Here is a 144,179-nt window from a genome sequence, read left to right on the forward strand (position 1 = left end):
CTCGATTGCAAAACACATTGTCAGGCTCGGCACTTCGTTACTGATGAACTGAACAAAGCCGTTCACTGGCTGACCACCGGCAGAGCCTATGCACTGCGTGTCCACGGCGACGGCTGCGCGTCGCCGGCGCTCTGCCTAGCGCGGCCAAGGTAGGTAGACGCGCGCCTTCAACACACCAGCACCCGCCCACTCCTATCCGCGCCCTCATTTCGCATTTCCTGGCCTCCTTCTTCGCCCACAGCGCAGCCGCCGAGCTCCCACAGCGCCGAGTAGCTCCACCGTCATCGTAGCCAGCACCAGCCCGCCCTCATCCCTTCTCCACCACCGCAACCTCTCCACCCTCGTCTCAGCAACTCACCACGCCCACACAAGCTCACTAAGAGCACTTGGTAAGCAGCAGCACCGTGCGCTAGCTTGCCGGAGCATCCCTGCCACGCCCGTCACCGTGGCTAGGGCACCTCCCTCCACCGTAGACCATGCAACCATGTGCGTTAGGTTCGCCTGAGCCTAGGGAAGCTCGTCCGTGCCCTTTTGTGCTTCGTCGTGGCCTCCACCGGCATACCGCCATGGTCCCACCTTGCTAATCTGCCATGGCCGCCGCTGTCATCACTGGCGTCAACGATAGGGCCGACCAAGTGGTTCAATAGATGCGCTAGGTCGAGTAGGTCACGCCGTGAAGATGTTACCGCCGACAAGTTCGCCGTCGGCGAGCTCTGGCTGTGTCCGTAGAATAGCGCCACTGGCTCTATTTTTGTCTCAATGACAGGTGGGGTCAACTGACCAGTGGGTCCCGCGTGTCAGCGACTCCATGTTGTAAGGCCAGTTCAGTTTGAATGCAGATTTCACATGTTTTTGTAATTTTTGTATCTTTAGTTTGCTGGCTCCAAAAATTGTGAAATAAATTTGTTAGTGTTCCTTAGGAAGTGTAGTATTTAGGAAAAATATGTTCTTGACTTTTATAGTAGAAATTTTTGGATATTTAAATAGGGATTTGAAATGTGCTTTTGAATGTATTCAAATTTGTTTATTTTATATCTAGAGTTCCTGTGCTCCAAAAATTATGAAATTTTTGTGGTAAGCTAGTATTAGCATATATGAACTCTGGTAAAAATTTGAGGACTAGTGCATGTGTAGATTTATAGTTATAGATTTTTCTTTTATGAATAGTTAATCCTTGCATGAATTTTTATAAATTATTTATGAGTCCAAAATTCATGAAATTTGTTGGAAGTAATTCTAGTAGTATATGGATGCTAAGAAAAATAGGAAATCTATTGCTTGACACTTTTCAATAGGGTTTTCCATTTATGCTATTTCAAGCCTTGCTTCCTTGTCATTTTTGTATAGGATGTTCTACTTGGTAAAATGACATGAAACTTTTACAGTAGTCCTTTGATAGCATTAGTAAGGCACTGTAAATTTTTAAGAATTTTTGAAACACATCTGGTATATGTTTATTATTTAACCTAGATATCTAAATAAAATAATAAAGGCATTTAAATAAATAGTTTGGGCTTCACCATTATATTATCTTAAATGTATTTGGTATGCTTAAACTATTGGTAGATTCTATGTTGTCAAATTTTGAATGATTACATGAAGTAGAAGTATTGTTACTTTGTATTGCATATTGAATAGTTTCCGGACAGGTTCTAGAGTTTGATGAGTTGCATGTTGAATACTTTGTATTGCATATTGAATTGTATTTCATATTGAATACTTTGTATTGCACTTAGTATGACAGTGCGACCGCTTGCGGGCTACCATTATACTTGTATTCTTATAAATTAATCGGTTCTACGACATTTGAATCTAATTATCAATGAGCTCCATTCAATAGGATTAACAAAGCTAGATGATGTGGACATCGTAAGGAAGATCATCACCATGCTACCACAAAGGAAATATACAAGCATCATCACCATCCTTCACAACATGGAGGACTTGAGCACCATGACTCCGGCCATAGTCATTGGCAAGATAGTGGCATTTGAAATGTCACGCAAGATGGGTCAAGAAGAAGCCTCTTCATCAAGCAAAGGCAAAGCTCTCGCATGTAGCAAGAAAAAAAAGATGAAGGGCAAACAAGTTGAGATAAGCTCAAGTTCAAGCTCCTCAAGTGAAGATGAAGAAGAAGATGAGGATGATGATGATGAATCAAGTGATGATGATCAATCTTCCTCCTCCACCTCCGACATTGATGAAGAATCAATCAAACTTATCAACAAGGTGGAGACGATGATCCAAAGGCTCAATGTCAAGGGTGTGCCCATCCAAATTCAAGATATCATCTTCACCAATCAAAGAAATGAGCAAAGAAAGAGAGGATGCTATGGATGCGGTGAATTGGGGCACTTTGTGGAAGTTTGTCCAAACAAGCCCACACCCAAGATAAAGAAGAAGACGTGCAAGAACCAAGCCCTCATATCAATAAGGTCATGGGATAATTCTTCAAGTGAAGAAGAACACAACCACAAGAGGCACGGGCACAAGCACTCATCATCAAGCTCTTCTCGTATGTGCCTTATGGCACGAGGTAATGAAAGCTCATCCTCCAGTGAGAGTGATAGTGATGATAAAATGCCTTCTTATGATGAAATTATGCAACAAAATCTTAATTATGCTAAAGTTTGCACTATTCAACAAAAGAAGCTTGAAAATTAAAAGAAAAGCTAGATAGTTTACAAGAAGCATATAAAACTTTGCTTAAACAATATGAGACATTTGCTAATCTCAATATTGAACTATCTACCAAAATTAAGCAACTTGAGGCTAGTGCAACAACAAATGCATGCACAATCAACGATGAGCAACTTGTAAAGAAAAATGAAAAATTAAAAGAAAATTTAGCTAACTCACAAGAGGCTTATAAAAGTTTGCTTGCTAAAATGGAAACCATGTGCAAACATTATGATGAGCTAACTAATAAAGTTACTAAACTTGAAGCTATCGGTATAACCCCCACCAAGGCATCTAAAAATAAAAGTTCTATCTTTAACATGCCTAAAAAGAATGCTTCTACTTCTTGTAATGATTTATGTTTAGACTCACTCTTGTGCAACTAAGTTTGTGTTGAGAAAGTTGTTGTAGATACATGCACACAAGAGGTTGCAAAGGAGAATGAGCAACTCAAGCAAGAAGTGGCTTGCCTCACCAAGGACTTGACTCAAGTGAAAGGCAAGGTGAAGCAAGCCTAACTTCATCAAGATAACACCGTCAAGGGAGTGAAAAAGCCTGATGAAGGACAAACCATGGTTTGCAACATGTGCCATAAGGAAGGCCACAAGTCCTATTAGTGCAAGGTGAAGAATGGGGGAGGAGCAAAGAAGAAAGGGAAAAAACAAACAAGCAAGCTCTCTAACACCTACACCAACAAGGTGGATAAAAAGGCCTCAACACCTGATCTCTTGAAGAAGAAGAAAAATGACAAGGTGGTGGCCATCAAGGTGAACAAACAAGCCAACAATGGGGTTAAACACTTTTGGGTGCCAAAGGAAATCATCTAAAAAATGAAGAGCACCAAGAAGGTTTGGATCTCGAAAGGAAAGTGAGAAGTTCAATGGACTTTGGGGAATTTGGAGACTTGGTAAAGTATGGGTGCATTTCATGGGATGCATCATTATGAACAAAGTCATTGCCAAGTGGGTTAGTGAATACTATGGACCCAAATTCCCCTTCCCATGTTAGGTAACTAGATGTAATTTCATTCAATTTGTATTTCCTACAAGTGGTATTACTTAAAATTGGTATCTTTTAGCATCTAGTTACTTTTCATGTCTAGGTTTGCATTTGCATGTTTAATCTCTTGTCATGCATACACTAGGTAAAACATATGGTAGGCTTGCTTGGTTTTACTCTTGATCCTTGGAGCAAACCTATATGGTTTAAATTGTTTAGGAGCATGGCACATAGCTTGTTTTATAATTATTCATCTAATATGCGCCAAAGTCCAAATTGTAGATAATTTCTCCCGAATATCACCTATGAAAATAATTCTCACATTCATGTGATGTCATATTTCAAGTGGTATGGTTGAATCTAAAATCAGTGTGCATGTCACCTACAAGTATTCCATACTTGTGTGCACAAATTTAGGGGGAGGTTACTCTACAAGTTGGATGCTTTGAGACTAACACCTTTTTAAGCTTATCATGTGTGTAGTAGTCTCATTGTAAGAAAAATGGAGTCCACGGAGTTAAGCATCATACTACAAATATCCACCACCTATTGCAAGTGGTAGAAATAAAATTGGTTTCCACATGAGGTATTTCTAAACCAATATCATCATGTTGATTTCACTTTGGTATTTATATGCTTTCTCCAAGCATTATATAGATTAAACTCCCTTGGGCATTAATTTGTCAATTATACATAAACTACATTCTCCATCATATGTATGCATATATTTAGGGGAAGCTTAGTCTATGTAATGTGAGAGTCAAACCTTGTGACCTATTCCACTCCACATATAAAGGATCACAAAGTTTGACCCTGTCTTATGCCACTAATGCCTTCCTTTTCGGTGTTTGATTCCAAAAGGGGAGAATTTAGAGGACCAAAAGCAAGCATTAATTTATAGGACCAAAAGCAAGATCATAATAATTTACAAGAGGTAATGGTCTACAAGTGGTAATGGTCCAAGAAAGGGAGGATAGTGGATTATGGATTAGTCTATGTAATAGGGAGAATTTGTAGGACCAAAAAGCAAGGCTTAAATCTATAATACCACATGGGGACATTTGCAAGGGCAAGATAAGTTTTCAAGTGGTATCTTTTAGTCTTACAAGTAGTATTTTTTAGTATCATATAACCTTGCCCTTTGCATTGCATCCTAGCAAGTAAATAGTTTTTTTAAATTCCAAAACTTTTATTATTTGCTTGTTTTGGTCGTGTTGTCATCAATCACCAAAAAGGAGGAGATTATAAGAAAAATGGACCCTAGGCCAATTTACTTTGGATTTTGGTGTTTGATGACCAACACAACCAAATTGTACTAATGAATTTATAAGTGATTGTTTTATAGTTCAAATAGGGTGCAAGATGTGACTTGGAAAAAGGCGACATGATGATCCGATGATCAACACCATAAGGAAGACCCTAGAAGCATAAGAGAAGACCCAAGATATCAAGGAAAGTCCAAGCACGAAGATATGAACCAAGCCAGACGCAAGATCACAAAGAAAAGAGCTCATAAAGGTAACCGGACGCTGGTAGCACAGTGATCGGACGCTCCGATCAAGAGGCTCAGCAACAGCAGGCATTAGCAGCAGTGACTGAACACTGAACAGTAAAGTGACTAGATGCACCGATGGTACTGTTTATCATCACCGGCAACACATTCAGTACTGACCGGACACTGGTAGCAAATCAATCGGACACATGACTGCAGCGTCCGATCGACTACAGAGAGGTTTCAGAGTGGCAAAATTGTGATTGGAGGCGTCCAGTGACATGTGACCGGACACTGTCAGCGTCCAATCAGTTGATCGTGGCTCTAACTGTAACAGAACCGACTAAATCATAAGAACGTAAGTACAAAAACAATCACCAAAGTGATCAAATTCCTGTACTTAAGCTCCCATAATCCCGGTAGTCCAGAAATCATGAAGGATTTCAACCAACTCTCAACATACAAACCAAGACTGTAGTGATTCAACACAACACATCATTCGTTACAACATTTCACAAGTAGCATTCGGATTACATCCATCAGAGTTCAAATGAAATATTACAAACCAAGTTCAAATTTGCGGAAGCAACATAGTTTAGTACATAACTTCATAGTTTCAAATACATTGCCAGATCTTAGTCATGTCCCACAAAAGCATCTTTAGGTACGAGAATTAGGAGAGACCACACCCAACGGTCTAGTCTTCATCCCCAGCCAGGAGAAGGCAATACTTGCAGCAACCAAAATAGAACTGGTCATCTACAACAGGTGGGAGATAAACCCTGAGTACGAGAAGATACTCAGCTAGACTTACCCGCCAAAACCAGAAATAAAAGACACCAAGGGTCATGTAAGGCTTATGAAGTGGGCTAGCTAGACATAGTTGCATAAAAGAGCTTATGAATATAGTAACCAATTTAAACTTCGCATCAAGTTTATCATCATTTACCAGTCCACTAGATTTGCACCTATACTAGAGCACTCACTTATTAGGAGCAAACAATATTAACCATAGCAGGTACAATAAGGCTGTCATCATCATATCATCTTTCAGAACTATTATGTTATTTAGTGTATCTACTTTGGAGATAAGCCCGTCAAGTTCTCACTAACCGGGAGAGACAGCGACTCGAATCGAATTACAACTTAGCTGAGGGGGTACTCCTAACTCTCACCCTGGCATACTTTGTAGGGGTAGCCGTGGGTCACCTTCGGGACAACTCAAGAACCAAATTCGTGGGTTTGATCAGCGCCAGCGCTCTTAGGGATTACCCTTCTGCCAGGACGATCAGGACTTTTAAATCACCTGCCCTTGGACTCACGCCTACAGCTCCCTTCTGAGGCGTACTTTATACTTATCGACTCCCGGCCTGAGGTGAGCTACTTGGCTTCGTGGTCGGTCTCCAGACCTAGCCAACTAAGAGAGAGGCATGCGTTCAACACGAATAGGAAAGGCTCCAAGATTCAGTCCTTAAGTGACACAGACGGAGTCACTGCAAACCGGCAAGCCTCCGCCCGGTCTTCAATTCAAATTAAGACAGGTTCTTTTCCACGATAGCAAATATAGCCAACCGTGCCATATGTATGTCCCTATATCTCGTAGGTGACAGGAAATCACCCGACTTCTACCGCGTTTAAGCAGGGCTAAGCACTACACGAACCTAAGCTACATAGGATTCAGGGTATCAATATCTGGACAAGGATTGGATAACCAATGCAGCAAATGTTTGCATCCAACACCTAAACTTAATGCAACAATATATATATGTAACAATAATACTTTAACAGCATTTTAGAAATTAGGAGGCTTAATATGCTCTGGGACTTGCCTTTCACAAAGTTGCACGGACGGTGATCCGGGCACTCAACAGCGACCTCGTCTGGCACTTTTCCTGAGGGCTGCACCTCCTGTACCTCCGGTGTTGGCTGCTGCTGCTCGCTCGGTTCCTCGAATTCCAGTAGTGTCACACCTTCCGGTACACCTATTGCATGCCGATGCACAAGATAAATATCATAGATGCATAAGGAATAACATGATGCTTATGATGAATGGATCACAGTAAGTGTTTAATGAAACATCACTGGACACTCATTTACCGATTAAGAATAGCTCTATTCAAATCACTTTAAAACATGTATCTAACTTAACTTGAAGAACAAGATCAACTTACCTAACTTGCATAACCTAAGATAAAGATGCTCATCTTTAGTTAAAGGCCTAACACCTAGGAACATTACCACAAGCTTAGGAAATAGTAAAGGCATACTTAAATCAACAGTTAAAGTTTCATATGCCAATGAGCAGTTTCTTAATTTAATCACAATAAGAGTTCTACAATTTCAAATGACTTGCAAGAGGACATTCTGGAAAGCTTATGAAATTCTCTACAAATCATTTGTAAACATCAAAGCATGATTCTTAAGTTAACCAAATCGAATTAAGGTAAACATAGAATCTGTCTAGAAATGACAGGTTTACTAAATTAATTATTTAGTGATGATGCAAAAGCATAATTGGACCAAACCAAGTTTACCAACTTGTTGCACATACCAGAGGAACATCAGAAAGTATAGTGCCAACTTCTAAATAAATTATTTAATGCCCTTTTCTAATTTATTTAGTTAATTAGGTGATTAAAGCAATATATAGTAAAACTATTTAGAAAAATCTACAAACATTACAGTAGCTATCTCATGCTTCACATAGACTACCATAAAAATTTTAAAGCCATTGGGCAAGCAGAACTTGCTGTATCCAAAATAACAGGTGGCATGTCTATTTCTAGCATAATTAGGAAATCCAAATGAAAAGTGTCAAGCAACAGATTTCACATTTTTCCTAGCATCATTCTAGTATAAGAATAGCACTCACCAAATTTTACCTTTACTGGATCTATAGAAAAATTATGAAAATTCACACAAGATCCATCCATGCAAACAAGAGAATTTCCTATCGCCTACATACAGTGTCCAAAATATATGAAAATTTAACTACAAGCTATTCATGATATGAGCATTACACCATAAAAATTTCATGCCATTTGGAGCTACATAGAAAAAGATATAATTACCCCTATTTCCTTCATGATTAAAAGAGATAATTAGCAACTCCATTTTTCATAATAGAACATGGCATAAATTATATTTTTAATATAAACTAGACATTATCATGAACTCAACAAAATTGGAACCACATCATTAGAATCTACCAACTAGGAGATACATATTTTGAAAATGTACACAAATCTGTGAAAAAGAATAAACAAAACAAAAATGAAAACCTAACCCTACTGCTGGGCCGGCCCGAAAGCACACGGCGGCCCACAACGCATGCGCCAGCAAATGCCAGCATGGCCCAGAAGCGGCGCGGCCCACGCCGGTTCCTGCCTGAGTACGACGACTGACGTGCGGGTCCCGCAAGACAGAGAGATAGGCAGGGGAGGAAGAAAGGACAGCGGCGTAGCTCGTCGCCGGTGACAGCTCTGGCGAGGCCATCGGCGCCAACAGGTTCGACTCACCCATGCGCACCTAGAGGTGCCATCAATTTCAGCTATTACCGTAGCTAGAGGAAATGGCGACGGCCATGGCAGCGCATGGCCATGGGTTGGCTGGCTCCGGCGAGGCCCAACCCCGTATGGGTGCGGCTAAGCTCGGTACGAGCTTCCAAAGTTCACTACCAAGCTAACCAAGCACAGAGGAGGGGATGGGAAGGCCGCGGTGGCAGTTGGCCATGTGGAGCGCCAACTCCGGTGAGGTCCCACCTTAGCGGTGGTGGAGGAAATGGCGAATACGCCCTTACCAAGCCCTAATCGACACAGCTGAAAGGTGGAGGAGGTGGAGAGGAACATGACGAAGCTACGAACGAGCTGGCCGATGCGTTTTTACGGTGGCATGCGAGCATGAGCTCATCGAAGTCATGATGGCTATTGCTGCGGAGCTATGGGCGAGCGGAGGAAGCCGACGAAATGAAATCAGAACTAATGAGCTGGTTGGCAGGCGCGCGGGGTGTTGCTCAAGTCGTGGCCGGCCATGCTAGGGCATCCGCGGCGTGTGGCAGCATGAGCAGGAGACCGGCGACAAGTGTCACCCATGCGGTGCTCATTGTTTGATGGCTGTCAGGTACTGTAGCTCGCATTCAGATGACTTGAACCGCCTGACAGCGCGACTTCAACGTGTTAATACGGCTAAACCGTTGATCCATTGCAAAAACCGGGTACATGAAAATTGTAGGCCTACCATCCATCTCCAACTTCTATTCAAGGATCATCGTCTAATTCTCCGTGGATCAGAAGTTACATCAAGCCAAAGTTGGCTTGATCCAACTGAAACTGGATTTATGACTTAGCAAATTTTCTAAGTGTGAATTCAACATGGAAATATGACTTGTGGGCCTTGTTTGAACATGTTTTAGCCATTTTCATGAGATGGTCATATTAAGACTTTAGTTCCTTAATAAATTGGCTACAACTTTAGTAAAGGGTGCACAGCTATGCAAGGACTCTAGGTTGGTCTTTTGAATCAGTCAAACAGTGGAACTTTAACAGTCATTCTAAGTCAAACCTCCACTAGAGGGCAATTTAGTCATTTTGGTCCACATGAACAATGTCCCATCAATTACCCTAAGTGTAGTTAAGGTGTATTAGACCATAATCAACCACTTTACACAAATGCTATACCAACTTCTAATGATCACATGTGATGAAGCAACAAAACAATCAATTTCACTCTAATGTTGCAATTCCATGTTTTACATGTTTCATGCCTTTGTTGCAATTTTAACTTGCCACATTCCAACCATGTTGCCATGTTTCAAGGTATGAGAAACTCATGTTACATTCATGTGTTGCACTACTACCATTCACAAGCAAATCAAGTATGAAACAAACAGAATTGCGAATGTTGCATATGTATGTTTCAGTGATAATGGCATGATGAGATAGATGATGCATATGTTTATGAAATGAAATGCACTTTTGTGGAAGCCAAACACCTAGGGTGTTACAACCCTCCCCTTAGAAAAAATCTCATCCCGAGATTTGGAAAGCGTACCATTTAGTATAGAAACTTGGATGATTTTTCTTTAAATAATCTTCCCGCTCCCATGTTGCATCCCGATCACTATGATTACTCCAAACTACCTTGTATAACTTAACTACTCACCTATGAGTCACCCTTTCTTGAGTATCCAGCACTCACACTGGCTTCTCCTCATAAGAAAGATCAGATTTCAAGTTGATTCTCCTTGTTGCTATTCTTTCCTCGGGAATACGGAGACACTTCTTCAGCTGAGACACATGGAATACCGGGAATATAGCTCCCATTTCACGTGGTAGATCGAGTTTATAGGCTACTCTTTCACTTTTCTCAATAATGCGGTAAGGTCCAACATATCGAGGCTCAAGCTTCCTTTTGATTCCAAAATGTTTTACTCCTTTCATAGGGGATACCTTCAGATAAACATGGTCACCTACTTCAAACTCAATAGGTTTCCTTCTCTTATCAGCGTAGCTCTTTTGTCTAGCCTAAGCAGCAGTCATATTCTTCTGTATAGTTTGGACTTGCTCTTTGGCTTCTTTTACAAAATCAATACCATAGAATCTTCTTTCTCTGGGTTCCACCCAGTTCAAAGGAGTCCTACACTTACGGCCATAAAAAGCTTCAAAAGGAGCCATTTTGATACTCTTTTGATAACTGTTGTTATAAGAGAATTCAGCGAGAGGCAACCATTCCTCCTAAGAGCCTTTGCAAGAGATAAGACAAGCTCAAAGCATGTCTTCAAGAATTTGATTAACACGCTCAGTCTGTCCTAATGTTTGTGGATGATAGGCAGAATGGTGGATTAGATGAGTGCCAAGATTCTGATGTAAGCACTCCCAAAAGCGAGCCGTGAATTGCGGTCCTCTATCTAAAACAATGGATTTAGGTACACCATGGAGACGTACCACTTGTTGAAAATAAATCTCAGCATAATTGTGAGGGTGATAGGTAGACTTGACCAGAATAATGTGAGCAGATTTAGTTAGACGGTCTATGATAACCCAGATGGAATCACAACCCTTTTTGGTAGTGGGTAATCCAACAATGAAATCCATGACAATTTCTTCCCACTTCCAACTAGGAATAGAGAGTGGCTGCAATAATCCGGGCCTCATGTGAATAGCCTTGACTCTGCAATAGTTATATCACCTTGCCACGTAGGCTGCGATTTCTTTCTTCATCTTGGTCCACCAATAATACAGCTTGAGATCTTGATACATTTTACTGCTACCAGGATGGATGGACAGTCTAGAAGAATGGGCTTTAGCCATAATTTGATTTCTAAGTTCTTTGTCTTTGGGTACTACAAGCCTATCATTAAACTAGAGAATTCCTTTATCATCGACCCTAAAGTGCTTGGTCTCTTGCTCTTTCATCTTCCGCTTGATGTGAAACACACCCACATCCATCTTCTGGAGTTTGATAATTCGACTTCTAAGAGAGCAATCCACAGTGATATTGTGGAGTACTATAGGATGAAGGAGGTGTGCCAGATGAAAGTCTTCACTAACTAAGGAATTGCAATGGGCCTTTCTGCTTAAGGCATCAGCAACCACATTGGCCTTGCTAGGATGGTAGTGCACTTGAAGGTTGTAGTCTTTGATCAATTCTAACCATCGTCGTTGACGCATGTTCAACTCGGGTTGAGTAAAGATGTACTTGAGACTTTTATGGTCAGTATAGATGTTGCACACATTACCTAGCAAGTAATGTCTCTAGATCTTTAGGGCATGAACAACCATGGCTAGCTCTAAGTCATGGGTAGGATAATTGATTTCATGCTTTCGAAGCTGGCGCGAAGCATAAGCAATGACTCGGCCCTCCTGCATAAGAACACACCCCAAACCGGTGCCACATGCATCACAGTAGACATCAAAAGGTTTCTCGATGTCAGGTTGTGCCAATACGGGAGCAGAGGTTAGTAAGGTCCACAAAGTGTGGAAAGCTTCTTCACACTTCGGAGTCCACACAAACTTCTCATCCTTTTGAAGTAGTCGAGTCATGGGCTTGGCATTTTTTGAGAAATTCAGGATGAAGCAACGATAGTATCCAGCCAAACCTAAGAAACTTTGGACTTCTATGACTGCAGTAGGTGCCTTCCACTCTAGGACTTCTTGCACCTTAGTAGGGTCAACTGAAATTTCATCTCTAGATAACACATGACCTAGAAAAGGTATCTTGTTCATCTAGAATTCGCACTTGCTGAACTTAGCATAAAGCTGGTTGTCACGTAATCGAGTTAACACAATTCTCAGATGTTCAGCATGCTCTTCTACATTCTGAGAATATACAAGGATATCATCAATGAACACGACGACGAACTTGTCCAATTCGGGCATGAATACCGAATTCATCAGGTACATAAAGTGTGCCGGAGCATTTGTCAACCCAAAGGACATGACAAGGTATTCAAACAAGCTATAACGAGTAGAGAAAGCTGTCTTAGGTATTAATATCTGGACAAGGATTGGATAACCAATGCAGCAAATGTTTGCATCCAACAAATAAACTTAATGCAACAATATATATATATAACAATAATACTTTAATAGCATTTCAAAAATTAGGAGGCTTAATATGCTCTGGGACTTGCCTTTCACAAAGTTGCACGGATGGTGATCCGGGCACTCAACAGCGACCTCGTCTGCCACTTTTCTTGAGGGCTGCACCTCCTGGACCTCCGGTATTGGCTGCTGCTGCTCGCTCGGTTCCTTGAATTCCAGTAGTGTCACACCTTCCGGTACACCTATTGCATGCCGATGCACAAGATAAATATCATAGATGCATAAGGAATAACATGATGCTTATGATGAATGGATCACAGTAAGTGTTTAACGAAACATCACTGGACACTCGTTTACCGATTAAGAATAGCTCTATTCAAATCACTTTAAAACATGTATCTAACTTAACTTGAAGAACAAGATCAACTTACCTAACTTGCATAACCTAAGATAAAGATGCTCATCTTCAGTTAAAGGCCTAACACCTAGGAACATTACCACAAGCTTAGGAAATAGTAAAGGCATACTTAAATCAACAGTTAAAGTTTCATATGCCAACGAGCAGTTCCTTAATTTAATCACAATAAGAGTTCTACAATTTCAAATGACTTGCAAGAGGACATTCTGGAAAGTTTATGAAATTCTCTACAAATCATTTGTAAACATCAAAGCATGATTCTTAAGTTAACCAAATCGAATTAAGGTAAACATAGAATCTATCCAGAAATGACAGGTTTACTAAATTAATTATTTAGTGATGATGCAAAGCATAATTGGACCAAACCAAGTTTACCAACTTGTTGCACATACTAGAGGAACATCAGAAAGTATAGTGCCAACTTCTAAATAAATTATTTAATGCCCTTTTCTAATTTATTTAGTTAATTAGGTGATTAAAGCAATATATAGTAAAACTGTTTAGAAAAATCTACAAACATTACAGTAGCTATCTCATGCTTCACATAGACTACCATAAAAATTTTAAAGCCATTGGGCAAGCAGAACTTGCTGTATCCAAAATAACAGGTGGCATGTCTATTTCTAGCATAATTAGGAAATCCAAATAAAAAGTGTCAAGCAATAGATTTCACATTTTTCCTAGCATCATTCTAGTATAAGAATAGCACTCACCAAATTTTACCTTTACTGGATCTATAGAAAAATTATGAAAATTCACACAAGATCCATCCATGCAAACAAGAGAATTTCCTATCTCCTACATACAGTGTCCAAAATATATGAAAATTTAACTACAAGCTATTCATGATATGACCATTACACCATAAAAATTTCATGCCATTTGGAGCTACATAGAAAAAGATATAATTACCCCTATTTCCTTCATGATTAAAAGAGATAATTAGCAACTCCATTTTTCATAATAGAACATGGCATAAATTATATTTTTAATATAAACTAGACATTATCATGAACTCAACAAAATTGGAACCACATTATTAGAATCTACCAACTAGGAGATACATATTTTTGAAAATGTACACAAATCTGTGAAAAAGAATAAACAAAACAAAAATGAAAACCTAACCCTACTGCTGGGCCGGCCCGAAAGCACACGGCGGCCCACAACGCATGCGCCAGCAAATGCCAGCATGGCCCAGAAGCGGCGCGGCCCACGCCGGTTCCTACCTGAGTACGACGACTGACGTGCGGGTCCCGCAAGACAGAGAGACAGGCAGGGGAGGAAGAAAGGACAGCGGCGTAGCTCGTCGCCGGTGACAGCTCTAGCGAGGCCATCGGCACCAATAGGTTCGACTCACCCGTGCGCACCTAGAGGTGCCATCAATTTTAGCTATTACCGTAGCTAGAGGAAATGGCGACGGCCATGGCAGCGCACGGCCACGGGTTGGCTGGCTCCGGCGAGGCCCAACACCGTATGGGTGCGGCTAAGCTCGGTACGAGCTTCCAAAGTTCACTACCAAGCTAACTAAGCACAGAGGAGGGGATGGGAAGGCCGCGGTGGCAGTTGGCCATGTGGAGCGCCAACTCCGGTGAGGTCCCGCCTTAGCGGTGGTGGAGGAAATGGCGAATACGCCCTTACCAAGCCCTAATCGACACAGCTGAAAGGTGGAGGAGGTGGAGAGGAACATGACGAAGCTACGAACGAGCTGGCCGACGCGTTTTTACGGTGGCATGCGAGCATGAGCTCATCGGAGTCATGACGGCTATTGCTGCGGAGCTATGGGCGAGCGGAGGAAGCCGAGGAAATGAAAGCAGAACTAACGAGCTGGTTGGCAGGCGCGCGGGGTGTTGCTCAAGTCGTGGCCGGCCATGCTAGGGCATCCGCGGCGCGTGGCAGCATGAGCAGGAGACCGGCGACAAGTGTCACCCATGCGGCACTCATTGTCTGATGGCTATCAGGTACTGTAGCTCGCATTCAGATGACTTGAACCGCCTGACAGCGTGACTTCAACGTGTTAATACGGCTAAACCGTTGATCCATTGCAAAAACCGGGTACATGAAAATTGTAGGCCTACCATCCATCTCCAACTTCTATTCAAGGATCATCGTCTAATTCTCCGTGGATCAGAAGTTACATCAAGCCAAAGTTGGCTTGATCCAACTGAAACTGGATTTATGACTTAGCAAATTTTCTAAGTGTGAATTCAACATGGAAATATGACTTGTGGGCCTTGTTTGAACATGTTTTAGCCATTTTCATGAGATGGTCATATTGAGACTTTTGTTCCTTAATAAATTGGCTACAACTTTAGTAAAGGGTGCACAGCTATGCAAGGTCTCTAGGTTGGTCTTTTGAATCAGTCAAACAGTGGCACTTTAACTGTCATTCTAAGTCAAACCTCCACTAGAGGGCAATTTAGTCATTTTGGTCCACATGAACAATGTCCCATCAATTACCCTAAGTGTAGTTAAGGTGTATGAGACCATAATCAACCACTTTACACAAATGCTATACCAACTTCTAATGATCACATGTGATGAAGCAACAAAACAATCAATTTCACTCTAATGTTGCAATTCCATGTTTTACATGTTTCATGCCTTTGTTGCAATTTTAACTTGCCACATTCCAACCATGTTGCCATGTTTCAAGGTATGAGAAACTCATGTTACATTCATGTGTTGCACTACTACCATTCACAAGCAAATCAAGTATGAAACAAACAGAATTGCGAATGTTGCATATGTATGTTTCAGTGACAATGACATGATGAGATAGATGATGCATATGTTTATGAAATGAAATGCACTTTTGTGGAAGCCAAACACCTAGGATGTTACAACCCTCCCCTTAGAAAAAATCTCATCCCGAGATTTGGAAAGCGTACCATTTAGTATAGAAACTTGGATGATTTTTCTTTAAATAATCTTCCCGCTCCCATGTTGCATCCCAATCACTATGATTACTCCAAACTACCGTGTATAACTTAACTACTCACCTATGAGTCACCCTTTCTTGAGTATCCAGCACTCACACTGGCTTCTCCTCATAAGAAAGATCAGATTTCAAGTTGATTCTCCTTGTTGCTATTCTTTCCTCGGGAATACGGAGACACTTCTTCAGCTGAGACACATGGAATACCAGGAATATAGCTCCCATTTCATGTGGTAGATCGAGTTTATAGGCTACTCTTTCACTTTTCTCAATAATGCGGTAAGGTCCAACATATCGAGGCTCAAGCTTCCTTTTGATTCCAAAATGTTTTACTCCTTTCATAGGGGATACCTTCAGATAAACATGGTCACCTACTTCAAACTCAATAGGTTTTCTTCTCTTATCAGCGTAGCTCTTTTGTCTAGCCTAAGCAGCAGTCATATTCTTCTGTATAGTTTGGACTTGCTCTTTGGCTTCTTTTACAAAATCAATACCATAGAATCTTCTTTCTCCGGGTTCCACCCAGTTCAAAGGAGTCCTACACTTGCGGCCATAAAAAGCTTCAAAAGGAGCCATTTTGATACTCTTTTGATAACTGTTGTTATAAGAGAATTCAGCGAGAGGCAACCATTCCTCCTAAGAGCCTTTGCAAGAGATAAGACAAGCTCAAAGCATGTCTTCAAGAATTTGATTAACACGCTCAGTCTGTCCTGATGTTTGTGGATGATAGGCAGAATGGTGGATTAGATGAGTGCCAAGATTCTGATGTAAGCACTCCCAAAAGCGAGCCGTGAATTGCGGTCCTCTATCTAAAACAATGGATTTAGGTACACCATGGAGACATACCACTTGTTGAAAATAAATCTCAGCATAATTGTGAGGGTGATAGGTAGACTTGACCAGAATAATGTGAGCAGATTTAGTTAGACGATCTATGATAACCCAGATGGAATCACAACCCTTTTTGGTAGTGGGTAATCCAACAATGAAATCCATGACAATTTCTTCCCACTTCCAACCAGGAATAGAGAGTGGCTGCAATAATCCAGGCCTCATGTGAATAGCCTTGACTCTGCAACAGTTATATCACCTTGCCACGTAGGCTGCGATTTCTTTCTTCATCTTGGTCCACCAATAATACAGCTTGAGATCTTGATACATTTTACTGCTACCAGGATGGATGGATAGTCTAGAAGAATGGGCTTCAGCCATAATTTGATTTCTAAGTTCTTTGTCTTTGGGTACTATAAGCCTATCATTAAACCAGAGAATTCCTTTATCATCGACCCTAAAGTGCTTGGTCTCTTGCTCTTTCATCTTCCGCTTGATGTGAAACACACCCACATCCATCTTCTGGAGTTCGATAATTCGACTTCTAAGAGAGCAATCCACAGTGATATTGTGGAGTACTACAGGATGAAGGAGGTGTGCCAGATGAAAGTCTTCACTAACTAAGGAATTGCAATGGGCCTTTCTGCTTAAGGCATCAGCAACCACATTGGCCTTGCCAGGATGGTAGTGCACTTGAAGGTTGTAGTCTTTGATCAATTCTAACCATCGTCGTTGACGCATGTTCAACTCGGATTGAGTAAAGATGTACTTGAGACTTTTATGGTCAGTATAGATGTTGCACACATTACCTAGCAAGTAATGTCTCTAGATCTTTAGGGCATGACCAACCGCGGCTAGCTCTAAGTCATGGGTAGGATAATTGATTTCATGCTTTCGAAGCTGGCGCGAAGCATAAGCAATGACTCGGCCCTCCTGCATAAGAACACACCCCAAACCGGTGCCACATGCATCACAGTAGACATCAAAAGGTTTCTCGATGTCAGGTTGTACCAATACGGGAGCAGAGGTTAGTAAGGTCCACAAAGTGTGGAAAGCTTCTTCACACTTCGGAGTCCACACAAACTTCTCATCCTTTTGAAGTAGTCGAGTCATGGGCTTGGCATTTTTTGAGAAATTCGGGATGAAGCAATGATAGTATCCAGCCAAACCCAAGAAACTTTGGACTTCTATGACCGCAGTAGGTGCCTTCCACTCTAGGACTTCTTGCACCTTAGTAGGGTCAACTGAAATTCTATCTCTAGATAACACATGACCTAGAAAAGGTATCTTGTTCATCTAGAATTCGCACTTGCTGAACTTAGCATAAAGCTGGTTGTCACGTAATCGAGTTAACACAATTCTCAGATGTTCAGCATGCTCTTCTACATTCTGAGAATATACAAGGATATCATCAATGAACACGACGACGAACTTGTCCAATTCGGGCATGAATACCAAATTCATCAGGTACATAAAGTGTGCCGGAGCATTTGTCAACCCAAAGGACATGACAAGGTATTCGAACAAGCTATAACGAGTAGAGAAAGCTGTCTTAGGTATCAATATCTGGACAAGGATTGGATAACCAATGCAGCAAATGTTTGCATCCAACAAATAAACTTAATGCAACAATATATATATGTAACAATAATACTTTAACAGCATTTCAAAAATTAGGAGGCTTAATATGCTCTGGGACTTGCCTTTCACAAAGTTGCACGGATGGTGATCCGGGCACTCAACAGCGACCTCGTCTGCCACTTTTCCTGAGGGCTGCACCTCCTGGACCTCCGGTATTGGCTGCTGCTGCTTGCTCGGTTCCTCGAATTCTAGTAGTGTCACACCTTCCGGTACACCTATTGCATGCCGATGCACAAGATAAATATCATAGATGCATAAGGAATAACATGATGCTTATGATGAATGGATCACAGTAAGTGTTTAACAAAACATCACTGGACACTCGTTTACCGATTAAGAATAGCTCTATTCAAATCACTTTAAAACATGTATCTAACTTAACTTGAAGAACAAGATCAACTTACCTAACTTGCATAACCTAAGATAAAGATGCTCATCTTCAATTAAAGGCCTAACACCTAGGAACATTACCACAAGCTTAGGAAATAGTAAAGGCATACTTAAATCAACAGTTAAAGTTTCATATGCCAACGAGCAGTTCCTTAATTTAATCACAATAAGAGTTCTACAATTTCAAATGACTTGCAAGAGGACATTCTAGAAAGCTTATGAAATTCTCTACAAATCATTTGTAAACATCAAAGCATGATTCTTAAGTTAACCAAATCGAATTAAGGTAAACATAGAATCTGTCCAGAAATGACAGGTTTACTAAATTAATTATTTAGTGATGATGCAAAAGCATAATTGGACCAAACCAAGTTTACCAACTTGTTGCACATACTAGAGGAACATCAGAAAGTATAGTGCCAACTTCTAAATAAATTATTTAATGCCCTTTTCTAATTTATTTAGTTAATTAGGTGATTAAAGCAATATATAGTAAAACTGTTTAGAAAAATCTACAAACATTATAGTAGCTATCTCATGCTTCACATAGACTACCATAAAAATTTTAAAGCCATTGGGCAAGCAGAACTTACTGTATCCAAAATAACATGTGGCATGTCTATTTCTAGCATAATTAGGAAATCCAAATGAAAAGTGTCAAGCAACAGATTTCACATTTTTCCTAGCATCATTCTAGTATAAGAATAGCACTCACCAAATTTTACCTTTACTGGATCTATAGAAAAATTATGAAAATTCACACGAGATCCATCCATGCAAACAAGAGAATTTCCTATCTCCTACATATAGTGTCCAAAATATATGAAAATTTAACTACAAGCTATTCATGATATGACCATTACACCATAAAAATTTCATGCCATTTGGAGCTACATAGAAAAAGATATAATTACCCCTATTTCCTTCATGATTAAAAGAGATAATTAGCAACTCCATTTTTCATAATAGAACATGGCATAAATTATATTTTTAATATAAACTAGACATTATCATGAACTCAACAAAATTTGAACCACATCATTAGAATCTACCAACTAGGAGATACATATTTTTGAAAATGTACACAAATCTGTGAAAAAGAATAAACAAAACAAAAATGAAAACCTAACCCTACTGCTGGGCCGGCCCGAAAGCACACGGCGGCCCACAACGCATGCGCCAGCAAACGCCAGCATGGCCCAGAAGTGGCGCGGCCCATGCCGGTTCCTGCCTGAGTACGACGACTGACGTGCGGGTCCCGCAAGACAGAGAGACAGGCAAGGGAGGAAGAAAGGACAGCGGCGTAGCTCGTCGCCGGTGACAGCTCTGGCGAGGCCATCAGCGCCAATAGGTTCGACTCACCCGTGCGCACCTAGAGGTGCCATCAATTTCAGCTATTACCGCAGCTAGAGGAAATGGCGACGGCCATGGCAGCGCACAGCCACGGGTTGGCTGGCTCCGGCGAGGCCCAACCCCGTATGGGTGCGGCTAAGCTCGGTACGAGCTTCTAGAGTTCACTACCAAGCTAACCAAGCACAGAGGAGGGGATGGGAAGGCCGCGGTGGCAGTTGGCCATGTGGAGCGCCAACTCCGGTGAGGTCCCGCCTTAGCGGTGGTGGAGGAAATGGCGAATACACCCTTACCAAGCCCTAATCGACATAGCTGAAAGGTGGAGGAGGTGGAGAGGAACACGGCGAAGCTACGAATGAGCTGGCCGATGCGTTTTTGTGGTGGCGTGCGAGCACGAGCTCATCGGAGTCACGGCGGCTATTGCTGTGGAGCTATGGGCGAGCGGAGGAAGCCGAGGAAATGAAATCAGAAGTGACGAGCTGGTTGGCAGGCGCGCGGGGTGTTGCTCAAGTCGTGGCCGGCCATGCCAGGGCATCCGCAGCGCGTGGCAGCGTGAGCAGGAGACCAGCGACAAGTGTCACCCATGCGGCGCTCATTGTCTGATGGCTGTCAGGTACTGTAGCTCGCATTCAGATGACTTGAACCGCCTGACAGCGCGACTTCAACGTGTTAATACAGCTAAACCGTTGATCCATTGCAAAAACCAGGTACATGAAAATTGTAGGCCTACCATCCATCTCCAACTTCTATTCAAGGATCATCGTCTAATTCTCCATGGATCAGAAGTTACATCAAGCCAAAGTTGGCTTGATCCAACTGAAACTGGATTTATGACTTAGCAAATTTTCTAAGTGTGAATTCAGCATGGAAATATGACTTGTGGGCCTTGTTTGAACATGTTCTAGCCATTTTCATGAGATGGTCATATTGAGACTTTTGTTCCTTGATAAATTGGCTACAACTTTGGTAAAGGGTGCACAGCCATGCAAGGTCTCTAGGTTAGTCTTTTGAATTAGTCAAACAGTGGCACTTTAACGATCATTCTAAGTCAAACCTCCACTAGAGGGCAATTTAGTCATTTTGGTCCACATGAACAATGTCCCATCAATTACCCTAAGTGTAGTTAAGGTGTATTAGACCATAATCAACCACTTTACACAAATGCTATACCAACTTCTAATGATCACATGTGATGAAGCAACAAAACAATCAATTTCACTCTAATGTTGCAATTCCATGTTTCACATGTTTCATGCCTTTGTTGCAATTTTAACTTGCCACATTCCTACCATGTTGCCATGTTTCAAGGTATGAGAAACTCATGTTGCATTCACATGTTGCACTACTACCATTCACAAGCAAATCAAGTATGAAACAAACAGAATTGCAAATGTTGCATATATATGTTTCAGTGACAATGGCATGATGAGATAGATGATGCATATGTGTATGAAATGAAATGCACTTTTGTGGAAGCCAAACACCTAGGATGTTACACTAATGGTCGGGACGACCTGAGCATCCGATCAGCAGTAGAAAAATAGGATTTTGTCCCCACTTTCTCAATGGGGCTTATAAATAGACTCCGCAACCAACCATTTGAGGTGTGTGGAGCTGAGAAAACATATCTAGGGTGTTGATATACCTTTTTAGTGATCTCCACTTGCATAGTGCTTAGTGATTCATTAGGTGATTAGCGTAGCTGCTTTGTGAAATGCTTAGGTTGATTAGACCACCGCTTATGCGCTTGCTCTAGGTTTAGGCCTAGTATTTAGTGAGGTTTGCATACCTCTTACCACTCGATGCTTGCACGCACCATTGTTGTACATCGGAGGGGCTTGTAGTCCTATGAGATTACACCAACCGTGTCTGTGGTGTGGCCGCCACCGTGTATCGGAGGGAACAAGGCCTGCGGTGTTTCGGCCGGAAGCTTGATAGTGAAGACGGTGGGGAGCATTCGGGAGAGGCTTGCCCGAAGGCACGTCGAAGACCCACTTGCACGTGGAGAAGGTCTGAGGCTATCCACGGAGTTACCCGACCGGGAGCTTCTCGATACCTCGGTAAAAATACCGAAGTCGTCGATGAGAGTTTGCATATCTCTACTTTGCTCTTTAGCTTCCGCATTTACATTATTTGTATTACTTCTTTTGCGGTAGAGATAGCAACTCAATAGCAAAACCGTAGTTGCACATTTTGATAATTTATCTTTTACATAGGTTTGCTAAGGTTAGAAAAAGATGTCATAGTTTAGAAGTTGAATTTTAAGTTGCCTAATTCACCCCCCATCTTAGACATCGTGGTCCTCTACAGGCACAATGTTATTTCTTTTATGGATGGCAATGCAGGATATAATTAAAATTTTATGGCTGAGAAAGACATAGCAAAAACAGTTTTTAGGTGCCCTGGTGCAATTGGCTTATTTGAATGGGTTGTGATGATTTTTTGTTTGAAGAATGCTGGTGCAACTTATCAGAGGACAATGAATTATATTTTTCATAAGTTGATTGACAGGATTATTGAAATCTATATTGATGATGTGGTGGTGAAATTCAAAGGGTACAAAGAACATCTAGCTGATTTGCGGGAGACTTTGGAGTGCACGAGAAAACATGGTTTAAAGATGAATCATAATAAGTGTGCCTTTGGAGTATCAGCTGGATAATTTTTGGGTTTTATGGTCCACGAGAGAGGAATTAAAATTGGTCAAAAAAGTATGAAAGCAATTTATGGGGCAGTATCCCCGACTACTAAAATAGAATTACAATCTTTACTTGGTAAGATTAATTTTATCATAAGGTTTATTTTAAATTTGTCAGAAAGGGTTCTGCCATTTTCTTCTTTGTTGAAGTTGAAAAATTATGAAGAATTTAAATGAAGTGACGTACAACAAAAGACGTTTGAGGAGATAAAAGAATATATGAAGTGTCCACCTGTGCTGGCCCCTCCTCAGCAAGGTAAACCTTTTAAGTTGTACGTGTCGTCCGATAGCCAAACAATTGGATCGGCCTTAATGCAAGAGTTAGAAGAAAAAGAACGAGTTATTTTCTATTTAAGTAGAAGACTTTTGGATCCAGAAATAAGATATTCTCCTATTAAAAAGTTATGCTTATGCTTATATTTCTCTTACACTAAATTGCGACATTACTTGTTATCGGCTGAGTGTACGGTTGTGTCTAAGGCTAATGTGATCAAGCACATGTTATCAATGCCAATATTAAATGGGAGAATGAAAAAGTAGATTATTACATTATCATAATTTGACTTGAGGAACGAATCGGCTAAAGCAGTCAAGGTAGAAGTAATAGCCGATTTTATTAATCAGCGTCAATGCGGTCGCTCGCATCCACTTATTGCCAAGATCAAAGGAACATGCAGGATTCAATGGTAACTTGCAGTTGCATCCGCCTAAAATTAAACGGAAAAAACCACTGATGGCCGCGTGCAGTGCTTGCCGGAGCCGCTGGACCCGCACTACGGCGGCAGCATCCACCGCAACGACGACTTCAGTGCGGGCCTTCGGGGCTGTCCACCTTTGGCTACGACAGCATCGCAGAGAGCACGTCGACGACGGGCAACGGGCATCGGAGGAAGGGACAGGGGAAAGGGAGGGGAAAAAAGGCCCACATTTATTGCACGAAGACCCTGCATTGTGTCAGATAGTTTTTATGGCCCATCAAAAAAAAATTGGATTTTGGTTTACTGTAGCATTTCGTTTGTATTTATAATTAGTGTCTAATTATGGACTAATTAGGTTCAAAAGTTTTATCTCATGATTTCTCGACTAACTATGTAATTAGTTTTTTTTTCGTCTACATTTAGTACTCTATACATGTGCCGCAAGATTCGATATGATAGATACTATGCAAAAAATTTTGCTGACATGGTCACTTTAGAAACCACGCGATGGGACTGTCCTGCAATATCATTGGGAGTACCATGAGTTTAGTCCTGGTTTAGATCGTAAATTTTTACTGGATACTGTAGCACGTTTCGTTTATATTTAATAAACTTTGTCCGATCTTGGACTAACTACGCTCAAAAGATCCGTCTCGTGATTTACAACCAAACTATACAATTAGTTATTTTTTTACCTACATTTAATGCTCCATGTATACGTTCAAAAATTAATGTGATGAAGAGATAGTGAAAAAACTTGAAATTTTGAGGCAATCTAAACCGGCCCTAAGTAAAATTGTAGTGAACTTCCTCGCATAGAAAAAAGGTAAAAATTGTGGAGTGGTGTGGAATGCACTTTGGTGGGGAAGTTAATGCTGCTTGCGTGGAACGTGGAGCTCTGATCACGACTATTCCGCTTTGATAGTGCGTGGACAGGGGCCAGCAACCTGCTGGAGGGTCCTGCACGTCGAGGATCTAAGGCGCTGTTTGCTGAAAGTTAGTGTATGCTTCTACCTATGCTGATTTATTATAATAAAAAATACTATTTATTTGCTAAGAAATACTGTTAAAGTAGTGTTGAAGAACATTGCGTGGGCGTGTGGGAAGGGCCGATTCTGAGATTTTGGTGGCTTAGGGCAGTCCCAATAAAAGAAACTAGTAGTTTTTATAATATAGGATACCGCACCAAAAAAATACTCCTTTCCAACCCATGGTTTCTATGAGTAATAACTATTTTCTCTTTCTCTCTCCTAACTCTATCTTTTCCTCCAATGGGAGTGCGACACGAGCTCTCTAGAAACTGGTGGTTTCTCCCCAATGGCGATTTCATGGTTTCTTAGTGCATTGGGTCAAGAGTAGACCTGGTTTCTTCATGAAGAAACCATTTCTATGATTTTTGCTCTCTTTCTTCATTAATTACGTTGCCACATCAGCGTTTTGCCTACGTGGCAAGTCATTTAATGAGGATAGAAACCATCATCAATGCACTATTGGGACTGCCCTTAGGCCAGTTTCAGTGGAGGTTTCATCTCCTAGTTTTCAACACATCCATATTTTGAAAACAGTGCAGAAGAGTTTTATCTCCATAAAACTCTCTCTACTCTCATGAAACTTTTATCTTCTCTCTCTTTATCAAGACAGTGCCATGTCAGCATATTTAATGTCCATAAAACTCTATAAAATCTCCATTGAGACTGGCCTTGGGACGAAACATTTTAATGCCACAGGGAACTCAAATCAACTCGTGACCATGCACGCACTCATTACAACGAAGCCGGCTCACTCTGCCACACGCATTCCTCCCATGATCCGGCCAATCACCCGAATCTCACCTGCTCCCACCGGCTTGGGTGTAACTCCAACCTCAATTCCAAATTATAATTCCTTTTACTTTTTATTTTAAGTTTGATCACTTATCTTATTTAAAAATTTAAAAAAAATATCACTTTTTTTTTTATTGTGGCTTGCTTTATTAATAATAAGTTCTTCAAAAATAACTTAAATTTGACTATGTTTATGTAATTTTTTTCGAGTAAAATGAGTGGTCAAATTTGAGGTAAAAAAAAGTCAAATGGATTATAATTTGGTACTACTACTGTACATGGCAGTAGTCATGCGCACTGGCGAGAGGAGCGCAGGCTATCGCTTGGTGAGCACGCCAGGCCAGGCCACGCGTTCCGTGGCTGGGGTTGTGAAGCGGAGTGGATCAGCCGTGCAGCCATGGCGTGTCTTGAGGGGCTGCGTTTCCATGCACGCCGTTGGGCTGCAGTGCATCGGCGGACGGTACCGCCGCTAAGGCCCCGGCATCACGTAGTCGTCGTCGCTCGTCAATGGTCAACGCGGGATAGTGATGGTCCTGCGACCGTCCCGCCCGGCGGTTACTTCTGTCCTAGGCCTGCCGTGCCCAAGGTGATAGATATACCAGTACAACCCAGCCTACGCGCAAAGGCCATCCCATGGTACATGCATGCCAGGCAATTTCCGTCCGAGAGTTCAACTTGCCGTGCGTAATCATCTTGAAAGAGACGCCTCCCGATCGTATATGCTAGAGGCATGCAAGTTTTTTTCTCTCCTGTTGCAACGCATAGGCATACATAGTTGCTAGTTGTTGACATCAAAAATGTCCCGAGGTGAATTATAGGCATCTCTAAGTTGCATACATTCAGCTTGTTCGCTCGTTGGTTTCAGCCAGAGCTTATCAGCTGGCAAACAGCATTTTTTCTCTTACAATAAACTAGCATTAACCGGACTTATCACCAGCGAACAGACTGATCGTATACATGCTGGTGGCTAAGGTGCGTGGCGGAAAGGTTACGTATCGGCTGACCTTTCCCTTTCAGCTGATCGGGGCGTCTGCTTGAGTTTGCAGCTTGGTTAAGTCGATATCAGCTTCTAACCAGCCAATTAACCGACTTTTTCTTTTAAGGGATCCGCCCAAGCTTATATGAATTAGTTAAGCTGACTCCTCTTGTATTACGAACTGATTTGGTTTCCAAATTGGTTTTTGGCATGTTTTCAATGTGGGAAACTTGGAGAACAAGTTTTGAATTTGTTTTCTACTAGGATAAGACCACCCCCTCTCTATATATGAGAGGATCATGGTCGATTAAGTTCACATCTATCCAATCGTCAAACAAATCAATGTACCAACAATTTTACTCCTTTCCAACCCTTTCTGTTGTTCGGCACATCTCCTAGTGAGATTTGTCGGCATTCTAAGCGGCCTTGCTGATCCTAGAACACCCTCTGTGTGCTCCTCCCCGACGGAAGAAGTTCAGGAGTTTATCCGAGCAAGAACAAGCTTGACATCGGCTTAATCGTTCTTAGATCGGTTTTGCCGATCACACTACGTGCTTGTTGTGGTGCAGATTGATCGCAACCTCCTTAGGTGTACTAGCCCTATTGGTGTGTGATCCGGACATCCTGGTCATGTTGGTCGTAGCTGTGTTGAGCTTTCATCGGGCTATATATATACACACACACATGAAGATAACGCGCGTCAGAGGACAGCGCAAAAGCATTATGCAGTGGCTCTACTATAGCCAGGACAATTATTGAGGAACACAGCACCGTCCAGCCGTCCAGACAACAGTAAAGAAGAATAATTGAAGACATTGCCTTAAGCACGAAGGCCCCTCCAAAAGATAAGCACGAAGGACGCTCTAGAACGTTCTTCCTCCTCTATAAGAGGAGAAGTCGAGCACATGCATTCAACATGGAAAGAAGTAAGACCATGAAGAGAAACAACGACGATCAACACCTCGAGCAATACCTTCACTGAAGCCACCGCTCCACTTTCCCACATACACCATGAAGGCCACGACCTCAGAAGAGCTCTGAGTTCACCCACCACTAATAGTAATACTCCACTACTATGTTGTATTACTCCACCACCATTGTAAATTAGAGAATAAAGGAAGACCCCGTGATCTTCCTACACTTATAAGGTAATCCCTAAGGTTTGTGCTAAGTGCTTGGGGTTTCCCGAAAGAGAAATCCGTATGTAAGCTTGCTATGTAGAAATGAATTAAGCTTTCCCGTTTTAATCCCTGCCTTCCTTCAAGCTTATTCATATAGGGCGACGTCTCTATGCTAGGGGCCTAAGAGGAGAAATCTCTACGTGTGTTGTTCTCGTGTTAGCCCTGGTAGCGGCGTTTGTAGAGAACCCTGTGTGCGCGGAGAAGTGTTTCCTTCGGGTGAAACTGTCTAGGGAGACGATAGAGTCTGAGTCCTGTGTGTGCGTGGCTGGAGATAGCGAGGGAGAAGACCGGGTTAGCCTGGTTTTGAATGCATGCGCTCGACTTCTCCGCTTATAGAGAAGGAAGAGCCTTTTGAAGCGTCCTTCGTGCTTATCTTCTGGAGGAGCCTTCGTGCTTAAGGTAATGTCTTTAAGTATTCTTCTTTACTGTTGTCTGGACAACTGGACGGTGCTGCCTTTCTCAATAATTGTTCTAGCTACAGTAGAACCACTGTATAATGATTTTGCGCTGTCCTCTGACGATCGTTATCTTCACGTGTATTTTTGGATTTTCCTAGGTATGGTCTTCCACGCCCGATCCAAGAATTCTGGCACCTGGTATTATCTTTTCTCGGCCGAATTGTTGATAACACCTTATCAAATAGGGAGTATATTTCTTTTATAGAACATATATATTGATATTGAACTAAGTCTGTGTTGAGTCTTCTTATTACTTCTTAATATTTTCTTTGTTGTCCACTTCTTAATGTGTCGGATTTCATACCAGGACAACAATGCACGATATTCTTTTCGTAGTTGACATTATTTGCCATAACTAGGTTTTATTAGTCTTCCAACTTCTCTTTGTATTATACTATATCTTCCATAGTATTCTTGTAAGAATACTTTTTATTATTTTATTTTGGTACATCATATAATATTTAGGAGCAAATTTGGTATTTCCTTCTAATTATTTTGCTTCACTGAAAATTATCCAATTATCATGGTTCGTGTCTTTTACGAACATCTCTTCATATCATGGCATGCTGGTCTTATTGGTTGTGTAAATTTTGGTGGATTGGAACAAAACTTGATTTTGTATCTCCCTTGAATGCATGCTAATTTCTTACAAGCTTCTTTGATAGCTATTCTAAGTTCTGATTGGAAAATTTCTTCAAGTGTATCATATATATCATGGACTAACCCATGATCAATAATAGTTTGTAGAGAGATATCTTCTCCGGTGTTTCTTTGTATGCTTCTGAAATATTTTAAATTTATATCCGCCCTCGGCATTAAGAATTTTTTATGAGGCTTAACAATTAATTTATCATCAAGATGAAGTAAAGGAAAAATATTTGCATTCATAATTATTCCTAGATGCCTTTCTCTTCCTTGGTATAATTTCATAAAATAGTTTTATATATCATGAAAGGTTTTGTATTGTCTTTCAGCATATTTTTTTCTAAATTAAATCTATAATATCTTGAGTAAAGTATGACAAAATTTGTTGAGTCTTAAAACTTAATCTAGGAATGAGGAACTCTAGTGGAGTATTGTTTAAATATTTGTTCCATTTTTTCTCTAAAATTACTTCTTCTTTTGATTGTACTTTATTTTTCTCGTATATTATTTTAGCTTCTGACTTTTTTTATATCATTCTGCTATTTTAAACATGACATACATGCTTGTCTTAAACATAACCTACATTTTGCTCTTTTTCCTGGATCTTGATAATATATGCAAAATACACATTTTATATTAGAATCACCTTTTTTATGATCCCACTTGTGTTTGCAGTTTATTTGATCCATCATTTCTATCTTTAATCCTGCTAACTCATTAATTGAATCTATCTCTTCTTCACTTAATTCTTTATCTTCATCATATTCTATTTCATCTGTCTCTATAATTGAGTATATCAATTCATCATCCATTATATCATTATCACGGACTAAAATATTTTCATTCACACTATCTATTATTAGAACCTTTTCTTGTTCTTCTTGCTTATTAGAATACCTTTTCTTGTCTTTATTAGGACATATTTTGCTTAAGTGATCTGGTGAGTTACAAATAAAGCATCTACATGAACTATCATAATTTTTTCTAGGATTATATCTTCTTACATTTCTCTTGTGTAGGAAAGGAGCTCTATTGTCTAATCTTCTTAGAAAATAGCGTTTCTTTGTCCTTACATTTTCTTTCTTATAATTCTTAGGATATTTTTTGTTTCTAGATCTCTCTTCTCCATATGTCAATTGTATTTGAACCATTTTATTGTAGAAATTATAATCTAATTGTTTCATTGATCTTTGGGCTTATATGTTCGTGCATATTTTTCTTAACTGTTTGAAAACGAATGTTATAGCCTGAGAGATATTATATTCTTTACCGTTAGTTTCTTTTTTATATTCTTCAAATATCATAGAACCTAAAGGATCTGGTAATTTATTAAAATATCTTTCAACCATACCTTGGTTATAGCCTTGCTTGGTAGTCGTAGCATTATACAAATAGTGTTGAGAAATTTTTTTATTCCTTTCCAGCTCGTTAGTGACACTTTTTTTATTTCCTTTAATCTTTCATTCTGTAAAACAGTATATCCTAATTCAGGATCTTCACCTATTACAATGCTTGATATAATATTTATAAAATTATATGGGTTACTACCGGCCCTTTTTAATTGTTCATAATGATTTGGAAAAGCTTGTACCCATTGTTCCCATAAAACTTTGACTGATTCTCCTAAAAATGTCTCTAAATATGTAATCATATCTTCTACTCTATTTCCAATATTATGCTAATTTTGTATATACTTTTGGACTATCAATCCTTTCCATATGCTAATTATATTTGACCAATCTATAGGATCATGTGCTGCTAAATTTAATATAGCACCATCACTTCTATAATTCTAGAATTGTACCGTTTTTCAAATTCTCTTCTTTTTGAACCCATATGCTTATATTGTCCAGGTATATATCTATATGCAAGTTCTTTTTCTAGTGGCCAAGTTCTTGGTTTTCTAGATGGTCTCTCTTTTTCTCCTTCCATCTTTATTTTCGGACCTCGTCTTCCTTTTGATGAACTTGGATCTATTTCCATTGCTTCTATAGCATTATTTTTATGCAACTCTTTATTTTCTAACGAGTTTATAAGAGTTACTGAATTATTACTACGTATCTCAATTGTATCTTCATATTCTTCTTCATAGCTTTCTAGTAACAACTTATTATTAATCTCCCATTACTCTTCTTCGCTTATATCATTATCTTCTATGTCTTTTATCTTATATTTGCTATATTCTAATTCCTTTTGGACTTCCCTTACCTTATTTTCTATTTGCTTTGACACAGATTCATTTTTCTTTATTGTAACGCTGGATTTCTCATTATTTAACTCTCTATCTTTCTTGATGTTGTTAAGTGTATATAACTCTCGTCTAAAGTAAAGTTTTGTTTCTCTTATAGCAGACCATTGGCATATCATAGAGGTATTATATTCATCATGAATTTGGCTTAACTTATGCTCATAATATTTTATTTCATTATCTATATCTAATTTTTCCATAAATTCACATACGCTATGCCTTCTATTTTCTTCTAATTTTGACTCTAAGCTAGATGCTTCTAAATCATCTAAACTTCATTCTTTATAATCTATAAACCTAATACTAGTCATTCCTCTATTATTTTCATAGCTTATGTAATCTTTAGGTTATTTAAAAAAATTGGTTCTATTAACGAGCTTATATTCCATTCTTCTCCTGTCCTTTCTTCAGAACTTATTTTCAGAGGACTCATAAATTTTATTCCTTTAGACTGCATAATTTCTATAACATTGTTCATATTTACCTTATATTTGGTTCCACTTGTGTTGGTTAACCTTCCTATAAATTTTATGCTTACTAATAGATTTGTTCCTTTAAAGTCTTCATAGCCTTTAGTTTAAAACCCAAATGCCATTTTATCTATAAATTCTTTTACTGGCATTATTAAATCAGGGGCTATATATGTTATTAACATGTTTTCATTCATATCACCTTCTAAAAATCATAATGTTGCTTTGTTTATTGAATCCCATCTTTTATCTAATAAAGTTATTAAAACCTTGGTTCCTAATTTTTTCCTTGTTATTCCTTTAATTCCAATGATATATATTCCCTGATGTATATATTTATACCCTGAATATTTTAAAGCATTCTTAAATTGTTTACTAACAATTCTTAGCAGAATTGGTTCTGTCAATACACTTAAATCTACTTCTCTAGATATTCTATATAATCCATTTTTATTTTTAAACCAACCCATTTGATATATTTGTTGAGGCCTTATTTTTCTTAAAGTATCTTTCTAATATCTTTCTAGATTTCTTTCTACGTCTATCATTTCTTCTAAGTTTTCAATATCATCATATCCTCCCTTTAGTTTATCTATAAAACCTAAAGGTCTTATGTCTCTATTTACTAGCTGGAGTGACTTGTCTCTTTTAGAGAGGCTCTCAGATACTTTCATCTTTCTGAGTTTAAAGATCTAGTAAACTCTCCTATTCTTGCAGATGGTAACACAATTTCTTTGCTGTGCTCAACAATATTTATATTATCTAAATTCTTATACAGATAAGTTATCTCCTTTTAATATAATCACTATTTTGGCTGATTCTTCCTAGGGAAACTTTACTTTCTTCTAAAGTCTGTAATGCTAATTCTAATTTATTATTGGTAGTTGAATATATAGTAAGATTACCATTTAAAGAAATTATAGAAATAAGAGTACCTGTAAAAGTAAAATTAATGCCTAACATCTCCTATAAAATATTAGTGTTAGTAGACACCGGTTGTACAAAAAATATTATACATGATAAATATTTTGTAAAATACCTAGAAATAGTTCAAACAATAGATCAAGATAAAGCAGAAATGTCTACTGATATGTCTAGAATGAAAAAGGTTCATAATCAACTAGCTTATGATGTTGAAGTACAAATAAATAATACAAAATATATAATGGATGAAATTACAATAAGAGACCTATCTATGATACATGATATGATATTAGGGTTAAGATTTTACAATTCTCTTTACAAACCACAATTATGCATGAGTAAGGAATAATATTTATCCCTTATCAAGACAATATTCCATATATAATAGAAGTACGAAAGACTATAAATTCTAATCTAGGAGAGACCAGTCTAGAACTCTAAGGATCTGATGAAAAAGTCTCTGATAATTATATAGATGAAGAGCTACGTCAAAATATAGAAGAATTTTATATAGCAAACTCATATATAGAATGTATCAGTCTGCAATCATTAGCACCAAATTGATATAGAGATATAAAATCTAAAAAGGATATAGATAAAATTATAAGAAGATTGGAAGATATTCAGATAATTAGAGAAATACCAATGAAGTATTAGGATAAAAATAGTATAGTATGTAAGATTAACATAATAAATCATGACTATATAATCAAGACAAGTCCTATAGAAGTAACACCTAAAGACATAGAAGAATTTAAGATGCATATTGAAGAATTACTAAAATTAGGAGCTATAAGAGAAAGTTAAGTCCTCATAGATCAGCTTCATTTATAGTTAGAAATTATGCTGAAATAGCTATATAAAAGATTAAATAATAATACTATAGATGATGGATATAATATCCCAAATAAACAAGAATGGATAAATAGAATACAAGAAAGTAAATATTTTTCAAATTTTGATTTAAAGGCTGGGATTTGGCAAGTAAAAATGATAGAAGAATCAATAGAATGGACTACTTTCACATGTCCTCAAGGTCATTTTGAATGGCTAGTAATACCCTTAGGATTAAAAAATGCCCATGCTTTATTTCAAAGAAAAATGCAAAATATTTTTAACGAAAATTAAGAATTCATATTAGTTTATATTGACGACTTATTAGTTTTCTCAAAATCCTATAAAGAGCATATAGCTCATTTGGAAACATTCTTTAGAAAAGTAGAATAGCATTGGTTAATACTGTCTAAAAAGAAAATGGAGATATACAAGAAAAAGATAAAATTTTTAGGTCATGAAATAGGAGATGGAAAAAATTATTTACAAGATCACATTACAAAGAAAATCTTACAATTTCCAGGTGTCATGAATGATAAGAAAACCTGCAGCAATTCTTAGGAATAGTAAATTATGCTAGAAATTATATTGAAAATTTAGCTAAACTAGCTGGTCCATTGTATACAAAATTAAGAAAAAATAAGCAAAAACATTTTAACTCTGAAGATATAAAGTTAGTAAGGGCTATTAAAGAAAAGGTCAAAGATTTAAAATTCCTAGAATTACCTTTAGATGATAATTATTTTATTATAGAGACAGATGCATCTGAGCTAGGATGGGGAGCGATACTAAAACAGAAGCCACACAAGTATTCGCCAAAATCAGAAGAAAAAATATGTAGATACGCTTTAGGAAAATATAAGCTAAAATCAATAAACAATACGGACAGGGAAATTTTAGCTGTTATTAATGCAATAAATGCTTTTAGATTATATCTAGGATTTAAAGAGTTTATAGTAAGGACATACTGTGAAGCTATATGCAGATACTACAATAAAGTCAATAGTAAGAAAAGTTCAACTAAGCTATAGGTATTATTTGAAGATATTATTACTAGAAATGGTTATAAAGTAATTATTGAGCATATAAAGGGTAAAGATAATACCTTACCTGATATATTTTCATGATCATCTATTTTGTAGAAATGAAGAAAGAAGCAAGCCCTAGTGAGAGTGAATATTTCAGTTTTGGTACTGAAAATAAGTTAAGAATTTTTTCACCAAATACATATGAATTCAAGCCACGAGACCATATTATTCCGGATGAAATACAAGAATGTATTTTAGATAATTTTTTGTTTCAATATAATAATAGAAGAGAAGATAAAGGTTATATGTTAGCAATATTAAATAGTCTGGCTGAATATTTTTATATAATTAATGAGAAAATACAACCAATAGAACTATCTGGCAATATAGAGAAAAAATCCATATATGTTATATATAGGGGAAAACACCAGGAATCTATATATCATTTGAAGCAGTTATAGCTCAGCAGATAGAAAAAGAAAAAGATGGAGGAATGTCTTGGAAAAAATATTTAGATATTGATTAAATTCTTTCATATGCAAGAAGTATTCTGGGAGTAAATTATTTCTTAGAGGCAGCAACCAAAGACTATATCCAAAAATATAGAAAGGCCAAAGAAATAAAACCAAAATGGATAGGGCCCAATATAATAGAAGAAGGACCGTCCATACTTCATACATGTAAAGAAAGAGATACATCCATTGGATGAGGAATACATTAATATGAAGATAAAAGAAAAATTAGAGTCAATAACTCTTCAATGGAAGAAAGACATAAATGAAGAAATCTTACAAGAAATAAGAAGTGAAATAGATGAAAATTTTGAAAATATAACGAAAGACTATGAAGAAAATATGAAGAAAGATTATGAGGCAAAAATGAATATACAGATATCTAATGATGATAATGAAGATAATGATGACGAGATGTTGAATATCCGTGGTCATGGGCAATGACTAGAATATTAGATTTCAACATTATAAAAATTTAAAATAAATAAATATTCAATTATACAAGAAATATATTCCCTGTGTTGATAAGATGTTATCAACAATTCGGTCGAGGAAAGATAATACTAGGTGCCCGAATTATACTAGGTGCCAGAATTCTTGGATTGATGTTCATTCGGGTATGGAAGACCATACCCAGAAAAATACAAAAATACACATGAAGATAACGCGCGTCAGAGGACAGTGCAAAAGCATTATACAGTGGCTCTACTGTAGCTAGTACAATCATTGAGGAATGCAGCACCGTCCAACTGTCTAGGCAACAGTAAAGAAGAATAATTGAGGACATTACCTTAAGCACGAAGGCTCCACCAGAAGATAAGCATGAAGGACGCTTCTTAAGGCTCTTCCTCCTCTATAAGAGAAGTCGGGCGCATGCATTCAACATGGAAAGAAGCAAGACCACGAAGAGAAACAACGACGACCAACATCTCGAGCAATACCTCCACTGAAGCCACCACTCCACTTTCCCACATACACCATGAAGACCACGATCTTGGGAGCACTCTGAGTTCGTCCACCACTAATAATAATACTCCACTAATATCGTTGTATTACTCCACCACCGTTATAAATTAGAGAATAAAGGAAGTCCACATGATCTTCCTATGCTTGTAAGGTAATCCCTAAGGTTTATGCTAAGTGCTTGGGGTTTCCTAAAAGGAAAAGCCGTATGTAAGCTTGCTCTGTGAAAATAAATTAAGCTTTCTTGTTTTAATCCCTGTCTTTCTTTAAGCTTGTTTATATGGGCGATGTCTCTATGCTAGGGACCCTAGAGGAGAAACCTCTACGTGCATTGTTTTTATGTTAGCCCTGATAACAGCGTTTGTAGAGAACCCTGTATGCGCAGAGAAGTGTTCCCTTTGGGTGGAACTGCCTTGGAAGACGATAGAGCATGGGTCCTATGTGTACATGGATGGGGATAGCAAGGGAGAAGACCAGGTTAGCCTGGTTCTGAAATGAGCCAGTGATGCATATGGTGAGTACCGAGTAGGACTGACACAAGCATAGTCGCACGATCGGCTAAAGCTTTGGTCTCGCCAGTCTATAAAAGATCTTGAGAATTACACGCATACTCATAATCCGCATATACCTAATCACACACTTAATAATCACGCACGCATGCATCCTGCATCCACCACAATTAAATAGCGCTTGAATAGTGAGGAAGTTTTGGTGCCTGAGCCACTTCCGGGTGAGTACTCGTGCACTGTTCATATTCTAAATGGCAGGTCGATCACGCTAGAAAAAACTCGAACTCAAAATTCAAATTTAAATTTTTGAGTTACTATTCATACCACTATTCAAATTCAACGGTTACTATTTAAATTCGTGGCACTATTTAAAGTACTTGTTGCTATTTAAATTTGGAATATGAACCGTGCACGAGCACTCATCCGGGAGTGGCTCAGGCACCTAAACTTCCTCACTATTCAAACACTATTTAGGGCACTTGTGGTGGATGCAGGATGCGTGCGTGATTATTAAGTGTGTGATTAGGTATATGTGGATTATGGGTATACGTGTAATTCTTAGGATCTTTTGCAGGCTGGCGAGACTAAAGCTTCAGCCGGTCGTACGACTATGCTTGTGTCAGTCCTACTCGATATTCGCTGTATGCATCACTAGCTCGCTTCAGAACCAGGCTAACCCGGTCTTCTCCATCGCTATCCTCAGCCACGCACACACAGGACTCAGACTCTATCGTCTTTTCAGGCAGTTCCACCCGAAGGGAACATTTCTCTGCGCACACAGGGTTCTCTACAAACGCCGCTACCAGGGCTAACACGAGAACAACACAAACATAGGTTTCTCCTCTAGGGTCCCTAGCATAGATACATCGCCCCATATGAACGAGCTTAAAGGAAGGCAGGGATTAAAATGAGAAAGCTTAATTCGTTTCCACAGAGCAAGCTTACATACGGCTTTCTCTTTCAGAAAACCCCAAGCACTTAGCACAAACCTTAGGGGTTACCTTACAAACACAGGAAGATCACGGGGACTTTCTTTATTCTCTAATTTACAACGGTGGTGTAATACAACGGTAGTAGTGGAGTATTACTATTAGCGGTGGACGAACTCAGAGCTCTTCTGATGTCGTGGTCTTCATGGTGTATGTGAAAAAGTGGAGCGGTGGCTTCAGTGGAGGTATTGCTCGAGGTGTTGGTCGTCGTTGTTTCTCTTCGTGGTCTTACTTTTTTCTGTGTTGAAAGCATGCGCCCGACTTCTCTTATAAAGGAGGAATAGCCTTCTGGAGCGTCCTTCGTGCTTATCTTGTGGAGGAGCCTTCATGCTTAAGGCAATGTCCTCAATTATTCTTCTTTACTATTGTCTGGACAGCTGAATGGTGCTATGTTCCTCAATAATTGTCCTGGCTACAGTAGAGCCACTGTATAATGCTTTTGCGCTGTCCTCTGACGTGCGTTATCTTTACGTGTATTTTTTTTTCTGGATATGGTCTATATATATCTATATATATATAGACACACACACGGAGCAGCCAGCGAATAACAGAAACCAACATAGCTCGTCGTCTATCGGCTGAGCCATTCACCATTCCTATTGCCATGGCCACGGCTGCAAGCAGAAGCGCGCAGCTCATCCTCCTCGTTTCCACTTGCTGCTTTCTCCTACCCTTATCCTTGGATGCTCAGAAAACTAACAATGACACTGTAGCTTCACCACCACCTCCACAGATCACCTTCAGCTTCAACTTCTCCGACACCTCCAGTTACGATGATGTAAAAAGGGACTTGCGGCTCCAGGGCTACGCGTCGCGGAACGGCAATCTGATCGACCTCAACATCGACAACCGGCTCGGCAGTTCCACGGGGCGGATGTCGTACAACCACCCGGTGCCGTTCTATGACCTAGCGAGCTTCAGCACGCGCTTCACCTTTGAGATCGTGCCTGACCGTCATCCAGGGGACGGCATGGCGTTCTTCCTCTCCGGTTACCCATCAATCATGGGTTCTGGCGGGGGACTTCTCGGCCTCTTTAGCGACCCCGACGCCACTTTGTCGACCTCTGCAGCGCCGTTCATCGCCGTCGAGTTTGATACCTACAAAAACGAATGGGACCCCGACGCCAAACACATAGGCATCGACATCAAATCCATCAGCTCATCCAACACCACAAGCTTGCCCAATAACCTTACCCTGAATGGCACCATGACAGCCACAATCACTTTTGACAGCATCACCGGGATGCTGGTTGCCTCCCTTTTGTTTCATGACCGTCCCTCTATTGAACCCGTTGTGGTTAGTTTTGAGTTGCAAGATCCAAAGTCATTGCTGCCGCCGGAAGTGGCAGTGGGGTTTTCAGCGTCCACCGGCGTATACGTTGAGCGCCATCAGATACTCACATGGTCCTTCAACTCCACTTTTGCTGCTCCGACACCACCTAATAAAGGTATGGTAGTCGTCTATCAAGCCGTGCTTCGCACCGGCTAATAACTTTCATAGATATTAGATTAGAAATTAATGAAAAAATAGGGTCCATAGCTAATAATCAAAATTGCTCACCTTTCTCTCTCTCTCTTCCTCGTTTGTTAAATATTCTAGCACAATACGCATATATTATGTACACTTCTCTTATCTAGTTGTGTTAGACTTTAGTTTGCAATTACTCTGTACACCTTTTCATCCACAATAAATTTTGCATAATACCTTCATTCATATATGCTTCACATATGTTTGATTGAACCCTTAGTTTGAGCCTATGTGTTTAACATGGAAATTGATATTATCATCGCTTCCTGCATGCATATATATATACATGGTCCTACATCACTACGTGGTGACACACCTCATGTATGAATACCTTAGGTTAGTCTTTTTTATATTAATAATGACAGTAGTGGTGTAATTTAGGATATTCTTTAGTAATACATATGTAGAAGAATTAGATTTTACTTTCTATTATTTTTCATAATGACATATGTGGAATTTGGAGGTTACTTCAGATTATTTTTTATAATGAAGATTATGGGGTTACTTTAAGTTAGTTTTATAATGGTAGAGTGGGTAATTTAGATATAGAATTAGGGGTTACTTTAGATTATTTTATAATGACAGAGGTGGATAATTTGTTGGAATACATAATAGATCCAATGGCTAGATGATTAGAATCTACCAGATTGATGGCCGGATGTTTCTGATTCTTTTTACAATTTCTATGATTTTTTTTTTGCTAGTGCGTCTTGTGAGGATTAACATGAAGGCTCGAACAGGAGCCTCCAATTAGTGGTGTAGGTGGGTAACTAAGATGTACTTTAAGTTGGCTTATAGTGGTAGAGTGGGTAATTTAGATATAGAATTAGGGGGTTACTTTAGGACTATTTTCATAATGGCAAAGATGGATAATTTTTTTTGAAAACATAATAGATCAAATGGATAGATGATTAGATTCTACCAGATTGATGGCCAAATGTTTTCTTAAATTTTGTGAAAAATTCTAGTATTTTATCTTTTTTCTAGCGTGTCTCTTAAGGATTGCCACGGAGGCTCGAAAAAAGCCTCCAGCTAGTAATAGTAAGATAGTCACCAATCAACATTTATACAAAAAGGTTCGCCACTCCTAAATTGATTAAATTTTATTAGGAAAAAACACATGCTTGATCCAAAGGTCTATCATCGGTGGAAACATAATTTTAGGATTAGGCCATCAATATCCATACAAGCAAAAAAAAGTTAAATACAATAGTCCAGTGAAACTATTTTGGGTCAAACTTGTCAACTTTGGAAGTTTTTACCTACTAAACATCAAGTATTTTGCAAAATATTGAGTCTAGATTTGGACACCGATTTCCAAAGATAGATCGACCAATTTGTCATGTGATTTGCTCCTTATACTAGTTCTTGGGTCTAACATTAAAACTTTGGTCTAACTCTATTTGCAAGACAAATGGTCAAATTGTCTAATCAATTAACCAATTTTTTTGGTTAATTGTCGTGTTAGGGCACAAGAGCATAGTTCTTACCATCGCCATGACTGCATCTATACTTGCATTGTTTATCTGCGGCATTGTTTCCTTCAAATTCATCAAAAGGCACAGAAAAGGTCAGTAATCTACCAAAAATGCTATTAAAATACTTCTCTCTCAAGATATTGAGCTTCTGTTTTGTTTCAATGCTATAGCATCATCAACTTTAACTGAAACCATCACACCTAACACTAATTCTAGACAAAGGTTCAAAAGATATGGGTAAGATGAATGTGAAGGAAGAAGATGAAGCACTATTTCGGGTGATAGAAAGGAGTTCTCAATTCAAGGGTTTATGACTTTTTGCAAAGTATTGGAGGCTACAAATAACTTCTCACAAGAAAATAAACTTGGACAAGGAGGATTTGGTCCAGTGTATAAGGTAAGAGATAGAACAAAACATATGATATTGAGAACACAAAAAGAGACAAAAAAATAAACCAAGTAGAGGACTAGTCATAGGCCATGTTTGGGATGAAAGGGAAGCTTTCCCTAATACTTTCTCTTACAAACCTGCGAAAAGTTATGATTCCAAACAGTCCTTTAAACCATATGCAAGGAACTGTACTTTTCTCACTACCTTCGTGAGCAGGATAATCAATTGTCAGAAGACAACTGAACTCATTCACAAGACTCTTTTGAACTTCTCTCTAGGGCCGATTTCATGATGGATTGGAGATAGCCGTTAAGAGACTAGCTTCACATTCAGGGCAAGGGTTAGAGAGTTCAAAAATGAAATCGAACTCATAGCCAAGCTCCAGCACACAAATCTGGTTAGGCTCTTGGGATGTTGCTTTCAAGGAGATAGAGATTACTAATCTACGAGTATATGCCAAATAAAAGCTTGGACTTCTATATTTTTGGTAACACTTCTCAAACATATCATAGTACAAGCTTTGTTCAGTACTGACTGCTAATGGCTTTTATTTATATGTATATGATTAACTGATTTGTAGATGAAATACAAAGAGTTTTACTAGATTGGAATAAACGCCTAGTCATAATAGAAGGGATAGCGCAAGGAATTCTGTACCTACATAAGCACTCTCGGTTACAGTGTCATTCATAGAGATCTTAAAGCAAGCAACATACTTCTAGACCGTGAAATGAATCCTAAAATTTCAGATTTCGGGCTCGCAAAAATTTTTAGCTTAGATGATACTGAAGGAAACACAAAAAGGATAGTTGGGACATAGTAAGTTTCTTACAAATCACTCCATCCTAGCTTATAAAACCTAATGTGTACAAAAGCTTAACATCAGAGTTTTTTATATACTTTCTTTCAGTGGTTATATGGCTCCTGAGTATGCTTCCTGAAGGCCTCTTCTCAATCAAATCTGATGTATTTAGCTTCGGTGTGTTGACTCTTGAAATCATTAGTGGAAAAAAAACATCAAGTTTCCATCAATATGGGGAGTTCATCAATCTTCTTGGACATGTGAGTTTTTTCAATATTTGAATAACACATGTAAAGTATTGAAGCTAGTCTTGGTTTTAAACCACCATCTACTGATCTACACCAATATTATGCCCTTATTCTTATGTGTGTTGTTTTCCTTTATGTTGGTTACTGGTTGATGTTGATGGCAGAGATTTACTTCCATATCTAAAAAAATCTTCATGTATTTTAATCATTCTGTTGCAGGCATGGCAGTTGTGGAAAGACGAATTATGGCTTCAATTGGTAGACACTTCGTTAGGTGCTGAGTGCCATACACTACAGATGAGGAGATGTGTTAATATTGCATTGTTATGTGTGCAAGAGAATGCGGTGGATAGACCCACCATGTCACAAGTGGCAACGATGTTATCTAGTGACAGTATGGCCCTGCCTGAACCCTAAGCACCCAGCATATTTCCATGTAAGAGTGGGAACCGAAGAAGCGTCTGCTGTGGTTGAGCCATCTAGTGTTGATGTTACAATATCTACCCTATGTGGAAGGTAGTTTTCAAATTTCATTCAGATCATGTTGAGATAACTTTTTTTTGCTCCATTCAAGGGTTTCCTCCTAACTCTGAAATAATTATAAATTTGTAATGGTGAGACAATAATATAGAATGGCTTTTGTTATGCTAGGCTGTACCGAAGATTCTCGTAGCGTAACGATGTGTTGAACTCCGGGGATCAATGAAATCCCTGTTGCTGGTCTAGGTTCGAGTCTTGGTACCAGCTTCTTTAAGGATAAAATTCAGAGGGACGTCTTTGCCTCTGGTCTAGTTTTTCATACACTAGACTGCTGGGATTCAAAGATGGAATATATGAAACAACAGTGGTTGTTGCTTCAGGTCAGGAGCGTTTGATATCATGAAGCACCTGTTATAAAGGGTGTTCAATGGTCTGGTTCTCAATGATTTTCATAATTCATACATACACAATGTGTCTGATTTTGGATGATTATCGAATTGTCCGTAAAATACCAAAATTGGAGGTATCCATATGGCGTGGCAATGTTTCTATTTTCATCTGCTCATTTTTGGACATAAGGAAACCATATTCATTCAACGATTTAATTACGTTGTAAGCCAAAGAGCTAGCATATACTGGTAAAATAGGATAAGTAAAGCTTACCGCCTTATATTTATATATATAAGCTCAGTCTCATAAGAGCAATGATCATGTTAAAAATATTCAGAGTAACGACACCTTAAACACAACACACACCTGTTGAACTTCTGTAGTTCTATACTTCCATTGCCATCAATTCAGTGATAGTAGATTGGGCCCTCCGAGGAATAGACATCTGAAGATAAACTTTTAGCATGTTCGTTTGGTGGTTTTGAATAAAGCTTACAGTATTTTTCTCTTATAATAAATCAGCATCAGTGAAATTTATCAGCCTAAAAACGAGCGAACCGGCTGATTGACAGGATAAAAACCAATGCTACGGCTATAGAAGTACGGATGCATCTTACTCTTACACTGTTACCCTGTTCATTTTCGTCGTTTACCTCTCCTTTTCCCTCCGCGTAGCGCATGCCGGAAGTTTCCACAGCCCTCCCGACGTCCCCTATTTTTTTTTTTATCGGAAAGTCCCTTCCTTTTTCCATCCGTAATAGAGACCCACACGAAAAAAAAAAACGCTCCATCCTCCCCATCCCGGCGCTTGCTCTCTCGCTGCCTACGCACCAACGCCGCGGCAAACCCCCGCCGGTCCCCGGCGCTGCCTCTCCGCCGCTCGCATCCCCGCCGCAGCCTCCCTTCTCTCTCTCTCCCTCTCTCTCCCGACGTGGTGGCGCTGCGGGAGGCCCAGAGCGCGGCCACCTCCGCACGCTTCGCACGGCCGGCCCGGTGGCTCCCAGGCTGCGCGGCGCAGCCCCCGGTGGTGCCCCGCCGGTGTCTGCCTCCCGGCACAGACGCTCCCTCCCCGAGGTCTCCATGCCAGCCGCTGGTAGCCGTGAGGCCGCCGGCGCCGCGAGCCCGCCCCCACCCTCTCCGGCTTCATCTTGCGACGCACTCCGCTGCTCCGCGGCCAGGCCCTGCTGCCGGATCCGCTCCGCACGCCGACTCTTCCTCTCCCTTGGTGCCGAATCTGATCCGTGGCCGGCCTTGCCGGCACATGGACCAGACCACGACGGCGCATCGCCTCTTCCTCTCCCCGGTTGTGCCTGCGCCCGTTTCCCCTTCCTCTCCTTATCCCTCCCCCTCATAGAGCTTTTTTTGTGTTGATTTTCTCCTACGTCTACTGAATAGTACAATTGCCGTTCTTCCAATTTCAGTCACATTTTTTTATTTCAATACATTGCTCAGATTGGCACCTCCTATCCACAATAGGTTGCCTTATGATTTGTTTCACAGAAAATGGCCACCCGTAGATGTTTCCGTTATCAAATTTGTCAACTGTACCATTTTTACCCATTAGATTACAGCGTATATATTATATATAAAAAAATCCCTGTGTTTCTGCTATACTAGGTCAAGGAGGACCGCTTCATCCTAGAAGACTCTGTTGTAACGATTAGTTGAATGGCTCAGAGTCAAGAGTAATGGCCAGTGTTGAAAAACGGGAGCTTTTCTCTGTACCTAGGGAACTAACAAACTAACATGTTATCTTCCCAATTCAGGTAGGTAAATGCAGAACCAGAAGAGCAAGGAGAGGCTCAGAGAAATCTACCCAATCCTAGGCCATTCAGGCTTACGGAATGATGTGAGTTTTTACAGTCCCCAATTCTCACTGCGTCTCTAAAATATGTTAGCTGAATTGCTTTCATCATTATGGGTTTACCATGTACAACTCTGACCCTGAATATGTGCTCTATGATTACAATGAGAGGAAATCCAACACTGAATAGTTTAGTGACGCTTTTTCCCCTTTCAGGTAATAGTTGTAAGATGCTCCACATGATCTCTACCTGATGGATGATAACTGCGTGAATGATATAGTCATATATGCATTGGTGCTTTCCTCAAACTGATTTACCGTTACACATATTGGCAGTCAAGGTTTCCTCATATGCACCAGCAGCAAAATAGTTTTATTGGGTCACCAAGTTCTTCGGTTACCTCATTTTCGATTACTATAAAGTTAGCTGCCGAATTTAGGTATGCTATGCCTCCTCTTTTTATTTTGCATGTTTCTCCAGTCTCCAGTTTTGGGGATGCACTCCTTTGCTTCACAATGTATATATACTTTATACTTAACATGCTACTAATAATAAAAAATAAAATAGCAGGTACCCATATACTTTCATTGCCCAGTATTAATGATGTTGTTTTCCAACTATGTTTGTGAAACTTAATATTAAATATTTGATGGACCCCCCCCCCCCCCCCCCCCCCCCCCCCCCCCCCCCCCACACACACACAAACTATTGTTTAGTTACAGGGTGCCGGCACTTCTTCTCATGACATTAGGCTACATTAAAGTTCTCATAATTCTTTTGCCTATTAAAGTTAACAAATAAACATTTTTTTCTTCCCACCTGATGTTGGTGCTAATAGCATTAGTCAATTACCTGATGAAGATAGTTGTTTCCCATATTACCATTCTGCAGATCTTCCATGGACCTGACAATGATGTTCTCTGGCTTCCAAGGGATTTTCATATTTATGCTGCGAATATGTTTGGTGCTTCCAAGGTAAGTACTGGCAATAATATATACTTTTCACGCATTTCTCCTATTCTGCATAGATTCATGGTTTTTAACACATTCAATACCATTTGCTTGCTAGATCTTTTTTGTTGTAGCGTTTGTGTGCCATGCACTGCCTAAATTGAGACCCCATTTTCGCAAGGATCAATGCATTTGTAATTGCTCTATGAAACGAAAGGAATATGATTAACTGAAAACCAATATTATCATCTACAAAATATATAAAAACCTAACACTGTACCACTTCAAAATTGCATTATTTTAAGTGGGCACAAATAGTATGGCTATAATCTGATGACATTTCTTTATAGATGCTATGCTGAAGCAATATCTTTTACATGGCCTGCTTTCTAATAAATGAGGATCTGCAAAGAAATCTTTATTTGATGCTTCCATTTTCAAATAGGAAATCTGTACAATATTTATAAAAGTACATCTTATTGCTTATCTTCCACCATTTGTGTTTGTCAGTGCAGCCTGGAGCGCGAATGTTTATACCACTGCATATGCCAACAGAAGCACCAATTTAAGTGAACAATAAGCAATATGATGCCATTCTGCGTCGACGCCGTGCCCATGCCAAAGCAAAGAGGGAAAACAGGCTGCTCAAAGCCACAAAAGGTACTTTGCACATCTCAAACTGTTGGTTGAACACCTTAACTGTCAACTTTGACTGCTGCTACATCACCATTGCATGCAACAAATAGCATTTATGTCAGTCAGCTGTCTCCATGAGTCACGCTCTCAAATCTATAACTGTTAATTGAACTACATAATTGTCACCTGCTGACTGAATGACGCTATATCACCATGGCATGCATAATATCTTCTGTCGTCTTCTACCACTACATTCATGTTGCTACCTACGTGATGCAGCTGTGTCTCCATGAGTCACGCCATCAGCATTCGCGGTTGCCCACGAGACACTGACGGACGTTTCCTGAACACAACGAAAGAATCGAACGGGAAGGATGCTGGTGGAGTGCTGCAACATTCAGCAAGCCCCTTACGCGGCAGGCGACATCTCCAAGTTCAGAGATCCACAAGTCAGACCTGGCCTGACCCAAGCAGCGTCTCTAGCCTGTCGGGTTCAGAGTTGTCAAGTAGAAATGGAATTGTACTACCACAAGATGTACTCTTAAAAAGGTAGACCTACTAAATTGACGTGCCATGATCCTATGATGTAATGAAGCTCTTGTGATCCTAGAATCTTAATCAACAATTAAGATATTATAAGGCATGGAATAATATACAATTACCTACCATTGCTATTCTCACCCGCAGGCCAGCAACGCGCGGGGGCTGACTAGTTTCCAAGTTCACACCAGCACTGCCTCTTGCGGCTTTGGGTTCATCAAACGTGATCAGAAAATGGCACAAGTTTGTGAGAAGGCCTATTTTAGTGTATGTGTATCGTCCAATGCGTTAAAAAAATATTTACATAACATCTAGTAAAATGGTGTGTAACACATATAAACAAAGCTTAAAACGTGTAGGGACATCCTCTACTAGTCAATGAAATAGGGCTCAGGTTTAACAGAGATGAGAACTCTGTTCCAGCACAAAAGAAAAACTCATTCAAGTACACACCCATCTAGTGCATGGTCAAACAACACACCTAACTACCGAACCATGAAAAGACCAGAAAATTCAAATCATGGGAGTAGGATGCTAGTCATAATTACTTTAGATCATTGGGTCAACACAAAAACTTAATAAAATGAACTAGAATGACATTTCACGTAATTAATTTGGAATGAGAAATGAACCAGAGTGACATGCCATCATAACTAATCAGTTTTTTTTGCGAATTACACAATACAACACAGACACTTAGAACACACGCACACTCAGCCTCTACGAACACACGTACGCAAACACTACCTCTATGAGCATCTTCGAAGATTGGGCCGACAACATCCTCAGGCGCCTCGCTGTCGACAGGAACGTCGCCTATCGCTGAAAACACAATACCATTAAATTATGGAAAATTCGCTCCCACGGAGAGTCGAACTCAGGACCTGAGGTGCCACTGAAGCTCTTGTAGCCACTAGGCTACAGGCCCTTTTGCCATAACTAATCAACTGACCCAAAAAACATCATTTGGTACTCACATCCCTACATGGGAGGTGACACAGTCACCTTCACTGATATGCAAGCTGCCTCAAACTTAATCTGCCAATGTGCACATCCATGCTGATTAACATCAAAAGAGCAAAAGTACTAGGCTATCACCTTGAGAGCCATTTTTACAAGGCAACGTATCAGGTGCAAACCAACCAATCTATACAAACTTGAAAACTACCAATCAAGATCACTAGATGATGATCCAATAGGATGGGGTGAGAGGTGGGATTTTTTTGAGCTTAAGCCCCCCACCTGCCGACCTTTTTTGCCGCTTAAGCCCCCTCACCCCATCCATTGGATCAGCATCTAGTGGTTCTGATTGGTAGTTTCCAAGTTTACACAGGTTAGTTGGTTTGCACCTGATATGTTACCTTTTTACAAACCCTAAACCTCAAATGCATCATAGTATCCACACTGAGATGGCAACTACGAACCTTTTTTCCGCAAAACTCACCAACCACGTTGTTGGTGGCCAAAATTGGCACAGTGCCATTCTGGCTGGGGAAACCAGTTCGACTAGTTTCCAAAAGCGGTCAGACCTGGTTTGGTCCTGTAGCTGATCTAGCAACACCAACCGGTCAGCCCGGTTTGCCAAACCGGTCTGACCGGTTTAGTTCCAATCCGACTAGGATTGAGGAATCCTTGGAGATTACGATTTGTAAAAGGATTTCCTTGCGGGGTAAGACCCCCAATCCTATAAATATAAAGGGTCACGGCCAATTGAGGGTTAATCCAATCGATCAATCAAATATACCTTTACTTTTTATCTCTCTTAAACCCTAGCTTTTCCAACCCCTTTTGGTTGTTCGTGTCTCCATGGTGATTGACGGCATTCTGAGTGGCCTGTCGACCTCAGAGCAACCCTAGGTGAGCCAGCCCCGACGGATCTCTCCCGGGTAGGTCGACGCAACAAACCCTAAGAAACCGGTCAGGACCAGATTCCCAAACCAGAATGATTGGTTTGTGTGGGTGTGCTGCATGTGATCAATTCGTTGTGAATCCGTGCGATCTAGTGCAAGTTTTAGGTGTGTTGGCCACATAAGGCGTCAACACATTTTTGGCGACTCCGCTGGGGAACTTGGAGATCTTGGTTACCCTAACCGATCTACCCAACCCTAGCCAGATGGGTTCTTGTACGGATCCGGTGTTGACCAGAACAGGCGTCAACACGTGCCATGAAAAAATTAAATTTATGTATGCTCCTCTTCCTCTGCAAAGAGACAGAGGAACTGGGAGATAAATCAAAAGCGCTATGGACTTCAGATATGACCACTTATATTAAGGCCTCCATTCCTTGGTGCATACTCCCTCCATACTAAACAAAAATGAAGTCGTTTTGGACAGTGACACGGTCTCCAAAACATAACTTTGACTACTTATTTTTATAAAGATATTTATCAAAAAGTGATATATGTAAATTTTTGTGAAAGTATTTTTCAAGACAAATCTATACATATGGTTTTTACATTTCCAAACTCAACAACTTAAAAGTTATTCATGATTTATATTCTCAATGTTTGATCCAAGCTTTGTCCAAAACGACTTTATTTTTTAGTATGGAGGGAGTAAGTATTAAACACATGTCAACTGCGCACAACTTCCACTAAAACGAAGTGTGAATGGTCTACTCAACATGAGCATGCCTAAGTTTGTTAAGCCCATCGATCAGCTGGAGGTCATCATCCTCTTTCTCTCTTGTCGAACTCCAGGAAACCTCTGAAAGCATTAGAATGCCTCTCCTAGAAGCAGTCACCTCGATGAAAGAACCCTGTGGAATTATAAATTGTTCAGTAGCTGCGGATGAAAAATTGTTAAATATCTGGAACTACATACTATGATTACAAGACATTTGCCAATAGACCCAAAGTTTACATATATTCTAAATTCTCAAAAGGCAATCAGAAAATATTTGAGTTTTTCCTAACTGATGGTTCCATACTACTAGGTTATTTTTAAGGACAAGAATAGATTTTATATTGTGTTACATGGTGATTTATCGTCAAGAAGTTTAGGGCTCGTTTGGTTTACGGCCCATGTGTGCCACCAAAATATTGGTGCTTGACTTCATTGGCAAAATCTGTTCGGGACGACTAGCGCCCGGACGTCCGAACGCTGCTCCCACACCCGGGGCCAACGCACGCAACTCCCTTTGCCCTACGCCAAATCCTGCTCTGGAGGTAGCATCCGTCCAGATGGAGCTCCACGCTTGCACCCGACACCCGCATCGAGTGCCAGCGTCTGGAATGGCGCCCCCGCGCCGGCACATGAACCATAGCGTCGCCCTGGCAGCAGCACCAGGCTTGTCGCACCGCACGTGAACCACGGTGGCGCCCCAGTAGCAGCACCAGGCGGGCTGTAGCAGGCCACTGTCCGCCAGCCACCAACGTGCATTGCAACATGTGCAACACACGATCTACTTTTTGAAACATAAAGATAAAACATTTGCAACATTCTCTTGAAACATGTGTGTATAGCCATAAGAATATATGCAACATCTAGATCCGCTCTTGCAACATAAATTTGAAACATCTGAAACACATGAAACCAAACACTTGAAACATGTGTGTGCAGCCAAAGCAACATATGCAAACATCCAGATGAAAACAACATACGTCTCAAATAATCCAGATCCACTTTTGCAACATAAGTCTGAAACATCTGAAACACATGAAAACAAACACTTGAAACATGCATGTGCAGCCATAGCAACTTATGCAACATCCAGATGAAAACACTTGAACCATGCATCTGAGACAACTAAAACACTTTGCACATAGGCTTACAACATGTGTATTTTGTCATTGCAAACATCCCAGATATACCGTTACAACATCCAAATGAAACACCTGAAACAAAAAGCCTAAAATGCCTTAAACAATTGAGGCCACTGCCAACCTGGTGGGGGAACTGCGGTAGATCAGCGAGGAATACAGTGAGTGGATGGAGGCCACCCTCGGGGCGCTGGAGTGGCAACAGCGAGCTCCAGCCGAGCAGGGAGGCCATGGCAGGCCGCCGCCCAAAGGGGGCCCGCGAGGAAAGCCATCTCTCACCGCCGCCCAAACAGATTTCGATATTCTCTAACACGAGCGTCCGTGCGTCCGTCCTTATCTGGACGTCGCTCGCCCACACACCCACCTCGCTGTTGTTTTTCCCCATAGCTCGCTCCTACCCGCCGGCGACGCACGGCTCCCCGTTCCCGCGCTATGCTCCTTCCTGCGCCACGCCTCGCGCCGCATCTCCTCCCCCACCCCCACCCACCCACGCACCGCCGCGTTCGCTCCCCCATGTCGTCGCTGCTCGGCCAGCCAGCTTCGATGGGGTATGTGTTGTTGGCGATGGCAAAGGTGCTGGAGCAGCCCACGGTGCCGGGGGTGGCCCCATGTCTGCACTAGTTGGTTTCCACACCCGCATGATAGCGAGGTGAGGGCGGGCGAATGCTCCACCATTTTTATTTTATTTTTTTTTTTGCTCACCCTCAATTTGGCAGGGCAGATACAGGGGAAACCAAACGGCCCCTTGGTAAAAATTACAAATGGCCCTACTAACAAAACAAACCAAGGGCACATTTGTTTACGACATCTCCATCCTCTATCCCAATAACTATCCCAGCTTTTTTTATGATTTAAAAGGAGATTAAGTAGCTGTAGCCATGGCAAGTATCAAGTGTAGATTCCATCTCATCTCTACCATTGAGCACAATCTACAATGGTTGCAGATAAGCAATAGAGGTGCACCTGCTATACGGTGACAGGGATCACCCCTGCTACGGTTGGAAACATAATTAAGCCATCCATCCATACAATCTCGAGCCGCCAGGTACGTGCGGTAGAAACAATTAACCCTCCCATGTATCCGAGTCGTTCGCCCCTCCCTATCTTGGAGCTACTGTAGTTGCTAATGGAAGCTTTTGTTTCCGTTGGGGTGGCAATGACATGTGAAGTCCCTTATTCTGCTCCGCTCACCCCTGATGTTTACAGTGCTGGCACTTCACTTATAGACCTCACCTTATGAAGACGGAAAGCTCCTGTCCAACAAGCAAAGCTCCTGATGTAGCTCAGTTCAGATATCATAACATATCGCAGTTCACAACTAGGAAAGCTCCTGTACAACTGATTTAGCTCAGTTTCAGATATCAAACTGAATGAAAGCACTACACCACGCCACTATAGTCAGCATAAGAAAGATCCATGCAGGACTCAATTAAAAGAAGAAACTCTAGTCTTCCTCTGAGATGGAAAGAGGGCAAACACAAAACAGTTAATTCAAGAAAGAAAGAAAGAAACACAAGACAGGCATATAGGTCATAATAATTAAATGCAGGGACAGCTCATAACAAGGTTCCACAATCTTAACAAAGCACTCTATTCAGACCAAAAACCAAAAGCTCAGATGAGTTCTTGTTGGAAACACCAGTGCTTTCGCCATACTCCCTTCAATAGAAGAAACCTAGAACCTTGCCTCCAACATTCTTCCTACGGGCCTCCTCATGGTCCATAATGCCAGCAGACGTCGTCAGCACGATGTAGCCAAACTACACATCCAAGTAAAAGAAAAGCACAATTAGCACTTGAAGAGTCGAGCGTACAAACAACTACAAGCAGTTTGTGTGCAGGAAAATAATGCAACAGACTAACCTGACGTGATGGGAGCAGCCTGGCAGTCCATCCTTCGATCTCCTTTACGCCAACATCAAAGCGAGGGCTAATAACACCACATTTGTTTAGCCTTCCATTCAGTTCCACCACAATCTTCCCAGCACGGTGGTCATCCACGTATTCGAACTCACCAATGTAGCCTACATAATAGAACAGTAATCACCAGACATATCCACAGAATGAAGCAATTGAAATGGGGCATAAGATTCAGAACTAACCATGACGCTGCATGACAGTCAAGAACTTGATGATGACCTTCGATGACGGCCTGATCATGACTTGCCTTTTCCCCCTCTTCTCAGCATTGTACATGGACTTGAGCGCATCGTTGAGCACACTGACCCTCACCATGCTGACCTTAACTGAAGAAAAAGATACAATTGTAAGGGTCCCATGCCAGAGAGAATAGCATAGGAAACAGCCATTTACATCAATGAATCACGATCAAAAAGTAACAGCAGCACAAATAATTATGCCACAACATCAATGCAAAATGATGTACAGGTAGCATTCATCTAACAAAAGAACAAAAAAAAAATCCAGTGCTATATTGAAATAATGTAAAGAAATGAATTGCTATTGCTACAGGAGATAACAAGCTTAACCACATGATCCATACTGTTGAAAGTTGAAACTCATAAGATAACAAAATGATAGCTATAAAGCCAACCCAACATATAACAAGTTAAAAAGCATGTTACAATATCAGCAAATTAACCATGATATCGGCTCTAGTGGTTGTAAAATAACTACTCATCACATGTGCATTAGCTTGTTCCAACAATCAGATTGTACAGGATAAACCTATGGTTCATAAACAACAGACCATCAAATTAACACAAGTACTACTACACGCCGACATCATCTAATCTAATTACCAGAACTCAACTGATGACACAGCTGATGAGAAAGCACCAAAAAGTTACCCACTGCAGTTAATTTTTTTACCTTAAGATCACCCACAAAGTAAGGGATCTCTCAGCACCAATACCTGCTGCCTGATGTGCTTATTCGCTAACTACTTAAACAGCCTACCTGGGCCAGAACCAACACTACGTTGCATCACTCCAGCATACCAGAATAGAATTACAAACTAAACTTCACTGATCATGCACAAGCAAAAGACAGCAATAAGAGACGGACGCTTCACGGATCATGAAAAAACGGAACACCCGATAGGCCGATACCCAGTACAGTCATGGTCTAAATGGGAACGCACAAGAGCATCAGGAATCATGCGCATCAAAAGCAACTGCTAGTCCCAGGACTCCTGCGAAGATGAAGCTACCAGGCAGAGACACGATTGTGGGGAAAAAATGTGAAGCCTAGTTCCTGGTTCAGCGCACACGGCGCACCGATAAATCACGAGGCCGACAAGGCGCGCGCGCGCACACACACAACGCCACCGCCCTCCTCCGCAAGCCCGATCCGCAGCACCTGACCAGCTCTACCACCTCATCGCGAAACCAAGTCAAAGCTCGGGAGGACGAGGACGGAGGGAATGGGACGTGGAGACTAACCTCACCTCGACGGACGGCGTGGCCGAGAGAAGGGCGAAGCGGCGCGGTGGCGGCGGGCGCTGGAGAGGAGTGGCGGCTAGGGTTTGGCCCAGCGCATGGGAGTGCTGGCTATAAAGGCAGCTGAGGGAGTTTTCTCGCCGTCGGATCTTGTGTGCAGCCGCAGAGGCGGACGGCGTAGGTGGGCAGGGCGGTGCAAAGCAGGCCGTCGAAGGATGGGCCTCGTGCAAGCATAGACACATGATGGATCGTGGAGAAGCTGAGAGCGCGGTGGGCCGGTGGGCGATGGATCGTGGAGAAGCTGAAGAGCGCATGATTTTGGATAGGAAACTAATGGATTGTAATCTAATCCGATTTTTTATTATTTTCTATCTCGTTCCATATTCTTCTGCTAAAAAAAATCTGATTCCATATTCTTATTATTGTTTAGACGATTTCATATTCCTATTTGAGAAAACCATGGAATGCCCAATTGTTATCCATATCCACGAAAAATATGCGCAGGCTGAAACTATTTGAACGTTATTTTTATGATAACTAGGTGCAGTGGCGGAGTGGCCCATGAATTAGAGGGGGCTAAATTGCTCACTTCGTCATCAAAACATGGTGAGATATTAAACAAACATGTAGTTTAGTCTTGTAGGGATTTATATGGTCATTAAATTTTTGTCAAACAAGAGGTGCGGAGGCCCAGTTTGGCCTCCACTACCCTCCACCCCTAACTAGACGATACCCCGCGCGCTTTTGCAGGAATTTTATAGACATTTTGTAGTAGGAGAATTCATGGAGTAAGAAATATAGGGCTTTGTGTAGAAAATCATGTTATAGATATGGTTGTGCCATCTTGCTAAACTTGTAGAACAACAAAAAAAAATGATTATTTAAAGAACTTTTGTGGACAAAAACTACCTCAAAAAGTATCGTCCGTGCACACACCATGGTTGTACTTATGCCTCAAAACTACTAATTAGTAGGTTACATCAAAAGATGTTAAACGAAGTTATTTGGTATGACACTATGAAATGAAAAATTAGAAATAAGGAAATCCACGTCAAGGTATCCGGTGAATGGATCAAAGATCTTTAGAGTCGCTGTGCAATTACGTAAAAATGTTGAGAGATTCACGTCTTGTTTAGTTTCACCTTAAATTTCCAAAAGTGCTATAGTCATGTCACATACATCGAATGTTTGCGAGCATTAAATGTAGACGAAAAAAACTAATTGCACAGTTTGGTGGGAAATTACGAGACGAACGTTTTGAGCCTAATTAGTCCATGATTGAACACTAATTGTCAAATAAAAACGAAAGTGCTACAGTAACCCAAAACTCTAACTTTCTGAAACTAAACACGCGCTAAATCGATAATAAAGTTGTCCAGCTCCACACAACTAAAGATGGACCTTCATAGAAGCAAAAGGAGTAGTAGGGTACAGAACCTGCGCTGCCACACCCACACAGCACTTCCAATAAAAACGCGCTGGCGCACTGCTGATCATTGGAGAAGCACAGCACGAACCGATGAGGCACTGATTCTTGCAGCAGATGATCGAACTGCATGTCGGAAAGTCATGGCTGCCCAAATGAACACGAATTCGATGAGCCTTCAGGCACCGGATCTTAGCAGGGACTCTCTAGCCCTAGGAACAACTAATCTCCCGCGTGTGTTGTAGCTGCGCTTCGGCTTTCGGCTCATGCACCAGCATAACCACACATCGTCTCCCAGACACCATGGCACTGCCGCACCTACACCGCAACACCGTCCAGGCCACCATGCACCTCCAGACCGCGTCCCACCTGCAGGACTGTCCTAGCCGCTCGTCGCTTCCGATCTACCGCTCCCTTTTATAGAGCCAAGAGCTTTCGATGAAGCAGAATAGTGCAGGACACAATGACTGTCCAGTTTGTAGCTTTGGAAACAGAAAGTTGGACACAATGCAACGACTGTTCAGTTTGCAGCTTTGGAAAAGAGAGTAGTGCCGCCGCCTGAGTTGTGAATAGTGATGGGAAGGGATGGTTCGGCTGCTGTATAAGGACTCATAGTGGTGGGACCCTCAGATGATGTGGCTTCACGAAATCACATGAAAATATGCTAACGGGGTTCTCTATTAAGGTATAGTAGATAACTAATTATGTATCCATTGAAACTATTTAAAAGTTCTCTATAACAATTATTAATGACAAATGATACTAATTTTGATATTGGTATATATAAATATGAAGTATGAATTAATTAATTTTCTTTCCATTTAGTTTGAGCTTTTGTATTTGTTGGTGTGGATTATATCTAAATATTTGATTTTATTTTATTCTATTTGTTTGTGGACGTATATCATTTTTGTATAATTTAATTTTTTATTCCGTTATAAATATGACTATTTATACATTTAATTATTAAAATATTTATGGGCTATCTTTTTTTTAGAATTACAAAGTTCAACGCAGACACCCACAACACGCACCCACACTCACCCCTATGATCACACGTACGCAACCCTACCCCTATGAGCACCTCCGAAGGACTGAGCCGACAGATCTCGAGATTTACGAAGTCAGCACTGGCGCTTCGCTGTCGACGGGGAAGTCGCCTACCACAGAAAGCGTAGCATCGTTAAATCCTGGAATAAATCCAGAAAAATACGAGCACCCGTGCCAAGTCGAGGACTTAAACCCGGGTGGGCAAGTTCCACCACAAGGAACCTAGTGTTATGTACACGAGTTCTCATATACCACATCAATTTGCCATCTACGTATGCTCGGTTGGCACCAATGATCGTAGCAAAAATCTTCATAATTAAGTTCTAGTGAGAACTCGTTGGAACCGGACCTACATTACACAAACAACAATCTTCACTCTTCGTTCAAACCAAAATCGAGCTAATAAACTACATCAAAACCCTAGGAAACACCATTTCCCAACAACAATATCAAAGATTGAGTACTCAACTAAATCCAAACCCTAAATTTGCACATATTGCTTATACATTACACCACAAGGGGAAATCCTATAGCACCCAAACGCGAGCCCGCCCCCACCCTCTCCGGCTTCATCTTGCGACGCACTCCGCTGCTCCGCGGCCGGCCCTGCTGCCGGATCCGCTCCGCGCGCCGACTCTTCCTCTCCCTTGGTGCCGAATCTGATCCGTGGCCGGCCTTGCCGGCACATGGACCAGACCACGACGGCGCATCGCCTCTTCCTCTCCCCGGTTGTGCCTGCGCCCGTTTCCCCTTCCTCTCCTTATCCCTCCCCCTCAGAGAGCTTTTTTTGTGTTGATTTTCTCCTACGTCTACTGAATAGTACCAATTGCCGGTTTCTTCCAATTTCAGTCACATTTTTTTATTTCAATACATTGCTCAGATTGGCACCTCCTATCCACAATAGGTTGCCTTATGATTGTGTTTCACAGAAAATGGCCACCCTAGATGTTTCCGTTATCAAATTTGTCAACTGTACCATTTTTACCCATTAGATTACAGCGTATATATTATATATAAAAAAATCCCTGTGTTTCTGCTATACTGTAGGTCAAGGAGGACCGCTTCATCCTAGAAGACTCTGTTGTAACGATTAGTTGAATGGCTCAGAGTCAAGAGTAATGGCCAGTGTTGAAAAAGGGAGCTTTTCTCTGTACCTAGGGAACTAACAAACTAACATGTTATCTTCCCAATTCAGGTAGGTAAATGCAGAACCAGAAGAGCAAGGAGAGGCTCAGAGAAATCTCCCAATCCTAGGCCATTCAGGCTTACGGAATGATGTGAGTTTTTACAGTCCCCAATTCTCACTGCGTCTCTAAAATATGTTAAGCTGAATTGCTTTCATCATTATGGGTTTACCATGTACAACTCTGACCCTGAATATGTGCTCTATGATTACAATGAGAGGAAATCCAACACTGAATAGTTTAGTGACGCTTTTTCCCCTTTCAGGTAATAGTCGTAAGATGCTCCACATGATCTCTACCTGATGGATGATAACTGCGTGAATGATATAGTCATATATGCATTGGTGCTTTCCTCAAACTGATTTACCGTTACACATATTGGCAGTCAAGGTTTCCTCATATGCACCAGCAGCAAAATAGTTTTATTGGGTCACCAAGTTCTTCGGTTACCTCATTTTCGATCACTATAAAGTTAGCTGCCGAATTTAGGTATGCTATGCCTCCTCTTTTTATTTTGCATGTTTCTCCAGTCTCCAGTCCAGTTTTGGGGATGCACTCCTTTGCTTCACAATGTATATATACTTTATACTTAACATGCTACTAATAATAAAATAGCAGGTTCCCATATACTTTCATTGCCCAGTATTAATGATGTTGTTTTCCAACTATGTTTGTGAAACTTAATATTAAATATTTGATGGACCCCCCCCGCCCCCCCCCCCCCCCCCCCCCCCCCCCCACACACACACACAAACTATTGTTTAGTTACAGGGTGCCGGCACTTCTTCTCATGACATTAGGCTACATTAAAGTTCTCATAATTCTTTTGCCTATTAAAGTTAACAAATAAACATTTTTTTCTTCCCAACTGATGTTGGTGCTGATAGCATTAGTCAATTACCTGATGAAGATATTGTTTCCCATATTACCATTCTGCAGATCTTCCATGGACCTGACAATGATGTTCTCTGGCTTCCAAGGGATTTTCATATTTATGCTGCGAATATGTTTGGTGCTTCCAAGGTAAGTACTGGCAATAATATATACTTTTCACGCATTTCTCCTATTCTGCAAAGATTCATGGTTTTTAACACATTCAATACCATTTGCTTGCTAGATCTTTTTTGTTGTAGCGTTTGTGTGCCATGCACTGCCTAAATTGAGACCCCATTTTCGCAAGGATCAATGCATTTGTAATTGCTCTATGAAACGAAAGGAATATGATTAACTGAAAACCAATATTATCATCTACAAAATATATAAAAACCTAACACTGTACCACTTCAAAATTGCATTATTTTAAGTGGGCACAAATAGTATGGCTATAATCTGATGACATTTCTTTATAGATGCTATGCTGAAGCAATATCTTTTACATGGCCTGCTTTCTAATAAATGAGGATCTGCAAAGAAATCTTTATTTGATGCTTCCATTTTCAAATAGGAAATCTGTACAATATTTATAAAAGTACATCTTATTGCTTATCTTCCACCATTTGTGTTTGTCAGTGCAGCCTGGAGCGCGAATGTTTATACCACTGAATATGCCAACAGAAGCACCAATTTAAGTGAACAATAAGCAATATGATGCCATTCTGCGTCGACGCCGTGCCCATGCCAAAGCAAAGAGGGAAAACAGGCTGCTCAAAGCCACAAAAGGTACTTTGCACATCTCAAACTGTTGGTTGAACACCTTAACTGTCAACTTTGACTGCTGCTACATCACCATTGCATGCAACAAATCTTCTGTTCTCTTAGTAGCATTTATGTCAGTCAGCTGTCTCCATGAGTCACGCTCTCAAATCTATAACTGTTAATTGAACTACATAATTGTCACCTGCTGACTGAATGACGCTATATCACCATGGCATGCATAATATCTTCTGTCGTCTTCTACCACTACATTCATGTTGCTACCTACGTGATGCAGCTGTCTCTCCATGAGTCACGCCATCAGCATTCGCGGTTGCCCACGAGACACTGACGGACGTTTCCTGAACACAACGAAAAAATCGAACGGGAAGGATGCTGGTGGAGTGCTGCAACATTCAGCAAACCCCTTACGCGCCAGGCGACATCTCCAAGTTCAGAGATCCACAAGTCAGACCTGGCCGACCCAAGCAGCGTCTCTAGCCTGTCGGGTTCAGAGTTGTCAAGTAGAAATGGAATTGTACTACCACAAGATGTACTCTTAAAAAGGTAGACCTACTAAATTGACGTGCCATGATCCTATGATGTAATGAAGCTCTTGTGATCCTAGAATCTTAATCAACAATTAAGATATTATAAGGCATGTAATAATATACAATTACCTACCATTGCTATTCTCACCCGCAGGCCCGCAGCAACGCGCGGGGGCTGACTAGTTTCCAAGTTCACACCAGCACTGCCTCTTGCGGCTTTGGGTTTCATCAAACGTGATCAGAAAATGGCACAAGTTTGTGAGAAGGCCTATTTTAGTGTATGTGTATCGTCCAATGCGTTAAAAAAATATTTACATAACATCTAGTAAAATGGTGTGTAACACATATAAACAAAGCTTAAAACGTGTAGGGACATCCTCTACTAGTCAATGAAATAGGGCTCAGGTTTAACAGAGATGAGAACTCTGTTCCAGCACAAAAGAAAAACTCATTCAAGTACACACCCATCTAGTGCATGGTCAAACAACACACCTAACAACCGAACCATGAAAAGACCAGAAAATTCAAATCATGGGAGTAGGATGCAAGTAGTCATAATTACTTTAGATCATTGGGTCAACACAAAAACTTAATAAAATGAACTAGAATGACATTTCACGTAATTAATTTGGAATGAGAAATGAACCAGAGTGACATGCCATCATAACTAATCAGTTTTTTTTTTTTTTTGCGAACTACACAATACAACACAGACACTTAGAACACACGCACACTCAGCCTCTACAAACACATGCACGCAAACCCTACCTCTATGAGCATCTTCGAAGACTAGGCCGACAACATCCTCAGGCGTCTCGCTGTCGACGGGAACGTCGCATATCGCTGAAAACACAACACCGTTAAATTCTGGAAAATTTGCTCCCACGGAGTGGTGCCACTGAAGCTCTTGTAGCCACTAGGCTACAGGCCCTTTCGCCATAACTAATCAGCTGACCCAAAAAACATCATTTGGTACTCACATCCCTACATGGGAGGTGACACAGTCACCTTCACTGATATGCAAGCTGCCTCAAACTTAATCTGCCAATGTGCACATCCATGCTGATTAACATCAAAAGAGCAAAAGTACAGGCTATCACCTTGAGAGCCATTTTTACAAGGCAACGTATCAGGTGCAAACCAACCAATCTATACAAACTTGAAAACTACCAATCAAGATCACTAGATGATGATCCAATAGATGGGGTGAGAGGTGGGATTTTTTTGAGCTTAAGCCCCCCACCTGCCGACCTTTTTTTGCGCTTAAGCCCCCTCACCCCATCCATTGGATCAGCATCTAGTGGTTCTGATTGGTAGTTTCCAAGTTTGCACAGGTTAGTTGGTTTGCACCTAATATGTTGCCTTTTTACAAACCCTAAACCTCAAATGCATCATAGTATCCACACTGAGATGGCAACTACGAACCTTTTTTTCCGCAAAACTCACCAACCGCGTTGTTGGTGGCCAAAATTGGCACAGTGCCATTCTGGCTGGGGAAACCAGTTTGACTAGTTTCCAAAAGCGGTCAGACCGGTTTGGTCCTGTAGCCGATCTAGCAACACCAACCGGTCAGCCCGGTTTGCCAAACCGGTCTGACCGGTTTAGTTCCAATCCGACTAGGATTGAGGAATCCTTGGAGATTACGATTTGTAAAAGGATTTCCTTGCAGGGCAAGACCCCCAATCCTATAAATATAAAGGGTCACGGTCAATTGAGGGTTAATCCAATCTATCAATCAAATATACCTTTACTTTTTATCTCTCTTAAACCCTAGCTTTTCCAACCCCTTTTGTTGTTCGTGTCTCCATGGTGATTGACGGCATTCTGAGTGGCCTGTCGACCTCAGGCAACCCTAGGTGAGCCAGCCCCGACGGATCTCTCCCGGGTAGGTCGACGCAACAAACCCTAAGAAACTGGTCAGACCAGATTCCCAAACCAGACTGATTGGTTTGTGTGGGCATGCTGCATGTGATCAATTCGTTGTGAATCCGTGCGATCTAGTGCAAGTTTTAGGTGTGTTGGCCACATAAGGCGTCAACACATTTTTGGCGACTCCGCTGGGGAACTTGGAGATCTTGGTTACCCTAACCAATCTACCCAACCCTAGCCAGATGGGTTCTTGTACGGATCCGGTGTTGACCAGAACAGGCGTCAACACGTGCCATGAAAAAATTAAATTTTTGTATGCTCCTCTTCCTCTGCAAAGAGACAGAGGAACTGGGAGATAAATCAAAAGCGCTATGGACTTCAGATATGACCACTTCTATTAAGGCCTCCATTCCTTGGTGCATACTCCCTCCATACTAAAAAAATAAAGTTGTTTTGGATAGTGATACGGTCTCCAAAGCATAACTTTGACTACTTATTTTTATAAAGATATTTATCAAAAAGTGATATATGTAAATTTTTGTGAAAGTATTTTTCAAGACAAATCTATACATGTGGTTTTCACATTTCCAAACTCAACAACTTAAAAGTTATTCATGATTTATATTCCCAATGTTTGATTCAAGCCTTGTCCAAAACGACTTCATTTTTTAGTATGGAGGGAGTAAGTATTAAACACATGTCAACTGCGCACAACTTCCACTAAAACGAAGTGTGAATGGTCTACTCAACATGAGCATGCCTAAGTTTGTTAAGCCCATCGATCAGCTGGAGGTCATCATCCTCTTTCTCTCATGTCGAACTCCAGTAAACCTCTGAAAGCATTAGAATGCCTCTCCTAGAAGCAGTCGCCTCGATGAAAGAACCCTGTGGAATTATAAATTATTCAGTAGCTGCGGATGAAAAATTGTTAAATATCTGGAACTACATACTATGATTACAAGACATTTGCCAATAGACCCAAAGTTTACATATATTCTAAATTCTCAAAAGGCAATCAGAAAATATTTGAGTTTTTCCTAACTGATGGTTCCATACTACTAGGTTATTTTTAAGGACAAGAATAGATTTTATATTGTGTTACATGGTGATTTATCGTCAAGAAGTTTAGGGCTCGTTTGGTTTACGGCCCATGTGTGCCACCAAAATATTGGTGCTTGACTTCATTGGCAAAATCTGTTCACGACGACTAGCGCCCGGACGTCCGAACGCTGCTCCCACACCCGGGGCCAACGCACGCAACTCCCTTTGCCCTACGCCAAATCCTGCTCTGGAGGTAGCATCCGTCCAGATGGAGCTCCACGCTTGCACCCGACACCCGCATCGAGCGCCAGCGTCTGGAACGGCGCCCCCGCGCCCGCACATGAACCATAGCATCGCCCTGGCAGCAGCACTAGGCTTGTCGCACCCATCCCATGCCCGCACGTGAACCACGGTGGCGCCCTAGCAGCAGCACCAGGCGGGTTGTAGCAGGCCACTGTCCGCCAGCCACCTGCGCGCATTGCAACATGTGCAACACCCGATCTACCTTTTTGAAACATAAAGATGAAACATTTGCAACATTCTCTTGAAACATGTGTGTATAGCCATAAGAATATATGCAACATCTAGATCCACTCTTGCAACATAAATCTGAAACATCTGAAACACATGAAACCAAACACTTGAAACATGTGTGTGCAGCCAAAGCAACATATGCAAACATCCAGATGAAAACAACATACGTCTCAAATAATCCAGATCCACTTTTGCAACATAAGTCTGAAACATCTGAAACACATGAAAACAAACACTTGAAACATGCATATGCAGCCATAGCAACTTATGCAACATCCAGATGAAAACACTTCAAACATGCATCTGAAACAACTAAAACACTTTGAACATAGGCTTACAACATGCGTATTTTGTCATTGCAAACATCCCAGATATACCGTTACAACATCCAAATGAAACACCTGAAACAAAAAGCCTGAAACGCCTTAAACAATTGAGGCCACTGCCAACCTAGTGGGGAAACTGCGGTAGATCAGCGAGGAATACAGTGAGTGGATGGAGGCCACCCACGGGGCGTTGGAGTGGCAACAGCGAGCTCCAGCCGAGCAGGGAGGCCATGGCAGGCCGCCACCCAAAGGGGGCCCCGCGAGGAAAGCCATCTCTCACGGCGGCACCAATGATTGGATATAATCCAAACAGATTTCAATAATTCTCTAACACGAGCGTCCGTGCGTCCGTCCTTATCTGGACGTCGCGCGCCCACACACCCGCCTCGCTGTTGTTTTTCCCCATAGTTCGCTCCTACCCGCCGGCGACGCGCTGCTCCCCGTTCCCGCGCTATGCTCCATCCTGCGCCACGCCTCGCGCCGCATCTCCTGCCCCACCCCCACCCACCCACGCACTGCCGCGTTCGTTCCCCCATGTCGTCGCTGCTCGGCCAGCCAGCTTCGATGGGGTATGTGTTGTTGGCGATGGCGAAGGTGCTGGAGCAGCCCACGGTGCCGGGGGTGGTCCCATGTCTGCACTAGTTGGTCTCCACACCCGCATGATAGCGAGATGAGGGCGGGCGAATGCTCCACCTTTTTTTTTTTGGCTCACCCTCAATTTGGCAGGGCAGATACAGGGGAAACCAAACGGCCCCTTGGTAAAAATTACAAATGGCCCTACTAACAAACACAAACCAAGGGCACATTTGTTTACAACATCTCCATCCTCTATCCCAAGAACTATCCCAGCTTTTTTTTATGATTTAAAAGGAGATTAAGTAGCTGTAGCCATGGCAAGTATCAAGTGTAGATTCCATCTCATCTCTACCATTGAGCACAACCTACAATGGTTGCAGATAAGCAATAGAGGCGCACCTGCTATACGGTGACAGGGATCACCCCTGCTACGGCAGAATTAAGCCGTCCATCCATACAATCTCGAGCCGCCAGGTACGTGCGGTAGAAACAATTAACCCGAGTCGTTCGCCCCTCCCTATCTTGGAGCTACTGTAGTTGCTAATGGAAGCTTTTGTTTCCGTTGGGGTGGCAATGACATGTGAAGTCCCTTATTCTGCTCCGCTCACCCCTGATGTTTACAGTGCTGGCACTTCACTTATAGACCTCACCTTATGAAGACGGAAAGCTCCTGATGTAGCTCAGTTCAGATATCATAACATATCGCAGTTCACAACTAGGAAAGCTCCTGTCCAACTGATTTAGCTCAGTTTCAGATATCAAACTGAATGAAAGCACTACACCACGCCACTATAGTCAGCATAAGAAAGATCCATGCAGGACTCAATTAAAAGAAGAAACTCTAGTCTTCCTCTGAGATGGAAAGAGGGCAAACACAAAACAGTTAATTCAAGAAAGAAAGAAAGAAACACAAGACAGGCATATAGGTCATAATAATTAAATGCAGGGACAGCTCATAACAAGGTTCTCAATTTCTGAAGCACATAAACGTTCCACAATCTTAACAAAGCACTCTATTCAGACAAAAAAACAAAAGCTCAGACGAGTTCTTGTTGGAAACACCAGTGCTTTCGCCATACTCCCTTCAATAGAAGAAACCTAGAACCTTGCCTCCAACATTCTTCCTACGGGCCTCCTCATGGTCCATAATGCCAGCAGACGTCGTCAGCACGATGTAGCCAAACTACACATCCAAGTAAAAGAAAAGCACAATTAGCACTTGAAGAGTCGAGCGTACAAACAACTACAAGCAGTTTGTGTGCAGGAAAATAATGCAACAGACTAACCTGACGTGATGGGAGCAGCCTGGCAGTCCATCCTTCGATCTCCTTTACGCCAACATCAAAGCGAGGGCTAATAACACCACATTTGTTTAGCCTTCCATTCAGTTCCACCACAATCTTCCCAGCACGGTGGTCATCCACGTATTCGAACTCACCAATGTAGCCTACATAATAGAACAGTAATCACCAGACATATCCACAGAATGAAGCAACTGAAATGGGGCATAAGATTCAGAACTAACCATGACGCTGCATGACAGTCAAGAACTTGATGATGACCTTGGATGACGGCCTGATCATGACTTGCCTTTTCCCCCTCTTCTCAGCATTGTACATGGACTTGAGCGCATCGTTGAGCACACTAACCCTCACCATGCTGACCTTAACTGAAGAAAAAGATACAATTGTAAGGGTCCCATGCCAGAGAGAATAGCATAGGAAACAGCCATTTACATCAATGAATCATGATCAAAAAGTAACAGCAGCACAAATAATTATGCCACAACATCAATGCAAAATGGTGTACAGGTAGCATTCATCTAACAAAAGAACAAAAAAAATCATCCAGTGCTATATTGAAATAATGTAAAGAAATGAATTGCTATTGCTATAGGAGATAACAAGCTTAACCACATGATCCATACTGTTGAAAGTTGAAACTCATAAGATAACAAAATGATAGCTATAAAGCCAACCCAACATATAACAAGTTAAAAACATGTTACAATATCAGCAAATTAACCATGATATCGGCTCTAGTGGTTGTAAAATAACTACTCATCACATGTGCATTAGCTTGTTCCATCAATCAGATTGTACAGGATAAACCTATGGTTCATAAACAACAGACCATCAAATTAACACAAGTACTACTACACGCCGACATCATCTAATCTAATTACCAGAACTCAACTGATGACACAGCTGATGAGAAAGCACCAAAAAGTTACCCACTGCAGTTAAATTTTTGACCTTAAGATCACCCACAAAGTAAGGGATCTCTCAGCACCAATACCTGCTGCCTGATGTGCTTATTCGCTAACTACTTAAACAGCCTACCTGGGCCAGAACCAACACTACATTGCATCACTCCAGCATACCAGAATAGAATTACAAACTAAACTTCACTGATCATGCACAAGCAAAAGACAGCAATAAGAGACGGACGCTTCACGGATCATGAAAAAACGGAACACCCGATAGGCCGATACCCAGTACAGTCATTGTCTAAATGGGAACGCACAAGAGCATCAGGAATCATGCGCATCAAAAGCAACTCCTAGTCCCAGGACTCCTGCGAAGATGAAGCTACCAGGCAGAGACACGATTGTGGGGAAAAAATGTGAAGCCTAGTTCCTGGTTCAGCGCACACGGCGCACCGATAAATCACGAGGCCGACAAGGCGCGCGCGCACACACACACACAACGCCACCGCCCTCCTCCGCAAGCCCGATCCGCAGCACCTGACCAACTCTACCACCTCATCGCGAAACCAAGTCAAAGCTCGGGAGGACGAGGACGGAGGGAATGGGACGTGGAGACTAACCTCACCTCGACGGACGGCGTGGCCGAGAGAAGGGCGAAGCGGCGCGGTGGCGGCGGGCGCTGGAGAGGAGTGGCGGCTAGGGTTTGGCCCAGCGCATGGGAGTGCTGGCTATAAAGGCAGCTGAGGGAGTTTTCTCGCCGTCGGATCTTGTGTGCAGCCGCAGAGGCGGACGGCGTAGGTGGGCAGGGCGCGGACGGTGCAAGCAGGCCGTCGAAGGATGGGCCTCGTGCAAGCATAAGCATAGACACATGATGGATCGTGGAGAAGCTGAGAGCGCGGTGGGCCGGTGGCGATGGATCGTGGAGAAGCAGGCTGTTCGGCAGGACTGAAAAATACTGTTACGACTGATTGTTGTAAGAGAAAAATACTGTTCCGACAGAATGTGAATAGTGATCTCGTGAGAGACACAACCAGCCAGCCAGATTGAAACCAGCCAGCCGAACGGCCTCAGAGCGCATGATTTTGGATAGGAAACTAATGGATTGTAATCTAATCTAATCCGATTTTTTATTATTTTCTATCTCATTCCATATTCTTCTGCTAAAAAAAAATCTGATTCCATATTCTTATTATTGTTTAGACGATTTCATATTCCTATTCGAGAAAACCATGGAATGGCCAATTGTTATCCATATCCACGATAAATATGCACAGGCTGAAACTATTTGAACGTTATTTTTATGATAACTAGGTGCAATGGCGGAGTGGGCCATGAATTAGAGGGGGCTAAATTGCTCACTTCGTCATCAAAACATGGTGAGATATTAAACAAACATGTAGTTTAGTCTTGTAGGGATTTATATGGTCATTAAATTTTGTCAAACCAAGGGGTGCGGAGGCCCAGTTTGGCCTCCACTACCGTCCGCCCCTAATTAGTAGGTTACATCAAAAGATGTTAAACGAAGTTATTTGGTATGACACTATGAAATGAAAAATTAGAAATAAGGAAATCCACGTCAAGGTATCCGGTGAATGGATCAAAGATCTTTAGAGTCGCTGTGCAATTACGTAAAAATGTTGAGAGATTCACGTCTTGTTTAGTTTCACCTTAAATTTCCAAAAAGTGCTATAGTACATGTCACATCGAATGTTTGCGAGCATTAAATGTAGACGAAAAAAACTAATTGCACAGTTTGGTGGGAAATTACGAGACGAACGTTTTGAGCCTAATTAGTCCATGATTGAACACTAATTGTCAAATAAAAACGAAAGTGCTACAGTAACCCAAAACTCTAACTTTCTGAAACTAAACACGCGCTAAATCGATAAATAAAGTTGTCCAGCTCCACACAACTAAAGATGGACCTTCAATAGAAGCAAAAGGAGTAGTAGGGTACAGAACCTGCGCTGCCACACCCACACAGCACTTCCAAATAAAAACGCGCTGGCGCACTGCTGATCATTGGAGAAGCACAGCACGAACCGATGAGGCACTGATTCTTGCAGCAGATGATCGAACTGCATGTCGGAAATCATGGCTGCCCAAATGAACACGAATTCGATGAGCCTTCAGGCACCGGATCTTAGCAGGGACTCTCTAGCCCTAGGAACAACTAATCTCCCGCGTGTGTTGTAGCTGCGCTTCGGCTTTCGGCTCATGCACCAGCGTAACCACACATCGGCTCCCAGACACCATGGCACTGCCGCACCTACACCGCAACACCTCCAGGCCACCATGCACCTCCAGACCCGTCCCACCTGCAGGACTGTCCTAGCCGCTCGTCGCTTCCGATCTACCGCTCCCTTTTATAGAGCCAAGAGCTTTCGATGAAGCAGGATAGTGCAGGACACAATGACTGTCCAGTTTGTAGCTTTGGAAACAGAAAGTTGGACACAATGCAATGACTGTTCAGTTTGCAGCTTTGGAAAGAAAGTAGTGCCGCCGCCTGAGTTGTGAATAGTGATGGGAAGGGATGGTTCGGCTGCTGTATAAGGACTCATAGTGGTGGGACCCTCAGATGATGTGGCTTCACGAAATCGCATGAAAATATGCTAACGGGGTTCTCTATTAAGGTATAGTAGATAACTAATTATGTATCCATTGAAACTATTTAAAAGTTCTCTATAACAATTTATTAATGACAAATGATACTAATTTTGATATTGGTATATATAAATATGAAGTATGAATTAATTAATTTTCTTTCCATTTAGTTTGAGCTTTTGTATTTGTTGGTGTGGATTATATCTAAATATTTGATTTTATTTTATTCTATTTGTTTGTGGACGTATATCATTTTTGTATAATTTAATTTTTTTATTCCGTTATAAATATGACTATTTATACATTTAATTATTAAAATATTTATAGGCTATCTTTTTTTTAGAATTACAAAGTTCAACGCAGACACCCACAATACACACCCACACTCACCCCTATGATCACACGTACGTAAACCCTACCCCTATGAGCACCTCCGAAGGACTGAGCCGACAGATCTCGAGATTCACGAAGTCAGCACTGGCGCCTCGCTATCGACGGAGAAGTCGCCCACCACAGAAAGCGTAGCGTCGTTAAATCCAGGAATAAATCCAGAAAAATGCGAGCACCCGTGCCAAGTCGAGGACTTAAACCCGGGTGGGCAGGTTCCACCACAAGGAACCTAGTGTTATGTACACGAGTTCTCATATACCACATCAATTTGCCATCTACGTATGCTCGGTTGGCACCAATGATCGTAGCAAAAATCTTCATAATTAAGTTCTAGTGAGAACTCGTTGGAACCGGACCTACATTACACAAACAACAATCTTCACTCTTCGTTCAAACCAAAATCGAGCTAACAAACTACATCAAAACCCTAGGAAACACCATTTCCCAACAACAATATCAAAGATTGAGTACTCAACTAAATCCAAACCCTAAATTTGCACATATTGCTTATACATTACACCACAAGGGGAAATCCTATAGCACCCAAACAGTTAGGTCACAGCCAAACTCACCGTACTTCAGCAGCGGTTCTCCTTCCCTACGAAACCTAGGGGCCATGCTTTTGGGGCCCTAGACGACGCGCCTTCATCCACGCACACCACCTCCTGCCGCACACCTCGTCACCTTCCTTGACTCCGCCGCCTCCGCCACGTGTGTGAGGTCATAGTGGTGAGAAATAATCATGAACAGCGCACAGGGGGCTCCTCAAATATTTTCCAAACTCTCACACGAGCCCAGCAGATAGGATGGTAGTCCACACTAACGAAACAAGCTACCGAGATCCGTATTGGACCTCTAATTATATACTCCCTCCATTCCCATATACGTGGCATGCGCTGATTTTTGAGAATTACTGTTTTATCTAGCGCAACATCGTAGCATGCGTTGCAATTAAAACGGCAGCACTTACCAAACATCTTTATAGGCAAGGCACTCTTCTTACTGCTTGCATGCAAAATTGATTCGCTATTCGGTTCGAGTCGTTTGACCATTCCTCCCCCCTTCGTTTCATGCATGCAAAAAAATTGATGATGACTTTAGGAAAGGGGAGCTGGATTAAATAGTTCTAGTATTTGGAATGCTTGTGTTGGCGCTAGATAAAACGGAATGGAGGGGGTATTTATTAAGTTTATAGGCCTGAAATTCATGTTTTCATAGTTTATATACCTGCTTGGAAATACGGGACAAGTTTAGAGACGCTAGTGGATTCTGGTCTGTTTGGTTAGTACACTCATTTACTATGTACTAGTTTATTTTGGCTGATTGAATAATATTCTACGAGAGAGAATAAGCTGAACCAGTCGAGCCCAACACACTGCTGAACCAGTCGAGCCGAACACACTGTCTACCTTTTTTTTTTCATCCTCCTGCTTCCATGCGGCGCCGCGAAAGGACAAACGCCAACGGAACGGACCAAGTCCCCCAGACCGTCCACCAGCTAGCTTCCCCGATCCCCAACAGACGAGCGGAGTAGGTGGTCCCCCTCTCCCTCCCTCCCCCGTTTTCCTCCACTCCCGCTCCAGCGTTCTCTCCCTCCCCCTGCCCCGACCGATGCTACATTCCCGCGCCGAGCCGCTCGCCTGCCTCCCCGGGCCCTGGGCTACCCACCCCATCGCCGAGCCGCCTCGCGCCCTCGCCCGGTCCCCCTCCATTTTAACACGACTCTCGTGCCCCGGAGGGAGGGAGAGGAGAGGGGAGTCGTCGTCATCCTGCCCCCGGCGCTCGGGTTATTGGCTCGAGGGATCGCGGTGGATTTGGGGCCCGGGGTGGACTGATTGCTGATGGTATTCTCCGATGGAGGAGGCCGGGAGAGAGCGGGACAGGGCCGTGCCGGCGGAGGATCTCGGCGTCGCCACTAAGGTCAGGTCGAATGTATCTCTGCCCCTGCCAATCTACTGTTTCTCCGTTCATGTTTCTGAGGAGATTGCTGATGGGGATTTGGGGGAGTAATTAGTTATTATGCCCCTGGCCTCTGATTCTGTTTCGGCGTTTTTGCAGTTCCTCTGATAACTAGCTAGTAATACCACTACCATACCCCACCCGCGCTAGCATCCTGCTAATTGCTCTAACGAGATGTGTGAAAGGATTGAATAAATTTGTTGAATCGTAGTTGGAGTTCCCTCAAGAATTACTCTGCCATTTTTAGATTGTCCATGCTCCACATAGACTTCCATGTTCCAGCTGGTTTCTCTGGCTGAATTTAGAAAGGGGCCAAATGGTTTCAAAGTTGGCCCTGGCAGTATAGAATGAGACTAAGAATAAATGACGCATGGCTTGTACATAACTACTTTTGATATAGGGAACAGTCAATATCCACCTTATTTGCCCGTATCAGTCAAGAACTTCGTTTAACCTGTGAGGTATTTTCATCGCACACATTGTTTGTATAAATAAATATATAACATGCGCATTGCTGTGGGGCTGTGTGGACAAACATTGTTTACGATTCCTTATATTATATTATAACTTGGAAACATAGTGATAGTCTCTTTCAAATATGTTAAGCAGGAAACTTATTCTCGTCAGAACTAATAATTAAGACCCGAGAAAAATTAGGATTCAAACAGCATCGCGTCATTCTTGCTGCATATGTGATAGTCCATTGGAGCGGACAATCCAGGGATCATACTTGTTTGTTGGTCTAATCTAGAGGCTGTTATTTTTTTATTGTGTGGATTAATGACAAGGCTGGGTTTGTAGTCAAGATTAAATGATAGAGTGATTGCTGTGAGGGAATGCCCAAATTATAGTCCATTGTCCCTTCATGTGACCTGTCATGAAATTTCAGTACCCTCAAATATATATATATTTTTTTTCAATTGCAGGATACAGCAGTTGTAAACACAAAGCCAGCAAAGCGATACCCGCTTGCGTTATGGATAGCAATATTGGGCCTGATAATGCTAGTCGGCGTGTACATATTCTCGTTGTCTCTAAAGCAAAACGGGATGCTTTTCGGGCTCATGCAGACAAATTTGATAGAAAAGGAAAGGGAGAAACCTTGTCATGATCCCAGTATTCCAGACACAGAAATCCCTTACTTGCACTACCCGATGCCAAATACTTATGATAGGTAACGAAGATATACTGGGTCATCTGATTTTGCTATACTTTTTTTCAGGTTAGTGACTGACTTGAGTGTTATTTGTCTGTTAGGAAAGAATGTGCGTGCACAGGGGTTAGGTTCTTTGCTATCTTGTCAATGCAGAGGTCAGGGAGTGGATGGGTTGAGACATTGTTGAATAGCCACCCTAATATTAGCTCCAATGGAGAGATCTTCTCTGTCAAAGAAAGACGCAGTAATATCACCGCGATCACGAAAACACTGGACAAATTGTACAATTTGGATTGGTATAGCAGTGCTGCTAAGAATGAATGTACGGCTGCCGTGGGGCTGAAATGGATGCTCAATCAGGTAATCCATATATTCATCACACTTGTAGGTGGAGCAAAAACTTGCTCATGTGATAATTTCACAGAACATTTACTCTAAATGGATATCCAATTTAGAAATTTATACCATTCTTTGAGTAGTTTTATATTGTGGAATGAATTGCTACTTACTATTACCTTTTTTTCCCTTTTGAAACTTAATCTGAACATACCATGATCATCTTGCAATTCCAACCTATTTGCTTTTCTTATATCATACTTGTGTGTTTCCTTAAGTGGAAAATTTGTTTGATTACTTATGGACTATCTGAAAACCAAGGAAATAAGACTGTATCAAGTTTTGATGAACTGCCTCCATCAAGATTGCCAATTTTATTTACATGGAAAATTGCTTGCCTGCAAGTGATAAACAAACTGTTAAAATACTAAAGGAGAGAAGCAAAACTAAATAACTAATGATTTTATCATATCTCTCCATCATGATCTTTTTTCCCCTGTTTCAAAATTTACTTGCTTGAACTTTACATAGAATGATTAATGTACTGGAGGTGTTTATTGTAGACAATGACTACTGATAGATATGACCCTTTGCATTCTATAGAAGCTTTTGCCACAAAATTATAGATCAGGTTGAAGGACTCATTATCTAATATGATTCTTGGTATATATGCTTACTTCAAAGGCTCTATTGAGTTTGTCCTTTGATTTCATGGTTTGACATAGAACTATTCTTTCTATCACAGAGAGTGTTCGGCTGGACTAAACCTGGCACTGTTCATGCTGGTTTTCTGTGAGAGAAAAACACTGCTCCGGCTGGAAAAAAAAAAGAGGCCAGCCAGCCATATATGGCCAGCCGAACACAGTGACAATTGTTTGTGTGGCAAATTTCCAAAGATATATTCAGCTTCCTTGATTTGTTTTATCTAGTGATATGCTTATTCTAGAGAAAATTATAGGGTCTAATGAAGCACCATCAAGAGATAGTTGAATACTTCAACCGAAGGGGTGTTTCTGCAATTTTTCTACTAAGAAGAAATCTTCTCCGGCGTTATGTCTCTATATTAGCAAATGCTCATGATAGTGCCATGAAACAGCTGAATGGAACTCATAAAGCTCATGTGCACTCCAAACATGAGGTGCACATCTTTCCCTTATGTTGCCTGCACTAAGAGTCAGATTTTATTCAAGCATGCATTTTTTGGTATCATAAACATATCAAACTTATATGCTTACAACTTCTTTATCTGCTAAAAATGGTGAAGATGTGTGTCGAATAAAAGAGAATCCTGTTGATCCTTTTTTTCTTTCTTTGCGCAGGCTGAAATTCTTGCTCAATATAAGCCAACCATTGACAAAAAAACATTGATTACTGAACTAAAACGGTCTGATAAGTTGGCATCTGCTGCCTTGGTGAATTTCAAGAACACCAGGCATGTTGTTCTGTACTATGAGGATGTTGTCAGCAATCGCACGGTGAGTCGCTGTTGCTTCGTATCGCTCTGTTGAGGCTAAAACAATCTTCATGCTCCTCACCAGCGTGTTATTTCTGTCTTCAGATGCTCATGGATGTCCTGGATTTTCTAAGAGTGCCAAAGAGGAAACTGTCCAGTCGACATGTGAAAATCCACACTAAACGATTGTGTGATCATATCGATAACTGGGCAGATGTTAATAATTTTTTGAAGGGGACACGGTTCGAGAGCTTTTTGAATGGCTCAAGGAGATGACATCGCTAGCTGATGTATATAGTGCTATAGTGAGTTGTCCTTTTGACGCCTCTTTACCCCCCTTCTACAGCTAACAGAGTTAGCGCAGTAGGCAAATTTTTTGATATCATGAGCGAATAAGTTTGGGTCACTGAGAGAAATAGTTAGGAAGCAGAAGTAGAGATGCTTGATCCAGGTTAGTCTTATAGATATGGACTTCAGAGCTGCAGAATAAAGTGTGGGGTTATCAAATATCTATCTCAAGAACTTGTAAAGCTGTCTGGACTCATTCATGAATACATCAAACTTTACACTTGAAAATGATAGCCCATCCGGATTGGTGCAACAAGTGCTCAACTGCTCAGACTCCTTGTATGTTGGCCCCTGGAAATAGCAAATGCTCTTGGGAGTATCTTGTTGCTAAATGAAGCGCATTGAGTCCTTCGGTGTACTGAACTGCTAAATGAAATGTACTATCACTTTCTTAATTTCTGCCATTGCCTGTCACTTTAAAGGGTGTTTAAATTGGCTAAATGGCCATTTAGGCTAACAGTGCAGTGCAGCTGTGGTCAGTGCGCCGGTCATGCATGGATGGTTGGATCCATTGGCAAGGAAGTTCTGTGGCAGAGGAAGAAAGCAGAGTAATAATACATACACAGAACCAAATGAAGGAAGCATCTGGTTACTTCTCCAGCCTATACAAAACTGATCATCTTTACTAGCAATTACAATGCACAACGACGAATCGCATTGTTCTGCTCAGTAGCCTGCCTGCTCGCTCGATCTCCGTATGCTCAGATAAGAGCTAGGTCTCGCTCGATCTCCGTATGCTCAGATAAGAGCTAGGTCTCGGTGGCCGGCGGCGGGGCGCCGGGCTGGATGGTCTTGAAGGACTCGTGCAGGCGTCGGAGCATGGCCTCGTCGAGGCTCCACTCGGTGTTGGGCGCGGTGACGAAGTGCGCGTACAGCTTTTCCGCGCGCACGTGACTGAGATGAGGCTGTGCACGCCGGCGCCCGCCACCTCGTACTCGTAGTACACCTGCCCGGCGCCGTCGGCGCTCTCGGCGGAGCGCATGTCGTCGGCGGTCGCGATCTGGTCCTGCAGCCCGACGTCGGAGAGCGCCAGGTTGTCGAGCACGGCGCTGAGCGGCGCCAGCGCGCGGATCCCGGACAGGAACGTCAGGTACTCCTTCTCCGCGCGCTTCCGCGGGTTGAAGAACTCCGAGTCCGTGCCGTTGGTGCCCTTCTCCACCTTGGACACCAGCCGCTCCTTCCACCCCTCCGGCACGTCGTACACGTACTCCGCCGTGTCCTTCTTGCTCGCGTTCCCGCCGTACCCGCCGTAGTTCGCCGCGCTCGCCGCCGTGCCGTAGTACACCGTGAACTCCGGGTCGGCGCGGGACGGAGCGGGAGCAGGGGACAGAAACAGGAGCCCCGCCGCGGCCGCCGCCACCAGCGTCGTGGCGATGGGCTTGTAGTTGTTCCCCGGCGGCGGCGGGAGCCTCAGCGCCTGCGGATGAGGGGCTGCCGCCTGCTGCTGCGATGAGGCAGTGGAGGCGCACGCGGTGGTGAGGAGAGGGGACGCCACGCGCGAAAGGAGCGAGGGAAACATGGTCGCCGTCGACCGTCCGTGACACCTGCCGGGGCTACTGTCGTGTGCTTTGTGTTGGAGGCGACACGCGAGAGGATACGAGAGATCGCGTGGGCCCGTGGCTTATCCAAAGCGACGTCGACATGGCACGTTGGCGATCGGGAGCCACGAGCGCAAACAGCAGAAGTGTATTTGCGTGGAATCATCGTGTTTGTATACTGGGCCCAATTTGTAGCTGGGCTTGTCGGCGGCATTATTTTATTGGGGCCTAGAAAAAGAAGAGTCTTCTATTAGCGTTTTTTCTCTTAGCAAAAAGTCCAATTTACCTTCAACTATCACGGTAGTCTAATTTTTCCCTTTGAAACTGCAAAATCAATTTTTTTACCCTCCTAACTTTTAAAACCGTTTGTTTTTTTATTTTGGGTGATTTTAAATGTGATTTTGTTGATAATGCCATGTTAGAGGGGGTATATCAGACTATAATGAAATTTCATGAGGTAAATCGGATAGAAATATTTTTTAAAAATATCCAAAAATCATAAAACTACTTAAAAATATATCCATATATTTTTACTTGTAAAATAATACAATTAAAAATCCTAAAATCTAGTTTAATCTTAGAAGATTTGTGTTACCATGAAACAAAATCTAAGATTAAACTAGATTTTATGATTTTGAATTGCAATAATTTTCCATGTAAAAACATTTGGATTTTTTTTGAAAATCCATTTTTATGATTTTTGGGTTTTAAAATATTTCTAGTTCGATTTATGCCTCCCTAAACTTTCAACTTAGTCCGATTTACCCTCTTTGACGTGGCATCACATCAGCAAAACCAACATCAAAACCACCCAAGGTGTAAAAACAAATGACTTTAAAAGTTGAGGGTTTTGTAGTTCAGTGAGGAAAATCAGATGGATGTGATAGTTGAGAGAGATAAATTGGACTTTTTCCTTCTTCTTAAAGAAACGTTGAAGTGCTAACAAAATGATATGGCTCCCTCTAATTATATTTCATGTCATATTGCCTCTCTATTCTCCTATCAAGCTCCACCACGACCAGCGAGGTAGCTCAAGATCGCTGAGTCAAAAGTCGGCAATACTCTTTGGTTCCATGTTAAGTACTCCCTCGGTTCCAAAAAATTATAAGATGTTTTGGCTTTTTGTAGATACATTGTTTTTACTATTTATCTAGACATAGTATATATCTAACCGTATAGCAAAAGTTATGTATTTAGGAAAGCCAAAATATCTTATAATTTTAAATGGAGGAGTATAAAAGAATTCCAAAATTCGATCACTACATTGTACATGGCATGCATGTGCCACACTGTCACATACTTCTGCTTGTTTCGTCTTAGAAGAAGACGTCGGTGCAACCACCGGGAGCCCGAGATGGTGTGTGAGGTTGATGCAAGGCATTTTTTATCCTAGTGTGAAGGGTAGAGATGGAAACAATCGCAATGCCTTCGAGTCCCCAAAGGCTCAATTGCGAGGTGGTAGAACGAAATGGAAGATGAGCATTTGAAGAGTTCAATTATTGTACTCTTTTTAGTGCTAGTTTGATACAACCGATTCTCATAGGACTAATAGAAGGCTTTGCTTTGTTCACGAGGGATTGAAGGCGAATGATACGATGTTTTCTCAAGTCGCTGTTACATACACATTGTATACCGCATCATTTCACCATTGATCAAATACAAAAAAAACTGAGCATCCATGCTAAGCCTTGAATTTTTATCTGAAAATTCACCGGTTTCGACTATAATAAAGCTAACAAACCAACCCTTAATTGGCAAAAATGATTGTACTTTTTTATGAAAAATGTTGTACTCTTATAGCATCTTCAAGAGCCTTTTTTTAAACCCACTCTCTAAATCATTATTTGGAGAGTTATTTACAAAAAAAAAGTTGTTTCCCATATCTTTCCACTATCGCACTGGCAGAGCCACCGCCCAGGCTTGTCGGTAAAAGCGCAAAGAAATTTTTTCTTTATACTGCAGAGAAATATACTCATATGGATTTTTCTTTATAGTGCAAAGAAATATTATACCAGAGTAATAGTACAGGGAGGCTCGTAGGGCCTGAAATAAGATTTTCTTTTTATTTGCAACGTGTTTGGTTTGTGGATCGACTCCATCCGGCATGGGTTCGTGCGGAATCAGGTTGTCCAGCGTTTTTATGAGGAATGGATCGGCTCCCGAGACTGGCTTGCGGAGTTACTACTTGGTGACGGATGACGCGAACCAAACAAAATATTAGCTTTGGATGTAGGATCAGATGATTTCTAGACAACACATGACGCTAACCAAACACGCTAAGAGATCTGCCGGTTTCGACGATACTTATAGAGGTAGGATTTGCGTGTATGCATTGCTACGACTACGAGTGAATGTCCATGCATGCTATGAGTGTCTGCAAGTACTATAAGAAAAAACCTTGGTCAAATGTTAAAATGTCAGATAAGCAGATGAGCGACGCCCATCAAATCGTGCTCAATTTCGTGGCCAAACCACCCGTCCTAGCTGGCACCCGTAAAGGAGCCAACGCAAAGGCAACAGAAACCCACGACAAGCCCAAAACAAAAACCCAATAAAATCTCGCCTGGCCTCTCGCAGCTCGCAGTCCAGCAGCCCCGGTCGTTCGCCACAATCTCCACGCGTCGCCGCCGCTTGCCGGCGAGTCTATTCCCCTCCGCCACGCCGCCGAAGCTTCCCGGACCCCGCAGCGGTTCGGATAAGGCGGCCGCCCGCCCGCCACCCGCCCTCCTTTCGCCCCCACTCCTCTCGGCCCCGGGACCGCTTCCGGGTGGATCTAGGGTTGCGTGGGGTGGGGTTCTGGAAGCCTCCGCCACGATGGACGAGGCGGGCGATGACACCCACACCTTCAAGGTCGGCTTCACCGCCGCCGGAGAGGAGCAGTTCCGGGAGCTCGTGAGGGAGAAGCTGCGCGGGTTCAAGAGGGACGTGGACGACACCCTCGTGGTACGATTTCCTTCTGTCATCTTCTACTCGCTAGCTTCTGGTCCTAGCGGTTGATTTCGGCTGTTTGGGGACTTGGGTTCTCTGCAGCTTTAGGATTTTGGTCGAAGTAATTAACACGTAACAGTATGTAGGACTGGCTACAATTCAAGATGGATTATGCAAGTTACGCGACTGTGCCCTGTGTTTTTGTTCAGTGTCGCCCCGCATACAACACCTATTGCTGGAATCAGTCAGTAGTCTAATGTCGTTGGAACTCATGGGCCTGCAGCTTTGCTATGTGATGTCTGCAGTTTTCGTTTGTTTAGGCTGACTGCTGTCTGTTTTTTCCAACTTAGTGTGCTCACTATGTACACTTAGCTGCTTTTAGGTGAGATCAACTAGTGTAATGGATTGGTGCACTATAATGGATTGGTGCACTATATGCACCAAACTGTTATGTGCGATGTATACTTCATACTTATGAAGCCTCTTCTCAAACTGAGGATTTTCAAATCAGGATGAATATGAAGTGTTTGTCTAATTGAAGCATGCCTTAGTTTGTACTGGTTCAGTAGCTGTCATGTTACTTGACGGCCATTTTTATTGAACTGTAGAATGGATCTTATTTGTTGCTGCTTCGCTAGTCAATATTTTTAGTTGGGCATGCATGTGAATTAGCTCTGTCTCAGGTGAAAATGTACATTACAAACCACAATCATCGAATTGGACAAGTGTTGCATGTTATCTGCGGTGTTTTTGATGCAACTGAAATGCAATACTTATTTGAAGCACGTGTGTACCATAATAAGGTTGAATGAGTTTACTATCCTTGCATGTTAACATATGCTATTGCTATGAATCTTTACTACCTTTTCCATTAATCACAATTGCACTATTCATCTACTTTTAGCCTTAAATTTATACTATTAGTCAAGAGCGCCCAAACTTCCCTAGAAAACAGTGCTGTATGCAGTTTTAGTGGTGGAACAAAGGGAACCTATGAAAGAGTCTGCCGTTATGCTTTTCCCTGTCGTTAGTGAATGTTGAAACAATCCAGGTCTGGTCTTTGTCTTTTCTGAGGAAGCATCACAATACATGGATTACATTGTTTATGTGTATACTTCCTCTGATTGAAACGAGATGTCATTTTATTCTTCTTGGAACTTCTAGTTCTAGATATCTTTGCTCTTTTCGTCCTTTCTTGATCTTATTAAATAGAATCATTATTCTCATAAATAAATGACCCCATTTTCCAGTGTAGTATAAAATAAAGGGCAACAAGGTCATTCTACCAATTTTCTTAATCCTTGTGCACAACTCCGAAATTGCATTGTATTTTGATTTACTGGGAGCAATTGCCATGTACCAACTTTTGCAATTGTCATCGTTATCTTATCCTAGTTTTCATTTTATTATGTTGGGATATTTCAAGGAAAACTATAAGTGGACCTCTGTTTCTGTCTTAAGTGCAGGAATATGTTACTATCATGCTCAAGAATGGAAAACGTAAGGATCTCGCCAGTAACGAACTCCATGTATTTCTAGGGGATGACACTGCAGTATTCATTTCCTGGTTAGTATTGCTTGCACACACTTCCATTGTTCTTGTATTCTTTGTTTGTCAACTGCCTGAACCAGTCCTTGATATATTTTACATGCAAATACTTTTCGTATTGTAATTGCTAACTCACTAATAAGAATGCTATAGATAATGGTAAAAGGTTAGCAAATGTTCACCCCAATTTTAGCGTAGATATGACAAGCAACATTGTATGTGCCCTAGTATTTGGTTCACTATTCGATGTTCAGACAAATATGTTTATATTGAGCAATAATAAAATATGGCTCTGATGCACCTTTCCTGTATGTGGAATGGAACTAGCAACTAACTGTGGTGGCAGCAAAAGGCAGAGGTTTTTGGTAAAGTTGTGTTTGCTAAAGACTTTGCAGTATATGTTCTATGGTATTGATATATTTGTGATGGCAGAAAGCAGAGGCTTTGACAAGGTTGTGCTTGCTAAATACTTTGCATTAGATATTCTATGGTATTTATATATTTGTGATGAGAAACATAGATATTTGCGCTACAAGGGCCTAGTGAACATTGAATACACTTTAGAGCTAGGCCACATGAATGGCTCCTTATATGTTCTAGCTTGAAAGTTTAGTTGAATCTAGGTACCTTTGCCTTGTAAACACCTGTTATTTAGAATTTTAGATCAGTCCTTATAAGTTATAAGCGTGATTGTTATTTAGATCATTGATAAATCCACTCACGAGAAGTACATCAATCATGAAAGCGAATCCCCCACCTCCACCCCACCCGCCCACCCAACCCAAAATAAATATTTTTTCACACATTTCTTCTGAATTCATGCAGTGTATTTATTGAAATCACATTGTGAGACTGCTATAAGTTTTTAACAGCAAATGGAAATGAGAACATCAGAGCTACTTTTACTTTTGAAACTAACATAAACACTGGGAAATGTGTACTCTCATCTTTCCCTGGCAAGCAGTCCACGGTAATGCATATCTCCCAACTTGATTCAGCATCATATTTCACATGCATCAGCAAGGATGGCTAGAAGAGAGAGAGAGATATTCTTGGTTGGCTTTCAGTATCATCTCATCACGTGTTAAGTGAATCTGCTACTCATATCGTTTTGCTTTTGTAGGTTGTGGGACCATCTATCTTTAAATATGCACTTATATGTGCAAGCACAAGAACAAACTCAGGAGGTTAAGGATGATGAGGCCCCCAAAGAAGTATCTGGAAGAGAAAAATCATCAGATGTGCTCCCGAGAAGCAAATGTCAAACTCATTCTGAGCACACAATTGAATCAAGTGCAGCCAGTACTAGGGGACGGAATAAGCGGGAATGGAAAGGAATTGGTCGGGAGGGTAATGAAAATTTTCCACTTCGAAATGTACTGACTGATATTCTTCACGGGGAGGAGAAAAGATCGCAAAAGCCCAATGAAATACGACACCCTCCATCAAAACAACAGAACGGCAGAAAGCGTGATAGGGATGATGAGCCACAGCAAACAAAGGTGTGATGTATTACCTATTACCTAGGTCACAACTGCAAACTACATAACATCTTAAGTTGTTGAGAGAGTTGATGGCAAGTTGGCAACATTGTGCTTTCATATATATATATATATTTTTTTTTACTTTACCAATATCTCTGTTCTGTTCTTTTATGTCCTGCCTTTGCTCACATATTCTTTACGCACTATGCCTAAGTGTTCATCTATATTTCTCCAGAACGGACTTACCAAGACTCTGGTAGCTCTAAATCTGTTGCAACTTGCAAACATGTGGTGGAAACTATAGCATTACCATACAATTAAGTCCCTACCAATTATTAATCAATTACCATTTTCCAATAATCAAGTCCCTACCAATATTTAATTATTTATTGGCAATTGACAAACCAAATATTTGTTCATCATGAAAGTGCAATGTGAGTTTCGACAGTTTATCTTCAGTAAGTACGCTGGGTTTCTTCGGTTAGAAACAACCGACAAAGCTTGTCGTTCCGTTAGTTTGGAATTTTGGAGAACTCTCTGAGTAGGCAGTCCATTTAGTTTATCTTCTAGAATTTCTGTGAATATTTTGTATCCCCTCCGTTCCAAATTATAAGTCGATTTGTTTTTCTTAGGTACATTTTTTTTACTATGTGTCTAGATTTATATGCTATGTCTAGATACATAATAAAAGTTATGTACTCAAAAGTGCCAGAAGGACTTATAATTTGGAATGGAGGGACCATGTTTGGATAAGGAAATTGCTTGTTTGAACTGCTGACCACTAAGGGATGAGCATCACACTGATTCTCTCTAAGCCCTTTATTGGTCCACTCACATATCTTCTCCTCTATATTCTATTGCTCCTTCAAAATTTAATTCTACTCTTTTAGGTTCTATGACTTCTACAATCAGCTTGTTTTCTTTGTTAACAGAGAGACGTCTCATCACGCCCCATGCTTGGTGGTGGTGCTTCCCGTCGTCTTCTACAGTTTGCTGTTCGAGATGCAGTAAAAGCTGTACAGCCAACCAGCACCTCTGCTGAACCAGCATCCAAGCGTCTGCGCTCTGTGGTTGCCACTACTTCTGCAGAGAACATGCGTGATAGGAGATCAGAAAGATCTCAGGACTACCTGAACGATAGAAGATCAGAAAGATCTCAAGACAACTTGAGTGACAGAAGACCAGAAAGAACTAGGCCGGTGCTACAGGTACAAGGAGCTGCTTTAGCTCTTAGAGCTGCAGCGGAAGCTGCTGCAGATTCTACAAAGGTTAGATCAACTGGAAGTGTTTTCAAGCGATTGGGTCAAGGGAATGTTGTGAAACAGCCATCTCGTTCTCGTGAAGAGAAGAGAGATTATGAAGATTTTGAGCCAGTTACGACCGCAGATGAACATGATTCTGATCGATATGTAAATAATGAGGAATCTGAAGAGGAATCTGGAGAGCTGACCATGGCAGATAGGGTAGCTGGAATGAATGTTGATTCGAGCTCTGAAGATGATATGGACCGAGATGAGGGGATTACAAGATACCAAACTTCTCTTTCACATGAAGATACTTTCTCACCATTTGCAGAGAAGAAAACTGTATCGGCACAATGCAGTGTTGAACCAGAGATCAATGCAATAAGACCTTCAAGTGTGAATGACAAGGAGCAACCTGTTCCTTCATCAACAAAAACAGCAAGTAAAGCTGTGGCTATTTCTGTTGATGTAAATATTGTGGAACCTCCCAGTTATGAAACACCAAAAGATGTTCATGTTGTGGAGAAGCCTTATGTTGCACCCATGAATTCAAATGCCACCAGTGTGTCTACCAATGCCAAAGTAAGCAGCCTTGCATGTTGAAAAAACAAGTTTTATATTTAAATTTCTTACCACATCTTGAGTCACCCATTTTCTTGCATTTCAGTCAGGTTTGTATTATATATGCTTAAGATTTCTACCATGACCTTTTGACTTTGGTGACTATAGATTTTTACAGTTCATAATCAAGTCCTAAGGCAGGATTGTAGCATTTCCTTGGAACCTTTCCTTGCTAATTAGTAGTTACACTTGTATGCTACTTGAATGAAATGGCAGAGCAGTTGGGGCATGGATAATCATGTAAATTCAGAATTGTTTATCTGATTTGCCAGTACTTTTACTGAGCTAAATTGGGGTATGTGAATGCTTGTTTGCATTTGCTTCCAGCAAAAGAAACTTGGATGAATAAAAACAGTTGTTGGCATCTCCTATTAGTGTTGTATATGCTCTCAGCCATTAAACAAAATGGAACGTCATGTCATCTTCCATGCATCTTGTTGATTATTATGCTCATTAGTTTTCTTTTCTATTTTCTATGATCATTTTGTCTTGTCTTTTGGGTATATGCCCTGACTATTTATAGATGTATGGGCTAATCCTTGGGTAAATTTGCTTCTGACTGATGCCAACTTTCATTCAGGAATTAGGCCATGCAGAAGTTCAAAAGGATTCTCAGCGGTCTGCACCATCTGGTATGCCACATATATCTACTAATATAAGATCCACTTATGGTTTTTTTTTCCTTTCATCGGCTGATCTTCTCATAATGACACATGCCAATCTTCCATCTGGTTGACTGTATCTGATCGTTCCTGTTGGTTTAGTGTCCTTCCTTTTCTTCAATAATTGATAAAACTGATATATGCAGTAATACACTAGTTAGCCCACCATTTTTATTTTACCATATCCCAACTTGCATGGGATTAAAAACCCTTGTTGCTTTTCCTGTTGTAATATCATCTATGTTGCCCTTTCTCCATCATCTTACCTAAGAAAAAAAAATGTGCAGTTACTATTACAGCAAAATCTGTAAGGATTTGTTGCCTTTGTGATATATTGAGATTATTTTGATGTGCTGTGCAAGTCATTATTACAATCAATTTGTAAATAGGAATGGGTTAATCTTGAAGACACTGTCATTTATTGCTTGGTATCTTGTCTTTGCAGTTCCGGTTTCATATAGCACAGCGCATCCGACGGAGGATGCAGATTCGAGAACGCTTTATGTTAGCAATGTGGGTATTTATATACTCTCATCACCCTTATATTATTTTGTGCCATTTGAGTATTTTATTTACCTCTGTCAAATTATCTGAAGGTTCACTTTGCTGCCACCAAGGACTCATTATCTCGCCATTTCAACAAGTTTGGTGCAGTGCTGAAAGTAGTCATTGTCACTAATGCTGCAACGGGCCAGCCAACAGGGTCAGTTTAATTTCAAATTTTAATGCTTATTATAGCTGAGGCAAGTTGCTATTTATTTTACCTGTACCAGAGAAAGATTTATAATTTTAGGAAAGTGAAATTACAAAAGATATTAGCATAATAACAAATACATTATAAATCACCACACCCACCAATTCCTATGATGCTAACACCCTTGTTTCGTGCTCAGATTAACTCGAAAGTTCCCTTGTTTCATGCTCAGTCGCTCAGATTAACTTTTTTTCTTCCTCGAACAGCGCAGGAGAACTGTGCGTCATTTCATTACACAACAACAACAACAACAAAGCCTTTAAGTCCCAAACAAGTTGGGGTAGGCTAGAGTTGAAACCCAACAGAAGCAATCAAGGTTCAGGCACGTGAATAGCTGTTTTCCAAGCACTCCTATCTAAGGCTAAGTCTTTGGGTATATTCCATCCTTTCAAGTCTCCTTTTATTGCCTCTACCCAAGTCAACTTCGGTCTTCCTCTGCCTCTCTTCACGTTACTATCCTGGCTTAGGATTCCACTACGCACCGGTGCCTCTGGATGTCTCCGTTGGACATGTCCAAACCATTTCAACCGGTGTTGGACAAGCTTTTCTTCAATTGGTGCTACCCCTAATCTATCACGTATATCATCGTTCCAAACTCGATCCCTTCTTGTATGACCGCAAATCCAACGCAACATACGCATCATAGTTTTTAAGGCGTCGCCTAGGCGACGACTTAGGCGTCCGAGTGGATTTTCAAACGCGGCGTCGTTGTCACCGCATCCTCTTGGCGTATGGCGTCGCCTTGCGGTTGAAGGCGTCGCCTAGTCATCCTTCTCGCTGAGGCGGTCGCCGCGGACGTAAAAGGCGTGGGGAAAGAGCGGCGCCGCGCGCTCGAGCGGGCGGGAAAAGAGCGGCGCGATGCCCTCGCGCGGGAAAAGCAGCAGCGCCGCACCTACACCTCCCGCCAAAGGCTCCCAATCCCCATCGCGTTTGAGAGAGCGAGAGAGGAGAGGGAAAGGAAGGAGAGAGGAAGAGAGGAGAGGGCGGCGACGCACCTCAAATCCGGCGGCGGCGGCGGCGCAGGCGACTGCCCCGCGCAAGTCTGTCCCAGCCGCGCGATGCCGCCCATCCACGCGACTTCTGCTCCGCTGCTGAGGCCGCCCAGTTCGCGCGACTCTGCTCCGCTGCTGAGGCCGCCCGTCCCAGCCGCGCAAGTCCGTCCCAGCCGCGCAAGTCCGTCCCAGCTGCGCGAGGCCGCCCATCTGCGCGACTCTGCTCCGCTGCTGAGGCCGCCCGTCCCAGCTGCGCGAGGCCGCCCGTTCGCGCAAGTCTGACTCCGGCGCCGTCCGCTTCTGCTCTGCTCTGCTCTGCTCCGCGACTGTTCTACTCTGCTCTGCTTCGCGACTTGTTTAAAAGGTAAAATACCACTGGCTTGCTATACAATGTCTCAATCTCTCTTGCTGCTGCCTCTGAGTTAGCAGCTTCTAGGGTCCAGATCTCCTGCAATGCATGTAGGCAATTGGCAACTACCTGCAAGTCACCGATATAATCAAGCTTATCTCAGAAAAGCACAAGTATTCAACAAGATAGCATCCAATCATTCATCAGTTGAACCAAAGCACAAACTGCAATCGTTCAGAATAATAAAATACCTCTCACAGGCTCATAGATGAAACCATATGTAGAGTTTGATAGTTGGAATGGATAGCTCACAGGCGTGTTCCTTTGTCTGATGTGGTTGTCTAATTGCTGTGAATAATTAATATATGCTTGACTCTGTCTGATGTCTGAACTTTAATACATAGTTGGAATGGATAGCTCACAGGCTCATAGATGAAACCATTACGCATTTCCGCGACACTTATCTGTTGAACATGTCGTCTTTTCGTAGGCCAACATTCTGCACCATACAACATAGCAGGTCTAATCGCCGTCGTATAAAACTTGCCTTTTAGCTTCTGTGGTACCCTTTTGTCACATAGGACACCAGATGCTTGGCGCCACTTCATCCACCCTACTTTGATTCTATGGCTAACATTTTCATCAATATTCCCGTCTCTCTGTAGCATTGATCCTAAATATCGAAAGGTATCCTTCCTAGGCACTACTTGACCTTCCAAACTAATATCTTCCTCTTCCCGAGTAGTAGTGCCGAAGTCACATCTCATATACTCAGTTTTAGTTCAACTGAGTCTAAAACCTTTGGACTCCAAAGTCTCCCGCCATAAATCCAGTTTCTGATTCACTCCTGTCCGGCTTTCATCAACTAGCACTACATCGTCCTTTCATGAAGGTACTCCTGTCCGCCATAACTGTGTGTCATTTCATTAAGGTAGAAAAAATGTTACACGGGTCAAAGAGACCCAACTCACACACACCACCCCCTGGAAACTAAGTTACAGACTCGCCACAAAAACTGCAGAAACGACCAATGCCTCCGAGCTTTAAGCTCCAGTAGGCAGCGACCTGAGAACAAGCTTCTGGAGTTTGGAGGCTCCAGCCGAGCACCAGAGTCCCCCCTCGGAGCTAACAGCCCTAATGACCTCCTGAATGTTCGGCCTCTTGTTGTCAAAGACGCAAGAGTTGCGATGCTTCCATATCTCCCATGCCACCAAAATTATCAAGGAGTTGAGGCCTTTACGCGCTTCTTTGGGGACAGCTGCAATTGATCTCTTCCACCACCCCAAGAAACGAGACACAGTAGGCTGTGGTGCCAACTGCAGCAGCCCTAACTGTTGCAAAATCAGGGTCCAGACTTGTCGAGCGAAAACACAGCCTACTAACAAATGATTTATTGTTTCGTCCACTTGATCACATAAGGGACAGGACTCAGGATGTGGCAGATTCCTTTTTGCTAGACGATCGGCTGTCCACACCCAGTTATGAAACACTAACTAGATGTCGCTCTGATTAACTGAAAGTTCTAAGAAAATAATGTGCATTGTCTCTAGATAACAAAAAAAAAAAATCTGATAAACAATAATAAAAGGAAAAGGGTCAAGACAAAATACTCCCTTTTTGGAAGTAAGCTGTTTAACACTGGTAAGGTCTTCAATATGACACATTTGTATATTTGCAAGTTATAGGTGCTCAGCAGTAGATACTTTCCCAATGGCCAAAAATGCGAATACGGTCTGTCAGGACATTTTATACCATACTACTATAAACTTCTGAGTGTTTCAGTGAACATTAAATTTATAATAATTGGTTATATTACATAAGCCTCTCTATTTGATTGCTCTTAGCAGATGTAATTTGTGCAGTTCAAGTTTGAATTCTTGAATTGATGTTTTTGAGCTGAATTATTGTTGAATGTCACTGCAATTGATGCAGCAATAACATAGGGACTTAATTGTGAACTCAGAAATATTTGTATATTTCTTGAAGAGAAGTAGAGAACTCAATGAGTCCTTTTCTGCTATCGTACAGGTCTGCCTATGTAGAGTTCTTACACAAAGAATCAGCTGAACGAGCGCTGTCGTTGAATGGCACATCATTTATGACTCGTATTCTCAAGGTATGATTATTCTTTATCTTTTGAACTTTTTTTAGACTGCCATTTGCACTTCTCTACCAATAGGCATGACATTGTCTAACATGGTATCCGGGTAGAGGTTTAAATTTTAATATAGATGATAGTTCTCTTCATTATCTAAAAAAGATGATAGTTCTCTTAATTGGTGAAGTTTTATGTTCTTATACTGGCATCTTGTTGCTCCGCTCAGCGTAGATTTATAGATTCCCAGAAACTAATGACTAAGGTGATGTTTGTGTTGCTTTTCCTTCTAATGTAGGTCGTCCGGCGAAGTTCTCATGAAGCAGCTCACTTTTATGGTTGGCCTGGTAGTGGACGGTCATCATTGTATGGTAGGCATGGTAGGATGGCATACCCAAGAGCTGTTCACCCCGGTGGTTCCTTTAGAGGGCGTGCTCCGATGAAAGCAGGCGCTAGAAGTTTACAGTGGAAACGGGAGCCTTCAGGCACTGATTCAAGTGCAGGTGCGAAAACTGACATGAGAGTGCCATTTTCCTCTGAACAGGTGCTCCCACCTGCAACATAGGGGTGCATATTATAGTTGAGCTGATATAATGAGAACCGAATGGTATCTTACTCATCGCCCCTAATGGCTGAGTATGGACAGCAAGCTGAGAAGATGTTCCTTCCTGCTGCACTGTAAAAAAAAAAAGTCCAAAAAAAAGCATGAAAATACAAAAAGCAAAAATAAGAAAATGTGGGGGGAGTTTGGCATCAGAATATGGCTATCAGAATATGGCCATATGCGAGTAGGCTGACAGCCTGAGCAATTTTCTATGGACTCCAGCAATCTGAAAGAGGATTCACGTTCGAAATAATCACAACCTTTTGGTTGTGTTGGATGGAAGATGCTTATCAAGTAGAAGTGTAGAACAAGATGGACAGATTTTGGACGAGGTATTTGGTGACAATGTGGGCGTCATCAATGTATAAGCCTCAATTGTATAGAAGTAACCTATCTATTTGTACCCTTTATCTGAATCAGTCTCTTTCCCAACCAAAAAAAGGAAAAAAAAAGGAAACACAAAAAATGTGTTGTTCTCTTTTGTTTTTTTTTTCTCTCTCTCAACATGAACTGTTTTATTTATTGTACTGATAGTTGATTTTTTAGTTGGACATTCATTTCTTGTCAAACAGTTTAACAATACTTTTTCTGTGTGGTCTATAATGACTATTACATTTCCAACATTTCATGTTTTAAGTCAAAAAAATCCAGTTTACTGTCTGATGAATGCAGTTTAATCTCGTGATGTCTTGCCATGATTCTTATAGATTTATGGCTGGGCATACCTGCTTGAATCTTTCTTGCATAATATATGCTTTCATTCAATGATGCAGCTACTCATGTCATTAGTTGTATATAGCGAGCCATTAGTTGTTTACTGACTAGTGGTCATACTTGGGGAAAAGTAATTTGTTGGAGGCTTATTATAACTTAAAAAGGCTGAAAATTATATTGAGATGGCCTTTTCTTCTTTCTTGTTTCTTTGGAATCACAAAGAGCTATTGTGTGGTGAACAGCTTTGGTTCTCGGATGGTGCGGGGATGGTTGCGTAAGAGCAGCCATTATGCATTTCTGTACTCTCCAGTATTCGAGTCACTTTAGGTTCAAGTATTTACACAGGATATACTTGATATGTTGCACGATGCATGGGCGTTTCCCTTGCTATGTAGCCTAGCTATGCCTAATCCCGTCCATGCAGTTGCAGTTATCATATTGTGCCTAATTAAAACCGTAATAGAGACGCCGTCCACAAGGTGCGACGCCCCCTCAGCTCTCGGCTTAGTGCTGCTGAACCGTGGAAAGTTCCTGCACTAAGCACGGGAAGCGTGTTGCGTTGTGCATTAGCATTAGCCTTCGGGTTAGGAAAACACCGCCCCCAGATAGTGGTTCTCCAACGCAGCCGAGCGTCACCGTTCTGTCATCACGGGAGCATAGATTATGCTGGGTTGCCTTGTGGTTCTCGACGTCTTAAAGGTAATCCAGTTGCATCACGGTGACAAGTCATGCATGGACACGGCAGCAAACCAGACATGACATATTTGGCTCCGGGACGGGTCTACTTTCCCTCGAGGTTTGACGGGTACGCGTGCCTGAAAAAGTATCGAGGGTCAACACCACCGCGAGCATGAATGTTTCCACGCTGATTTTTTTTTTTCTCAAGTAGACTGCACCAACAAAACCTAACCATGTGAGCTTAAGCTACATTCGCTTTTTACGTTGGTGGTGAATCTTGTCTTGACACAAACAGGAGGACTGAAGGAGTGCTTTCGTTTGTAACGCAAGTGCGTTGGCGCTACATCATTTAGCAGCTGTGTGAACGTGTGATACATGCCGCAACTGGCAATCCCCATACAAGATCTGGTTTATATTTTATATAAAAAAGCACGGTAAGTAGCAAGCAGTCGCTGTCGTGCACTGCACCAGGTCAACAAAATCAGAACTTAAATTAGGGCTATTCGCTGCTAATAAAAAGGGACCATGATTAGCAGCTGATCTTTTTTTTTTCGAAAGGATTAGCAGCTGATCTCTCTCTGCATCCTCTCACTCCAATTATTTTGCAGAGGGAAGTGAATGAATGAAGCAAAAAAGAGAGAAAAAAAAAGACGATTCTTCCCCCTTTTGGCGGCCAACATGGTGATATTAGCAGACACCACATGTGTCGCGCGGCTCCGGCGTGGCTGGGATATTGAAAACAGTAATATCACCTTGGATTTGGTCTCGCTGGCCTGGGCCCCTCCTCACCTTTCGTGACACAGCTTATAGAGAGACGCCTAAAAAATCTCGCTGCTGCTACAAGTAGTACATGCAGCCAAAAAAGCTAGCAGGCTTCTTCATGAATTTAGAAGGAGAGAAGCTAATATGCCGCAGCGCCATGCATGCATGTATGCACCTCGACGTGCAGGCAAAGGAGCTAGCAAGCTAACAAGTATGTATACATTCAATCAAAGAAGCTAGCAACTATTTGCACCGGCTTATACGCAGCACAATGCCATGCATGCGCGTAAATGCGCCTTGACGTGTAAATGGAAAAAAAGCTAGTAGGTGATAGTCATGATAAGTATGAAACTGGCTGTAGGACGCGTGCGTACGTCGGCCCATGGTTTGTATATTTCTGCAAAGGTGTACGCCAACAGGTTGGTGTAGCCTGGCGCGACTCGATCGGTACGTGATCTGGCCGGAATATCCTACTAGAACCCTCGGTATATACGGCTAGCATGTACGGGATTTCCAGGCGACGTATGTCTATCGGCTGTAAATCGTTGAGTCAGATATATGTGCGTATATATCTTGTTCCTCAGCGGCGAAGCCACAGTGCATATGTCGGGGTCATGCGACCCCGATAACTTTGTACGAATCAGTGGAACCCCGTATATTCCGGTCAGCTACGACCCTATCAAATTGAGTTCATGAATCTGTGCGACCCCGGCAGCAGTTTAGTCTAGATTCGCCGCTGTTGTTCCTTCATATTATTCAATAGCACTCCATCTTGCTGGGCCCGCATGTCATGGGCTGCATAGGAGAGATGCTAGTTGATCCCGGTGTTTGGATCGAATACAATCGCCATGTACACATCCACGCAGCCAGCAAATATCTCAACTGGCCTTCTACAAACTTGATCACGAAGGATAATTATCACGTGGAGATAAGTACGCAAGCTGCCAGCGCCGGATGTACGAGCTCGTTTAGTATCAAGATATAGGTTCGAGAAGAATTAGCCTAATATGTTTCTGGGCTTTAAAATTTTATAACGCACGTGAGGCGAAAAACAATTTCTAGGAATAAGATCAAACATAACTTGTATTTAGTACTTAAATAAAAATTGAAGTACAAGTTTAGCAGATGGAAATGCAACTTTATCTTTTGAAAAATAGATGTTAACTAGTGTTTTGGGAGCTCAAAAATCAAATTTGACGTTAAGATAAGCTCTTTTTGTTAAGTCGGCAAACACTTGAACTATTGTTAAAATACCATTTTTGGCAAATTATATTAAGCAAAATAGTTAAATGATGATTACAATTTTTGCTCCTATAGGTTAGTATAAGGCATGGACTATTGCATGAAGTATTTGTTGGTTGAAGTTAACAAGGTTTAGATCTATTAAAAATTACGACAAAAGAGTTAATGGTTACTTAGCCTCAATTGAAATCCTTAACTTTTCTAAGTATGAAAAAGTAGTAAGACAATGCTATTTTGACATTTAATTTCTAACAAAAATGTTTAAACGCTAGCTATATGTTTTGGTATTGTCGATTGCATCAAAGTGAGTACATGAGCATGGTGTAGGTCAAAGTTGTGTTGGAGATCACATTGCTCTCGTAAAAATTCCCCAAACTTCGTTAGAACACGTTGCAACCACGTTGTTGGCGCTCTGTTCGCGAACCGGCACTCCAGCGACGAACCCAAGTTGGCATCCTTCTATCTCCCTCTCTGGTCGCTCTCTGGACGTGAGGTTTGCTTCGTTAGCTGGGTGTTAGTATCGACTTTAGGTTAGGGGAATTAGTTGAGCCTCGATCATGATCGTTAGCGGCTTTTGCTTCGCTTTAAAATATGTGCACGCCACTAGTGATACCTCTCGGCTTGATTTCACGGACACCGCGCGCGTGGGCGCTACTGGCGCTAGGCTCAGGGCGTGGCCGGGCTGCTGCCGCTGGCCGTCTCACGCGCTCGGGTCATGCCGCGCAGCGCCTTGGCCAGCTTCGGTCAGTTGCGGCCCGGTTTCCACTGTCATGACGTGCGCGCGCCACCCTTTGGCTGCCGAGCCACGCGTGGAGTCGAGCCATGGCTGCGGCCATCGTTGCCAGGTCAGCGTGGCAGTCGCTCCGCCCTCCAATTCATCTATCGCGCCGAGTCGTGTGTCTTGGTCGTAGCCGCCCTCTCGTGTGCACGCGCTCTTGGCCATGCACCTCACCTACCGCCGCACCGCTGCTGTGTCCCGTGGCGCGATTCCAGCTGCTCATCCCATCTACCTCGGCTGCCACAACTGCGCATACCATCCCGCCTGCGAGATAGGGAGGAGAGGACGGGTTGTGTATATCGGTAGTGCCACGCCAGCATGTGGTTGGAGTCGCTGTCACATTTGAGGCGCCGCGCTCTCTACTCCTTCAATTTGCCTAGCTCAAGGCTTCTCAGTCTAATTCCTCGCACCAGTGAGTAGCATAGGTAGTCAGCTAGACGCCCGGTTCTCCTCAAGCCCGACCGATCACTACCCACCAGCAAATGGACGTTTTTTCTCGCCGCCGGTCATGTGCGCCGCCGTGACCAAAAGGATGTGGGTAAGGCATGTAGCAGCGGTAGCAGTTCGATTGCGCGTAACCCTACACTCACCTTGACTCCCTCTATCCGGTGCTCACACTGTTTTGGCCGGGGAACTCATCGGTGATGTGGTGACGCACCGGTGTCCATCACAGAGTGTCGCCGCCCTGCTCGGTCGCACGTGGCCAGACCGCCACAGCGCTTCCCAGCTTCAACCGTTAGTAGGGTGTACACCACGGTGAGCTACGGATGCTTCTCCACCATATCTACTTAGCCGTGAGGGCGTAGGCTCGTCGGAACAGTAACGCCACCACCGTGGATAGCCGCTCGCCACTGCAGCTCGTGATAGTACGCCTCCGAGTCCCTAACCACCACCCATCCTTGCGTGTTTAGTTGTAGATGGTTGTTGGCCCCTTACTTCCATCGTAGCGAGCCTAGTTGGCCCGGTGTAACCGTCGTTGCCACCGGTGTGCTGCGTCGCCATGCGCGGGCACGCCGTGGACCGTCCCATTGCAAAGGCATCACATTCTAGGGTCTTTAATGCAAAGCGTGAGTCTATAGTTATAGTATTCTGTTGCTCCGCGTGATTATCTAAAAACCCAGCCCCTTATCCGCAAAATGGCCTACGCGCGCGGGCGCCCCGGCTTTAGGCCGTACTAGGCCGCTGCGCCACGTGCGCAGCCACGCCGCGCTGGGCTACCGGGTCTAAAGGGTCGCTGTCGGCCCTTTCCTTTTTCTTATGTATTTTCTAATTTAGTTTCTAAGATGAACTTATAAATTCAATATAAAATTTGGTAGTTTACCAAAAATTGTGAAATCAATTTTGTTAAGTTCCTAAAATCATGATCTATCTGCTAGTATATTTTGTTCACATAGTTTTATAATATTTTCAGGAGTTATCTAATTAATTTAAGATGCTTAATATTGTAACATATAAATTTGTAGGAATTTTTATGATAAATTGATGATAGTGTTGGCTCTAAAAATTTTACAGTAAATTCCTTACATTATTAGGTGCTCACTATAATTTTTGTAGCTCCATAATAATCAATTTGCTAAGGTAGCTAAATGAGCCCTAGTTCAAAAATCAATATATAATCAATAAAATACCGAAACACCTTGGAATCTTAGAACTAAATATTTTTCTGGAGACATTGCCTTATTTGACAATGCGGATACATGGACTAGTACGTTAGTCATTTAAGCTAGCTCGTTAGCTTGCGGAGCGTAATCATATTTGTAAGAGTTGCGGTTACCGTTGATTAATGACGTCTCTACGTTGCATCCACCTATATCATAATAGGAACAACGATGAATCATAGAGTCGATCGAGATAGCAGAAAAGATGGTGTCTTTATTATCGTGTCACCATAAGGGAATTCTAACTTTTGGTTACATCTTGTCCAGGCAAGTCCCAGTGCATAACTCCTATTATCATGTACTTTATTTTATGCTTGTGCATTAAGTTTAAGGAGTTGAATGAAACCCACTTGCATATATATCCTTATCCTATGAGTCTTACTAGTATGACAAGATCGTATAGATTGCTATGCTATAGGACTCTGGCTGAAGCCGAGTGATTGCCTGTCACCCGCGAGAGATAGGAAAGATATTATTGTTGTTATTATATTACTATCACATGGAATATATATGAATGATAATTGGAGATCGGGCGGAATGGTACTTTGGATCTGGACTTGGTTAGGCATTCGAGCGAGGCTCGGATTGCCCTTGTTCCGCTTGTGTCGATTGAAGACCGTCCGTTGCATTGGATTTTAGTCAGGTCACAGACTTATTATTCTGAGCATATACTTGCTTATGGGAACGGAAAGGCCCGTTGCTCTCTTGTTGTGGGTTCCGGCTCTTTCCGGACCGATTGATTAGAGTCGGGGATGGTGGAGGTCTAAGCACCACACTGAGTCCGGGACTCAGGTGTGGGGGCTTAGAGTCCAAGTTTGCACGGGGATCTGGACCCTTTGACAGGAGAGTGGTGGGTTGATCTTGCTTGTGCCTGGGGTACAAGCGGTGTGTGTGTTTCAGAGTACCCAGCTGGGATACATTGGTTCATGAATCGCCGTGTGATACAGAACAACTTGGCTACGATCTAGCACTGTAGTAAGAACAGAAATATGAAAGATGATAAAATATTTATGATTGCTTACCACCTGTTTGAAAGTAGCACAGGTGCTTACATAGAATGGTTAGTTAATGAACTAATGATGATTGCTAATGAAATTGAATATAAGGATGCACGCTTAGTAATGCTTCTTGCAGATGAAATAAACCCACAAGCCAGATAGCCTTGTATATCCTTGGAGTCTTTTCTTTCTCCCTAATGGGTAAGTCTTGTGGAGTACAATTGAGTACTCAGGGTTTGTTCTACCCTATTGCAGGTGATAGGAACATGTAGAGCTGACACTTGTGTGTGGAAACCTCCTAGTGCGCTCAGCGAGGATTTTCTTAACGTTGCGGACATAGAGTTTATTTGAAACTTTCACCCAAAAATATTTTATAATGGAAAAATGTATAACCTGTTGTGATGTATATAACGGATCATAGTGTTAATGTTTAACTTATCATTAAATGATTTTATTTCCGCTGAAACTCTGATAACTTGATTATATTCCACTGTTATAAATAATAAATATTATACTATGATGTTGCATAGGAAATGATGTAAGAAATGACTAAAATGGTGTAAGCTTTATTCTTCCGTTTATGATCCTATTGAAAAATATGGATTTTTAGATTCTTTTATGAGGTGTGCTCGATAGAACTGTTTAAATTAGTTCACTCTTAAGGTGTTTAGTGTCTAATTAAAGACAAACACCTCTGGAAGTGAATTATTTTATATCTCGCTCTGCTAACGAACTCCGGCGGCGCGTGCGTGTGGCCCAACAGGCCAGCTGCTACTTGCCTGCCTATATAATGGAGCGTCAGGACCCCTGGGAGATGCTAATGGCACTTTCCACCCACAAAGCAACTAGCGCGCCGGGCTCTCCTGCCGCAAGCGCGTATTCGCAATCCGCCAAACACCGAAGTCCAGCCGCGAGGGAGCCCATCGGCTATCATTAGGGATAAAAACGGTACGGATATTTTCCGACCATATTCAAAATCGAATCTGTTTAGAGGGGTTGAGATCTGTCCGTATCCAAGTCTAGATATCCAACATCTAATACCGTATCCATATTCGAATACTCAAATCGCATATTTATGATGTCGATATCTAATCGTATCCTATCCGACATAGTTGACACTATTCTTATTCGAATCCGAATTCGAATAAAATATAAAAACAAATGTAATATCGGTGATATCCGTCCGTATCCAATCCGTTTTCATCCCTTGCTATCGGGCGTCTTCATCCAGAAGGCCGCACGCCCGTTCGTGGAACCGGGGGCTACAAGCAAGGAGATGGTGTTCATCTCTTCCATGGGTAAGAAACTAGTCTAGTTAATCTAGTTATTGTTTCTTTCAGTCTTTTGCATCAGCATGCACATCGGCCGGCGTCACGGCTGGCCGAGAAGTGGATGACGCGGCAGCCAGATGATCAAGTCAGAGCCGGACTGCGAGAACTATCGCGTCATGAGGAGGCGGAGCATCGCCGGCGGGCTTCGGCCTGTTGGTGTCAGACATGCCCGCGGCGTGGAGCTGGAGGCTGAGATCCAAACGCCGCCGCCAGGACAAGAACCTAAAGATACAAGTACTACACCAAGATGCAAGTACTACTACAAGAGGCATGCGAAGCCTAGATGTACATGCATATACGTGCACGTACAGGCCATGCATGCACATGCCGTCTACGTGTGCCGAGAATAGTGGCGGACCCAGGATGATAGCGGCGGATCCAGGATTTTAGAGTAGGTTATGCTCATGCCAAAAAAATATTTGGATAAACAATATAAAAAATTCACAAGAGTCAAGATATTTAAATTTTAATTACCTCTGAACATAGCAAAGGTCAAAGGGACTTGAATTTTGATTACCTCTGAACGAAAAAATCAAATCGAGGTACTGGAGCAGTCGGGCTCACCGGCTCCTGCGGCTCAGGTCGTGCTGAGCGAGCAGCTCTGGCTCCGCAGCTACCGAGGGGGAGCGGGGCGGCAGGGGGGACGGGGGGCGCCCACGCCACGAGCGGCCGGCCTGGCGGCGGCGCGGCGCGATTCCGCGTCTGTCGAACTCGAACGTTCCAAGCTGCTGGCTGCCCTACCCCTACGGCAACCTCCTGATGGGTTTGGGGAGTGGGGAATTGGAGATTAGGGAGTGGGAAGGCCAGATGAGCCATTGGGCCGTCCGGTTAGGTGTGGCCTGTGGACTGCTTTTCAGTTAGATGCGAATTACAGGCAGAAAATAGTGAAGAGTCGCAATTTTGAGACCTTAACTATATTGTACATGTATATACCTCTAAGAACTACTAAAATTTTTCCAAAAAATATTAGGTATGCTCGGGAATACCCGGGCACAACCCATGGCCGAGAACACGAGCAAGGCGACAGACAAGTCTTCATCAGCAACTTCATCAACTCCAGATGATCATGTTCCATGACGTACCACGACGACGTTGCCAAGGAAGTCCGAAGCAGTCCGAGCTACACCAACCATCACTGCTCAAAACGTCAAATTTGCTGAGTGTTTTCATGTTTGCCGAGTATATTTTGTTGGGCACTCGGCAAACAAGTTTTTTGCCGAGTGCTGAGCTAAAAATACTCGTAAAAAAAATAAACACTCGGCAAACAGGTGGTTTGCCGAGTGTAAAAAAAACACTCGACAAACAGGAGGTTTGCCGAGTGTTTTCTTTTTTGCACTCGACAAAGAAATAAAATCTTTTTTAGAAAGAAGGAGAAGAAAAAAAAACTTTGCTGAGTGCCCAGATCTAGGATACTCGGTAAAGAAATAGAATCTTTTTTCTGGGAAAGAAAGAGAAGAAAAAAAAACTTTGCCGAGTGCCCAGATCTAGGACACTCGACAAAGAAATAAAATCTTTTTTCTGGGAAAGAAGGAGAAGAAAAAAAATAAAAAAAACTTTGCCGAGTGCTCGGATCTGGACATTCGGCAAAGAAAAAAAAATCATATTTAATTCAACGGCGCGCCCCTCCCCTCCCCCTTCTTCTTCTTCTCCCGTGGCCGCCCCCTCCCTCCCTCCCCTCCTCCCTTTCCGTCACCGGCACGCCCCTCCCCTCTGTCTCCGGTGCCCCCCTCCCTCCCTCACCAGCGCGCGCCCCTCCCCCCCCTCCTCCCTCTCCCTCTCTCAGCGCGGCGGCGCCCTCCCCCTCCCTTTCCCGGCGGTGGCGCCCTCCCCCTTCCTCTCTCGGCATGGCGGTGCTCCCCCTGCCTCTCCCTGTGCGGCGGCGCACCTCCCTCCCTACTCTGTCGCCTCCACCAGATCCGGCCCCCGCGCGGGCGGATCCGACGACGGTGGCACACGAGGAGGTCGGACCTAGCCTCGGCGCGGGCGGATGGATCTGGCGCGCGGCCCTCCCTTTCCCGGCGGTGGCGCCCTCCCCCTTCCTCTCTCGGCATGGCGGCGCTCCCCCTGCCTCTCCCTGCCGGCGGCGCACCTCCCTTCCTCCTCTACCGCCTCCACCAGATCTGGCCCCACGCGCGGGCAGATCCAGCGATGGTGGTGCACGGGGAGGCCGGATCCGGCCCCAGAGCGGGCAGACGGATCTGGCGCACGACCCTCCTCTCCCGACATGGCGACGCCCTCCCCCTCCCTCTCTCGGCATGGCGGCGCTCCCCTGCCTCTCCCTTTCCCGACGGTGCTCCTCCACCGCCTCCACCAGATCCGGCCCCCGCACGGGCGGATCCGGCGACGGTGGCGCACGGGGAGGCCGGATTCGGCCCCGGCGTGGTGGTGGTGCGGCGAGGAGAAGACGACGGCTTAGTTTTTTTATTTATTCTAAAAAATTATTTGCCAAGTGTTTTTTGGACACTCGGCAACGTCTTTGCCGAGTGTTTTTGCCGAGTGCGTGACAAAAAAATACTCGGCAAACTAGCGTTTGCCGTCAAAACGTTTACCGAGTGTCGTTTGCCGAGTGTAACACTCGGCAAATCCTTTACCGAGTGTTTTTGGGGCTTCGCCGAGTGCCCCTGGCACTCGACAAAGATCCTGTATCCGGTAGTGCATGCAAGTGCTACTACCACTACAATACCATGTGCCGTTCGACACCGACGAGGCGAACGACGCAGGCAGACATGGCTGATGTTCCAGCCATGTTGTACCGTCTCATGGACCGTCGAGGCCATGGACACATCGACGCCACCCACATCTACACCAACACCATGCATGGAGAAGTGAAGCGAAGATTGAAGATGACGACCACGACAGCAGAATCAGAGGTACTCCATGAGCTAGCTCACGGGAATAATTAACTGGGAGCCTTTCGAGGCCCTAGAAATCATGAAGACCACGATGGCTCATGTCTGATCACTGCTAGCAGGCCATGTAGCACGCGCATCATTAGTAACTTGTATTTGTTAACTCGTGATAATTAATAAAATGTATGTTTCCATCTTTTTATTTTGTGTATCTTAGTTAGGCCCCGTTTAGTTGCCAAAAAATTTTGCATAGTAACTGTCACATCAAATCTTGCGGCACATGTATGGAGTACTAAATGTAGACGAAAAAAAACTAATTACACAGTTGGTCAAGAAATCGCGAGACGAAACTTTTAAACCTAATTAGTCTATAATTAGACACTAATTATCAAATACAAACGAAATGCTACAGTGAGCCAAAATCCAAAATTTTTTAGATCTAAACGCACCCTTTGTACATTGACACGTCCGGACTTTTTTCCACACCAGCAGCCGCTTGAGGCCTTGTTTAGATTGCAAATTTTTACAATCTGGATACTGTAGCACGTTTCATTTGTATTTGATAAACTTTGTCCGATCATGGACTAACTAGGCTCAAAAGATTCGTCTCGTGATTTACAACAAAACTATGCAATTAGTTATTTTTTTTATCTACATTTAATGCTCAATGCATATGTCCAAATATTGATGTGATAAAAAAAATGAAAAAACTTGGAATTTAGAGGTGATCTAAACTAGGCCTGAGACGGGTTTTCTGGTGTCCAAACAAGTAGAAAAAAAAAGCATCCATTTGAGGGGTCACGTCGTCCTTGCCGCAGACGATAGATTAGATAAACAAAACCCAAATTGTTTTGCTTTTGCAGGTGATGGATTGGACTTGGATCCTGCTGTGCTGTGTGGGGGCAGCGGGCACCCCACTACGCCACGCCCCCCTATACGAATAAACAACACGCCAATCGTGCGGTGGTGACTCGAATAAGCATTTCGAAGCGAGCTAAGTATAATAGCAGCCACCGTAAGCTAACTAAATGATGAGATAGAAAAAAAGAAGAGAAAAGAGAAAAGAAAGAAGAGAAAAGAGAAAAAAAGTGGACTGTAAACTTACAGCCAGCTTAGATAAAAAACAAAAAAAATTATAAGAAAGACAAATATGACATATATTAATTATCGGGTTTATAAACCCGGGGTCCCTCGAGGACCAGCTTTGACGCCCGGGCTCGGCCCAGGAAAAAAACATATAGTTCATGGGCCGTCCCAAGAATCTAAAAACACAACAGGGCCGGAAGGGCAGTCCGGTCGCCGACCGTAAGGTCTACCCAAAAGATCAAGTGCCCAGTTCATTCAGCTTCTTCGGCCCACCTCTCCGACCATGAGCACTCGCTTCGGGCACCAGCCGTCTCCAAGCGGTCTCTCCAATCAGAAGGCCTGGTCCAAAATACTGCTTCCTACTCCGACCCCGGCAACTACGACTCCCGCGACCGGGGCTTCGTGGGAACCCTGCTCATCCGCTCTTCTCCGACCGGCGCACTGAGAGCCGACTGGAGCCATCCGACCGGAGGCACCCTGTTCGGAAGGAACCTAGAAGACGTGCGGAGAAAGGCAAGGCATGGCTCACAAGTCAAAACCACTGTACCAGGGACCATACCTTGCACAAAACAGTGCTCTGCAGTCAGCCCTAACACAAAGTATTGTAGGGCCCGCTAAAAACACCCATACGGTAAGCCCCCGCATGTCTCTAGACATTGATCGCAGTATGGGACTCTAGGATTTGCCATACCGGGTGAACATAGCGCGGCTCCTCACATGCCACTAAGGATCAAGAAGTATTTACAGGTACTGGCGTTCATCCTTCCTGAAGAAGATAGCTCGACCTCCCGTGCGCATCTGACATTCTGCAGCGACATCGACAGTGTTGGGGGCACCTACCATTATCCGGTCTTTATCAGCGTAGGCAACAAGGCTTAGAAACATTCATACTCTCTCCCTCTCACCTGTAAAGCCATCCCCTTCATCTATAAAAGGAGATGCGCTCCCTCCTACAAAGACGACGGACTTCTTCAAGTTCAGACTCGCTAGATCGACATCAACACCTCACAGCCGCAGAACCACCAAGTTCTGACCGCAACCATTCCGGTCGGAGCCAACCGAACCTCTTGCACACCCTCTCCTTTCTTCTTCTCATTTGTAACCCCACTACAGACTTCGAGCACCTGGGCTTAGGAATAAAGTCACCGACCGACCCTGACTGGACGTAGGGCACGTTGCCCGAACCAGTATAAATCCTGTATCATTGTGTGCTAGGCCACCTCCGATCACAACGTACAGTAAAACTATAAATATTCACTAGTTGGTCATTTTCTGCACCGATAGTTGGCGCCGTCCGTGGGGAAGATGTTGTACGTTCAACACTCTTTTGGTCATCGGATGGCCCATTTTTCCGCCACCCCCGCCGTGGCGGGCTCGGGCGATATGATTTGCTTTGGCTCGTTGGAGTTTCCCGCGCTCTCGCCCGCCAGAGCGTGGGTTCCACCCGTCTTCGAGCCATCCCAGGCCTTCCTCTTTGAAAGCCTAGACTTTGTCGCCGACTGGCTCGGCGTACTCCACCTCCGCGAGGAGACTCGTGACCTGGCACCCGTCGGAGGGACGTCCTCCATCGACTTCGGGACGCGTGACTTCGACGGCGTGGTATCTGCACTTCATTCCGAGCAAACTCTTTGCTCAAACCCCACTGTGTGTAATATACATGCTGTTATTTACTTACTACGCTCTATCTTCCGCCAAATACCCAGTGGGTTACCGTTGTCCCCGTCGCAGCCACCATACGGCTGGTTCCCATATGGCCTCGCATCTTTCGTGGACGCATACGCCCGAGGACTCCAAAAGGTGCTGGCGCCGCACCCTCTCACGTCAGAGTTCGTGGGGATGGCGAGCTATGCTCCCACCTATTTCCTCGACATCATGGATGACGACATCGGGAGTGACGTCTCCAGCATCGACGACGTGGTGCGTAGGCACCATCGGTCCTAGGAGTACGCTGTGGCGGACGCCTCAAAATAGCCGCTAGGGGTAATGGAGTCCTTCCGGACCCATGCCTCACTGGGCCCTCACGCGGGGACCCCCGAGCTCACACGTGAGCATGGGGAGGATCTACGACGATAGTGGCTGCATCAGCTACCAACTGCACCAGCGCGCTCGGTGCACCATACTGCGCCCCATGCGCATAGATCGGCGAATGGCGCTCGGGGTCACGCCCGTCAGCCCCAGTGCAATGCCCTAGTTCGGGGGACCGACCCCCCCATAGTTTGCTCGGGCCAGTCAAAACATTGTCACTGCGGTAATGCTCCTGCGTAGCCTATCTGAGCCGAACGACCCTTGCGAACAGGTGATCCACCGGAACCACTGGGCACTGGTGGAGACCATCGCCGTTCAACAAGCGGAGTGCTCCGCATCACGATGCCAACTCATGACCTCGCTCCTTGTTTGGGGAACAGGGATGCAGCAGATGAGGCACTACACCCTATCATCGTCACAACCACCAATTGCGGCATAAGAAGCCGCAACTGCACCCCATCTTGACTTGACGACCGCCCTGTGCCGACTGCCTATCTACGCGTGGCTCGGGTCGAACCAAGACACGCGCAGCGTCGATCGGAGTCCCAGCCCTGACAGCCTGGAACCACGGACCTTTGTCCAACACCCCTAGCAAGCGCCTTTTTTGCCATGCTTCAACAGGGGCCACGACAAAGGTAAGGCCAAGTGCTAGGATCAAGATGAGGGCCCCTCCATGTAGAGGGGAAAAAGAATAGAAAGGATCACCACCAACCAACTAACTTCACGTCGGTCGCCGCGACCGATCACGCAGGCACACAACCCTTGTAAGACCCTCTGGGCCACTTCCACGATCTCATGGAGAGCCCGTGCACTAACCATGACTACCCCGTCAAGCACCTCTACAAGGACTGTCAGCTCCTCAAGCGCCTGCTGAGGTAGGCTGGCAGGCCAAGGAAAGAAGAAGGCGAGGAAGCAGCAACCAAAGGTAGGGGCGCAGCGAGCAAGGATCCAGACGACTGAAGTGATCCGACCGAAAGCCTATCGACTGAAGGACAACAACGACGACGCCCTCTCTAAGAACCTTGGAACAACTATGTCTTTTCTTCTTTTCCTAAGTTTCAGTCTTACCTTTACTTAGCGAACGCTCCTATAAGAGCACCTCGACCCGAACACTTTTTGGCTTGAGGCGCTCGGGGGCTCCACTAGGGGGCTCTACTACCCCACTATTTTGTTTGTTTTTACATTAAGTACTCTTTTTACTTTTGTATGAAGAAACTCCTTCCTACCTGAACGAAAGGGTAGTTCATTTCTTTGTTTTACCTTATGTAACTTTGCTTTAGAATATTCCGACTGATCGCACCCCGCCTTTTCCTATGGCTATGACCGGCCGAGCCTCACGGGACACGCCCCGTGCTCGCAAAGTTGTAGCCCACGGAACAAACGGGTAGGTATGAGAGAGAAAGAAATTTAAAACAAAATTATGCTAAGGGAGAACTAAGGAACGAAAGGGAACAAGCTCCCCCGAACGGAGCAACTCCATCACAAAAATAAAAACCGATTGCAATCATTAAAACACACACGAATGTTTTACACAGGGGTTCCCCCCATGAACTTAAACTTCTTACATTTACTAACTACTTATATTTAAAAAGGTATTAAACTAACCCGGCGGCATCTGCTGATGGCGTGACCAACGAAGGCGTAGGCTGCTCGCTCCCCGGCAGCACGATGTTTGGCTCGATCAGGGCCGAGGCAACATTCCCCCCCCCCCCGAACCAGGCTCTGTGCTATCTGCAGGCTTGGAGGGATTCTCTCCACGCATGCTTTAGGCCATGTCTTGACGGTGAACATCCATCACCCACTCAGCGGAGACTTGCTTTGACACCGACCGCGCGTGCTACAGCAGGCTTACCCTGATTGACTGGATGTCCTCCATGCTCAGGCCTTCAGCATACCCACCACAGATAGTGGCAAAGTCTAGATTCGGGTGGTATGTCGCCACTGAGGTCAGCACCCCCGATGCTCCATAAAACAGCCCACTCCTGACAAGGTCCTTGACCACATCCGGGACCTCCGCTAGCTGAACTGCGGGTGCACTGGTATTTGGCACCGACCCGAAGACTTTCAAGATGACGAGCTAGCAGCATTGCGGATCTGGCCGAGCTCCCCTTCGAGAGCACATCGCTCCTCATGGGACTTGGCTAGCTCCTCGACATTCCGGCTGAAGTTCGCCTTGGTCGTCTCCAGGTCTCGCTCCAGCGCCTTCACCTTTTCACCCAGCTCTGCAAGAAGGGCGATAAGCTCAAAAATAGGCTGGGGGAAAAGAAATCAACACCATGAGAAAACAAAAAGGTACGCACCGACACAAGAGGCCTCAAGGGTGGAGAGATCCTCTGCCTGCCGAGCCGCCTGCTCATGCAGCCGGGCACTCGCGTCCTCCATCCCCATCACCTGGTCCCGGAGCGTGAGCACCTCCCAATCCACCTCCGACCGGGCCCTCTGCTTCGCCTCCAGGGCCTTCTGTGTCGACTCCAGGGCGGCTCGCTCTGGCTCAAGGGCTGCCAAGGCCTCTTGGAGCACTGCCTCGATGTTTGCCAGGGACGTCTGTAGCCCTGCCTTAGTCTTTGCCTGGCGGACCTTTGTCGCCTCGAGCCCTCGCTCGGTAGCAGTCATCCGCTCTGCCGCACGCTGCTCCTCCGCCTGCACCACAGACGCCTCGGCCACCCGAGCCTGGGACTCGCGGTAAGCAGACTCCACCCGGTGCTCAAGCTTGGCCATTCGGGCGTGTTCCATCCGAAGGAAGTGAGACTTGCGGGACGACACCTTCCTTATTTCCTGTAGAAAATAGGCATTATAAAAACAACCGACGAAAGATTCAAAGGGCAAGGAGAAGTACCAGAAACTCACCTCCGTAGTGAGCTGCAGGTCAACCTCAACCAGTAGCCAGGCAAACTGAGCCGGCTTTCGAGCGCTCTCCAGCTTCACGGACAACTTGGTGAGCTCGGACACCGTGGCATGCCCTTGCCCCACAAAAATGTCCTAGAGCTGGTGCTCCTAGGAATCCTGGAGGACAAACCTCATCTTCGATGAGTCCTTGGGGAAGGGCCACTCTAGGTCATCCTCCGATGAACCACCAGAGGGCCCAGCCTCCAACCGGACCACCACCAGCTCCCGCGGTGACACCGCTAGCTCCCACGGTGACACCGGCGGTTCCAACACGGTATCCGCCTCATCGTCAGATGGGATCTCCACCACCACGTTCGCATGGGACGCTGCCTGGTGTCCCAACTCTGTCTTGGCCACGCTTCCCTCCCACAACTTTGGCTTTGATGGCAAGGATGGGTTGTGCAGCCCTCCACCCGGTGAGGTGGGGAGCTCGCCCCCCCCCCCTTGTCTCCTCCACCATGACCAGTGAAGGAGGGGGTGCAAGAGTTACCTCTGATGCCACCTCCATCGTCAACATCGGGATTGCCACCAACAACGTCGCCGCCGCTGTCATGTTATTGTCGACGAAATATGGTCGGTAGTCTACTTAGGGGTATGCCCAAGATAGTAGATTATTGGTAGACAGATGCGCATGCTACAAACAAGATGGTGATGCAAGATAAACATGAGGTTTTATCCAGGTTCGGCCGCCGTGAAGGCGTAATACCGACGTCCTACGTCTGATTGTATTAATGTGTGTCAATGAGAGATGATTTTTAGAGGGGTCTCCTGCCTGCCTTATATAGTCCGGGGGCAGGGTTATAGATCTAGAAACTAATCCTAACCAGTTACAATTGCCATAGATGGCCAGATAAAGATTCCTATTCTAACCAACCGGGATCTTGCTTGATCTCCAAATCTGCCTTGATTCCTTGCGCAGGACTCCAAACAGATTGGCCAGGCCACGTGTCGTCTTCTAGTGGGCCAGACCCCCTGGTCCGGGCTGGCCCACGCCTAGCCGTAAGGGTATAGGGGTTAATACCCCCACAGCTAGTCCTCGAGCACCATGTATTATGCTGTGACACGTCGTTCGATCTCCTTCGACCAATGCGATCCGTCTTCATGTCATCTCCAACTGGTTGAAACATTGACCAAGCGAATGTGCCAGTATTCCGATCAGAACAGAAAGCAGTAGACCACAATTATAGTCGAAGATTCCGATTGTCCGAAGAATGCATGGTGCTCTAAAGAAAAAAGAAAAAAGATTTCTTTCCTGATGAAGTGTGCCCACTTGTATTTCCGAAAATAAATGTAAGTGACCCTTGTACAATAGTAGTTATGGCCAACAGTCAAAGCGTAGGGGTCGATAAAATAAGCACATTCACCGCAAGGTGAAGTGTGCCCACTTAGTCCCCAAACCTGGTAGTAAGTGATATAGGCACGTGGTGCCAGGGTCTAAAAAGAATTCTCACTGAAGTTGAGAATTCAATCGTCGTACAAGCAATACGAGATGCACCGGCAGGTGCATCGTACCGATGTAGTCCTCGAGCTTGCTGAAAGGTGAGGTATCAGCCTTGTAGCAAGGTCTAAATAAATGCCTCTCAACTGTATGTGAGTACAAATCACATGTAGCCATGGAGAGCGGTCTTCGAGAAATGTTAGGAGAGTGGTCGGGGTAGTCCTCGAGCATGAGAGTGGTCGGAACAGTCCCTGAGCACGATGGTGGTCTGAACAGACCTCGAGCACGATGGTGGTCTGGATAGTCCCCGAGCACGATGGTGGTCTAAACAGTCCCCGAGCACAAGGATAGTCGCGACAGTCCCCGAGCACGAGAAGTGTGGTGAAAGACCATATGCCACTTGTACTATTATTTTTTGTATTTATTTATTTACTTGCTCCTTCAAGTCCAATCTGACACGTCTAGTCAAAGAAGTAGACGGGTATAGCACGTCATACTGCCTTTTTGTCTTTTCAAGCAAACAGTTGCGTGGCACCTGTAAGTAGGTGCTTCAGCGTGGGCCCTCCCACACTGGCAATGAAGAGGCGCATATATTTGCATAGATCTCGAGGCTATGAAAACAATCGTCTATGTGCGCGTGTGCACGTCTCCCAAGAATCTCAGGTAGACGAAACGACATAACTCTTGGGTTAAATATAGTATAAGATAGGTAAGTTACTTTTTACTGAACCCCATTGCCATTCGCAGCCGTAGCCATCTTCTTCCTGTCGCCAACCCTAATACCTCTAAAATTACCACCAATCAATCCTCCGTAATTTCCTCGTTCATCAGCAAGGCCAGAGTCATGGCGAAAAGTGATGCGCAGAAGAAAGCAGGAGTCGTCGCGAAGGAGTGGTGGAAATTGAGAAGCAACGAGTAGACCATTGAAGACCTCATCACCATGGGGGTACTCCATAACAAAGAGCTCATAGGATGGCATGCGCCGGAGGGCGAGGGGTACCTAGATCCACAACCAGGTGAGATCATGGTGTTCGAAGACTTCTTTAAGTGAGGATTTGGGGTTCCGGTACATCCTTTTCTTCAGGGGCTCTGTCTTTACTATGAGATTGGGATTTGTAATCTACATCCCAACTCGATCCTCCTTGTCGCCACTTTCATACATCTTTGCGAAGCATATGGCGGCTTCCAGCCCTATTTTGATTTTTTCCACCATCTATTCTGTCTGTGGAAGAAAGGAAGCGGCGGTTCGAAGATAGCCAGGGGTGTGTACCTCAACCTCCGTGACGACATGAAAGTCCAGTACCTGCACTACCCATGGAACACGTCGCTAGACGACTGGTACAAGAAATGGTTCTACATCCGCGAAGAGCCAAACATGATTACATTGTGCGACGTGGGGTACATTTCGGAGAAGAGGACAAGCTGGTCAGAGAAGCCCGAGCACCTAGAACAGATTCTAGAAATATTTGGAATGATCCCATGGAAAAAACTAGATGGTCCGAGCGTAGTCGGGAACTTCATTAGCCGATGGATCCAGCCCTGCCAGAGGAGAGTACATCCTGGCTATGAATATCAAGGTAGCGCGGACTCAACGAGGATGAGGCAGGAGGCACTTGACAAAATTGAAGTCAAAGCTAGAATTGGAGAGCTATTTAACTTAGCTGATCCAAATTATGCCAGATTGAATGATATCGAGCACGCTTTCAAGCTTGCCCGACCTCCCCCAAAGATAACTCGTCTTGCCCTGTACCCATAGTTTTATATTGTGGTAGGATAAGTGGAAACTTACTGTGTTCACCCATTTTTGTTACCCAGGTTAATGATCGGGATAGAGCGACAGTGTTTGCATTGCCACCCCCTAGAGTGGAGTGGCCACAAGGAGCTAGTCCCACTACCCAGACCAGCGTTGAGATCGAAGACGAGGACGTCGACTGGGCGATGCTCAGAGCTGGAGAGGAGGCAGCGCCCCTGGCCGCTGGTAAGCGGACGACTACCCCTAAACAGTTGAAGAAGAGATCAGCAACCACCCTGCTCACCGGGGGGGGCGCTAAGTATCAATGAGCCTGAGGAGGGCCCGAAGGAGAAACCTGCCAGCAAGCGTCGATAGGCGATTTTTTCCTGGTCGAACGATGACACAGAGGAGGGAGACGATGCAGACACCTTTCGACTTGTCCCTCGAAAGAGGAGGAAACAACTGGAGTCGATGGAGTAGGGTGTCTCCTCCGCGCCTATGGGACCCACATTGTTGACGACGGTGAAGGATGTAGCTGGGTCGACCTCGGGAGTACCTGGGCAAGGAAATCGACCGGCGATGGGAGCGATAACCCGACTGAGCACACCACCGACCACTGCAGCGCGAAGGACAAGTGGCGGAGGTGTTGGGCACCAAGGCCCAGCGACAGTGCTGGATGTAGAGGGAGACCAGGAGTCACCCGCACAACACGTGGAGCAAGTGCGGCCAAAGAGACGCGCATCCACCACATCATTCGTGCTTCTAACATGTAAGTATTTGTAACATTATTATAAGTTAGCAATTTGCATTGAATATGGTTGCCTTCTGAACTTTTCTCGGATGTACTAGTTCGATGTCCATAGAAAGTCCGGACTAGCTAGCCGGAAGTTTCGTCGCTCCACCAATAAGTTCAGAGCAGACTGCCCCACAACCGGCCACTGAGGAAGCCATAGCAGAAGACCCGTCGAGGCCTCAGTAAGGGAGCAGTCAGACAATAGTCCCCGAGCAGGTGGTCGAGGGACCAACTAAGCCAGGCATGAGTGCTCCGAGCGCTAGACCTACTGAGGGCAACACTTTAGCTTCGAGGGTGACAGAGCAAACCAAGGAGCAACAACTGGAGGTGAGAGCATAGCCCACATTCACCGATGCTGAAGCCCGTGGGAAGGCTTTGGTGATCGCATAAGCTGCTGACGCCAGACCAGCACTAAGACCCGAAGAAGAGCCCAAAGAGGACGAAGTGGAGGAGGTCTTGGGCCATCCATAGGACAAGCGACAACATGTGTATGTGTCACGTTGGCGAAACGACCAATGGGTTGTCCATGAGGAAATCCCGAAGGTCGAAGAAACCAAGAAAGTTGAACGGGTAGTGAAACAGCTGGTGACGGAAGTGTAGGTAAGCTTCGCTTTACCCCCTGATCTCACTATCTAGTCACAGCTGTCTTACTTAGCTATATGCACATAGGACTTAATGAAGACCACAAGAAATGCTTCGACTAGATCGAGGAGATCGCTGCAAGCAACAAGGAGCTGACAGCGGAGGTGGAACGCTTGCGCCAGCAACTTGAAGCCACCAACCATGAAAAGACGGTGCAAGAGTCCTAGAACCAAAACCTGGTCATCTAGCTCAGTAATAAAGAGGAGGAAAGAACAAGTAAGTAGCCACTTTATCACAATGACTACTAACAAGTGCTGTTGCGTTGTTGGTAGTAACAGCTGTAGTGCAGGCTTAGAAGCCGAAGTGGTCCGTCTTCGAGAGGAGAACAGTCGTGCGGTCATAGAGTGTGATCGCCTAAAAGAGGACAACAGAAAACTGGCACAAGACCAGTCGTAGCTCTGGGACCACATGACCAAGATGATAGAGGAGCTGAAAGGTAAGTTTTCCAAACCCCTTTGCCCATTTTTGTTGCCTACCGTAGTTTGGCGTAATATAGCGTCTTAACAGCATGTACGGTTTGCAGTTATAAAAATCAATACGAAGAAGCATCTGGAGGCCGTGATAAAAGACCATGACGGCTGGAAGGCGCAGTGCTAAGAGATCACCAAGGATCGTGACACCTGGAAAAACCGGTGCCAGGAGGTGGCAACGGGCATTTTGCCAGTCCTTAACCTCATCGATCCGGCACTAGCAGAGGACGTGCAAAGGGTGCCATAGCTGGGGTTGATCGAGAGATGCCGAAAGGTATGGGGATGGTTCTAGGAGTTTGTGAAGGAGGCAGGTGAGTACACAGGCACACATGTGCTAAGCATGGTATGTGCTCACTACCCCTTGATCGATCTCAAGCGCCTGGAGGCTGGATACTCGAAGGAGGTAGATCCAGACAAGGCTGAGGAGCTACGGACGACCTAGCTGGACTTGTTGGCAAAAATAATTGGCAACATTAACCTATGTGGAGGCGCGACACCACCTATACAGGGAACACCATCAACAAGTCAGCTGGAAGTGCCTTCATTTTTAAGCCAACCGGCGAAGCCTGCGGTCTCGACCAGCCAGGCATCGGCGGGGCCATCTTCTTCAGCTCGATCAATGCCAGAGTCTCCGAGACCCTTGCACGATGTCAGTCCCAGCAAGCAGCAGGTGTTGCGTGCCCCGACCATCCAATAGTATAGGCTATAGCTATGGAAGAAGATGTAGTTGTGTTATTGTAAACTTGGACCTTTTTAGGCAAGCTTGTAATAACATAACCATATATCAGCATAAGCTTGTTTGTTTTGTAGAAAATGTATTTAAGCATGGATATCATGTTGGTGTAACTAAGTGAGAACATGTTAACGTTCTATTTAGTTGTACCAGTTTAGTGGACATGTCATCCTGAAAGGTTTGTATGGCCCTAGTTTGTCTTGTGGTCAGAGTGTGAGGTGCGTAGCTTGTGCACACGTAGACACACACAAGTCAAACCAGAGAGGACCTACCGATCACCCATAGCGTAGAGAGCAGATCCCATGCACGTGTTGGGAGGAACCGGAGACAGGGCCTGCTCCAAAAACCCGAGAAGGAATGGTGGTCGGTTTTAACTGGTTGAGTTAGAATAACAATAGACTTCGAAGTGACACATTAGAATGGTCGGAGAAATCATAATAGATTTATTGAATTAAATCAAAAGTACAAGAGGGGTACATATCTCAGTAGTTAAGCATAGAAACGCCTAAGCTTGTCGATGTGCCATGAATTGGGTATGTCTGTACCGTTCAGGTGAGCTAACCTGTAAGATGTTGGTCGTGTAACATCTTTGATCATGAAGGGCCCTTCCCATGGGGTTGCGAGTTTGTGGACGCCAGCCTGATTTGTCTTCCACTTCAGGACCAGGTCCCCAACCATGAAGAACCGCTCCTTGATGTTCTTGTTGTAGTACCTACGCAAAACAGCAAGGTATTTGGCTGTACGTACGCAAGAATCAAGCCGCTTCTCTTCTGCACTATTCACTTCTAGCTCTTGTACTTCATTGGCCTTGTCTTCGTCAAAGTTCTCTACCCATGCTGATTTGAAGGCTATATTCGCTGGGAGCACTGCCTCAGCGCCATAAACTATAAAGTATGGTGATACGCCGGTATTGCGATTGGGCTAGGTTCTAAGGCCCCATACCACGGCTGGTAACTCTTTGAGCCATCTTCTAGGAGCTTTGTCATTTTCTCTGTACATCCTCTTCTTAAGTGTGTCCAAGATCATACCATTTGCCCGCTCGACCTGTCCATTAGCTCTAGGGTGCGCCACCGAGACGTATTTTACTACTATGCTCCTTTCATCACAAAAGTCCCAAAAAGCGTTCCCGATGAACTGAGTACCCAGATGAGTGATGATGCTGTTGGGTATGCCGAAGTGGTGGATGACCTGGTCGATGAATGCAATAGCCTTTTCTGAAGATGCCTTGACCAAGGGCATGTACTCTATCCACTTGGAAAATTTATCGATCAGCACAAAGACGCATGTAAATTTCCCAGGGACCAGTTTGAAAGGCCCAATCATATCTAGTCCCAGCATGCGAAGGGCCAAGAGGCTGGTATTGTCTAAATCTCATGTGCTAGTACGTGAATTCTCTTGGCGAAGAACTAACAACCTTCACAATGACGGATTATCTTCTCTGCATCGGCTACGGCTGATGGCCAATAGAACCCTGCTCAGAAAGCCTTGCCAACCAGCGTTCTCAAGGCCACATGGTTACCGTAGGAGCCAGAGTGGATTTGGTCTAGGAGATGTTCACCATCCTCCTGGGTTATACACTTTATCAAGATTTCCTCCTTCGCGTTCTTGCGCCACAATTAGCCATCGACGAGCAGATACTGCTTACTACGACGCATCAGGCGTTCGTTTTCTGTCCGATCAGTGTAACCGCTACCATCTATCAGGTACTTGATGAAAGGTACTCTCCAGTCAGGCTCCTTAGTGGTCAGAGGTGGTTCGGTGGTATTTGACGCCGAAACCGTAGCCACCAATGGCTGGTCTAGAGGCTTTTCAACCGTGGGATCTTCTTCTTCGATGGAAGGCGTGAGCATGTCTTGAACAAATATGCCATGTGGGACTTTGGCTCGGGATGATCCTAACTTTGATAGCGCATCTACTGCTTGATTTTTGTCCCGGACCACATGTGTGTACTCGATGCCATAGAACTTACCTTCTAGCTTTCTGATCGATTTACAGTATGCATCCATCTTTTCACTAGTCGTATCCCAGTCCTTGTTGAGTTGGTTAATGACCAGAGCCAAGTCTCCATAGACATAGAGACGTTTGACACCGGGCTCGACCGCAATGCGTAGACCATGTAGGCATGCTTCGTACTCGGCGGCGTTATTAGACGTCGGGAAATAAACCCTGAGGACGTATCAGAGCTGCTCCTTGGATGGTAACACAAAAAGGACATCTGCTCCTACGCCATTGATGTTGAGAGAGCCATCAAAGTACATCTTCTAATACTTGCCGGGACCCTGAGAGGTAGGTGTGCTTAAGTCTATCCACTCGATGATGAAATTAACAAGTGCCTAAGACTTGATCATAGTATGGCTTGCAAATTCCAAGGAGAAAGGGCATAGCTCTATTGCCCATTTGACGATGCGCCTGTTTGCATCCTTGTTGCGAATGATGTCTCCTAGAGGGTACTCAGTCATGACCACCACGTGATATCTATCGAAGTAGTGTTTCAACTTTTAGGATGTGATTAGTATGGCGTAGATCAGTTTCTGAATCTGTGGGTAACTAGTCTTAGATTCATTAAGCACCTCACTGACGAAATATATTGGTCACTGTACCTTGTAGACGTGGCCAGGCTCATCGCGCTCGACCACTATGGTAGTGGAGACCACTTGATTAGTTGCCATAATGTAAAGCAGGAGGGTTTTGTCTTCTCTAGGAGCAGTGAGGACCAGAGGTGATGTAAGGAATTGTTTCAGCTGTGTAAAGGCAGCGTCCGCTTCCTCCGACCACTCAAACTTCTCAGATGCTTTGAGCTGCTTGAAAAATGGTAGTCCTTTTTTACCTAATCTTGATATGAAACGACTTAGGGCAGCTATGCATCCAGTAAGCTTCTGAACATCCTTCACCTTTTTGGGTGGCTTCATGTCCAAGACAGCTTTTACCTTCTCTGGGTTAGGGCGTATGCCGTCGTGACTGACGACGTTGTCAAGCAATATACCAGATGGAACACCAAAGATACACTTCTTTGGGTTTAATTTCCATTGGAATGTGTTAAGAGCTGCAAAGGTATGTTTGAGGTTGTCAACAAGGGTGTATGCTTCCTTGGTTTTAACAACTACATCGTCAACATAAGCCTCGATGAGGTCGTCTTTTATCTTGTCTTTGAGGCAGGCCTGTATGGCGCATTGGTAGGTAGCCCCAGTGTTCTTGAGCCCGAACGACATGGTCATGTAGAAGTAAGCGCCGAAGGGCGTGATGAAGAATGTCTTGATCTGGTCATCCTTTTTGAGAGCGATCTGGTGAGAGCTAGAGTAGCAATCGAGAAAGGAAAGCAACTTGCAACCGGCAATTGAATCTACGATCTCGTCTATGCGAGGTAAGCCAAAGGGGTCTTTAGGGCAGTGTTTATTGAGATCAGTGTAATCAACGCACATTCTCCATTTATTATTGTTTTTGCGTACAAGAACTGGGTTGGCTAACCACTCCGGATGATACACTTCTTTGATAAATCCGGCTACCAAAAGCCATGTAACTTCTACCCTAATAGCCTCCTTTTTGTCGTGAGCAAACCGTCATAGCTTCTGCTTGATAGGTTTGGCCTTGCCGTCGACATTTAAGGAGTGCTCGATCAAGTTCCGAGGTACACCAGGCATGTCAGCGGGTTTTCATGCGAACACACTCACGTTGCTCCTTAAGAACCTGACGAGCGCGTCTTCCTATTTAGGTCCAGGTTGGCTCCGATAAGTGCCATTTTGCTAGGATCACCGTCGACCAGCTGGATCGCTTTGTGCTCTTTGGACTTGACGTTCTTGCGTGGGGCCTCGAGCTCTAGGATCTCTAGGTGGTTGGCTGGTGTCTTCTTGGCGTCGAGCGTGGTCTCAGCCATGCAAATAGAGAGGTCATGAGCCTCTACTATTTTAAAGCTATCGTCCTCATAGGTATAAGCTACGTATATGTTGACCCTAAGAGTTAGAACCCCTTTCTTGGTAGGCATCTTGAGCACCAAATACCTATAGTGAGGTATGGCCATGAATTTGGTGAGCGCTGGTCGACCAAGGATAGCGTGATAGGTGCCGTCGAAGTCAGCGATCATGAAGTTGACATAGTCGGTACGGAAGTGGTCCGGGGTACCAAATTGCATAGGTAGCGTGACCTGCCTGAGAGGTGTGGAGCTCTGTCCGGGGAAAACACCCCAGAACTGTGCCTCGTATGGCTTGAGATCAGCTTGGGTTATCTTTAGGCTGGCAAACTGTTCTTGAACAGTATATCGATGGAACTACCGCCGTCAATCAGCACTCTGTCGAACTAAACCTTGTTGATACAAGGATCGAGAACCAGAGCAAAACATCCTGGCTCAAGTATTGTAGCCCATTGGTCCTTTCTACTGAAGGAGATCTCGCGGTGAGACCAAGGAGGGAGCCGTAGATCGGCGATGAGGTTGTCGGCGTTGGCCACGTTCAAGCAAGCGTGGGCGAGCAGCTTGTGTTCTCGTTTGGTCTCGATGGACACTTTGCCTCTAATGATGGTGTGGACACGATTGGTTGGCTTGATGTACTTGTGATGGGGATCTACGTCTTCATCGTCGTTGTCCTCGTTACGCTACTCCCCTGCGTCGTTCGGCTTGTCGGATGTATCCGGAGCCTGTTGGCATGTGTAGATAGATTTAAGGACACGACAATTCTCCATGGTATGGTTTGACTTGGGATGGAGCTGGCAGGGTCCTTTCAATGCTTTGGCATAGTCTTCTTCATAGTTGCGATATCCACCACCTTTTTTAATGGTGTTGACCTCGCCGTTGTCTTCCCGAGCACGCTTGCCCCTGTAATCGTCATGACGATTACGCCGCTGGTTACGCTGGTCGCGGTGGTTGTGGGAATCATTGCGTTGGTTGTGGCGATCAAAATTGTCATTCTGACCATGGTTGCCGCGGTAGTCGTCGTGGTGTGGGGGGTGGTCGAAGCGTGGAACCCTTGCTGCTTCTTCGATGATTATCTTTTTAGCATCATCGGTATCTGCATATTTTTTAGCAGTGGCCAGGAGCGCTGTGACTGATTCAGGTCTCTTGTGGAGGAGCTTGTCCCTTAGGGCATCGTGGAAGCGGAGACCAGTGATGAAAGCCTCGATTGCCTCATTGTCGAAGATTGATGGGACCTTGATGCGCATCTCCGAGAAGCGTTGGACGTACTCACGTAGTGGCTCATATTTGCGATCTCAAATCCGCTACAGATCATATTTGTTGTCGAGTTGCTCGCAAGTAGCAATGAAGTTGTCGATGAATGCTTGCTTGAGCTCTTGCCAAGAATCAAAGTAGTTTGCCGGCAAGCTGACTAGCCATTGGTGGCCTACATGGCTGACGGTGACTGGGAAGTAATTAGACATAACGTGCTCGTCAGCCATGGCTGATCTGCACGCAGTTTCATAGAGCATGACCCATAATTCGGGGTTCTCCTTGCCGTTGTACTTCTAAAGTTTTTCGAGCTTGAAGTTCCTGGGCCATATGACTTGGCGAAGGTGTGGAGTAAACTGCTTCAAACCTAAAGGGCCGCAGGTAGTATCATATTCCATACGGCGATAGCTTTTGTGGGATGCACGATCATTGGCTCTTTGGTTAATGTGATCGCACAGATTGCGTTCTCTGAGGTAATGGCAGAGATCATTATTGTCATCACAGCGATCCCGGTTGCCACCCTGGTTAACCCTATGACCGCGGTTATCATGGCGATTATCGCGGTTGTCTCGGCAGTTGTTGTCCTGATAGTCACGGCGGTTGTCATCCCGGCCACCACCATGGCCACTGTTTCTGCCTTGATGGTTGTTTGATGGGTCGTTGTTGCGTGAGCCACGTTGGTTGGGTGGCTGTGAGCGACTTGAGTACTAGCGGCTGTGGCTTGATTTAACTGAGACAGATGGAGCCCAGGCTTGATTTATAATCTCTGCGGTCTGGGCCATAGCAGCCGTCAGGTAAGCTTGTATATCATCATGAACTGCCTAGGTTTCTGGGGTATTGGGTAGTCATTGCATTGTCACCATAGCAACAGCTACGTTGGCGCTTGGGGTCCTGATGACCTGCTTGTCCCCCACCCTATCAAAGGCATTGTTAAGGTCGCGTGGCTAGACCCTTATGCGTCGTGCCTTCTCTTCTACCTCGGCTTCGATTTGTCGGTGATTAAACCGGTCAATATTGTGTGCTTCGTGTGCTAGCCTTTCTTGTTCTGTTTCGCCAACTACCGGTGGTTCATCATTACTAACAACATTGATCAAGTCTCCTTACCTTGGTGGGAAGGATGGGAATCGTGGGAACCCCGGGGCATGGTCTGGTATATCCAGATCGTATTCAACGCCTTCATTATCATGATGCTGGAGCTCGGTGTGGACGGAGCCATTAGATGTGATGCCAGATGAGGAGCTTGAGCCACCCTCTTGAACTGTGTGGACTGATCCTTCTTGATAATCCTCAATCCGGACCATGTTGACGAAGTTACGCATGCCATAGGGCTGGGCTTGGTAGTTCTCCATCGAGGCTTCGTACTCGGAGAGCCATAGACCCATCGCGGGGGCTGGCCGGCGACGAACATAGCACCCTTCAGGAGTAGATGTGACCACGAGATCCGTACCGAGTCGTGCAGGACAACTGGCCTGAGCTGGTCGGGTAGATCTGTTGTGGGTAGTGGTTACCTGCTCATTAGGTTGACTTTGAATCAAACTTACCAGAGCTAGGGTTTTAGCAAGTTTGGTGCTGACCCGATCGATGGAGTCGAGCAGGTCGGTGTTGTCGATGGTTGTTGATGTAGCTGAAGACGATGTTGGTGTGGCTAGAGCCAGATCCACCGTGGTCAGAGCCATAGCCAATGTAGATGAAGCAGTGGTCGACGTAGATTGAATCCGCGCCTCCTCCGTGGTCATGGTGATGTAGTCATCGGAGCCAGTGGTCCAAGTGATCTGGCTGATGGTGGACGTGAGGCCGTTCGGTACCGCCATGGAACCGGGGATGATGACCATCTTGTTCATCTAGAGAGCAGTATGCACACTCCCTACCTGGCGCGCCACTGTCGATGAAATATGGTCGGCAGTCTACCTAGGGGTATGCCCAAGGTAGTAGATTATCGGCAGACAGATACGTAAGCTACAAACAAGATGGTGATGCAAAACAAACACGAGGTTTTATCTAGGTTCGGCCGCCGTGAAGGCATAATACCTACGTCCAGTGTCTGATTGTATTGTTGTATGTCAATGAAAGATGATTTTTAGAGGGGTCCCCTGCCCGCCTTATATAGTCCGAGGGGTAGGATTACAGATCTAGAAACTAATCCTAATCAGTTACAATTGCCATAGATGGTCAGATAAGGATTCCTATTCTAACCGACCAGGATCTTGCTTGATCTCTAAATCTGCCTTGATTCCTTACGCGGGACTCCAAACAGATTGGCCGGGCCATGCATCATCTTCTAGTGGGCCAGACTTCTGGTCCGGACTGGTCCAAGCCTAGCCGTAAGGGTATAGGGGTTAATAATCCCACAGTTACCAGCAGCCGCCCCAGGGGACACCACCCTCGAGAGGGAAGGCTTCACCACTGCCACCCTGCTACCACCCTCGCTCACCGCAACACGCTGTAGGGTGGGCCTCCAAACCTCTTACATGGAGACCAGGGCGATGCTCAACCCCGGCATCCCTCGCCTACTGACAAAAATCATGGGCAAGCCACACTCCAAAAAGACTCGACCACCAAAAGTCGAAGAAGCAACAAAAGGAAACATACCGGGTGGCGAGTGACACTACTCTGAAGACAGGCTTCGACGATGATGGGCCCATAGGACGAGGATCGCTCCCCCTCACTTCAGACGGGGTCAGAGTCGACACAACCCGCTCTTACCCAGCCTACGGGTCGCTACGACCGCCAGCTCAAGGCTCCCCAACTGGAGCAGCGGGCAGGGTGTCCCCCACTACGAGTTGTGCATCGACTGGGCACCAGTCTACCCCTCAGACCACCCAGACTGTTTGGCTGCACCCACAGTAGGCGGGGCCTCCTCTGGCCGCAAGTTCGGCATTGGCACCGGCCCCATCGCCGCACAGTCGCCAGGCCGCTCCTCGGACCGTCTGGCTCGTCTAGCCGCGTCCACCATACGCAGCGATGGAGCTGGCAACGCCGCCGAGGGGTGCCGTGACCGCGTTCGCTTCGTCGCTCGCTCGCTAATGGTGTCCGCGTTAGCCGCACGCTTCCTCGATGTAGGAACCTCCGCGCGCCGTGCGGCCTCCTGCTCCTCACCAGCAGACATCACCTCAGGGTCACGACGCAACGCCGAGGTCGCAACGACCTCCCAACTCTCCTCCTCATCGGAGAAGACCATGTCGTCCAGATTCGTAGGATCATATGACGTGAGTTCTGACTCGACATCGCTCGTACGTTCCTCGGCTCTCACGCGCCGGGCGACCTCCTTCTTCTTCTCTTCTTTCCGATAACCCTCCTTGGTTTTCTTCTTCTTCTGGGCGTCTGCCGCCTCCTTCTGGGTGGCCTACCAGGCCTGGCCCGCCGGCCCCTTGGGAAGGTGTGGCCGGGACTTGTACCTCCCAAGCTCCTATGGAACGAATGAACCAAAATAAAAAAAGAAGAGGGGCAGAGGAAAAAGCACGAGCAAAGTAAGGGAGCATACCAGTGAGGGCACGATCGAGGCATTAAACGGTATGGGTTTTCCCACCACCGTCTCTTTGGGCCTCAGCTGCAGCACTCAGCCGATGTGACTCTAGATCTCATCGTCCGGTGGCTCCTCTGGTGACGTGCGGTCTTGGTCCGATCGACCGTCATACTTCCACATCGGGTGTGTCCTCTCCGCTAACGGCGTGACCTGATGGCGATAAAGGGTGTGGAACACCTGCACCACATTGAGGCCGCTCCTTACGAGCTTCTAGAGCTCCTCCTCAATGGCCTCCACCTTGTGCTTCTCCACGTGGGCGCAGCTCCACGACCAACTCTTCTGCTTCATTGGCCTCCCACCGGTAAACGCTAGAAACGGCGCCCCCACCGGATTCCTAATGTAGAACCACTCCCTATGCCATCCCCAGTTGGAGTCACATGGGGAGTACACGGGATACAAGCCTCCTGTGCGTGGCTTCCTCTACAGGGAGAAGCCTCCGACCGGAGCGATCTCGGTCGAACTCCAGTCCACCATAGCTCTCCTAGAGAAGAAGAGCCGAAAGAGGTCCACGTGCGGCTCTATCCCAAGGAAAGCCTCACAGACGATGATGAAGCCAGCGATGTGTAGCACCCCCGTCGGATTGAGGTGCTGCAGTTCTAGACCCCACGCGTTGAGGAGCCTACGCAGGAACTAGTGCGCGGGGTATCCTAATCCACGCTCATGGAAGGTAAGGAAAGAAACCACCTCATCAGGACAAGGTTGCGGGAACTCCTCCTTCCTAGGGACCCTCCAGTGTGCCACCTCCTGCGGTGGCAGGAACCCCTTCGCGATGAACGCCTCTAGCATCGACGCCCTCATGATGGATGACCTCTAGTCCGACATGTCGGTGAGTTCCTATCTTCTCTCTCGCTCTCTCCCTTTCTTTCCTAGAAACCTTCGTGGCTCTTAGGAGCGCTCACGGCAAAGAGGAGGAGAGAAGGCGGCGGCAGACGAAGAATAGGCAAAAGAGCGGAATGAAAACCCTCTCCCCTCTCCTACTTAAGGAAAAGGGAGCAGCGGTTATGGAGGGGTGCGCCAATCGAGGAAGCCGGAACGACGGGGCAAGATTTGCCCTTTCTTTCATTTAATGCAGATAAGACGCGCCCTGCTCGATGGAACGACACCTGATCGGATGGGATATGGCCTGGCCATGGCCCACCACTACCGCACGATCAACCACTACCACACCACGAGCACAGGAATCGAAGCACCACCGCACATGGGTGGCTCCCCACTTCCCTAGGTCAGACCTAAAGGAACCCGAATGACAGGTAAGGATAGACACCGACTGATAGGTAAGGAAGTGAAGGGGCGCCCCATGTAGGCCATGTCGACTCCATTGTGGACAACGAGCATGGGTCCCGGTTGGACATTTCTAACTGAAGCTCTTCGAACCCCATCGCTTAGGTCGTTAGGGTCCCAGTCAGACTTTTCCGACTGAAGCCCTCTAAGCCCCGTCACTCCAGTCGTCAAGGTACCTCAAGGGCGTCGCACCTATAGATGCTCAGCAGAAGAACACAGAGCTCCTAACCTTCTTATGTAGCTCCTGAGTGGGGGCACTGCTACCAAGGCACGAAACCCTCCATCGGCACAGTCGTGAGTAACCTCCCCTCCGATGAGGCTCGCCCGGTAAAGATCCACCAAAAAGTCTACACACGGCTCCATCCCAAAGGAGGCCTCGCAGACTAGATCCAGCGTCACCTCCAATCTGACATCACGCTCTGGGTTCACAAAAGGATCCGTAAGTCCTCCCCCTCGCTCACTCTTCCTCTCACTTAGGAACTGCTGCAGCGTACAGGCACTCTCGGTGAGAAAGAAGAAGGAAGAGAGAGCGAGGAATCTCTGCTAGAAGAGACCACCAGACCTCCCTGAGTCGATCGAATCACCCAGGAGGGACACCAGGCGACAGGTAAGGAGCAAAGGGATGCCTCATGCAGGCCATGCTAACTCCATCTCGAACGACGAGCACGGGTCCCGGTCGGACATTTCCGACTGAAGCCCTCCAAGCCCCATCATTCTAGTCGTCAAGGTAAACGTTACCAAAACCCCCTCTATTTCATTATAAATCATTCATACATCCATACGCGCATTCATCTCATACGCCTGAACCCCCTAGACAGTTAGGGCATGAACTGCCTAGGGGCTCGGGAACTAAGCATCGCACGTGAAGTGAAATGCACCAAAACGCTCCATGTTGTGCCACCAAGCGGCGGCTTGCCTCATTCAACATGAGCAACCAAATAGAGCTAGGGGAGAAAACCGTAGATGAGCACCATGTGGCCTTTGCCTGGTCTGGCAAACCAGGTCATCTCAACCTTCTCGTTCGATCCTGAACCTCTCGCCAAGCCCACAGAATCTTCATCGAGGGGAGGCCATTAGGCCACCCGGGTCAGTCTCCGGAATGACCTAGACATCTGCCGGGCTACAGGTAAAGGAGTAGTGGAATGCCACAAGAGGGCTATGCTGACCCCGTCACGAATGATGGACTCAGATTCCACTTGATCACACCTGTTAGCGAGCTCACTAAGCTAGTCTTTGAGCCCGAGCGATCGGGACAGGCGACAAAACTCAGCCCCTCTGGTTGTGAGGAATCGGATGAGGTAGCGCAAAACAACTCACACCTACCCCATGAAGGCCTGACAAGGCTCGGGGGGTCAAATGCCAAGGGACCGCGACTCCAAACTCACGTCGATAGGATCGGCGACATCCGGCTATGGCTCTTGGGACCGCGACTCCAAACTCACGTCGACAGGATAAGCGACATCCGGCTACGGCTCTTGGGACCGTGACTCCAAACTCACGTCGACAGGATCGGCGACATCCGGCTATGGCTCTTGGGACCGTGACTCCAAACTCGCGTAACGGCTTCACTAACTAAAACTAACTTTCGATCCACGGCGCGCACCGACGCCTGGGTCTACTTGCGACTCCACCTTGCCCGATTCCACGACGCGCACCGACGCCAAAGATCAAACTCTGTTGCATCCAAACTAAGCTATCTCCGTTCACGGCGCGCACCGACACCAGGGTTTGTCTCAAACTAAACTTCCTCGCCCGATCCACGGTGCGCACCAACGCCGGAATCAGTAAGTTCTGTTTCAATCCAATCCCCGCGCTTAAAAACACCTCGGCTGCACAACGACGCCATGGTTAAACAAAATTCCGTCTCAAAACTAAAAACACGCGCACCCACCGACACAACACAAAACCCCCCAGCCGGTTCCGCCCAAACCACCCAGGGCTTGGGGGCTACACCCGTGGGTGCGCTCGCACGCACCCGCTAGCAAGACAAAAAATCCACCAGACGATTCGGCTCAAATCGCCCGGGGGCTCGGAGGCTCTTGTCGGGTTCATAAACCTGGGGTCCCTTGAGGACCGGCTTCCACGCCCGGGCTCGGCCCAAGAAAACAACATATAGTTCATGGGCCAGCCCAAGAGTCTAAAAACACAATGGGCCAGAAGGGCAGTCCGGTCGTCGACCGGAAGGTCTACCCAAAAGAACAAGTGCCCGTTCGTCAGCTTCTTCGGCCCACCTCTCCGACCGGAGCACTCGCTTCGGGCACCAGCCGTCTCCAAGCAGCCTCTCCAATCAGAAGGCCTAGCCCAAAACGTTGCTTCCTACTCTGACCCCATGACTGGGACTCGTGGGAACCCTGCTCATCGCTCTTCTTCGACCAGCGCACTGAGAGTCGACTGGAGCCATCCGACCGGGGGCACTCCGTTCGGAAGGAACCAGAAGACGTGTGGAGAAAGGCAAGGCATGGCTCACAAGTCAAAACCAATGTACCAGGGACCATACCTTGCACAAAATAGTGCTCTGCAGTCACCCTGACACAAAGTATTGTAGGGGCTGCTAAAAACTCCCATACGGTAAGCCCTCCGCGTGTCTCTGGACATCGATCGTAGTATGGGCTCTAGGATTTGCCATACCAGGCGAACATAGCGCGGCTCTTCACATGCCACTAAGGATCAAGAAGTATTTGTAGGTACTGGCGTCCATCCTTCCTGAAGAAGATAGCTCGATCTTCCGTGCGCATCTGACATTCTACAGCGACATCGACAGTGTTGGGGGCGCCTACCATTATCCGGTCTTCATCAGCGTAGGCAACAAGGCTTAGAAACATCTGTACTCTCTCCCTCTCACCTGTAAAGCTATCCCCTTCATCTATAAAAGAGGATGCGCTCCATCCTACGAAGACGACGGACTTCTTCAAGTTCAGACTCGCTAGATCGACATCAACACCTCACAGCCGCAGAACCACCAAGTTCCGACCACAACCCTTCCGGTCAGAGCCAACCGAACCTCTTGTACGCTCCCTCCTTTCTCCTTCTCGTTTATAACCCCACTAGAGACTTCGAGCACCTGGGCTTAGGAATAAAGTCACCGACCGACTCTGACTGGACGTAGGGCCCGTTGCTCGAACCAATATAAATCATGTGTCATTGTGTGCTAGGCCACCTCCGATCATAACGTACAGCAAAACTATAAATATTCACTAATTGGTTATTTTCTGTACCGACATTAATAATGAAGAGCTAGCTACTATATAAACGAATCGAAAGAAGACGGTAAAGAAACCTTACATCAGCTGACGACCGGCTGTATTATTATTAGCCAGTCGGCAGGTTATTAAGCCAGTCGGCAGCGTGGGAGTGTTTCTAGAAAAAAGTCTCATTGGTGCTGGGCCCCGCTCCATGATGATGGTTACGGTAGTCCTACTAAATGACCTTCGTTTCGGCTGGATTGTATATATATGGTTTATAATTAATGTCTTAATAATATTTTTTTATATTAAATCAATCAGTAGTATTTTTAGTCATAAGTTACAAGCCAATCAGGTCAAAACGAACAGCGAGGCATGTTTAGAACGTGGCAGTGTTCGTCGTTGTACTACTGCACGAAAGGAATGGACGGCATCTTGTGCAGTAGTACTACTGTATTGCTTGAATAGAAAAAGATAAAAAGATTTCCAGGAATTCAACGAAGCTCGTACGTAGTCACTGTGTGCAAACAGCACCGATTGTCCGTGACTGTGAGTTACGGTACGGCCGCCGGGGAAAGCAGTAGCACCGTGGGATCATCTCGGCCGCCGCCGCCGCACCGGAGCGGAAGAGCAACAACCGAGCAAATCATCACAGGTGGTTGTGTTGTGCGTGCACGCCGCCGATCGCTAATCACGCAACCGAGCAAATCATATGGTTGCGATGATTTACCAGCGTCGTGGATCCGCCGCCGTCCGTTAGGTAGGCGGCACGCCGCGGACCGTGCCCCGTAACCACGCGTGTACAACCTAGGAGTGTTGTACGTAGCGTACTCCCACTAACCACCCACGGTAAACGTAAGGTAAGCCTGGCCGTGCCGACTACGGACTGCCCAACCCAAGGGGGTCAAGCACTCGATCTTAATTAAACTAAGCGGTGGTGGTCACGTGCTTATTAGTGGCGTGCTGGCGCTAGCACGCACACGGGACATGTGGGGTTAGGACTTGCTAGGAACCAGCTGGGCTGCTGCAGTGCTGCGCCTAATGCTAATCCGCCAAGCCACAGCTAGCAGCGCGCACGGGGCCGGGCGGGCGGGCGGACAGCGACGCGCGGTGCGGTGCGGTGGGCGCCGGGTCGCCGAGACGCAGACACGCCTTGTCCCGTGGCCGTGAGCCCACCGCCGAACACGCGCCCTGTGATAAGCGGGCGGGCGGCGGGGCCGATGGCTTTCGTTCGGCGCGGGCTGCCTTTTTCCTGCGGTTTCTCTCTTTTCTTTTGTTTCCGGTGCGCCGGGGGCCGGCCGGTCGGTCAGCTTTGGGCGGCCGCTGCCCGCTTGCTTGCTCGGCTCGGCAGCTGCCCAAAGCGAAAGCCTGCCGGCCTCGAGGGGAGGGGCAGGTACTACGTACTACTAGTCGCTGGCGGACGCGACGTGACGTGGCGCCTCTGACGCCTCGCCGTATGACCGTTCTGCCCCCCACCTCGTGGTACAGTACCGGTATGGGCGTATGGTATGGTGTCTCTCGAATGCTCGCTGCACAAGCACAACAGAACCATGTACCGGTACGTGCGTACGTACGTCAGCAAGCTAAGGAAAGGAAGGATCACCGAACAAACCGCGAACCCGCGACTCGCAACCTACGGTTACATTATTACAGCCTTGCCGACACAGACAAACAGCAAGCGTAGCATGGACCAAAACCCAAAAATGTAAACGACACCAAATCCTCGCCGTCCGTAGACCGTACGTACCCAGGTCCACCTATACACATCACAGCGTACGTATGCCACACCCACAAGGCCAGAAATACATGCGCACTCGCTTGCCTCACAGCGGTCACGGTCCTGTGCACTTGTTTTGCTTACTTTCCAAGCAAAAGACCGCCTCCAACCAGCGCGATTTTCACCCGGGCAAGTACGCGGCCGCGTGCACGCCCAAAAGTCCGTTTGCTTAGCCGAGTCCACCCGTGCACCGTGGGCGTCAGGCAGAGGGCCACCCACACCACACCGAGCCGAGACCCACAGCCATTCCGCGCCGCGCCAAAGGTAGCGGGGGGCACACCACACGTCGCTGTCGCGCGTCGGCCCGGGGAACGCGTACGCCGCCCGTCTTCCTCCTTCCGCTCTCCCCGCGATAAAAAGGCCTCCCCTTCCCCCCTCCTCCCCACCCCATTTCCCACCCTCACCACCAGAGGCCAGGCCGAGCCGGGCGGTAGCTTACCTAGCTGCCTCTCCCCTCATCGTCTCCGCACAGAGGCTCCTTGCTGCCGTCTGCCGGGCTTTACTTTGAACCACGCCGTGCCGCCGCGTCACAGCTCCTTCTACTCCTCTCATGGCGCAGCGCGACAAGAAGGTGGAGGAGCCCACGGAGCTGCGGGCGCCGGAGCTCACGCTGTGCGCCAACAGCTGCGGCTTCCCGGGCAACCGGGCCACCAACAACCTCTGCCAGGCCTGCTTCCAGGCCGCCACCGCTTCCTCGGCCGCCTCCGTCTCGCCGCCGTCGCCCTCCTCCTCCTCCTCCCCTTCCCCGCCGGTGTTCCAGTACGACGAGCAGCAGCAGCAGCAGGCGAGGCCGTCTGCGCCGGCGGTGTTCGCCGACCGGCCCGCGGAACTGTCTCCGTCCAGGCCGGCCCGGACGTCTCCATCGTCGGCGTCGTCGTCCGTCAACCGGTGCCAGAGCTGCCGGAAGCGCGTCGGGCTGACGGGGTTCCGGTGCCGCTGCGGGGAGCTCTTCTGCGGCGCGCACCGCTACTCGGACCGCCACGACTGCTGCTTCGACTACAAGGCCGTCGGCCGGGACGCCATCGCCAGGGAGAACCCCGTCGTGCGCGCCGCCAAGATCGTCAGGTTCTGATCTGGTCCCGTCCGGGAGCGACAACCAGCGGCGGCGTCTCGATCGGAGCCGGACGCAGGGCACACGTACGGTGATCGGCGGAGATTCGGTGGATCGGTCCATCTCCCTCTAGAATTCCTTCCTCTCTTCTGTTTTTCTCTCTTTTCTTCCTTTGTTTTCCTTTTTTTTATTATTACAAGAAAAAAAAAAGATTAGAAGGTGATCGATCGAATCCATGGAGGGTGTTGGTTATTGTTGTTGTCACGCTGTTCTTGAGAATTATTCCATCATGACCACGAGGAGGAGGAAGAAAAGCGTTGCAAAAAGAAGGGAGCGAGGTCATGGGAGGCAGAGAAAAGAACAGTGCGATGATAATGTTATTGTAGCGGTGGTGGTTGGCCAGTTGGCGGGAAGAGATAGGGTTCGGGTTGGTGTGTTGTGCTGCTGCAATCACAAATCTCTCTCTATATATACATTTTTATACCTTGTATAAAATTATTTACATTATTTAAATTATATATGGTTGCCAAGTTGCCATATCGCCCAACTCGAGCTACTAGTACTATATTCCATTCCATTGGTGGTGGTGGTTTGTCATGACAGCTAAACCAACCATTCATGTTTGTGTTGTACCATTATGGTTGGATGGATGGATTAGCTCACCAGCTGCTTGGTGATTGGTACGTGGACGGGCTCGTTTGCTTCGTTGAAAAAACTGATCGAAACACGGCTGAAAAGACGGATTACAAGGGAAAAAACTGATCGAAACACTGTGCTGAAAAGACGGATCACAAGGGAAACGAACAGGACATAGTCGAAACACTGTGCTGAATAGACGGATTATAAGCGAATATAGTCAAAACACTGTGGTGAAAAGACGGATTATAAGCGAAACGAACAGAACATGATATACGGCCATCTAACCCCATTTCTGCTCCTCTGTTTCCGAGGCTTATCTTCGTCTCAGCTTGTGTAATCTAATCTAAAGGAGAAAAAAGCTGTACTACTCGAGCTGGAAAAAGGTCCTCCACCAAATCTTTTTGGGAAGTCTGATGAGCATCCAAAGTCCAGACAGGGGCAAGAACAGGAACAGGAATCCTAAGTAGCAGTAATAGGTGTTTGTGTAGGTGCAGCGTGCGTGGACGGACGACGGCGACCCCCTGTTTGCCGCCGGTTGCAATTGCGGAGTGAGTGCCGGGTAAGGTTGGCGCCGGTCATGACGTCTCCGCGGTCGCAGAAAATCTGCGTGCGCCCGTGCGCCCGCTCGCCTTTGTCTCCTCCCGGCCGGCGGTGGAGGTGGAGGAGAGGATCTGTTCCGGTCCGGCGGATCATCCGCCGCCGCGCCCACTTGCCGAGATGCGTAGGCATCATCGCGCACGGCAGTGGCACAGGTCGGCAGCCGCGCGCGGTTCTTTATTCTCTATTTTATCTTAGCGTCTCGTAGTGGTCGAGCAGCTAGCTAGGTAGCCGCAATCAAATGCATGCCAGCGCCAGCCGTCGTGGACGCCACGCGGCACAGGCTGGATTGGAACGGGACGCGACGCGAGGGATCTCTCTTTCGCTCGCCTTTCTCTTCTTCCGGGAGACGGAGACGGCCCCCGTGACGCTCGCGCCGCCTTTGGTTCGTCCGTCCGGGCCGTCCTTGGTCGCGTCCGGCTGCTGCCCGGCAGGCCGGCCTCCGATCCGGCGGCGGGCGAACCGTGTCCGGGTTCACTGTCCTCTCCCTCCGTTTTCCGACGGTGACGAGAGGGCCTGCAGAAAAATCGTGTTCGGCCTCGCGACAGGTTTCGACTTTCAAGTTAGGATTTAAAAAAATAATTTAAATTAGCTAGGCTGGTTGGCTAACAACTATTAAAGACTTAGCGAAAGATTAGCCAACCTATTAGCTCTCCTAGACTTAATTTGAGCCAAAAAAAAATAGTTAACTAATTAGCTAACAACTAGCACACAGTATCAAACATGCCCTTAGGGCAAATACACTTTTTTAACAAGGTAGGGCAAATACATTGGTATTGTCTAATCAATAATTTCATGCAGAGCCGCATAATTTTAAGGACGACTTAATAGACAACATGCATAATTATTGTCTTTTAAGTTGTCTCATGATAACTCAGGATCCCTTAATTTATACATAGAATAAAAAGAATGTTGTGTGTTGCACGGCAACAACAACTCATACAGTGGTGCAATTGTTGTCTCATAGTCATAATTTTAGTCTCCCGAGAACAATCGTTTCGCAAACAACCACCACTTTTTCTCGTATCTTTCGCTTCTGTCCATATCATAAAAAATTAATCGCACGTGACGCTGCATGAGACGACCTATATATGAGGCCGCTGATGTGTAGCAATGTACTTGTCCTTAGACATGTGGCTGTACATAGTACCTTTGTGCTAGATACTAATACTCCCTTTGTCTTAAGCTAACTAGAGTTTAATATAAATAAGTATTATAATATTTTTTATTATAAAACCTATATTTTTATATTATACCTATTTGATATCATAAATAATTTTTCTACCCCCACCTCCCAACGAATTTCGGCCATTAGTTTCTCTTAAAATATGTTGCATTTATCAAAAGATCAGTATTATCTTTGGGACACTTATTGAAAGCAAGTATTTTGATGCAAATTAAAGCTTAATGTTAGACTTGTATGTAATTTGACTAATTATTCTATAAAATTTGACCACTCCTTGTGTGAAATACACTTTTTTGCATTCCGAAACTTGTGGAATGTTAATTTAGTTTTACTGCACCGAACCAAAAACACGAGTTTTTTTTTTATTAGGACGGAGGTAGTACGCGGTATCGCCACCGCCAGCGAGTCAACAGTTTTTACGTGTATAGATGAGCGAGGGAGGATCACGTGACAGTACTGGTTTAATATTCTCCAGTTTCAGCAGCCAGGAACATGCATGGTCTGGTTCTGGCTGGCACACTGGTTTAGCGGAGGCTCTGCGATTAGTCCGCGAGGTGATAATGACCCAGGATGGGAGAGAGGAGCCTAATGGTACGATTAACTGTATAATCCTTATCTTTTGCTCGCAACGCATGTCAAGGACGGGACGATGACGGGTGGCAGAAAACAAATACCTGAGTCCACCTTGATCAGTGCAATGATTGGGATGCTCAGCTCGGCTCAGGGGGCTCAACTAGCTCGGCCTTTGGGACAGCGCGAAAGGGCAGGCAGGCAGGTTCCGTGAACCTTTGCTGTTGCTTCACATCTCTCCAATTGCCTTCCGAAAAAAGTCTGCTTAGCCCCTTAAATATAGGTAGATGTCTATTTCATCCTCAGAACTATAAAATAAGGTATTCTACATTTTAAATTATTGAAAGCCATCTAAATAATCCCCTGAGACGGTTTTGCATGTGGTTTTGCATATGTGGTATATTAAAAAAATCTATATAACCACCTAACATATCGAGGGTTGACTGCATGACCCCCTCGACTATAAAACATGATATTATAGTCCGTAAAACATAAAAAATGTTCAAATGACTCATCGGATGGTCTTTGGTGTCGTTTGGACAGTGCATTCCGCCATATAGAAGGAGAAAGTGAGAGGGGGCAAGGATGTGGGAGGAGCCGGATGACATGGGCGCAACCGTAGTGCATGTGCTCAATGCCGTCGGGGAGTGCATGAGGTGGAGCAGAAAACAAGTTGTGCTCAACAGACGGTAGCACAAGCCTAGAAAGAGTTCAGATAGGGAGGCATCCGATGGGCCTATGTATATTTGGCCATGCAGACCGAGCCCGTCGGGCCGACCCAAGGCCAGTTTTTTTGGCCCAGCCCAAGCACGGCCCCTCACGGAGGCTAGCGGGCCCGGGCTGGCCCAGCCTAGAGGAGCAGGCCGTGCCTAGGCCTTACCCCAGGCACGTGGGGCGGCATGGCACGGCCTGCTACAGTCGAGCGGACCCGCTAGTGGCTCGGCCTGCCAACTCCGCGCGGCCGCGCCCCCAGGCCAGGGCGACATTCAGCCCAGCTCCCCGCCTCCCCCCGCCTCACCCTCACCGGTCGACTCACCCCGAACCCTAAATCCTACCCGCTCCCTCTCGCCTCTCGCCTCTTCCCCGCGCGGCGGCGTCTCCCTCCCGTGCGCAGCCCAGCTCCCCGCCTCCCCCTGCCTCACCCTGACCGCCTCACCTTGAACCCTAAATCCTACCCGCTCCCTCTCGCCTCTTCCCCGCGCGGCGGTGTCTCCCTCGCGCGCGGCCGTCTCCCTCGCGCGCGGCCGTCTCCCTCCCGCGCGCAGCCATGTCCCGCGAACGGCGACGGCCGGATTCAAACGCACCGGCGACCGCCTCCTCCATGCCTCCCCGCGCGGCCCCACCTCCAGGGCGAGCGCGCTGGCGACCGAATCTACCTCTGGGGCGAGCGCGCCGGCTGTCTCCCTCCCGTGCGCAGCCGTCTTCCTCCCCACGCCCGAACCCTATCCCTTCAGTTGCCGCACTCGCTCCTCCTCCTCACTGAGATGCAGAGCTCCTCTCTCTCTCCCTCCGGCCCTCCCTCCACTCTCTCCCGGCGCAACAACGGCGCCCCTCTCCCTCCCTCCCGATGGCAGCCCCTCTCGCGCGGCCCCTGCAGCGGCACTCCGCGGTGGAGCTCGTGTGGCCCCCTATGGCGGAGCTCGCGCGGCCCCTGCAGCGGCATGGAGCAGGGCGGCTCTCCTCCTGCGCGAACCTCTCCGGGCAGGGGCGGCGCGGATCCAGCGCGGGACGACGCGGATCTCCTCCTCCGTGACGGATCTGCTCCCAGCGTCCTCCCTCCCTCCCTTCTCCGGCGGATCTCCAGCGAGCGGCGTCGACCCCCTTCCCCTCTCTCTCTCTCTAGCGGCAGCCAGTGGGCCTTGGGCTGGCACGGCCTGCGAAATTGGCCGTGCTTCTCGGGCCGGCCTGGGAGGCATGGCGTGCTGTGCCGGCCCGTTGGCTATCGGGCCGTGCTTTCACGGGCCCGTGCCTTGCCGTGCCGAGCCGGCCTGTTGGCCATCTATGGGCCTGTGTGCAAGCATGTGTCCTTAGGCCAATGTGGTGGAATACGGTATGCGAACGACCCTACATGGCCATCATTTCAATATTATTATATGCTTTAAGTGATACAATATCATATTTTATAGTTGAGGGGGTCATGCAGTCCACCCTTGATACGTTAGAGGGTTATATAGACTTTTTAATTTGTCACATCAGCAAACCACTTTTAAAACCGTCTCAGAGGTTATTTAGACGGTTTTCAATAGTTTAGAGGTCAGAATACCTGATTTTATAGGTGAACGAATGAAATAGATAACCACCATAGTAGTTGAGGAGGTTAAATCGACTTTTTTTCGTCGCCTTCCTTCGCCATCCAACCAGCCTTCCTCCCCTTCTCTGATTTGAGGCTTCCACTGCTATGCGTTTTCCCTGGTATGCTATTGCTAGGAGATGGTGGCTCGGTGCAGGGCAACTTTTGACTAGACTAGATAGGGCTACTGGAAAGGCTTAGATGCAGCTAGAAACAGCATAGGTACTGGCACTTGTGAAAGAAGCAGCCGCAGAGCGGAAAGCCACCGCGTATGGATTGCGACTTTGCGAGAGATCCCCTCTCACAGTCTTTCAGTTTCAGTGCGGCCATTCACCAATGAGTTCTTCTCAGGTTCGCTTTGGTGGATCTTAGCCGACTGGCTCGGTCAGTGTGCCTCCTGCCGTCCCGCGGTACAAAGTTGCTAACTGTGATACTGTATGCGTCTTTTTTTAAAAAAAAGAAAAAAAAAGAAAGAAAGGCAGCCCCATCTGTTTTTTTAAGTCATTATCTGTTTGAAAGCACGATCGAAGGGACAGAACGAGAACCGTGAGAACGTGTTCGCTTCTTGGTTTCAGCCAGGACTTATCGGAGAGCTAATAATGTTTTTCTCTCACAACAAACCAGCACCAGTCAGACTTACCAACCCAGAAACCAATCAACGAACAAGCCGTAAGAATGGATGAAGCCTATATCCTGATTTGAACCCAAAAGCCTAGCTTTGAGCAATCGCTAAAATCACATAGTCACGGTGAATCTATGAGCCTAGGAAAATATCCGCTGCCCTGGCAGAGCTTGCACAAGTTGTAGCTTAGCAGTGCCACTGCCCGCTGCAAAGTAGTGTTGGTGCAGAGCAAAGTTACGGTAGAGTAATTGGCAGCAGCTGCAAAGCACTTATGGCAACAAATACTTATGACTAACAATAAAGACTGATACAGGGCATGGAAGAACGTTTAATTTAATAAATAAATGTTGAAACTCGACTCTTTTTGCATCGAAAAATCCTCCCAGGCCCAACCCCGCCAAACCCGGCCTGCCAGAGGAGAGGAGAGCCCAGCCCAGCAGCACGTCTCACGGAGTAAAGGCTTTGAGCCCAGCCGATCCGACTCATTACGGGCTCTCGACTCTCGGCCCAAAATAAAAACTCTTAGTACCAAACCCAACTCGTCGTCTCGTCACGGAAAAATGGAGTCCACGAACGATTTTTTTTTTTGTAATTTAGCCCCTTTTTCAGTAAACAATTCACGTTTAAACCCAACTTTAGACTCTTTTCTCGACGCCATGACCTATGTCGCCGAGCTAACATGTCTCGGTGCCGAGCATCGAGACCAGATGTCGACATGTCTCAGCGCTATATCGACATCTGGTTTCGATGCTCGGCGCTGCCGAGACGTGTTACCTCGACGTCATAGGTCATGACACCGAGAAAAGGGTCTAAAGTTGGGCTTACCTTACCTAGGGGTGTAAACGTGAAATTTTTACTAAAAAAATGGCTAAATTGTAAAAAAATCCAAAGTCCACGACGCCGCAATGGGTGGGGTACGGCGCCCACACCCCGGCCGTGCTCCCTTCCCCGCCTTTGCCAGTAAACCCATCCGCCAGCACCGGCCACGGGCCACGGCAAAGCATTTTGCTCGGTTCGCCCGCTCGCACCGTCGCACGCACGGGCACGCTCCACTCCCCGTTCGAGGCGGGCGCAGCGCTCTCGCGACTGGCGACTGGTCCTCCTACGTACGTCGTGTAGCTAGAATTGCGTTTTTTTTTTTTTTGACGGAGGGAGTACGCAGACGCTACGCTGCTGACGGCGCGGCGGTGGTGCCACGGCTGCAGGCGTGCAGATGCGCTCGAGCCGAGGCATGGCGCCTGACACCGAGACGTGCGTGCAGGCTGCACAGCAGACGCCCTGTGTAAAGGCACGCGCGACCGGCTCTCGAGGGATCGGAGGCAGTGCATTGCAGAGTGCTGCCGCTCACTGGACCACAGAGGTACTGATGCGCACAGGACTCGATCCAAGGTTCGTCAACCCACTGTGAAATCGACACGATGGACGGACATGGACCCTGCAATGCATGCACGAATGAATGCTTGCGGGTGCATGCGAATGCGAGAGGAATGAGGGCATGTTTGTGTCGCAAAATTTATGTCACATCAAATATTTAAATATATATATATATAAAGTATTAAATACAGATTAATTATAAAACTAATTGCACAACTTACGACTAATTTACTAGGCGAATCTTTTAAGTCTAATTAGTCCATAATTTGATAACGTTGTGCTACAGTAAACATATGCTAATGATGAATTAATTAGGCTTAAAAATTCATCTAGCAAATTAGCCTCAATCTATGTAATTGGTTTTATAATTAATCTATATTTAATGTTTCTTATTAGTATTTAAACATTCGATGTGACATGAATTTTAGGAGCACTAAAGAACCAAACACCCCTAGTGGGTCCGTTCACGTGTCCTTAAATCCAGCTTGATCCGCTTCTTTTTCTATCCAGAATAGTATTTTTCTCTCACAAATTTCTTTAGAATTCTCTCAAACCGTCTAAATTCGTCCTGAACAAGGCCAGCCGAACACCCCCTAGGTGCTTCATCATAACCGATTCATGTCATATACTACTCCGTACTCATATGACAATGCAAGTTGGCAACACGATGGATGATGCATGCATCCAAGTCACCAGGTGCAATGCATTTCATGTCGCTGTAAACAGTGACAGCGAAAGGCGCCGTGCACGTACGAACACATGATCCGAGGGTAGCTCTAGCTAGCACGATCCGTTGTACGGTCCTGATAGAAGAGCTGCAGCATGTTTGGTTCAGCTAAATTGACTTATAAGCCATGATTGAAAATACTGCTGACTGGTTTGGTGTGAGAGGAAAATACTATTTAAGCTGTGGATTATAAGTCAGATATGAGCGAATAAGCCAAAATAAACAGGCTGCTAATTGCTAACTACTCCTCCGTTCTAAATTATAAGTCGCTTTAATTTTTTTTATTCATCTATTTTACTATGTATATAGACATAATATATATATATATATATATATATATATATATATATAGAGAGAGAGAGAGAGAGAGTAAAATAGATCTACCAAAAAATCAAAGCGACTTATAACAAAGAGGGTAGCTAAAAAAATGGTTAGAAATAGGTCTAGTGTATCCAAATAGGAAGACTAATGTGCAAACTAACTTTTTGCAAGCCTTCGACCAGTTGTTAGCCAGGTAACTAGCTAAGCGTAACTAATTTGAGCTAATTTTTAGTCCAATTAGTAACTAGCTCTGGCTCGTTCAAATAGACCCTAAACTTGGTTATTGCGGCAAAAGAAAGGGCGCACGTATATACGTGCTATATATCATTGACTTTGTTCACCTTGATCATCGCGGATATCACTGTGTGACGTCTAGATTGACAATACAACATCAACAAAAGTAGACTCGTTGCAAAAAGGAACTATTTTTTTGTAATAACATATATTCCTTCGGTCCATAAATATAAGGACCTATTTGGATCCTCTTATTTGAAGGAATTGTAGTCTATTTTATGGACCTGGCTATTTGAAAAGTTTAGATATAAATTTGTCTTAAATTCATGAGGTGAGAGTTATAATTTGGTTTGTAGATCTCCATGCTATGCTTCTTCTCTACAACTTATAGCACATTCTTCGGCTCGTTTCGCTGCAGTAGAAATTCAGCAAATTTATACTTGTGACTGAGATCGGAGGAAGTACGAGAACATATCTGGTGTGTTCCCACCCCATGCTCCTGTGCTCCCATTAATTTAAAAAACATCTAAATGCGTCAAAGAAAATCTAATAAAAATATGAATGGATAGATGATGAAAATAAAATTCTATATTCCTGTAAAGTTTGAGATGCAACAAAAAATATGTACAATGAAGTAAAAAAAAATGAAATCAACACTTGAATAGTTGTGAACAAGTGTTGATTTCACTTTCTTACCTTTACCTCCTTGCATAATCTTTTGTCGCGCCTTAACTTTTTTTCATGAACACGGAACTTTGTAACATCTATGTATTCATATTTTTCTTGGAATTTTTCGGATACATTTGGGTGTTTTTCCCCCCAAATGGTAGCATGGGATGTGGGAGCACCGGGTACGTTCTCTGAGGAAGTACTTCAGCTAAAACCTGCATTACCGACTCCAGATGGTTAGATGGGTTCTCTAAACAAGTGCTGATTAGTGGCACAGATGGGTAATCACCACCATCTTTTCCCAGTTGCAACAAAAGGCCCTAGTTAGCTAGACCACAGGCACAAACAGCCTAGCTAGCCCTCAAAATATAATCCTCATTACCAAAAGATGACAAAAGGGAGAGAATGCACACTGAACTAAAACACACAACTGTGCAGTGTGCTCTGATCAGCTCATCAGCACCTTTACCACTCACTCATGTCCCCCATTACATGGCCAAGCAGGATTATTCAAATAGCTCCCGATTACTAAGCACGGGCTTTGGCTATGAACGGTCGCATGGGCTGTTTGTGCAATGGCCGACCGAGCCACCCATACAAAACTCTGAAAGTTGATCACCCTTGCTTAGGCTTTAGGCCTTTTTTGCACTGCTGGGCTAACATGCTTGCAACCATGCTAGTATACGTATACTACAGTGCTACTAGCTTTAAGCCTTTTTGCATGTCACTTGGGAGTTGGCCATTGCATGCAGCAGTGAGTGAGACTGTATGAGCAAATGATGTCCAACAGTGCAACCTAAGCAGGGGCCCTACTCGTCTCCCCCTTGTATGCCATGTCATTTGGCTTCTTGCATCTGCATCTGTTAGTTTTGTTGTATTTGCATCAAGGAGATGGTAAGAAAATGTTGTACCGAGAGACTCAAAAGAAAGCGGCCGAATTCAGTTGTAAGTAGCCGAGGTGGTAAGATATACATGCTTAGGGCTTAGTTTGGATACTCTCGTATTCATTTTAATTCACATAATTTGAGGTGGATTAGTGTGTAAGTTAGTTTAAATTCTACTTCAATCTATTTCAACAAAAGTGGATTTAGGTAGATACAAGGGTATCCAAACAAACATTTATTATAAGGAGTATTCCAAATATTTTTTATAGTTGTTTTCGTCTTTTCGGATTGTTGGCGATCAGCAGCACTATAGCACTACTACTTGATTACTGAAGTGACTGTGATGAGTTCATTGTTTTAATTGCAGAGGGTAATAAAATATGCCAGGCCGTTGTCCTCTGCGTTGTCTAGCTTGTTAGAACCAGAGGTTTACTTTGCTAACTGATGATTACCCAGGCACATGTCTGATGTCCCCCGTCGCTACCTCGCTTAGCAGCAAGCCAGCAAATAAATCCAACAAGGTTGTGTTTTGTTTTTGACACTGGTAATGCCACGAGAAGAATCTTTCTGACGCAAAAACTTGTCCCCTTTCGGCACTCTGTCGCGAGTAAAATACTCACCCTATTTACGTACACTAACCTGTGGCTGTGGCTATGTTGCACAAGCTCAGAGTGATATGGAGGAACACATGTCCAGCTCCAGCCTTTGTCAAGGAAAACATATAAATGGTTGGTTCATGAAATATGATCGAATGCATGTGGAGATGTTTTTTTTTCTCCTTTCAGTTATCTTTGTGAAACCAAGCAACCATATTTTTTGGCCGTTCTTTAAGCAGGCGTTATAAAACAAATCCATCAACGGTATAAGTACGTGCTCAAACGTGGCAGAAACGTACGTGCGTGCACTTGCACAGAATCCAGAACAATCATATGGAGGGGATTTTTTTTTTTTTTTTTTTTTTTTTTGCGAAATATGGAGGGGAATGTTTGTTGGTGCAAAATCTTGTAGATGGCGGTCAGCACTGAAGCATGTCTCCAATAACGACCGTGCGATCGGACATTCACGTCGTGGAAGATATTGCATCAACCAACAGCAACAGTGTTCTTCTCAAGGATGCCAAATTGCTAATAATACCATTCTTTTTCCATTCCTCAGACAGTTCATAAACATACTTTGCAGATTCTATTTTTTAAGAAAGTCAGGATATTTATTTATATATTTATGTTGTAATATTAGATTAAATATCTGATGACGACCACAGATACGTTATGTTGGTTCCTGTATTTGTAATGTCGGGGGCTGTCATATCCCTTGCGGGTGAGTTTTTTTTTGTTCTTGTATTTATAATGCGTATCTGAGCTTTCAAGTTTTTTTTTCTTTTTTTTATTTGCGATCACGAGCTTTCGAGTTTAAACTTCTTTTTTCTTCTGTCTCTTTCGCAATACGGAGATGTGGAGATGTTTTTTTCCGTTCAAGTTATCTTGGTGAAACCAACCATATTATATTTTTCGCCGCTATATAAGCAGCCATTATAAAACAAAGTCCACCAACGGTAGTACGTGCTCAAACGTGGTAGAGACGTACGTGCCGTGTACTTGCACGACAAAATCCTGAACAATCATATGGATGAGAATGTTGGTTGCTGCAAAATCTTCTAGACAGCGGTCAGCACTGAAACATGTCTTCAATAACGGCCCTAGCTGTGCGTATCGGACATTCACGTCGTACAAGAAGATATTGCATCAACCAACAACAGTTTTTTTTTTTTTTGTTTGAAGCAGGGTTATTTTCTTTGTATATACACAGTATGTCTATTTGGGAGGATCCGTTAGTTGGTTCCGTTTTGGTTTTCTAGGTACATCGTTTTCACTAGCATATCTAGATATTGTGTATATCTAAACGCATATCAAAACTATATATTTATTAGAAAAATCAAAACATCTTACAATTTAGAATGGGGGGAGTACATATACTTCCTCCATCGTCCTAGAATACATTGCTTTATGACTTCTACAATTTCTAATAAAATATAAGACATTCTATACATTGTGTCCATACTCAAATTTAGCAAAATTTGTTAAAACCATAATATGAGTAAAAGCTTTTTAACTGGCTTTAATCGATCCTACATGTATCATTCGAGTATTTCTTTAAATTGTCTTCAAAAATTTTAGGATGCATTTTATTACAGGACGAGAATAGCTAATCTAGTTATTTTCTCAAGGATGTCAAGTTGCCAATACTAACTTTTTTCTCCATTCCTACAACAGTTCAATGATACTTTGCTGATTATACAACAACAACAACAACAACAAAGCCGTTAAGTCCCAAACAAGTTGACGTAGGCTAGAGTTGAAACCCAGCAGAAGCAATCAAGGTTCAGGCACGTGAATAGCTATTTTCCAATCACTCTTATCTAAGGCTAAGTTTTAAGGTATATTCCATCCTTTCAAGTCACCTTTTATTGCCTCTACCTAAGTCAACTCCGGTCTTCCTCTGTCTCTCTTCACGTTACTATCCTGGCTTAGGATTTCACTATGCATCGGTGCCTCTGAAGGTCTCCGTTGGACATGTCCAAACCATCTCAACCGGTGTTGGACAAACTTTTTTTTCAATTGGTGCTACCCCTAATCTATCACGTATATCATCGTTCCGAACTCGATCCCTTCTTGTATGACCGCAAATCCAACGCAACATACGCATTTCCGCGACACTTATCTATTGAATATATCGTCTTTTCATAGGCCAATATTCTACACCATACAACATAGCCGGTCTAATCGCCGTCCTATAAAACTTGCCTTTTAGCTTTTGTGGTATTCTTTTGTCACATAGGACACCAGATGCTTGACGCCACTTCATCCACCCTGCTTTGATTCTATGGCTAACATCTTCATCAATATCCCCGTCTCCCTGTAGCATTGATCCTAAATATCGAAAGGTATCCTTCCTAGGCACTACTTGACCTTCCAAACTAATATCTTTCTTCTCCCGAGTAGTAGTGCTGAAGTCACATCTCATATACTCAGTTTAGTTCTACTGAGTCTAAAACCTTTGGACTCCAAAGTCTGCTGCCATAACTCTAGTTTCTGATTCACTCCTGTACGGCTTTTATCAACTAGCACTACATCGTCCACGAAAAGCATACACTAAGGGATGTCCCCTTGTATATCCCTTGTGACCTCATCCATCACTAAGGCAAACAGATAAGGGCTCAAAGCTGACCCTTGATGTAGTCCTATCCTAATCGGGAAGTTATCCGTGTATCCATCACTTGTTCGAAAACTAGTCACAACATTGTTGTATATGTCCTTAATGAGTTCGACGTACTTCGTTGGGACTTTATGTTTGTCCAAAGCCCACCACATAATATTTCTTGGTATTTTATCATAAGCCTTCTCCAAGTCAATAAAAACATGTGTAGGTCCTTCTTCTCTCTATACCACTCCATAACTTGTCTTATTAAGAAAATGGCTTTCATGGTTGACCTTCCGGGCATGAAACCAAATTGGTTCATAGAGACCCGCGTTATTGCTCTCAAGCGATGCTCGATAACTCTCTCCCACAACTTCATAGTATGGCTCATCAACTTAATTCCCCGATAATTAGTACAACTTTGAATATCCCCTTTATTCTTGTAGATCGGTACCAATATACTTCTCCTCCACTTATCAGGCATCTTGTTCAATCAAAAAAATATGATTGAACAGCTTGGTTAGCCATACTATAGCTATGTCCCCGAGGCATCTCCACGCCTCGATTGGGATACCATCCGATCCCATCGCTTTACCTCATTTCACCCTTTTCAACGCATCTCTGACCTCAAATTCTTGGATTCTCCGCACAAAGTGCCTATTGGTGCCATGAAAAGAGTCATCCAACTGAAAGGTTGTGTCCGTATTCTCACCATTGAATAATTTATCAAAATACTCTTGCCATCGATGTCGGATCTCATCCTCCTTCATTAAGAGATGCTATCTTTCATCCTTAATGCACTTAACTTGGTTGAAGTCCCTTGTCTTTGTCTCACGAACCCTAGCCATCCTATAAATGTCATTCTCTCCTTTCTTTGTACTCAAATGATAGTAAAGATCCTCATATGCTCTACCCTTTGCCACACTTATAGCTTGCTTTGCAGTCTTCTTTGCCACCTTGTACTTCTCTATGTTGTCCACACTCTTATCATGGTACAAGCGTCTATAGCATTCTTTCTTCTCCTTAATAGCCCTTTGGACTTCCTTGTTCCACCACCAAGTATCTTTAGCCTCGCCTCCACTTCCTTTGGTTACTCCACACACCTCTGAGGCCATCTTCCGAATGTTGGTTGCCATCTTCTCCCACATGTTGTTTATGTCCTCTTCTTCCTTCTAAGAGCTCTCTTTGACAACTCTTTCCCTGAATACCTTCGACATCTTCCCTTTCAGTTTTCATCACTTTGTTCTTTTAATCTTAGCTTGTTTATCCCTATAGGCACACATATGAAAATAAAAGCTTCCACCAAAAGCTTATGTTGAGAAACAACACAATTCCCTGGTATCACCTTGCAACCCAAGCATGCTCGTTTGTCCTTTCTTCTTGCGAGGACGAAGTCAATCTGGCTAGAGTGTTGTCCGCTACTGAAGGTCACTAGATGAGATTCTATCTTTCTAAAGAAAGTATTGGCTATCATCAGGTCAAAAGCTAACGCGAAGTCCAGAACTTCCTCCCTCTCCTGATTCCTACTACCATACCCAAAACCTCCATGAGCCGCCTCAAAACCTACGCTTGTAGTACCTACATGCCCATTAAGATCTCCTCATATAAAAAGCTTCTCACTACTAGGTACAGCTCTAATTAGGCTATCTAAGTCTTTTCAGAACTGTCTCTTAGCACTCTCGTCGAGGTCTACTTGGGGGCATACACACTAATTACGTTCAAGACCATATCACCAACGACAAGTTTGACTAAGATAATCCTATCTCCTTGCCTTCTCACTCCCACCACACCATTCTTGAGTCTCTTATTAATCAAAACTCCTACTCCATTTCGATTCGCGATTGTCCCTGTGTACCAAAGCTTAAAACATGTACTGTCCACCTCCTTCGCCTTCTGACCCTTACCATGCCCAGATCACAACACGGTGCATCACTAAGGGGGTGCCGACCCGGCCCTTGCCCATTTAACACCATACCCGGGTTCCGATATGGCGCGTCACTAAGAGGGTTGCGTCCCAACGGTTTTCTTTTGGGTTTCATCTCTATTAGAATGACTAGATTTAACGTTGGCTCGCCACGCCTATCACAACCCTCGTCCTTTACCAGGGCTTGGGACCTGCTACGTTGAGACAACATAGGTGGAGTGGATACTTTGCTGATTATAGTTTTTTTTAAATAAAGTCAATCCTCTCTCTTGCATACAATGATTAGGTTGATCAGCAACACATACAGTTAATCTAAAAAAGCAATAATACATATATGGTTCTCTTCATTTCTCGTAATATCGTTTTTAAATTTATGAACTACTAGTAGAAAAAAATAGACTTGAAGTAAGAGAACCACTCGTGTTGATATTACTTTTCTATACGCATTTTTTTTTCTATCAGTCTAAATACAATTATATATGGCCTGTCGCACGTGTACTTCTGGAGCCTAATGCATCCACAGATCGGATCAGCTGATCGGCCTCAGAAATTTCGGTCAGAAATTTATTGGATTTGGATTAAATAATGGCATTTAAGGTGGTTGCGCTGAGCTGAAGATTGGTCTCGATGAATTGCATCCTTCAACTGTCAGGCAAAGAATTCATTTTCCATCAGCTAGCTTCTTGTCCTGCAACTCATAAGCATTCGAGTTTTAACTTTTTTCTCTTATGTTTTTCACTATACAAACATGCATGCTTCATATTACGCTATGAATCAAAAATAATTTGAGAACTACTTCAAATAAGTTGATCCAAATTCGGGCCGGAATCCAGCAGAATTACTGCACAAAAGGCTATTAGTATCATTCTGCAAAGCAGAAGGCGCACACCACAAATTAAGTCCTGTTTGGACACGATAAATTTTCTCTGTTTTTCCTATAAAACTAAACTAATTATTACATGATTCCTATAAAATTTCTGCGTTCCAAATAGGCATAAATTATTGTCATTAATTTTCATTGAGACCAATCCCTGATACTAATAATGTTCATGTGTT

The 144,179-nt window shown here is 44.4% G+C and overlaps 7 protein-coding genes, 2 long non-coding RNA genes and 1 pseudogene across 15 annotated transcripts; 6 read left to right on the plus strand and 4 right to left on the minus strand.

Moving 5' to 3' along the window:
* Positions 1-37,678: 37,678 nt before the first annotated feature.
* LOC136472808 (agglutinin-2-like) lies at positions 37,679-42,280 on the plus strand. The gene is made up of 4 exons (XM_066470514.1): positions 37,679-38,683; positions 40,232-40,333; positions 41,543-41,694; positions 41,902-42,280. Exons 1-4 carry the CDS (start codon positions 37,840-37,842, stop codon positions 42,097-42,099), a joined length of 1,296 nt encoding a protein of 431 aa, XP_066326611.1. The 5' UTR covers positions 37,679-37,839; the 3' UTR covers positions 42,100-42,280.
* Positions 42,281-43,298: 1,018 nt separating this feature from the next.
* LOC136472809 (uncharacterized) lies at positions 43,299-46,591 on the plus strand. Of its 2 annotated transcripts, none has more exons than XR_010762431.1 (5): positions 43,299-44,401; positions 44,573-44,796; positions 45,249-45,332; positions 45,819-45,968; positions 46,224-46,591. It is a non-coding gene; the product is annotated as an uncharacterized lncRNA (long non-coding RNA). The 2 variants fall into 2 exon arrangements; XR_010762430.1 differs by having other exon boundaries at positions 43,300-44,401; positions 45,824-45,968.
* Positions 46,592-51,604: 5,013 nt separating this feature from the next.
* Positions 51,605-53,781, minus strand: LOC136472810 (small ribosomal subunit protein uS8z/uS8w). Of its 2 annotated transcripts, none has more exons than XM_066470515.1 (4): positions 53,650-53,781; positions 52,348-52,491; positions 52,109-52,269; positions 51,605-52,005 (listed from the first exon to the last, which is right to left on the minus strand). In XM_066470515.1, the coding sequence occupies exons 2-4, from the start codon at positions 52,478-52,480 to the stop codon at positions 51,907-51,909; spliced, it is 393 nt and encodes a 130-aa protein (XP_066326612.1). In that variant the 5' UTR covers positions 52,481-52,491; positions 53,650-53,781; the 3' UTR covers positions 51,605-51,906. The 2 variants fall into 2 exon arrangements, with proteins under 2 accessions (XP_066326612.1, XP_066326613.1); XM_066470516.1 differs by having other exon boundaries at positions 53,655-53,732.
* Positions 53,782-56,963: 3,182 nt separating this feature from the next.
* Positions 56,964-59,624, plus strand: LOC136472811 (uncharacterized). Of its 2 annotated transcripts, none has more exons than XR_010762433.1 (5): positions 56,964-57,399; positions 57,572-57,795; positions 58,246-58,329; positions 58,816-58,965; positions 59,237-59,624. It is a non-coding gene; the product is annotated as an uncharacterized lncRNA (long non-coding RNA). The 2 variants fall into 2 exon arrangements; XR_010762432.1 differs by having other exon boundaries at positions 58,821-58,965.
* Positions 59,625-64,752: 5,128 nt separating this feature from the next.
* Positions 64,753-66,801, minus strand: LOC136472812 (small ribosomal subunit protein uS8z/uS8w). Of its 2 annotated transcripts, none has more exons than XM_066470517.1 (4): positions 66,665-66,801; positions 65,361-65,504; positions 65,122-65,282; positions 64,753-65,018 (listed from the first exon to the last, which is right to left on the minus strand). In XM_066470517.1, the coding sequence occupies exons 2-4, from the start codon at positions 65,491-65,493 to the stop codon at positions 64,920-64,922; spliced, it is 393 nt and encodes a 130-aa protein (XP_066326614.1). In that variant the 5' UTR covers positions 65,494-65,504; positions 66,665-66,801; the 3' UTR covers positions 64,753-64,919. The 2 variants fall into 2 exon arrangements, with proteins under 2 accessions (XP_066326614.1, XP_066326615.1); XM_066470518.1 differs by having other exon boundaries at positions 66,670-66,747.
* Positions 66,802-70,581: 3,780 nt separating this feature from the next.
* Positions 70,582-74,645, plus strand: LOC136476857 (uncharacterized). 2 transcript variants are annotated; one of them, XM_066474826.1, is made up of 6 exons: positions 70,582-70,958; positions 71,924-72,171; positions 72,255-72,513; positions 73,448-73,627; positions 73,809-73,964; positions 74,048-74,645. In XM_066474826.1, the coding sequence occupies exons 1-6, from the start codon at positions 70,893-70,895 to the stop codon at positions 74,216-74,218; spliced, it is 1,080 nt and encodes a 359-aa protein (XP_066330923.1). In that variant the 5' UTR covers positions 70,582-70,892; the 3' UTR covers positions 74,219-74,645. The 2 variants fall into 2 exon arrangements, with proteins under 2 accessions (XP_066330923.1, XP_066330924.1); XM_066474827.1 differs by lacking the exon at positions 73,448-73,627.
* A 178-nt stretch (positions 74,646-74,823) lies between these two features.
* On the minus strand, positions 74,824-75,933 carry LOC136476858 (thylakoid lumenal 19 kDa protein, chloroplastic-like; annotated as a pseudogene).
* A 2,442-nt stretch (positions 75,934-78,375) lies between these two features.
* On the plus strand, positions 78,376-89,748 carry LOC136476859 (protein gar2-like). Of its 2 annotated transcripts, none has more exons than XM_066474828.1 (9): positions 78,376-78,771; positions 80,223-80,323; positions 81,429-81,807; positions 82,722-83,615; positions 84,235-84,286; positions 84,762-84,829; positions 84,913-85,019; positions 88,440-88,527; positions 88,805-89,748. In XM_066474828.1, the coding sequence occupies exons 1-9, from the start codon at positions 78,643-78,645 to the stop codon at positions 89,069-89,071; spliced, it is 2,085 nt and encodes a 694-aa protein (XP_066330925.1). In that variant the 5' UTR covers positions 78,376-78,642; the 3' UTR covers positions 89,072-89,748. The 2 variants fall into 2 exon arrangements, with proteins under 2 accessions (XP_066330925.1, XP_066330926.1); XM_066474829.1 differs by having other exon boundaries at positions 78,653-78,771; positions 80,218-80,323.
* Positions 89,749-105,295: 15,547 nt separating this feature from the next.
* On the minus strand, positions 105,296-105,949 carry LOC136469506 (uncharacterized). The gene is made up of 2 exons (XM_066467676.1): positions 105,532-105,949; positions 105,296-105,453 (listed from the first exon to the last, which is right to left on the minus strand). The coding sequence occupies exons 1-2, from the start codon at positions 105,947-105,949 to the stop codon at positions 105,296-105,298; spliced, it is 576 nt and encodes a 191-aa protein (XP_066323773.1).
* Positions 105,950-127,226: 21,277 nt separating this feature from the next.
* On the plus strand, positions 127,227-128,428 carry LOC136472814 (zinc finger A20 and AN1 domain-containing stress-associated protein 11-like). The gene has a single exon (XM_066470519.1). It carries the CDS (start codon positions 127,391-127,393, stop codon positions 127,910-127,912), a length of 522 nt encoding a protein of 173 aa, XP_066326616.1. The 5' UTR covers positions 127,227-127,390; the 3' UTR covers positions 127,913-128,428.
* The last annotated feature ends 15,751 nt before the right edge of the window (positions 128,429-144,179 follow it).

This window comes from Miscanthus floridulus, chromosome 8 (assembly GCF_019320115.1).
Source record: "Miscanthus floridulus cultivar M001 chromosome 8, ASM1932011v1, whole genome shotgun sequence".
In the NCBI taxonomy this organism is placed as follows: domain Eukaryota; kingdom Viridiplantae; phylum Streptophyta; class Magnoliopsida; order Poales; family Poaceae; genus Miscanthus; species Miscanthus floridulus.

Coding starts and splice junctions, on each gene's coding strand:
- LOC136472808 (XM_066470514.1), top strand. CDS start 37,840: ATGGCCACGGCTGCAAGCAGAAGCGCGCAGCTCATCCTCCTCGTTTCC. Junction 38,684..40,231: donor TCCGACACCACCTAATAAAG/GTATGGTAGTCG, acceptor TTGTCGTGTTAG/GGCACAAGAGCATAGTTCTT. Junction 41,695..41,901: donor TCATCAATCTTCTTGGACAT/GTGAGTTTTTTC, acceptor ATTCTGTTGCAG/GCATGGCAGTTGTGGAAAGA.
- LOC136472810 (XM_066470515.1), bottom strand. CDS start 52,480: ATGGTGAGGGTCAGTGTGCTCAACGATGCGCTCAAGTCCATGTACAAT. Junction 52,270..52,347: donor GACTGTCATGCAGCGTCATG/GTTAGTTCTGAA, acceptor TCTATTATGTAG/GCTACATTGGTGAGTTCGAA. Junction 52,006..52,108: donor GGCTGCTCCCATCACGTCAG/GTTAGTCTGTTG, acceptor TTGGATGTGTAG/TTTGGCTACATCGTGCTGAC.
- LOC136472812 (XM_066470517.1), bottom strand. CDS start 65,493: ATGGTGAGGGTTAGTGTGCTCAACGATGCGCTCAAGTCCATGTACAAT. Junction 65,283..65,360: donor GACTGTCATGCAGCGTCATG/GTTAGTTCTGAA, acceptor TCTATTATGTAG/GCTACATTGGTGAGTTCGAA. Junction 65,019..65,121: donor GGCTGCTCCCATCACGTCAG/GTTAGTCTGTTG, acceptor TTGGATGTGTAG/TTTGGCTACATCGTGCTGAC.
- LOC136476857 (XM_066474826.1), top strand. CDS start 70,893: ATGGAGGAGGCCGGGAGAGAGCGGGACAGGGCCGTGCCGGCGGAGGAT. Junction 73,628..73,808: donor ATGTGCACTCCAAACATGAG/GTGCACATCTTT, acceptor TTCTTTGCGCAG/GCTGAAATTCTTGCTCAATA. Junction 73,965..74,047: donor ATGTTGTCAGCAATCGCACG/GTGAGTCGCTGT, acceptor TTCTGTCTTCAG/ATGCTCATGGATGTCCTGGA.
- LOC136476859 (XM_066474828.1), top strand. CDS start 78,643: ATGGACGAGGCGGGCGATGACACCCACACCTTCAAGGTCGGCTTCACC. Junction 84,830..84,912: donor GAACGCTTTATGTTAGCAAT/GTGGGTATTTAT, acceptor AATTATCTGAAG/GTTCACTTTGCTGCCACCAA. Junction 88,528..88,804: donor TTATGACTCGTATTCTCAAG/GTATGATTATTC, acceptor CTTCTAATGTAG/GTCGTCCGGCGAAGTTCTCA.
- LOC136469506 (XM_066467676.1), bottom strand. CDS start 105,949: ATGGCCAAGCTTGAGCACCGGGTGGAGTCTGCTTACCGCGAGTCCCAG. Junction 105,454..105,531: donor CCTTGAGGCCTCTTGTGTCG/GTGCGTACCTTT, acceptor CCCTTCTTGCAG/AGCTGGGTGAAAAGGTGAAG.
- LOC136472814 (XM_066470519.1), top strand. CDS start 127,391: ATGGCGCAGCGCGACAAGAAGGTGGAGGAGCCCACGGAGCTGCGGGCG.